Here is a 112,507-nt window from a genome sequence, read left to right on the forward strand (position 1 = left end):
TTACTGACACAAAAAGCTGCTGCCAGACTTGAACGAGAGGTGAACACATTCAAACAAACCAATACCCTTCACTAGTCATGTGCAAGGTTAAGAATTGATTTTAAGATTGGACTGCTAGTTTTTTAAAGTCGTGAATGTTCAGGCTCCCACTAAAAATGTGCTCCCCTCATCTGGGAGGCTTCTGGCTGTCCTATAGTTACATTTAAGGTACACATTATTTTAAAAAACCTCTGACACTTCCATTTAACTGAATGTAAAGTGGTTGATCTCTGTGTTTATCAAAAAGAAATGGCTGTATGACTCCAAAACTAAAGAAGGCAAATTATGTTTTAGTTCTTTCTGTGTTAACAAAAGCGAACTATAACACAGGAGGTTGTGCTTTAAATAATTCAACAATAGCATTTCTATTCTGTCCTACAGCCTGACCTCAAGTGTGATATTGCATTTATACAACAGTTCTACAGGCAGCATATAGCAGTACACAAGAAACATCACATAATACTCTTTCTACTTATAAAAAATAACATTGTGCTGCCCACAGAACTCAATAGATAGCCTTGAACTGGGCTGTTGCCTAGCAACACTAACATTTACCTGCACATTTGCAACTTTGTGTCTTCTCCGTGATTATCAGCAAATATTTCCTCTTTGACAAAATCACAAAATGGCGATTCAACTTATTTACATCCTTTTTTTGTACTTTTGTTTTAAACACAAAGCTATCGCTATTCTAATTATTATTGATATAGTTTTATCACTGATGTGATGTTGTAGAAATGAAGACAGGCAGACATGATCTGAGCCCTTTGAGTCCAGATTTATTGATACAGCTGTGCAGTCACAGAGCATGGTGGCACACGCGGCCGCCTGGCCGGCATGGTACAGTGACACACACAAGCATGCACAAACATGCATACCCACTCACACACACACCCACACACACACACTCTCTCCCAGTCATTCTGTCTTAAAGGATGTAGTGGAGGCTTGACCTGAGGCATGTAGCCAGTTTGATCATCATGCTTTCATGTTTTCAATGGTTTTAACTTCAGGACAAAATATCAATAACAATTTGAACTTTATATTTCCAATTCTGTTTTGTATATGTAAAGGTACTGTATGTTATCAGCCTGATAGCTTATATTTTACGCATGAGAAAGTGGGAAAAATGCTCATCTTAAAAGTGTTTATTGATTTTGTTTACAGGAGAGAGAATATATTCCCTTCCACTTCATCTTTTTGTTTATCAATCACACACACACACACACACACACACACACACACACATACCCACATCCACACAAACTCATGTCATCACTCTCATCAATATAGCAGATCACAGTGAGGAGATCAGAAATGCACGTTCAGTGTTTTTCGGCTGTTTCACCCACACAAGGCATACACACACCCACACACAAACACACAAACACACACACACACGCTCTTTACATCCATCAAACCTCAGCCACTAGAGGAGTTTGAGTTCAGTCATTACGGAGCTATTCAGACTAAACAAGGAAACAAAGCATTAAACAAACAACAGAGAATGTGTTCCATAGTAACCATTACAAAACACCGTGATTAGAAGTCTTTACATGTCATAAATACAGCTATGTTTTTGATTATGGTTGGTATAAATTCTTGTTAAATATTCATAGAGCAGCCTATCACAGCAGCAGGTGAAAGATAGAGCAAACTACAAGACTGTACATGTGTCGGCCTCTTGGTGCAGAACATCAACTTTGCTTTCAGTGTCAGGCAGCTTGTTTCAGGATGCAATGAGTTCTTTTTTTTTTGTTGTATTTAAAAATCTAATTTGCTTTGACTGTTGCTAACTTTTTACAGATTTCATTTTTCTGACTTCAAAGCTGGTGGATAAAACAAACACACAAGGAAAAAGAAAACCAAAGCGGAGAGACAATAAGAAAAAAAAAAGTCATTACATGTTGAAGACGTGATTTGGACAAAATCATCCACGGAGTAAAAAAAAAGGAGCAGTTGGTACAAGAAAACAAACGAGAGAGCAGCTAGAACAGATTTTTCTAAATAAAAAGAAACATACCATTATAAATACTTCTTCAACACCAAACAGCTGACTTTGCCCACAGGTTTTCTAACAGAGACTAACATGAAACGAATCATACGAAGATATTAACTGGTTTCCAGTGAATCAGTACAGATTCAAATGACATCACAACTTTAGTTTTCTTACAGGTGAAAGGTGTAAAATGCATGGTACATATATAGGCACACATTCAGCCAGCCGGCTTTCTTACCACTGACTGTATTTTTTAGGTAGAAAGTAGCATTTTGTCATAAACTGCTTTATATCGAAGCATGATACCAAACGTCCTGTTGAGATATAAAAATGGGCAGAGTGTGTCGAAACTAAAAAGGTTAAAAAATAAACTCCGGCAGTTTAAAAAAAATAACCTTTTAGGTGATAAATTATAATCATTCAATATTAGAGAAATGTTACAGTGAACATATGAGCAGTACACTTTTAAATAAAATAAAATATGCCAAGTACTTGATCATGGCACAATATATTTTGGGATCTTTCCCCTAAAAAATGAAAACCTGATGAACAAAAAGTGCACAAATTTAGAGAAAATACTATGGAAATACTGCCAGATTCTCCTTCATCTAATTACACATAGTAAGTACATATTCAAAGCTGAACCAGCACTGCAGAGGTTCAATATGTTACATATGCTTATAAGCAGTATTTATATCTCCTATACACAACATTACAAGCCTTTAAAAACAGGCAAACAACCAAGAAGCAGATCGAGTTTGGACTCATAGACCAGATGCATCACAACAAAAGCATGATGGATTCAACAGGCTAACGTACGAGCATACTGTAAACACGTTGATTTAACATCACACCAGCGACCTCACAGGTGAAGCTGCTGTAACATAACCGTACTTCAAAATAAAAGAACGTACGTTTAGAAGACTTTTCTCTGACTCTCTGCTACAGCTTAAATGTATTTAAGAAGGCATCAAGAAGAAGTTTTTCTGACATTGAACGGACAAACAGCGTGTTGATATCAGACACATCTAGTGCAGGGTTCTTACAGGACAAGAATGTAACCAAAAAAAAAAAGTAAACAATAAGTTTTCGTATATATTACAAAAACTTGAATTCATCTATGTGTGTGATATGTTTGAAATGCAGAAGTTGCATTCTACGTTTTGGAAAGGTTTCCACTACATCTTACAGCATATCCATAAAAATATCCATTGGTGGACTGTGGAATCAGAGGACTTCTACTCCTCTGCTGATCCCTACGTATACAAACGTCCATTATATACATTTAGGAGGACAAAAACACACAACTAACAATATACATGTGGATGTGAGGAACACTAACATATTAGACTGCACGATATCTGAGGAAAGCGTTAAAAAAAGGAAACATTATGAGGTGAAAAAAAAACGAGCCACAAGTGGTTCTTAAGGGACAGGAGCTCCAAACAACCAAACAGAGACACTTGACTACATAGAGTGTATTTGTATAAGGAGTACTTGCAAGTTAAATGGTTGTGCTATAAACCTGTGAATTAACCCCAGTGCAGTGTGTATAGCTGTGTTGCTATATTCCGTATCTATGTAGTATTCAGTGGGGAGGAAAATGAGCTGCTGTGAATCGTAACCTCATAGTAAGCTTTGTACTATACTGTCCAAGTGAAATCTAAATCTGTTTGAAACGTGTTGACAGAGAGGCAAAGCAGCAGGAAAAGTGGGACTTGTACAATGGCTACATGTCTGTAGTGGCTGAGTTACACATACGACTTACATTAAAGAAAAGCTTGGCAAACTAATACAAAGAAAAGCAATGTTTTAGTGTCAGTCCTCCAAAAGGCTCCTCTTCTCCCCCACCACATTAAGGACGTTAAAACTTCCTGTGTATCATCTTCATCAGTGAGCAGGAGGGGGGCTAATGCACATGGGTAGAGCCACACACTCTGCATACAAGAGCATGGGAGTATAAACACGGTGAAAGACAAAACAGGTTAGGAATAGAAGACAAACAGCAAGTGTAGGTGTCACTTTCTCTGTGTCCTGTAGAGGGCGTCACAGTCCAACAAATGGCCCTCACTTGGTGAGACTCTATGTTCTCCTGCACAAATGCAGGTTCAGGTTGACAGCAGCGCTGCAGAGATGCAACAGTGTTGCTCTGATTCGAGCGAGCTTATTCCATGGCTACCTCTGCTTTGGAAAAATACAAAAAGAAATGTAATGTCATTTATTTCCGATTATAGAGCAAACAAACTGACCATCTCTGTTGATGGATTTTTAACATCTAGTTGGTATTCTGATCAAGTGATGAGCAACAAACTCACCATCATCTCCTTTGTTCTTATCTTCTTCACCCTCTGGAGATAGCGCTCCTTCAGACAGCTCTCCTGAAAAGAACGATTAGCCGGTTATTTATCATGCGGACTGAGGTACATACTTGGCTGCAAACATAAATTCTATCTGAACAAGGACATGAAAATCCCTCTCCCCTTTATGCAGTTTGTACAAACATCTTCAGCCTTGACTTGACAGTGTTTCAGCCTTACCTAACTCACTGAGGAAATATCTAAGAAAATGAAAACTGTTCTGAGATTTACTGTTGCGCTATCACTCACTTAGGTTTGCTGAGTGACTAAACTTGTCACTGCAAACATGTATCTCACATCATATTAAGATCTGTGGCTACCCCATTAAAAGGATGTACCATTCTGCAGTGGAGTGAACGTGGCGCTCCCTGACTGTACTCCCTGCTCTGTTTCCCCTGTGTTGCCATCTGGTGGTCTGCTGGCCTCTGCTGGATTGGGTTCCTCCCCTTCCAGTTTGTCCTCCTTTGGTTCAGGCTGTTCAGACTCTGTGTGGACTTCCTGGGGCTCCATAGCCTCTTCCTGCTGGGCTTGCTCCTCCGCTTCCTTTTTAGCTCTCTCCTCCGCTTCTGAGGTCAAATGGAGCATTGAGGCAGGTTAACATGTGAGATACTGTGTTTATAGCTGTTTTCAAAACTGGATAATAATATTGAACATAATTCATTTGGTTTTGCATCATTTTGAGATCAAGCAAAGATAAAGTGTGGTATCTTTGTGTGGTTTGGTCTGATTGTAATTGTTTCCCTTGTTATGATAGCCATTGCTGTCCATCATTTTTATCTCTGACCTGGCGCTTTGCATTGTGGGAAATAGTAAGTGAGAGAGACTGGTAACTTACTGGGAATTTTTTACTGAATCAGTTCACATCGAGGTATCTTTTGCATGCTGAAGATTTCGCAATTGTTCGCATACTGCATACTTCATTCTGCATTTTATCCAAGTCAGTACGCACTACTAGTATAGTAGGCAGTTTTGAAAACAGCCTGTGTGTCCATGTGTATGAAATAGTAATGTATGATGCAGATATCTAAAACTGTGTTTGTCAATTTGTGGAAAATAGTTTTCATATAAACTTTTATTTGGAAATAAAAATGCATCTTCATCTCTTATTTATCTTCAGGTCTGCAATGTCAATAAAATATCAGTAAATAATGTTAACCAATAAACTGCCTGTTTATAAATGAAAATAATCTGTTAATTAATTGATTCTTGAACAAAATAACTCAAAAGAAAGTTTGATGTGAAATGATAATAAATACCAAACACATTAATTTTCTACAAACTGCAAATTTGAACATATGCTTATCACTGTTATAACTTATAATCCTCTTAAACCTCCTGTTACAAAATGCCACTTAAAAAAATAAACATTACAATTAATATGGATGCTTAGACACACAAATACATGTGTATCCCACAAATTCCCAGTCTAATACAGGTCAGTCAGAATCCCACTCCGAGGGAGCTAAGAGCATTGCAGGCGTTAAGAGCATTGCAACTCTGTAAGCCAATTTTACACATTCTGGTGGATTTCAGGATCTGTTTGGACAGATCCCTTTTACCGAGACATTAGGCAAGGCAAGGCAAGGCCAGTTTATTTATATAGCACATTTCAACAACAAGGCATCAAGACATCAAAAAGCATCATGACAGAGGAAAGAAAAGAAATATTAAAATAGAAAATTTCAAAACCACTGAAATTATTAAATCTGAAAATATGTTTAAATAAAAATAGTTCAAATGAAATTAATTGAAGTAAAAATATAAAAACAGTTAAAAGTTACAGTGCAGAGTTAGAGTTTAAAATCGTATTAAAATTGTTTAATTAAAGGCAGCTGTAAACAGGTGTGTCTTCAACTTCGATTTAAAAGAGCTGAGAGTTTCAGCGGACCTGCAGTTTTTTGGGAGTTTGTTCCAAATATAAGAAGCATAGAACCTGAACGCTGCTTCTCCATGTTTGGTTCTGACTCTGGGGACAGAGAGCAGACCTGTCCCAGATGACCTGAGCGGTCTGGATGGTTCGTAATTAATCAGGAGGTCACTAATGTATTTTGGCCCTAAACCATTAAGCGTTGTTTTTTATAATCTGAGCTAGTGGGAGCATGTAGATGTTAAACAGAAGAGGCCCCAGGATGGAACCTTGGGTAACTCCATCAGTAATTTTTGTTTGCTCAGATTTGAAGTTACCTATAGACACGAAGAAGTCCCTGTCCTTTAAGTAGGATTCAAACCAGTTTAGTGCTGAGCCAGAAACTCCCACCAAGTTTTTCCAGTCGGTCGAGTAATATATTGTGGTCAACTGTGTCGAACGCAGCACTGAGATCAAGTAAAACTAAGACTGTGGTTCTGCCACTGTCTGTGTTTAAACGGATGTCATTAAACACTTTAACCAGAGCTGTCTCAGTGCTGTGGTTTTGTCTAAAACCTGACTGTAAGACATCGAAACAGTCGCTCAATGTCAAGAAGTTATTTAACTGTTGAAAAACAGCTTTTTAGATTACTTTGCTTAAAAAAGGAAGATTTGATATCGGCCTGTAATTGTTCATTATTGACTTGTCTTGATTGTTCTTTTTTAATAGTGGCTTGATGACTGCTGTTTTCAGGGACTGTGGGAAGACACCTGAGAGAAGAGACAGGTTTACAATTTGTAACAGATCTGGAGCCATGACTTGGGAAACTTTTTTGAAAAAACCTGTTTGCAGAATATCAAGACAGCAGGAGGAGGAATTTAATTGTTGTATAATGTCCTCCAGGATTTTAAGGTTGATTTTATTATAATTGTGTCATGGTGCTTAAATTGGTTTTAAATGGACACAGCACATATCCTGATCCTGATGTTGAGTTACTGACAGTTTGTCTAATTTCTGGATTTTTTCAGTAAAGAAGGTGGAAAATGTATTACAGGCCCTGGTAGAATGAAATTCAGATGCTACTGACACAGGAGGGTTTGTTAGCCTGTCGACAGTAGCCAACAGGGCACGAGCATTATTATTGTTTCTGGTGATGATGTCAGAGAAGAAAGATTGTATTCCTCAGTTGTGAATTATAAATGTGAAGTCTCTCTTTGTAGATGTCATAATGAATCTGGAGATTAGTTTTACGCCACCTGCGTTCAGCTTTTCCACAATCTCTTTTACGTTTCTTACCAGTGTCGAATTTCTCCATGGAGATTTTTTCTTACCAGAGACAACCTTCACCTTAGTGGGAGCAATGGAATCAATAACATTTGTGATTTTAGAATTGAAGTTATCTACCAACTCACTGACTGAGCCACAGGACAGGGCAGCTGTGGAAGAGAAAACCTGGTTAAAGATTTCACTGGTGTTTTCAGTGATGCACTGTTTTGTGATCACCTTTGATTGAATACTTTTGTACACTGACATAGTACTCTCAAATAAAACACAGGAGTGATCAGAGAGGGCAACATCTGAAACAACAACCTTGAAGAACATTAATGTTCACTGAGTCCCCAAATCATCATCATTTTACTCAATTGTAATGTTGTTTGTATGGCCGTACTGTACCTTTAGCAGCTTGTGATTTCCATCTCTCTCTGTTCTGATAAACCTCTTCGTTCCACAACGCCTTGAAGTTCTTCAGGTCAACTGTCAGCAGAGAGCCTTGTCCCGATGAGCTGCTGTCGGAGCCTATGCTCTTCACGCTGTGCCTCTTGGTCTCATCTGAGCTAATACTGTTTAGACTGAATGGGAAGATAAGATGGGTAAGAAATGTAGAAGTTAAACACGACTTAAAGAGTCTACAGCCATACTAGTAGCTCTGTGCAGCTGTACTGAAAAATCATCTTTTTGTACATGTATTCTGATGTTAGCATGCTAATATGTTCACAATAACATTGCAAATATGTTCATTTTTAGCAGCTATAATGTTAACTGTGTTCACTATTTAAGTTAGCATGCCTGCCTGCTTATTGCCATGAAATACAAAGACAAGCGGAGGATGATTGCAATCTGATCACTCTATGGCTATTTGTGGATAAACCAAATAAATGACTTTTTAAACTAATGATGGGGTTCGATGGAGAGTTAGGCATCCAGGTTAAACATACAAACTGTTTCTTTATCATAAAGAGAACAACTTCATGGACTTTGTTGTTCAGGAGCTTTACGAGTTTGCAAAATTATGACGAGGGGTATCTAAGCCAAATACTAAAACTAAGTAAATGCTAAATTCATGGAGGCAATAAATCCAATGACTGTCGATATATTTGCAGCTAACCCTCAAATATGGCACCATCTTCATTCACTCTAAACGTCTGCATCTGTCTGGGCAAAACTTCATCCATCTATTTACAGGTTGTATAGATATATTAGCCTGGACCAGAGTGATCCCACAAACCCACAGACTGACACTGCTATCTGTACATAATGCTGCTGCTCCACAAGAGTTCATATTCTTTCACACACTGAAGAAGAAAGAAAGAAAGAAATACAGAAGGGCTGTGAACCAGAGGCAGACACAGAGAGAGCAGATATAGTTACAGAAGATTGAAAGCGGTTATAAATGCTGTGAAAAAGCAGTCAAAGGAAACACAAAAGCACCCAGGTGTGTGTGAAGACAAGGAGGCTGCATGAGTAGCAACACTATCTGAGATTTCCACTTGGTTAGCTTCGACTGGAGGCCCACTGAGTGATGCTAATGACTGTCGCCGCAGAGGGCGGAGAGGGTGTTATTGATGTGCAGGTGCAGAGCCAGACTCCCAAAGTACAGCTTTCTTTTGGTATAAGCTCAGGTGAAGAAAAAAGAGCAACTCAAAGTTTTTAAATCATTTTCCTCTGGGAAGTTTAATTATTAGTTACACAAGAGCAAGTGGAATGTACTTTCTTATTTGTTTGGTTTCAAAGCCTTGCACATATCTGATTCAGTAAGTGGCTGGAGGAAAAGTACTAAACCAATTAATTAAGCCGGTGGAGACAAAATCATTTCATTTTATGTCTCCAGAGGCTAATGTGTATGCCGATCCCGCACTGAGGCTCATTCTGAATCAGGGACGCCAGGGTTAGCATCTCTAAAATATCAATTTCAAGGTGTGTGGCTCTGCCTGATGAAAGGTGGAGACATTTCCACGCACAGAAATGGATTACCCATGGAGGACTCATCTGCTGTTTTCAATACTTGCATTAGATATGCTGCTATTGCGCAAGAGCTGTTGGGTTTAATCACGTCATTGAGCGAGCAGTTACTCAGAAACAGTGAATTTTCCATTCTTGATTTACCAGGCTGGTTGATTAAAATCCACTCAGATTTACATCCAGTCACCCACTTCCATCTGCTCAGTCCTACTACTGAGCAGAATCAAACTTTCATTTACAAATAAGGTCAAATAAGGAGTAAGTGCCACAACTCACCTTGAGCGTCTGAAGCCGGCGAGGCCCGCATGGGAGGCCTCTTCGATGAGCGGCGTGACAATACGTTCCATCATGTCCGACAGCACAGTGAAGGTGGGCACCACAATGAAGTCTATGAAGCCTGGTGACGAAGATTTCAGAAAGTTCAGAACACAACGTCAGTGAATACATATTTACATCTTTTAAGAATGCATATTTGTACAAAATAGTCGCCAAAAACAATCAATGTAAAGATGTGATTTATAGAGGAAAGAAAATTAGGCCAAATATATTTCTACAATTTTACATTTAAATCATTTCTGCTACACACATGGCCCACAGATGTGAGCAATGTCAAACAAGGTTACCGTTTTATTTTACTGTTGATCTCAGAGGTGTAACTTTTCAAAATCCTATTTCCTGTGTGTAACATTTCTTTTAACAGATTCATTAGAGGTGCAGCTGCTAAAGTACAGATGGAACAATCTCTAAGCGGATAAAAACCCTGATGTGCACTGAGCAGGGTAAGAACATTCATGTTTTTATCATCACGGAGCTTTTCCTGAGCGGATAAAAACACAGTTATATGCTTAATACTCGTTGCTTTGAATTAGCAGTGTGCATTGACAGCTATTTAAAGTAACTTCCCCATTTTTTGATCTTTCGTAAAACAACATTCACAACCAAACAGCGGCTGGCTGTTCTCATCATCCTGTCATTTCTGACCATGATTTAAACGGTTCAACTGTTACTTGGTACATAGCGTTCCTTATTTTCTCTGGAATACACCATTATCATTGGAAGAACAATAAGATGACACAAATGTATATAAATAGCATTTTTATTTTTTTATGCCTTTATTGGAGAGACAGGACAGTGAGTCAGAAATAAGGGAGAGAGAGAGAGAGAGAGAGAGAGAGAGAGAGAGGAGAATGACATGCAGCAAAGGATCAACAGGCCGGTTTCAAACTCTTGGCCGCCGTTTCGAGAACTACAGCCTCTGTACATTGGAAACAAACTAATCACTAAGCTACCAGCGTCCCAAAAATAGAACACTCTTAAGTGCTCTATCTAAAAATGTTATAGAAGCAATTATCAAATAAACTCATGCCGGAGCTTAACTTGATTCGTATATCCAGCCAGGAATGCAGCACTTTGCAGGGGGTGTGTATAAAGGATGAAGTAGGCACTCACCGATCTGGGACTGTGCAACCATTGTGGACTTTCTGTCGCAGAGTGGGGAGAACGGCAGGCCGAGCTCAGATTCTTTGTCCCCCTGAGAATACAGCAGTGACCTCAGTCAGAACCATTTTCAGATTTTGGATACTAGCCCCCCCCCCTCTCTGGGCAAACACTCATAAACACAACTGACAGAATCTCATAAACACACCCACAGTACCCGCTTGCACACCAACAACCAACTTCTATCAGCGGGCTTTGGATTTGTCTGCCCTCTTCGCCCCGAGTGCTTTTGGGCCAGAAATGTGTTTCATTTTCTCCTTTGATTTGTCACAAACAGATGAGATGTGGAGTCGGGAGGCAATGTTCTCTGGAGAAGCTATTTATCGGCAATTCATATGCTGAGAGACAAAGGCCTGGTGAAAGCAGCAACAATAACAATAGCACCCATAATGAGAACAATGTGGATTAATAATGGAAGAGATGAAAGCAATGCGGCACCAGTTAAACGTCTGTCTTTCATGTTGTCATTTACAAATACACAAATTATTATCTTTAACAAATGCATTGTTTCATCAAAGACATAATTTTCTACATTTTAATCTGCAATTATGCTTTGTCATGTCATCATTTTTAAACTTGACAGAGAGCACAGTGCCTGCAATTAAACTTATGATTAGGACTGCATATCTCATTGTGTAAAGTGCTTTCAGGGGTAGAGTTGTGGCTAAGCACCATCTTTAAACAATCATTCACTGATGATCATGAGCTTATTCTTGGTCTTACATGGAACTGTGTGAAAGAAACCTAAAATATGGGAGTTCAATCCAAAAACATCCGCACCAAAGGGTCGGATAAGAGCAATGTAAGTGTTCTTTTTTTGAAAAAAAAGATGAATCAACTCTACTTCACATCAAGTGTTTCATCTTTTGGCAATCCCAAGAAAGCCGAGGAAATCAATTCCTCCAAGACTTCACAGCTGGTCCAACAGAGCGTATTATTTTCACATAGCAGGGAAGGCACAGTTGTAATTCAAAGGTCAGGAATGAACTTTGGATCATAACTTTTGAGCCAACTTATTCAAAAGGTGAACAAAAAAGATCCCCAAAAAATGAGAAAACTGGATCTACAGAAAGGGGGATAGGGTATAAAGCTGAAGAACAGCTCCTAAACAGCTTCCCTGCATTTCTTCTGGTTTTCCAGTTCGAGCCCCCTCACACTCAGCATGTATGATTAAAAGCATCGTTTGCTGGGACGCTCAAAATAAGTGGGGCCATCTTCATTTCATCTTTATTCTTCATTGCTTTCTCATGTGTTGCTGCAAATACTGTTAATGTTGAATTTCATTGCTTCAATAATAAAGAGTCAACTAATATGTTGCTGGTGTATTTGACAACATCGGCATAATGTAGCTCTTTTTATAAGACTAGATCAAACGCATGCCATGTCCTCTCCCTGTGCCTCTGAACCTCACATATTCCTTGAAGTAGCCTCTCATGTTTTATTCCAACACCTGTCAGGTACACCCACTCACCTGCCTGAAGAACTCCTCCAGTAGGGAGGTGGTCCAGCGATGGTGCAGGTCCCAACTCTTGGCCGGGTGGCTGATGTCTGCCGTGTGCAGCAGCAGGGACAGAGCTTTGGGCTTGTCGATGCTGCAAAAGAGAGAAAATAAGAAATGAATAAGTATATGTATGAAAGGAGCATCCTTTATCAGTCATTCACACAAGCCTTTTCAGTTTTGAGTGTTACTTGTAAAAAGTCTCAACAGACCTCTAAATAAGATTCAAATGACTAAATGTTTTAGGTTTGACCACTTTGGGTTAAAACAACCTGTAAACATTAGGACCACATCCTGCTTATTCAGTTCCTGGCATGGACTACACGGTGAGCCAAACAGACATTTCAGACATATCAGCAAAAAGGACATTGGAAAATACCATTTGTAAAAGCTGCTCAGCTGCAGATTTGTCCTGAGCAATCTGTCCATAAGAAATTGGCTTTCTGTTCAAGAACATGAAAAAAAAAATCAAAGCCAAAAAAAACCTACCATCACTTTTATAAAAATGTCCTGTATATGCTCTGTATAGTACTAGTACTGCCCGTCCTGGGTTTTTGTCCTGGCTTTACTTAGTTTTTGGGACTTCTATGAGCATGGCTATTGCTTTAAGATAGAAAAACCCTTTCAGTGCAAAGTATGTAATCATTGGAACCAGATCAAGATATCAAAGAGGAGAGGAGGGGCATGAGATCACAAATAAGATGCTCAGTGGTGCAAAACAGCGGGCTGATTACACTATCACCACTGCTGCAGACTGCCTAATTGCAAAAATGCTTGGAAGTTAGATCTGTATTGCAATGTCTGAATGCACAACAAAGTGTCTGCAGGTCTGCATCATTTATGCCTAAAGGAAAAGGCTGAACAACAAACACCATAACAAGATTGAAACCAACTATTTGTTAGTTTTCTGACTTCCTAAACCTCAGCCCTCAAACCATCTAGTTTCAACTGTTCACTAAAATTAATTACTTTTTTTTTGTACTTTATTTAGGCCTTAATCTCTCTTAATGGAAAGTCAAAGTCTAGCATCACATATGGTCACATAGGAAGTAAAGTAGAGCGGCACAAATGCCATGGTTAGGATACCCGTAATACATTTCATTTTTATGTCAATGATTATATTAAGCAGTAACATGCTCTCTTCAAAAGCTTGGTAGAATTCCTTAACTAAGACTTAAACAGTGATATAGTCCATTTGTCAGGGTCTATTTTAAATGTTGTATTATCACACTTTTGGTCCAGAGTATTTCCGACACCAAGAAACCACAGAATTTGTGTTTATTGTGATAAGGAAACACGTCATCCTGTGCTACAGTGTGGTACCTTAATGTGCATTGGGTCAATATGAAGCTCTATATCACAGAGGAAAATACTTAATATTGTATTATTGTGAGCATTTGTTTTCTTTGTCTACAATAATACATCTTTGATGTGCTATGATCGCACTAATCCAACAGCAGCACCCTCCATTTGTCAAACTGGTGAATTAAAATACAAAAAAACCCTCCTCAAATGCTCATTAAACAGATGTTGAAATATACCAAGACAATTATTAGCGAGTGCATAAAAACACAAAATTCTGAGCTGTAAAAGACGAAGAAGATAAACAGGTCCGTTCAAAAAGAGCGAAAAATAAAATCTCTTCCATCAAAATGCCTCCATTACACTAATCGGTTTTCTCTACTGGAGCTCAGTGTGAAGACGCTACATTTCACCTCATCAGACATCGCCGGTGTCTGAGATATCACCTGATAACCGTATCAAAATATCCTCTTTAATGGACCGAAGCATGAATTGTCAGGCACAGAGTGATATGATAAAATGGGTATACAAAAAGACAGCACACAAAAGCACATTGTCACACAGAGCTACACACACACTGCACAAGGTTAAACAGAGGTCAGAACCACTGGCTCAAATTTCCCCTCATCCATTTGTGGCAGATTGGGTCTTAAAGTGCGCTCTAAGCAGGCCCCGGGCACACTGGTTTGAATTACTGCACATTAGAGTCTATTCAGCATTACAGCTTCCTGCAGACCGCTCGTTCGTGTGCCTGTGTTTACACGTCGCTGTATCGTATCTTGATGATTACCTTCTAGTCAGCACTCTTTGAGGTGTATTTACATGTATATAGCATACCATTGTTGATTCATATATCTATTACCAGGATGTAACTTATCACTGTATCAATGCCTTTCCAGCATTTCTCTGGTAGTGAAGTTCACTGTGCATTATCACAGTGAAAGGAATAAGCTGAAGGTCAAAGACGTTTCAGTATTGTCAGCCACATGAACTGTGGTGACTCATCCCTTAATATGATAGTTTGCTTTTGCTTCTGTTAGCGAGCTGCAGCTCTGTCTCTGCACGTAGAGCCTACCCAGTTACTCAGCACGACCAAAAGATAGTAGATATCACTTTTTTATTGGAGTCCAGGTGTTCCAGCCACACGCGTTACTATCAGATGCAAATCTGGCACTTAAAATAAAATAAAAATGAATAAAACTTTTCACGTAGTTGTTGTGAGGTCAGTGACTTTAGTTGGGCACTGTTGACTAGATCGGCCTTGTGTAAAATTTGTGCTAAGGTTTGTTCAGTGGGACCAAAGCTCAGCTACAGAGTGCCCAAAGCGACGAATAAACAAGTGCTGAAGCTATTTATCATAGGGGGTCACATGATGCCATCCAAAAAAAAAAACGAATAAAAAAGTAAATTCATTTAAAATTGTATATTTTACCCATTATTGAACAAATTGATAAAAAAAAAAAAAAGTAATTCAAATTCAAATAATATAAAGTGAAATGAAAATTAAATGAATGTGTAAAAATGTGTAAAAAAGGTTGTGGATATTACTGCTTCTAGCCTTTTATTTTTAAATATATGAATAGGTATGAATAATAATAATAGTCTGGGTATGTTTATCAGGGTTCGGCAATGCAAGGTAGTCAGTGACCTGTCTTCTAATTTCTACAGGCTACAGTGGCATTTAAGCAAATTTGGCACTTTCAATTTTGTGTTTTTGGAAAGTCATTTAGAGGTATATTTGCTGCAATAGAAGAAGAGGGCTGATTAAAATAATTAACAGTTTTTGAGGGCTAATATTTCCTTGCTGAAGCAGCCTACAACGTTCCAAAAAATCTGCCAACAACATTTCTACCACAGGCTCTTTTTCACTGCGGTGTCTGCGGCTAAATCTGGCGTGACTGCCCCATAACTCTGCTGCAGAACAGAAACACAAAGTATCCTGTTTGTGCCTCAGAGGGCCTTCAGTACTACATTACTGTATACCTGTGCTGTATCATTCATGACCTATGTTATAAATTTGCAACAAAATACTGTATTTTGTATACAGGGAGTTTTCAACACCAGAGCAACAGATATCATCCTTTGTTTGTTTGGAAAAGTCTGTTTGATATAAACATGAATGTTGCATTCAACTTTGGATGCACCCTTCAGGGCAGGGTTAATTGAGTTGTAAACAGCGGGTGTTGAGTAAACGATGACATGACGGCAGGGTTAATGAGGATGTAAATTGCTGGAGTAAAGACAAGAGGGTGAACAGCAGTTAAGGAGAAAGGTGACTTACCCCTCTGGTTGTTGTAGGAAGTTTTTCATGGCTTTCACCTGCTGGAAGTGACACGACATATCTGTGGCCAGCACCATCTCCACCACCAGAGCCCGCAGCTCTCTGGATGAAGACAAAAAAGAGGAAAACATGTGCCATGTGATGCATGATGAACTGTTAAAGCCAACAGTAATAAAATCTACTTATTTTGAAAGTCATATAAAGTAAAAGAAAGCAGCCAACACATTTTAGGGGCCTCATTTTGAATTTAGGAAAATAATAGAAAAGGCAACTTTAGGCTTAGAAATTTGATTTGTAAACTGTGGAACTGCTTGACCTGCTTGGTTTCTACTTGTCTTGTCTGTCTCCCTATTTGTCTCTATCAGTTCTCCACTTCATCTCTGTGTTTTATTTCCCTTTGCTGTCACACAGCTCTTTCATTGTCTGCCTCAGTTCCTGTCTCTCTGACCTCCAGTCATCCTTGGAGAGGTTGTACAGGATGTTCATCTCATCGTCATCCTGCAGAAGGCGGTACGCCGCGCTGACATGGTGACTCTCCAGCACGGAGCGGTCATTGTATAGGATGGCTGTGTCTGACCTGTCGAAGAGAGAAGCAAAGTCGTCATCTCTAATTGGTCTATTATGGAAAGACAAGCAAACAAAGAATTAATTGAAGATGAGAGATGTTGCTGCATCTTCATTGAATAAATCAAATGTGTCATGATGTAATTAACTTGAAGAGGAGTCCAGACCAGGAGCTCCTTCCTTTATTTCAGCTCTCTGCCTGCGCTATCTCTACTGTAAAGGCTTTTATGCTAAAATATCTATATAGAGAGTTCTAGTCGGAGTCCAGTAACTACCATGGCAACCAAACATCATTCAGTTAATGTAGCTTATACACTGGTTCTTAGCCTGCTTGCAAAGACTTCAATCATGCCGAGTTCTGACCAGCTAAAAATGTGGGAAAAATGTATGTTATTAAATTTTAAGTAGGAGCTCTGTCAAAGGGAAGACTGACTCTAAGGTAACAAAAACTAACAAAAATAAAAGCCCAAAAGGGATTCGGCGCTACAGCAGCTCAGTCTGTAGGGACTTGGGTTGGGAACCAGACGGTCACTGGTTCGAACCATAATATGGAAGTTGGTCTGGTAGCTGGAGAGGTGCCAGGGCACTTCCTGAGTACTGCCGGGGTGCCCTTGAGAAAGGCACCGGACCCCCAATAGCTCTGGTGCGCTCACTGCGTAGCAGGGTGTAGAAGCCCCACTCTGACATCTCTCCACTAATGCATGTCCACAGGCTCTATTTGTGCATGTGTGTATTTTGGTCCTATGTGTGTGAGAAGCATGTCTCTCAATAACTGAGTGTAAACTAGAATTTCCCTCAGGGATTACTAAAGTATGGAAAACAAAAAAGTACAACCTCAACTGTACTTACAGATTAATGGAACAATATACACATTCAAAGATATACAGGACTTAGAGATAACTACAATACACTTTTTTTTTTAAATGTATCTTAAAGGGGCAGGAAATAATTTGAAAACAATATTTATTCAGTGTTTTAAAAGTTCAACTTTCTGAATCAAAGGGAATTGGTTCTATTTCTATAAAGCTATGACAAATATACAAAGCCCTAATGGTAAAAAGGAGGATACATTTAAAGATAATTAAGTACACAAAGACAGTATTTGTCCTTAAAATGTTACTGTTTGAGTTATACTTTCAGTAAAAGGTGTTGTAACAGTATTTCTCTTCAACTTAAGGTTTCAAGAGAATGCCGTTTTATTGAAGTTCTGGGTGTTATTACTGCACTGCAGCCAATCTCAGTGTCAATGTAAAGGCCCCATACAGCAAATGAAAGCATTGATCCGGTGAGATTTTGATTTTATCATCCATTACCTTGTCTGGATGTGGAAGTTGTTTGTGGTCCCTGTGTGCTCATAGTCGTGCACCGCTGCCGCAAAGATCATGGCAAAGATCTCAAGCTCGGTCAGCCAGTGCTGTAGCAAAAAGGGGAGAAAAAGAAAGGAGAGGTTAGATGTGAGGAACAAAGGAAGGATAGAGGATATTAAGAGGGTTAGGGTTAAGGTAAGTATATAGAGGATGGGATGGTGTTGAGGAGGGAATGCAAGAAGACGGAAAAAAGGACCGGAGAATGTAGTTAACTCAATAAAAGAGGAGGGAATAGACATAAATGAGAGAGAAGAAAAATTAGAGACCAGAGAGCAGAAAAAAGGGAGGAAAGCAGCAAATGGTTTGTCACATCAAAAAGATGTAGAGAGGAAAAGTGAAACCAAGAGAAGTATTTCGCATGAGGAGAGATTATAGTCAGGGATGAAAGAGCACAAATTGAGAGGGGAAGATAGAGAAAAGGTCAGCATATCAAAACGGAAACTTCAGATAAGACAAGCTCTACTGGGATTCATATTTTAAACTGTCAGTTTGAAACTCCTCCATTACTCGTTCCCTCCCAGGCAGCCTCAGAGTCTGGTTAGTCACTGTGTAAAAATGAAAATAGTAATAGCTCTCTGTAAATGTATTGAAGGTACTGCTGTCGCAAGGTGAGAATGCACATCACGCTTTCAAATTTAAGTTCTTCAAATCAAGTTTAAACCTTTTCCAGGCACGACTCCTGACTACAGCAATAAAGAGAATAAATTAGAAGAAGCAGCAGCAGCAGCAGCATCTCTTAAAGATTAGCCTGTAAGTTTGGAAAAACTACGTTTCACTTTCTGCTGAAAGTTAAATGAGAAGACGTACTATTATTGTCCAGTAATTATTAAAGCTATAGATGGCAGAAAAAGTAAAGTTAGCTTGGCACAAAGACTGAAAACATGGAGAGACAGCTAGCCTGGCTTGCTGCATGCCCATACAAGTGTTTGTAAAATCACAATATATATTTTTTACACGTAGATTTGCACAGATTAAACTTATGATCCTATGTGTAAAATGTGAGTTAAAAAAAATCACATGCAGCAAATATTTTACCTTCAGACAGACCTAGACAAGCTTTTACCCCCTTGTTCCAAATAATTATGCTAAGCTGAGCTAACTGGCAGCTGGTTGAAATTTACAATTCAGACTTGTATTAATTTACCACTAAAGTGATTAACCACTAAGACCACTACCATTGTTACATTGTGATTTAGAGCCATCTAGATCAGAGATAGTTTTGCTAATTTCACTGAGAGTCATCACCAGGGCAGAGTGTGAAGGAGTAGCCCATGGGCTCTTTGATGTGGCTCTGCAAAGTTTGCAGCCTGTTGTGCTGTTAATCCTGCGTTTGTCTGTGTACGGCTTAATAACAGTAATTAACAGTAATATCATCACCTTTTGCAATGTTTTAAACCTGGACACCCCTATATGCTAATGTTGCCAGTACGAGATGGGTATCAACCTTAATATCGAACTATCTGCATGAAAGTGAATACGCTTATTTTCTGAAATGTCAAACTATTATTTTGTCTGCCGAAAAAAAATAAAACGTATTGTGAAACTTGTATTTCATCATATTAGCTGCCACATAGCCACATGAATCTAAAGATACAGTTGTCAGTAAATCTGAAAAATTTAAATAAGATGGACTGAATGTCTATGTGTGTGTATTTGCTTCTATTTGATGTAAGATCTGTGAGTGTATGCAGCATCCACACACCTGTGAGTGGGCACTTCCTCTGAGATGTGCATGCATCTCAGTGCACTCACGTACATAGAGTGGGGATTTAGCCCAGGAAGCCAAGTCGATATTGGTGACTAATCAACAGTGGGGGATGGGGGAGTCATTAAGAATGGGTGGGTGGAGGGGGCAGGATGGCTGATCCATCCTTCAGTATTTTTGCCTCATGGGGCTGGCTTTATGAATGACCTGATGATTGTTGATTTAATGGAGTCTGGAGGGCCTGTGAAATGATAGATGCTGTTCTCCTGCTCTCCCAGGAGCCCGAGGTTCTAGCAGTAATGTGGTTTACTCCGCAAGGCACTGCCCACAGAAACGCACCATGTCGACAGCTGTCGCAGCCACCTTATTAAGGTGATTAAATAAAAACACTGGAAGCGGAGGCAGCTGGCTGGTAAGGGACTTTGAACTCGGCTATAGCAAAACTACAGTTTTTCCTTGTTTTGTGAAATGGATTTAGCAACAGAAATGCCCTAAAGTCACTACAGTGGGAAGTAGAGAAATACAGGTCACCAATATGGAAGAAGAACAAAAGCAGCACGAAGTAAATTAAGTTACGTTATGGCAACAAGGCAAAAAACATTTGATTTGAAAATCTGAAACCATTAACAGGTATCACATTTTGACATGTATATATAAATATATATACTGTATATTCTCTGAAATGTTTGTTTATTTTCTCAAAAATGCCTTGAGAAAGACTATAAATGATGTTCTTCTGGTCTGTGTTTTGTAAGGGGAAAAATGGCTTGCGGATTCTCCATGAAAAAAAGCTAAATTTAGAAGCTGCATGTCAGTCAAATCTGCAATTAGGTGGGTTGTTTTGAATACAATGTGGACAAACGTGGCTGGATTTGAGAGATGTATAAGTTTCAGATGGAACCAAACCAACATTTCTCTGTTTAACTGGTCGTTGCATGTTTTTGTAAGGACACCATACAATAGATCCTACTCACCACCATGCCAGTCTTGAGTAGCAGGTAGTGTACAGTCTGTGTGACATCAGCCGCGTGCATCAGGTTGTGGTATGGGTTTTTATGTTTGCTGTATCCCACTTCTAGGGCCTCCACGAATGACACCACCGCAGAGATTGGGATCTGATGGCAAGAAAAACAACAGTACATGACTGTAAGCCAAAAAAACACCCCAAACAGTAAGAAACTTCTTAAAGCTATCAGGTCTCATTTCAGTGGTGGGGGGGCACATCATTTCAATCCATGCACATTCCCTTTTGAAATTGATGTAATAAAATCATGGATTGTGAACACTCCCCTGCAGACTTAGATTACATATTCATGCCGGCTTCATTGCCCATGTCATTTACTCTTAGATGCCGTCACATCAAGTGGAGTGTCCTCAGCTGTAAGACGTTGTGGAAAATGACCGCCACAAGCATCAGATGAGTTGTCCAACCTCCCTCATAATTCATCCATAGAGGAAATCCAACAACACTATGTCACTCTTAAGAGGCAGAGAAGTGCTTACTTCCATGCAAACAAGGGGGCATTGTGAAGGTCATGAAGGTACTGAATATATTTAGTTTCTCCTTGTGTGAATGACACAAACAAAAGGCAAAGCAGTGACCAGCAGCATGATATATTCTTGTGGCTTTACCTTGAAGCGGCTAATGAGGTCATATCTTGTAAGCAACTCGTAGAATATGAATTTAAGTGCGTGATCCCCGCTGGCTTCATTTAAAGCGAAGACATCAAAGGACCACCTGTCCACATTCTGTGTGAGGAAGAAAAAATATCAAATAAATCAATGTTCTCCCAAACAATCCCCTCATCTTCTGCAATAAAAGCAACACATCTAAAAAGGTCGGTGGTGCTGCAGGTCAGTTCCTGTACAATAGTGTGTGCATATGTGTACAAAGTTGTTATTTCATATCTGTGCAAGTTTGTGGACATGTGCACGTTAATACCTTAAGCACAGATATGACAGTGGGGGGGTAGCTGAGTCCCACCATATTGGAGGTGCGTCGGTACATCCTGTTTGGAAGAGATAAAAACATCAAATGCAGAACACCGCTGAGTGCAAACACCAGAGGTTCCTATACTGGCCCCAAACCACAGCCTGGAAGATCTCCCACCAAGAATCTTTTTAAACCTTCAAAACAACACTCTCAGTATGAAATTGTGTGGAAAAGGTTAAGTTGAGGCAAGACTAGCTCCTTCAGGTTTGTTTTTTTTCACATGTTAATTGGTTTAAGGCTTTCCTGAATATGAGGAAGAGCATTAAGAGTAATTTAGCACCAAAATGCAAAACCAGCTGTATAATTCTCCATGTCATAAGTGTCAGCTGAAAGGTAGTGAAGTCACATTTTCATTTTCATCCTCCCCTTCCCAATTTTCCGTCATTGTGAACATCTGAAAAACAGACTACCCTCTGCAACAGCAGATTAAGAGAGATTACAGCTCACATGATGGAGGCATATTGGTTTGAACAAATGCATGTTGCATGTTGGTGTGTGATAAAGCACAGCCTTGGAGAGGGAGCTGTTTTCAACTCCCTGAATGAATGTGCTTAGTTAGGCTTGCCAAGGCTGTAGAGACGAGACGAATGATCAACTCAGGTGAGTGAGTCAGAAAGGACGAATACATATTTCCTACAGATTGAACGTTTAAAAAAAGGACCCAGCAGTGGTGCTTCAGTGTTTTAAAACATCTTCTCACCTCACTTTAGTTCACTTTGTAAACAGCCCGGTTCAGACAGATTTGAGAGCTATGCAATGAATTATTAATTAACAATATTCAACTTACCTAGTCTTAAAATGAAAGCACATTTGCAGTATCCCAAATCAATTTACATGTCCAATGTATAAAGCTTTATTGGCATGAATGTTAAATGAAAAATATTGCCAAAGCATCAACACAATACAAAACAACATCAACTCACTCCGACATTTGTTTATTCACTACTATCACTCTGTATTTGATCATCATTGACTGTGTTTTTGTACTACTGTAGTTTCCACTTCTATAAAATGATTAACATTTATTCTACTTTACTTGTTCCATCATGATCATTATAAAGAGCAAACATGTCCACACTTTATGAAATGATGCTGATTAAATAATATTATTTTACATCAGTGCTGCAACTAACAACTGCTCTCATAATCAATTCGTCTGCCAGTTGTTTTATTTGTAGATTTGTTTTGTTTTACTCAGAAAATAGAGATGTCCTTCACAATACAACCAGGTAATGTCATTTAACATCTTTTTTTCAATAAAGAGTCTAAAATGTAGGAATAAGTTATTGGCAAAACCTTTCATTTAATTACCTCAAATCATAACAGATGAGTTATTTAAGTCTTAAGATGTGTTGACTGTGCTGGATTACCAAAATGTCTTAATTTATTCATTTTCATATTTAATTAAATGAACACAATTTTATGCTTCAAGGCTAAGCATCAATTTCCAAAATCTTTATGAAGCTTGTATTTTGCTAAATGTCCATTCTGTAAAGTCTGTAAGTATGTGTAGAAACTGCATTGAAACATGCTGGAATAATTTGGCTTTCCTTTTTGGAATGGGAGGCTAAACTTTAGACGTTGAAAGCATTGCCTTAAATTGCTCCAGGCTACACTTGTTTTGGTTGACCAATGAAAGATAGTACCTTAGTGGAGGAAAGATAAAGGTGACAGTCCCTCTGAATTATTTAACATCATTGGCAGGTTGCCTGGATGTGGCTGTGGTTGTGTGCTTGTGCATCACAGACAGAAGTTTACCTCTCAACAAATATGCCAGCCTGGACGGCGTGGACGATGCTGCGGAAGCGAGGTTTCTCCTCATTGCGTCGCAGCATCAGGCCCATCTGGCGCGTGAAGGTGGAGGCCAGCCAGTCCCGCACTTCTGAGGGCACCGACTCTGACTGGATGTCACTGAGCTCATCTTCTGTGTCCACCAAACGCCTGAAAGAAAGAAGACATGAAAAGTTCAAAGACAGACAGGTAGAAAAGAAACAAATGAAGGGAACACAGAGTGATGAAGACTAGTTATCCAAGCTCTACTTTTACAAGGGACCAAACCCAGATCCCGGCACTGCACATCAAATAATATCACCTCTTATGTAAGATAAAAACATCCCGGCCTCTTGGAACACCATGACGGGAGTGTTTTGAATCCAATTGTGTGATATAATTCTCTGCAGCTACCCTGCTGTGTTGACATGTTCAGGGGATCAAGAGCAAAGCTTGTTGGTCTCCACCCTCTGAACTGAAAACAAGCTCTTATGGCAGAGAGAAAGCATTCACATCCCACTGATAATCTTGCTGCTACGTGGATTCTGCACTGGATAGTTCATCATCCTCCATCCACGAGTGGTCATGCCATCGCCGGGCCTAATCTGCTTGGATCTAGATGACGAGAGGTTTATATAATTCCATAAGCCTGCTCATATCTCAGATTCTGGACCTGTATTCCACCGTTAACATGCATTGACCTAGTATGTTCCCTGACCTTAACCAAACCTTTGCAATGTTTGCAAATACATCAATCTATCTGTGATCTTAGCCAAGAAGTGATCATTGTATGAATGTAACAGTAAGAGCAGCAGATCAAAGAAAACTACCCACAATTCCCACTGGTGTAAGAAGCACTTAGATTTTTTTTTTTTTTTTTAAAGCTACTGTCAGGAACCCTCACTTTGTCTAGATTTTTGCTGCCCCTGTGGGCAATGTGATACATCCCACCCCTTTACTAATCCTGTTCTCAAAGAACCTTATCCTATGTCCATTAAAGCTGCGGACCTACCAATCACTGTCAAACCTTGCAGTGGAAAAATGTAAACAAAGGCTGTTTCTGCAGCGTGCTGCAAAGTGCTTTATCAAACACTGAACCTCTTGCAGCAGAAAGAGGCATTAAAAATAGCTGCCTATAAACCAAAGTGGAATATATTGTATGGAAATGTTAACATCTCAATCTTTCACCCTTTTTTTATTTTCAGTTGTGACCATATTCATTTTCAATTCACCGTCCAAAAGTTAGTTGTCGAGATGGTTCCCCAAATGCTACACCCCCAGGGGTTTTTGCCCTGTGTAGAACCAATAGCCTGAACTTTTATTTTAGCCCAAACAAGGTTCTTTTCCTAAAATCAGTACATCTAGTGCCGAAACTTAGCAAACTGTGGAAAGCATTTGCGACAAGTTGGTAATGTTGTACAGCAGTTTGAAAGAGTTGGTTTGAAAAGGAAATTAAAATGATGAAATTATCAACCTTATACATGTTGTTTTCAAATGATTGTGTAGGCCATATAGAGGCAATTGCACACATTTTAGTCTGTTATATAACCAACTAAAAAGTCCTCATTGAGTGTTTCAATAAAAGTAGCTGTAGTACACTGTAAAAAACACTCTGTTATATTTAGAAGTCCTCAAATCCCATTTTCCTTTGGTTAAAAATCAGTCATAACATCATAATTGTTATTTATCATTTATCACGCTTGAGGAGTACCTCAATTTTGTAGTTTGTCAAGGTGGAGTAAAATGTAACTGCCTATATACTTTTGGTTCCCTTTATAAAATTACGGTGCATTTATATTTATCCATTGAGTTGTTAGTGGAATATGAATCTGACGTAACAAATAAATGAAGCCATAAACAAATGTTATAAAGGAAAATAACAATATTTGGGTTTTAAATGTAGATGTACGTATGTTGCTGAACAACTTCAGTAGCTGTATTAAGAGTATTAAGTGTTAAGAGTTAGGGGAGTGGTAGCTCTGTTAAATTAGTTATACATGTAGTACATCATCCATCATAATGTTGTGAGACTAACAGAGCACTAAATGGTTCACTTGAAACTAAGAGCACGAGCACAGGTCAACTGCTATACTAATGACTGTCATCCATTTTCCAAAGTCTAGTCTGGTGTCCGTGCTGCTCTGTTGTTCACAACAAATGAAGCGTGTCAGTACCTGGTTCCACTGCATGAAGCTTCTGTTTTCTTACCTCGTCTCCTCGATGTAAACCGATTCCAGCACCGATGCTGCATACTCCAGGTTTTTCTTGAGGTCAGTGAGCGAAGCCTCTCCTCTCTCCAGTTGTTTCACCAGACATCTTAATCTAAAACAGAGAATCGACAGTCATTTAACAAATGGGATTACTCCCCTGCTACGTCCACATGATAAATTAATTGCGACTGGTATTGGATTACCAAGGTCTGGGTTTCCTGCTGCACTAGGCAACTTTATTATTTTTTTCCTGTAAAAAACAAACCTGTGTGCTTGGTCTTAGTCGGAGAGTGGGACAGCAGCAAACAAATACAACCTGACCAATAAATATAATTGAATAAAGGTTTCAATAGGAGCCAACAGAAAACCAGATAAAACTGTCCTTTCACTTCAATATGAAATAAGGATTGATGAATTAACAATGTATTTTCATACTCCTTATTGTCTGTGCTCTGATGTGAGTCTGATTTAGATTTAACTGTCCCTTTTCAAATAACTTCGTTGGAATCGGCACTATCCCGTCTGCCCTTTCCACAGCAGACGTTCTGACTGTTAAAACAAAGGTGTAATAACAATAAAGAAGCCATCATTGACGCCATTCGCTCCACCTTTGCTTTCCCTGCTTTGACAGGTCAAAATGTCTCCGATTTCAAAGGTCTTTTCATTCAACATCCTGCAGACCCTTGATGTGTGGAGGCAGTGCTCATTCTCTCTCCGCTCTTTCTTTTAAAAAGAAAAACACTTTAATATAGCAGCTTTATTTGCTCCTCTGGTGACTTTTACCCTTGACTGGTTCAAAACTCCAGTAAAAATTCATTAAGATAAATTTATCTAAAAAAGTAATATACATTTCTTGGAGGCAGAATTTGTTTGCCAGTGTTGCTTTGTGCGCCACAATTTAAACATTTGCTGAAAGAAGTCTATTCTATAATGGGTTTAATAATGTAAGTACACGTTTTGAAGCATGTTACGTCTAACATGTAACTTAACCACGTAGCCTAAGTTCAACTATACACAAGATTATCTATCCTTTTCAGTGTTGTTGTTGTTGCTCTGTTTGTCTCTATTCATATCTTTCTTCTTGCATCTCCCTCTATTCCACTTTCCAAGCCCAACACAGTTTCAGCAGATGGCTGTTCAACAGGAGACTGGTTCTGTTCCAGGTTTCCACCTGTTAAAAGGTTGTTTTTTCTTGCAACTGTATTTTGCTAAATGATGCTTCGTACTGTGCTCATGATGGATTAATGTTGGTTCTTTGTAAATAATATTTGTTGTGCATAGAGATCAATGTGTGCAACGTCATTTGAAGTATCCTCAACCTGTGGCACATGCCCACTAAAAATAGCATTAAAGGGAAGAGCACCTTAATTTCTGCACAGTGCAACCTCTTGCAGAATACCACCTGCTGCTGTGCTGGAGGTCACACGCTCCCATCCACAGTGAATGCCCACAGAGGCTACGCTTGTTGTTGAATTATTAAGTAGAGAGGTGGGAGACTGAGGGTTTCAGATGCTCTCATTGATTACAGTCACTGAAAGTGGTAGCATTACTAAACAAAGTAAAGCCTTCAAAAACATTTCTGTGAATTAAGGAGGGCTTAGGAAAGATATTGCAATTTAATATTCATGAATGTATTTTGGACCCCTTTGTTCTTTTGAATGGCCAAAGTTGGAGTTGGGCCTGTATGTGTACAGAATTTAAACTACATCTTTGAGTATGCTAGCAAATCATATTATTTTAGAGTCTTACAAATGTAAATTTGAATGTTTGAAGAAGGTTTCAATGCAAACTACTTCTACAATTACCGCAATAATATCTGGTTGAAAAAATGACATCTTTCAAAACAGCCACACAGTCATGACTTCCATATTCATGCCAAAAATGTTTGGAAGGATGCTAAAAATAGCCAAAGCAGAAAAAAAAAATATTGGACCATTCCATATAAGGAGGATAATATACATTACAAAATCAACAAAATGGATTCTGTTTTCATTCTTCCACAGATAATTGGAAAAGAAAGCAACAACAATCACTGTGTAATACTGTACACAGTCCAACAATGATATTTTCTAAGAAAATCTCAAAATGTGAGAACCCCAGTTGGGATCAAAGTGGTGGAACAACGTCAAACCCTGATGGATAGGCACCCTAGAGCCAGTGCATTTGATATTCTTCCTTGTACAGGATAAACCTGTTCTTTAGCTTCCCTGTGTTGTTCTTTTGACAAACACAAATCAAGATTACCATCAGTATTTCTTTCAGAAATTATGTGTCTACCTTTAGATAAAAAAGCAGCACGGATACCTTTTTTTTTTTAATCATAGAAGGATGACTTTTGTAAAAAAAAAAATTTAGATCAATTTTTACTACCTTGCAGAGCCTTTGCTGGTTGTTGCAGGAATATCGTGTAATGTGACCTCATGGCCACCTTTAATCACTGGAACCCTGTGACATCATTGTTAGAACTGTATATTGCATAAAAAATCCAGCTCTTAAACTCCACAATTACCCTTTAACCACGACCACACCTTTTTCATGTACTTATACTTCTGTATTTAGCTAGTGAGGGCTATTTTAAGAACCATAGGGACGTGAATGGGTGAAGGGTGAGCTGCAACTCTAGAATCACTGCACATGTGATTTGGTTTGCACTAATGATGGTTATTAAGAACAGCTGTGTGCCAGTGAGCTTCCCTGCTAATACACAGGAATAGAAAAATACTGAACCTCCTTTTTACAGAGCTGTATATCAGACTGAAATTACATCTGCAATGTTGGAATATGTTCTTTTGGGCATTTCCTTGGATTGCACATCTTGAATGTATGAGCTCATAGTGGCTTGATGTGCTAATTTGGAAAGTGAGTTTTGACTGACATTATCACATGTACTAAATGTGCGTGAATGTCTATAGCTTCGACAAAGGCTTATTTATTTTATTTGTATGTCAATAGACTAAAAAGATGCTCAATTTTAGTAGTTTAGTAAAAAGATAATGTACCAGATTGTGGAGCATCAGGAGGCCTTTATAGTGGAAATAAATGCTTTTCAAAGTGTTGTGCTTAAAGAAGAAACAATAAAAAGGAAATTGTTTTTTCCCTTTCATGCCTTTTTGTATTTTATGTTGCAGGACCAAAGTGAACATCAACCATTGTAAAAAACAACTTAAAGAGAAGGACTTTGTGATGTTGAGCCAAGTGCCAGGATGCGCTTAACATCAACGTCTCTGCCAACCAAAACAGAATCGACTACTTTCACCTGCTGTCGCTACCAACCGAGACGACATGCTGGGGTAATGGCACGCGTCAGGACCCAAGTAACTCCTGGGCACACAGCCAAGGGAAAAATTAGTTTAAGCCAGAGAAAAGCTGTTAGAGTTGAGGAGCAGCAGCAATGAAATGTGCAATGTCTGCAGAGGTAGTGGTGAGGCCGTGAAATGATTTCCTCAACTTCTTTCATTATCAACTTCTCACACTCGATTCAGGGTGAAACAGCTTCATCTTAATGAAATTGCTAAATAGTGGCCCTAAAGGAAGTCTACTGTCTATCAGTTAAGAGTTCCATAAGACAAAGAAATTCAATCACACAAATCAAAATAGTTCATGTCAATGAAAAAAAAAAAGAAGAGTGCTAAAAAAAGACACCGATGGGATAAGGGGAATCGGAAATGAAAAGGTTAAGGGCTGCCTATGATATTGATGTTTGTTCGTGATTAATCCGTTGATTATTTAAACAGTTGATAATTTGGCCAATGAAAAATCCTTTATAGTGAAAATGTTCATCACAAATGTCTTGCTCTGTCTAACAAGAGATAAATGTATCTAGATGCTGTAACTCTTAAGAATCCATTAGGTGATGTACTAATAAAGCAGAAAACATGCTGTAGCAGTGGTACTGTTGAGCTGCAAGGTATAGGTAGGAAATAAATGTTAAAACCAACACTAGGACTGCTGAGGTAACATTAACAGCAAAAGAAAGATCATCCAGCCAAAAACAGGGGAGGATAGACTTCAATAAATCATAACCAAAACATTTAAAAGCGCACTGTTTTTTTTTAATTGAAAAGCCTTTAATATATGAGCTAGACGACTGCAAGTTTTGTCTCCAATTCTTCATCAGGGCATGATAAAATCAAGTGCCAGCTCCCACATAAGCAGATCAGCACTGGGTAATTGTCACAGGTCTTTGGAACCTCATTTAGTGAAGCAGCAATTCTATTGGCATTTTGTCTTCATTAAAAGCAAAAGATAGTCATACAGTCTAAATACGCTTAGCTACAAACCCTGAGCATAATGCTAACAGATAAACATGATATACAGATGGCAACAGTGAGAGCTACAGTGTGGTGAAGGCACTGGGTTAAATTTCTGCTGTATGTAATTTTCAACATAGAGCAAAGATATAAAGAACCAGGCTTAACATATAAATGTTTAATATTCACCTGCACATTCTTTACAACAAAATTGGTCAATGTTTAAAACAATTCAACGAACACAAACTCAAGCAGATCACAGATTCTGTTGTTTTGAGAAAGATTAAGCAGCAGTTTTCTGCGAAAGATTAAAATAGATATTTTTTTGCTGATTGAAGATTCAGGGTGGAGCATAATCAAAAGGTTAAGCAGGGAGCTGGTGGGGACTTCTACTGATGTAATCAGATAGTACATCATATGTTGTATCCAGATTAGAAAGCCCCCTAAGACAAATATAAATAAGTTGTGACTGAACCAGAGAACAGGCAGCAACCTGTTTTGTTTTAATTGTGAACATCAGTGTGTCATCTGCAAATTGATGTAACGTGACAAAGAGCTTATTGCAGAGGAGACAGCTCACAGCCGGGTTCAGGGTCTTTGCGCCGAGCTTTTCAGACTTTAGATGTTCCCTTTTTGACAGTTTAATATTTTACCAACAGCTGCAGCCAGCTGCAGGGTCAGCTGCTGAAGCTTGACCTGTTGGAGCTCACATATCATGATGTTGAATTATGTGTGCACTGACATGTGACCTTGAGCTGTCATGATGTGAGGACTTGGATATCTCATCATTGACCTTTTGGCAAACTGTAAGCTCGTCTGTGCTGTCTAGGGATTGGATTGGGTGGATGTCTTAAAGGTGTTTTAACTCCAGAAGTGAAACTAGCGGGGCTTTTCCAGTCGGAAAGATGTTTTTACAAGAGCAAGAAAACAAAATAATTACATTTAGAAAACGATTGGTAGTCATCAGAGTTCAAGATGATTTTAATTCTTTACTTTTACACAGTATTGCTGGTGAGTTTTAAATTAATTTTGGAATAGGATAGGGAATAGTAATAATAGTAATAGTAATAATAATAAACAGCTCCATTAGTGTATCCCCTTCCATTAAAGAACATTAATTAACTCATATGATCCCTATTATTCTGTCTGAGAAATGTCTTTCCTTCCACTAAATTGACAACTTCCAGTAGCCTTCAGGTTAAAGAGGCCAGGAGCCTCCAGCTGCCTGCTGGAGATGAGAGGTTTATCTGCTTTCCCTCAAAAGGTTGAATGGAGAGCATAGAGATTAGAGTTGGAATTCGCTATGAGAACATTTTCCTGCAATATTCTTTCTGCCAACAGCTCTTTGACCTCCACTGACCTGCTCAAAGAGAAGAACGGAGGGAAAGAAATTAAAGGGCTTGAGGGATATGGTGTCAAACTAGAGCCGCCCTGTCGAGTACAGCCAGGCTCTGTGATGCTCAACCTCTCGACAGCTGTTGTGACAGCCATAAAATAACATAAAATGAGGGAAATTATCAGCACAGTAATGCAGCAAAAAAAAAGATCTGTTCCTGAAGAATTGCTTTGTCACTCAAGCAAAAAAAGAATGCAGGAAAAAGGAAAACTGGCCCTCCCTCCCCACATTCACACTGTGAGAAAATTTAAAAACTGGATTTGGACCTAACATGAAATAAAAACATGTCCAGCTCTGCTTTGAGAAGCTGAAGAAACAGTCAGAGCCTATTATCTGCTCAGCAGAATGCAGGGAAGGGGATAAATTGAGCTATTTGAGCAGAGGGGAATGAGAGCATTGCCAGGATGCAAAATTTGGTCTACGCCTCTGTTCCATTGACATTCTAGCCTACATGGTGTGTAATCAATGGCCTGGGTCAATGTAATCACTCGAGGAGATTAGCGGGCTTTCAGGAACGAACACAGGTTTTTGGGCTGATAAGCGGTACAAGGCCTGCAAAAACGTGATGACTCAGTAAAGCTGTGGTAGAACGATTTCAGTGATTTGTGACTGAAGATTTGTGGGAAAAGCCTGGTCATTAAAGAGCTAGAGTCCAGGGACGTCTACATTTAGACAAGACAGATAGGAGAAGCTGGATTCTGAGGCAAAGTTTAATCTGGTATTGACCTGTGATCAACACAAAACAGCTCAATGTTGAACCTGTTTTTATTTGTTGTTGTGAACTTTCAATAGTACCCTTTTTAACTCATTGGTTTTCCTTAAGAAATGTTTGATTTAAGTTCTATAATGTATTTAAATGTTTCAAAGTGATTTTTTTTGTAGCACTGTAGAAAATTTGAATAATTCTGGTGACGTACATGTCTTAAAAATAACACCAAATAAGGAATTTATAATCTGACATACTGTCATTTTAATTCATTTTCACATCAAGTCTGCAGCACTAGTTCAACCTTCTGTTCAACAGTTAATATGTTTATCCTAAATGTAAAGCCCTTTGTTTTCATTGTAACATATCATGTTAGTATTTTGATATTGGAATACAAAAGTATACAAATGTTCAGCTGCAATATGGCAGATAAATTATTTTTGTGGGTTAAAAACTGAAAGCATGTGTCTATTTCAATATATAACCAAGCCACATAGGCTCTAAAAAATGTGTTCTTTTGATGACAAATTACTCAGGAAAATATTGCATGGTAAATGTTGTTTTTGATTCAGAAACCTCTCTGCTATACAAGCCACTTTGTCCTGTTTAAAATGCCTCCTCCTCTCATTCTGTGTTGCTGTGGAACGTGAGCAAAATGCTCAAATTATATGTAAATACAAATGTTAATGTGACACCCACTCTTGAGCATTAGTGGCCATTCAGCAGAATTCGGTTCAAGCTGAATGTTAAAATTACAAAATGCTGTTGCAAGGCCAGAAAATAGCTCTCTATGAAGAATATTAGTAGCTCCTTCAAAATGTTCCAATAGCTCTTCAAAACAAAGCGTTTTCTGTGGGAGTCTGCGAATGACAGATGTGATGGCATCTGGGAAGAATGGCTGGGGATAGAAGAAACCTTAAAAAAGATCAGTGTTTTGCTGAATGCAGCCCACTCATGTCAAAATATGACAATCCAACCCATGAGAAGAAGTAAAAAAATGAAACAAATAAATATTTCTATGAGAACCAAATAAAACAGAGGGTCAATCCTATGGTAAAAAAATAATCAATTTAGTGTTTTTATGAAAGACAAAAAAGAAAAAATTGTGGGTGCAAAAATGGATTACAGTCATTCCAACATGGACCCTATAAAATATAAACTGCACATTTATTAAGTTAGGTAGAAACTATTTTTCTTCTTTTATCACTGAATATGAACACAACTATGGAAGCTGTATTGCTTAAATTATGAAATATGCAAATAAAGGTTAAAATGTAAATAAAATGTTCAAACTTTCAAGAAGTTTGAGTCATCTCAAAAAATGCAAAACTTAAAACTGGGTCAACTTAAATGTATAATATGTAGAAATGTGTTAGAATGTTTCATTAAAATATCTAAATTGATTAAATATTGACTAAACCTAATAGAGCCGCCATGACAGACACAAAATGTATTTCGTTGCCAAGGAAACACCGGTTGTTACGTCAAAGTCGCTGCATCAGGAAGCAGGAATTGCTACTGAAAGCTGCCGTTCTGTTGCTGTAGGTGCTGCTTTGATTAAAAACGTCATGTAAATTAAACTTAGATACATCGTAACATATTATCTTCCTCAGATCTGTTTCACCTGTTAGTCTTGACTACGTTTACATCGGGCCCAGAGAGAACTTTCATGATTCCCCGCCAGACAGATTATTTACCCATCATTAAATATGTTTATTTTGAGACAGCTTTTTTTAACAAGATCAAGTTTTCCCTTTACATAGTCACAAGCATTTCACTATTTTTTAAAAACACAGGATTTGACATTGAAAAGCACAATGGATAAAGATACTGACAATACTCTAAATCATACTTCAAGCAGTGATGTGTATGTTTTAAAACAATCAACTGTGGTTAAAAACAACCATTTGTCTTCTCTAATTTAGTACTGTTAGGTAGTGCATCGAGTTCATTCAGAACTACATTGGTTCCATGTCGACCCATAGTCTTAAAAGTGAAAATCAATGTACAATGTGTTATATTGTTTAGAGAGTATTTCAGTATTTCACCAGTTACCCCTCAACATCAGTCAGTCATTCTGCCTTCTTCAGTATTTAGCTCCATGTAAGGCCATAAAGGATTTTGTCAGGTTTTAATGCAGCATTTGAGCTTTGGCTCAGAGCTGCCTCAGGCAGGACTTTTGTGTAAGAAATGTATCGGTCTAATCTAAAGTGGATTGTGAAGGGCAAAGAAGGTCGTCTCAACCACGTCACTTCAGATGGTTTGGATTCTACCTCTTGGCCAAATGAAACTCAAGTGTTTGGTTTGGCCAGTGGATAGAAGTCTTCTGACTTTGACAGACAGGTTAGTAAATAGACTGTGTGGAGGTTACAATATAAATATACTGTATGTGGTTCTGGAGTTCAAATGCATTCAAACATTTGAGTGGATAATGTGAAAAATAGCTTTGGGCAATTTAATGAGCTTTCGTTTTTCTGAGAAGGGAGCTTATGAAAAGGAGCTGCGCACTTATACATAATGTATGGTGCAGCTTTTGGTGTATAAAGTGAGCATTTTGTTTGTCAGTTTCAGTATTTTCCATCAGCAGTATGAGACTTTTTGATCAAATATAAGGGATAACATCAATGAAAAGCATTGGAAACAGAGTAGAGGCACACATTCTCATCTTCTCTATGTGCCTGTGGTCACACCAATGTGGACATAATGATATAAAGCCTGAAGAAAACCATATTCAGCAAATTCCAGCCTGCACACAATGACTCAATGAGAGGCGATGGACCATTTGGCAGCAGTTGATGGTGGGTGTTTGATTTACCAGCAGCCAAGTCATCATTTTAAAAGGGTGGCATTCATCCGCCGTATGGGCTTTATTGTCCCCCTTAATGCTGTATGAAAATCAAAGCTCCACGTGACATAAAGCACCACAAATTCATACTGCGATCAGAGAACAATCTCTGACATCTTGATATGCTTTACTTCACAGGAGATGGGAAAATTAAGACTGTCCTTCCTTGAAAAATTAAACACTGCAAGAGAAAAATCTGTTCCTTGTTTTGGGTCTTATCATTGTAGTAGCAGCAGTTACTATGACAATGTTTTCTCAGCGCAATTGTGAAGATCTGGGAACACAGAAAGGTTGCATTTCATGGAGCACAAACCGTAAGCAGACGGATCAATTCATCTTATATGGAAGTAAAACAAGAAGTACAGCACATCCAAACCAGTGGGGTATCCTGCGGCTGATGTAAAGAAGAACTCTGAGGGATCGATAGTTAGTCCATGTTGACCAGGAAGTCTGTGAGCTATGATAGGGGTTTATAATGAAAAAGCCATTGGTTTGACAGTTGCCTTTCTTTGCCTTCAACACGGTTATCTTTCAGATATTTTTTGCAAACTGACTAATTTCCCCAACCCTCATGTTTACTAACCTCGTTCTGTATTTATTAGGCCAGTATTACCAGACATCAGATATTCTGAGTTGTTCTACTATCGTAAGTGTGTTAATGAGCAAGTGTGTTTGTATTTGTTTTGTGTCATCGTGAATCAAAAGCCTCTCTAAATCCAAACTATATTTCCTTTAATCCCTGTAAGCAATTTGTGAGTTCTAGGAAGTAATTTGTCCTACAGGGAAATAAAACAAAGCCAACAGCGTAAGAGAGCACAGTCGCTCTGCACACAAGCAGCACTACAGCTTGACAACAGTCTGAAATACATCACAAAAACAAACTTCATGTGAATACTTGGACTGAGTACTGTATGTGTGTTATATTTGTGTGGGTGTTTTGGTCTGTATTTTGACATCATGGTTTTGGCTCATGGAACAGAGTTAAGAAGCTGGAGAAGGAAACAGCCAGTGGTACAGATAAGAGCATGGCCAGAGAAACCCAGCTGACTAAGCATAAAGTAACACACTTACAGCATCACTGAAGGAAAACAAGACTTTTACAAAAGTAACCTGATTTCTAAGAAATGCATTTGAAATTGGGCCCCGAGTGAACTAGGGGGAGGATGTGAACTTGGGGATCATAGGGGGATAAAAATGTTAACGATTTTAACGGGCTTCTTGTGCCTTTAATGGAGAGATAGGACAGTGGATAGAGCTGGAAATCAGGGAGAGAGAGTAGGGAATGACATGCGGGAAAAGAGCCACAGGCTGGATTTGAACCTGGGCCGCCTGCCTTTGAGGACTATGGCCTCCATCCATGGGGCGCGCGCACTAACCACTGCACCACCAGCCAGCGCCCCCCGGTAGAGTAAGTTAAAGAGAAAATCTCAATTTCCATTTTTGAAAATCCTGATTTTCCCCACATTTTCTATTTATCGTCCAGCACTAGTGGCAGGTTATGATCTTGGTTAAACGGCTATTAGTTCAATGTGTGTGTTCTTATAATTCAAGTCTCTCTGGACTTTTCCTTCACCAGGTTTTTCTGAGTTTCAAAACACAAGTATGAAAAGCAATAGTTAGGCATTTGCGGAGGTATTTTTGCAAGAGCAGATTTTTTATGAAAACACTTTTGCTGACATAAAGTTTCTCAAAACTTAGTTTGGCATGAGATCACGTTGTAAATAGCCTTTACATAACCAAGCATTAACCTCCTCTTTTTTCCAAAGCTATCCGCTAAGTGCACAATAATAATCACTGAAAATTATACAACTTACCAAATGCATGACACCCGAAAAAGCAGACATGGCCAATTAATAATTCCTAACAGCGACTCACTACATTAATTAGCAGAAAAAAGGAAACTGGAAAGTGAGGGAGAGGAGGTCAAAAACAAGCAAATGAATGTGAGGTAAGAACGCGAGCTGTCTGGAATGTACACCTCGTGAAGAAACGCATAATTAAGGGTTTAATGGACTTACTAATGACTGTACATTTGTCCGCCTTTCGCTTTAGGACTCAATTGACAGTGAGGACACGAGTGGAGGAACACATTACGGAAAAGGGAAAGCATTCTTGAAATCTTTATTCCCATCACAGGAGTCAGTCCCAAAGAGCCTGTGAGACCTTAGTGTTTGACATGATTTCTAAAACAGTGAATTGTTTTTAAAAATTATTTTCACAAGGATAAGGATTACTCAAATTTTTATTAAGCTTACTGACCTTTTAACAGCAATAAATCATACCCTTTAGAAACTTTAACTAATGATTTTACATTTCAAAATACTTTTAGGGAATTTTAATGTTTAATTTAAAAAAGAAAAACGTTTTTGTGCATAATGCATAAGGAGCCCCTTCTAGGCTTTCAATAATGTGGCACAACAAACGATTACGGCTCTCATGATAGCATTCTTTAGCCCACAAGCTACACATCACTTCAAGCCAAGTTTGAGAACCCCACGCTTCTTTTTATTATAAAACTGAACAACGTTTCCATTTTGAGCGAAGCTTGGATATCTGGAATTTTTTTTAAAATACCCGCAGTGTCTGAGAAAAAAATCTCTGGATTTAGCATAGCGCTTTTCTAGACCCCTCAGAGCACTTTACACTACGTGTCAAATTTTGCCCTTTCACACACACTCACACACATTGATGGCAGAGGCTACTAAGCAGAGTGCCAATCTGTCCATCAGGATCTAACTTAACACATTCACACACTGAGGGCTATGCCTTCAGGGGCAATCTGCGGGTCAGTGTGTTGCTCAAGGACACTTGAGCTGGAGACTGAACCGCCAACCTTCTGATTAGAGAATGACCCCTCCCACTTCTGATCCACAGCTGCCCAAACAAATACCAAAGTGTGATGAGAATACAGTGAATAAGGTCCTTATATTCACATTTTTTTCAGGTCAGTAGCCCGCATTCAAGTAAACACAGTTGTTAAAACAACCCTAGACTGCAAGTGCCCTAAAAATAGATACATTTATACATGATTACATTAGGAATTCTTCAGACCTCTTCAGAGAAGTGTGGAGTCTCCACCAGTAAAAGCTACTGCTGAAAGTTTGTTAATCACCTAAAAACTGTTGAAGGCTTCAAAACTAATGTGAAATACAAAACTTGCAAAATCATTGTGTGAAATTCTTTTAAATCCCATTTTCAACAAATCTTGAAACTTTAGTTTGCAGGCAGAGCAGGAAGAAAATCATCTGAAATCACCACAGAGAAGCAACATGTAGCTCCTATTTGCATAAACAGCTGGGATAATGTGCCCGTGTTTCTCTCAAACATTCTTGATTAGCAAAGCCAGCAGAGTGAAGTATCTATCAAATATTCAACACGCTATCGCACAGCAACTCTGGTGTGTTAATAAAATGCAACAGACAGCTAGATATTTGAAATTACAGAAACCTTGGTGCGTAATCAGAGTTCAGTGGTCTGACACTGAACAACCCAAGTGCACTAATTGACCTCACCAAGCTGCGGCTCCTGGCACTCCAACAATCCACTCAGGGAAATGATAAACACACACACTTATGGATATCTCTCTATATCTTCTACTATAGCAGTACACTTCGTCCTTGTGCCATATGTCAGTACAGTATGCACTTAAGCAATGCACAATATGTCACTCCATTAAAAAAAAAAACAACAACAACAACAAATTCCTGCAACGTGAGTGTACAGTGTGATTCTGAGAGCTTTGAAATCCAAGAAACAAAACCAAACACAATGAAACAAAATAAACACCAGCACAGCACTAATCTCACATACAAATCCTCTCCTTGATTTCTCTCCAGTGAGCGTAGCGACAGCGTAAGCGGCCCAGTCAAACATGCCTCGCTCATGACATGTGTCAGTACTGGATTATAATCTCTAGCCCACAGTGGTGCACAGGTTACGTAATCAGAGAGATTAAATGATGCAAGCCATGGCCAGAGAAGGTCAATATAACTGAAAGAGGTCAAGAGAAGTATAGTACGTGGACATGATTTAGGTGAAGAAGAACTTGCTGCCTTGAATTGACCCATGGTAATGTATTTGACTCCAAGAATTATCTCTTTTTGACAAATGGCGCTCCACTTTATAGGCTAAAAGTGGTGTGATGTATTTTTAGGTCACCTAATAAATATGAGTTTAGTATAATTGACCCTTCTTTAGCTATCAAATATTAATTAATATACTGATACATGGTGGATTTGTCATTCATATAGAAGGCAATTAATGACAATTGGCCTCAGAAGTAATACAGTAGTGGACTGTAGTGGTTTAATAAAAAAGGTAAAAGTAAGCCATGAATGCTAGAGCTAATGTTACATTACATGTTATATTAGAGCAGGAAGACTCCATTTATTGTTCTTTTTATACCTCCTAATGAATCTGATAAAAAATGTTCAAAGAGCTAGGCTTATGGGCCGTTACTCCTTTGAGTAGTTCACTATTGTGGAGGTTTTTACAGCATGCACAACTAGTTGGAGAAATCAGGATAAACCCAGACCACACTGAAGGGATTCAATATCTCACCTGGCCTAGGAACACCTATAGGGATTGTCCAGTAACCTGCTTTGCCTGCTAAAAGAGCAACCTAGTCTTGGATAAGCAAAAATAATAAAATGCACAGATGATTGGAAAGCTGACAAAGCTAGGCTGGGAAATAGACAAATAAGCACATGGTTTGTTTTCTCTAGACATTTTCTTCAGCCACTCTTGTTCAGACAGATTGAAATCCCACCTGGTTCATGCTCCCTCACAACAATTATCAAATATGGTGTCGATATCTGAGGTGCGCTGATGAGGCATTTATTAAAACAACCAAGATGGCTACTGCTGATGTTAAACATCCTGAATCCTCCACTGCATCAGTATTAGACAAAGTGGACTAGAGTTTACATTACATACATGTTAAATGTTATAAAATAAATAAGTGTACTGTGTTGAACTAGGTATCTGTAGACTGTCAACTTATCATAAGCTGCATGTTTTGACAGCTGTACCATCCAGATGCATTTTGGTCTGTGTCCATTGAAATGCCTCTTTATAACTGAGAGGTTTCCAGACAATTTTGCTGTAATCAAATGTTCAATCAAACCCGACTGGTGTGGAGAGGGAAGTATTTAAGGCTTTTGAATCACAAACAGTAGTAATCTCTTTAAGGTTAGCAAGGTTATTGGCAATAACTTTCATCCACATACAACTCTGAATCCTAAAATCACACTATGCGACAGCCAACTGCATTGAGTGCAGTTATTATAGAAGACATTCTTGACTGCATTAAGAGGGTAAAATGAGCTCATACACAACAACATGTAGGCAGGATTTAGTAACAACATTTTCAGATTAAAAACAAATAAAAAAAACCTTGACACATATTTTACAACCGCCCAAAATACAATATACCGCAGGAATCAAAGATTTGAGGGTACACACAGATAAATAACACTCCAACAAGTACCTTTAATTATTGAAAGTAAAGCTTCTTAATATTATCTGTTTAAAATTGGTTTCCTATGCTCTTTTTGTCAATTGTATTTTGTCCGTTCAATCAGTGTTGTCCACTATGTGTCAGTTCATAACAAGGTCATTAAATGCCAGTAATTCACTTACAACAATCTAATACAGTGAAACAAGATTTTCAAAGGTCACTCAATTCCCATGTCAGATGAGTCATACAGTCAATAGATTAAAGAAGGCTTTCTGTTTCTGTCAGCCACAGAGACACACAAACAGACAGCAGTAACCAGACACTCACATAGAGTCATGAAGATGCAGGCAGTGATAGAGTTAAGTAAAGGTTTAAACTGCTTTAAATTCCAAAATCGGGCTTTACAAAACCCGGCACCTCCCCTCAAAACAACCAGCAGCATGGCCCTAAGAAAATCAATCAACCCCTAATTCATCATTGGCCAAAATTGAAACAAAACTGCTGAGCTATCATTGAAGCTAAATGTGAGTAACGAAATGAATGTTGAGTAAAAGTAGAATATTTACGATAAACCTCTAAACGAATGGAATCAAAAGCTGCTCCACAGTCACAAATACAACATACTCACGTTCTACAATTAGATCTCATTAGTGAGCACCACACAACTTCTTAACGGTTTAAGAACAGCGATTAACACAGGAACACTGTGGTTTCACACTCGGATGTTATTTTAAGTAATCTACCTAGCACTGACAAGCTGGCGCCACTCTCGACGCCAGCACCAAAGGTTCACAGTGCCAAATGCAAATTCTACGCTCATAATTTTACCATGGATTTTCTCCAGCCCAGACAGGACGATGTGGGCACAGCGAACTCAAAACTCTGAGCAATAACAACCAATCGATGACTATTAAGATGTGTGAGAAAACTGTTCTTGCCTTGGAAAGTGAAACAGCTTGCAGAGCAATTTAAAAACACAATTACAGCCTCTGACTTGGGAGTGAATGTGATGTATAAACACAGAGAACAATATGGACAAATCCCACAGGCAGATGGAAGAAGGTAGGTCACAGTGATAAGAGAGATTCATTGATTAGTAATTGTGCTGTTTTGGTCAGATATGAAGCCATTTCCTCAGTTGATCATAGATTAGATTAAACTGATCAGACAGGACATTTCCAAAGGGCTGTTTCTGAAGCACGCAAGTGGATAAATCATAAATGAAGGGTTACAAATTGGTATTGGAGTATGTAATGATACATTTAATCTAAACTACATAATTCTTAGATTAATGAAGATTTTGTCGTACTACATGTATGCTGGTCTCTATAAACATCATAATTATTGTGGTTGGAAATGCTCTCCATAGGCTAGTTTGATGAAACTGAAATCAATCATTTGTAGACCTATTGGCAATGGGGGGAAAAAATCCAACAGAACATAGACTGTATATAACATCTGGATATAGTCTCAGGGATGTCACTCACAAAGCTCTTAATGGTCAAACACAATCTTATCTTAAAGAGCTAAAAGACCTTAACGCTCCCAGAATGCAGGCTTGTTTGTGGTACCTTCAGTCTCTAAATGTGCTATGGGAGGTAGAGCCTTCAGTTATCAGGCCCCTCTTCTTTGGAGGTATCTACCAGTCAGGTTCAGGTAGGCAGACACCCTCTGTACTTTTAAGAGCAGGCTTAAAACGTTCCTTTTTGATAAAGCTCATAGTTAGGGCTGGCTCTGTTTTGCTGCTGAACTTTGAGGTCTTTGACTTCCGCACCGAGGACATTCATTTATTCATCCTGTTTTGTGATGAAACCTCCTTACTCATCTCTTCCTGGAGCGGATAATCACAGCCTTTGATCATATTGACAGCGTTGTCCCAGAGACATTTACAAGAACTCCACATTCTCCTTCAAGAATTCCTTTGAGCTGAACGTCCAGTTGAACCTCTGTCATTAGCTTTCACATAACCTTCTGATCTTCTTCATTCACTTTTTTTTGGTTGCTACATTGTTGTTTCTACCTCTCTTTCACCCTCGGTCAAATCACTGCATCTTCCAGGTATTCAGGTTGTCTTTGTGCTTGTTAAACTGTATTTTCTTCTCTTTCATAAGGAGCTGAAATGTGATTTCATTGTTCTGTCTTTGTCTTGTTTTTCTCAGCATGGGGTTTCACAGGGTGCTCTGAAAGGGAAAAAATCATGTTGGTGGTCACAGTTCTTTTTTTGAGTTTTTCTTGTCTATAATAATTCTCCTCCAGGACCCAAGTGTTGAAAAAGGGTCACTTTTTATCGCTGTGGGTCTCATTGTCTTGATATTATTTCATAGTTTACTACAGAGGTCTTGGAGGGGTGAAATGTTTGCTCTCTCTCAGTGACTCATCATTCCCTGCCAGAAAACCCATTGTCTCTTCTTCTGTTGAAAAAAAAGACCCTACTGTTACTTGTTAAGTTTTGTCTCTTTCTTTAATGGCATCCACACACATGAAGGATATCTGTACTTTAGGAGAGCTGAAAAACATCAGAAAAAGAAGTGGAGTTAATCTTCTTCATCAACATATCCTTTTCTCTCTCTCCTCTCCTCATCCTTCTCACCACCTTGATAGCAGCCTCATTTACGGGTTCTACTCTATCATCATCACATCTTACTTCTCCAACTACAGAGCAGGGCAGACACACCAACGAACATGAAGAATATAGGATACTAATTTGTCTTTTAATATTTGCACAATCATCTTCCCTGGCTTGATCAAAATATTCGTGTCATACTTTTAGTCACAGCAATGATGTGGGAGGAGTAAAGCTTGTGTATGCTTCTCACAGAGACAGACCCACGCACACCCTCGAAACATCTGGCTGGAATGATTCTTTCAACCCATCTTTTAATCCATCTTGAATACTTATTGGTGCATTTAGTCTAACTCCAGAAACACCAGTGACTGAGAAAAACACAGTCATACATACTGCTGCCTCTAACTGAATCAAAAAAGTAATAGAATATACCTGGAAAGGTGATAAATAACTTATCACATATCACATTTTAATTGAGTTTTTGGATTGCTCAGAGTATAATGTTTGAGTGAGGATAGTTTAAAATCTAAGCTGCAGCCTCAGACACTTTATCACAGCAGAATGAAACTCTTGTTTGTTATGTCTGAATGTGAACAGATTTAGAGGCTGCAGCCTGAAAAATAACTGTGGGTAAATTTGTCCTTTTAACTTGTGTTTTCATTGAAAGCCACACTCTAATTACAGTGAGTCATTTCGCCAATCTGCGAGTCTTTCAAAGAGCACAGTGGAGAAAAGCATCTAAGAAATGAAGTGAATCCAAGGGGTCTGAATACAGGGGTGGTGACCCTTTTTTCTAAAGCCTGGCTCAGACGACAAAATTGTTAAGGGTTTACCTCGGTTCATCTCGTCTATAACAATCAGAAGGAAAATCTGGTCTGAGACTTTTGTCTGTACAAACGTTTGGCTTAGATTATCTGGAAAGGTGAGGGAACCAGTCTTGATCCTCTCAAACTCAGACTTTCAATTAGTTTGCTTTCATATTTCTCTCGCTGCAAAGCGTCCCCTCCATAAGATCATCCCTTTCAGACACATGATAATTTTCATATCCTAAGGAGTGAAGTGCAGCATTACTTTCATGTTTAGGAAGTAAATCTGCAAACTTCTCCTCATGTGCTTGTTGAAACCCAATTAATAAAGACGTTGTGGTTATAGACTGTATTAAAAGATGGACAGCAAAGCCACCGTTAGCTGTGAGTTGGTCGCAATGCCGGCCTGACATGTTTCAGGGTATGAAGAGCAACTGATAGGTGAAGAGCTAGTTTTCAGATAGGGGGGGTTCCTCTACTTTGTGCTATGCTTCCTTCGAAACAGTCTGCCAACCAGCAGGCAGCTTCAGTTTCTCAGGCTGTTCTGTGCCGGCTAATGGGCACCAGCAACGGCAGCTTATCCTTTAGTTTCTATTGTGTGGATATATATTTTCATATCACTAAGCCTCATGTTTACAAATGTCACTGAGGGAGGTAGAGGAGTAGCTAAACACCTGACACACCAAACAGGAGACAAAAGTAAAGACAGAGGCTGTCTCTGAGCGGTCTGCAGAATGGTCACTAGCGGAGCTGAGTTGTAAATGTCTGTCACATCCTCTGAGTGAAGGATCGTAAAGTTTAATTTAGTAGCAGATAAATGAACCAATCAAAAGTTCATTTTATTATTGTATCAGTCTTTACTTATTAGTGATCTTGATTATTCTGCAGTGTATTATTTGATCGCTGTTTCTTGTATTTTTTTCATAAGGCAGCCATAAATCACACATTCAATATTCTAAATATTGTCCATTTGGATTTTATACATTAGAAATGTTATGACATTAATTAATGCATAATAATCATGATAATTGTGAAACTGTGATTATTTCTCAGACAATAATCATGCCCTCAAAATCACTAATGTTGCATCCATAGTCACATTTGACTTTGACTGTCCTTTCATGGGTGACTTAAGTGTTAGTGTTATCTCATGAAGGGGACTTAGAAGCTCTGAGAAGTGCAAATGTGAAGGTTATTCTTAGATTAAGAGTGAATTTATTGTAAAGGTAGACACATCCCTGAAGCGAAATATGGGCACACACACACACGCGCGCACACACACGTGAACACACACATACACAGAGCTAACTCAATGAATAGAGGGGGTAGAGAAAATAGCGCTTTCAACTAGATTATCTGTTTGACTCTAAGCCAGAGAAGCCATGTAATAACAGATAGTGCATAATGCTCTGAGTCTATCAAAGATTATTACATTAGTAATCCCGACATAGTGATAGCCAATTATTGCTGCCTCAGTGTTACTTTGTCAATTGGAGCAGATGTAGCGACACAGCAACAAAAGGCTGAATTCCAAATACTGTGATGCAATCTAAGCTGAAGTTCATTGTTGTTGTTTTTTTAGAGGAACAGATATGTTTACTGAAGCCACATGTAGAGATAATCCTAATTAATTCATAAACACAAAGCGGAAGAGACCATGGGGCATGAACAGAAAGGGAGTGCATGATAACAAAGCTGTCTCTGTCCTTGTCCTTGTCACACACACACACACACACACACACACACACACACACACACACACACACACACACACACACACACACACACACGGACACAAACGGACACACAATCACACTACTGGATCAATACAAGCTGAAAAGTGTTGCACTGTGGTGAGTGAGGTCATCACTTGTCTGTCCTTCAACCCCTGGACAAACAAGGACACAAGAGCACACTTTATACGGCACTGGGCAGCACAACACTACGGACTCAGTGAAAAGCACTTTTTTCTCAATGAACTATTGAGCTATTATTAAGAGGGCCTCACATAGGGACAATTCCTCATTTCAACAACCATATTTGTCCCTAGAACAATATGAATTAAACCAAAACACAACCAAGCTTTCCACCAGCATTCACTTGAAAAAAAAAGATGCCTCTTGGGTAAAGAATTTGTTATCAGTATGTCCTTGAGTATTATTGTTGAAAAAAAACATCCACCATTTCTGAGCGCACAGATCCATAGAGCAGGATATGGATGTGATGTAGATAGCTTGAATCTTGTCTTTTCAAGCTCTTAAACTAGAAGGGGAGTACAATTTGATTTAAAAAATGAGTTTAAACATTTAATTTGTTTGCACAAGGCATTCATTTATTTTCCTATACCATTAATCATTTCAATGCTTTTCCTTTTCTCTTTGTCACAACTCAAATTTAATCATTCATTGATTTCCCATTTTCCCTCAAACAACATATTTCTCTTCACTTAATGAGACCGTTACATCTGAAAACACCCCAGAAGAAATGATTTAGTTCTCACTCACTTATTTAAATGAGTCAGATCAGTGTTTCCTACAGAAAGTCAGAAGAAATTATCCACTAGTTTTTCAATCTTATTCAGAAAAAAAAGAAGCAAATCAGTGGCTGTTAATTAACCTAGGCAGGCCGGACAGGTATAGACTATGTGTGGGAATCACTGCAGGCGTAGCAAAAAGAATGTAGTTGAGGGTGTAAATACACTCAACTAAAAAATGTCCTTTACCATTTACCGCTGAAATACTTTGAACTGGCCACAAGACTTCAATACTGGGTCAATAAAAAAAAGACATTTATGTGTTTATCAGCATCATGCAAGTGGCGGGTTTTGTTTTTACCCTTTATTTGTATATAAAGCAGCAAAGTATGACTTTTTTTAAATAAAGCAACATTTTTGGGCAGTAAGTTCAAGATTACTTCATTCTCTTACACACAGCTGTCAGTCAGGTGTGCATCAGAGTATACACTGTGTACTCTTAAGATTTACTGTCATTCAGTAATCACACAGGGAGATATACATCACTCTATTTTCCCCAAGAAAACTCTCACTTCAGGTAAAGGACTTTTTCTACAAAAGTTTTCCTCTACACAGCTGTAAGTTATAAATGTGAGGGTAAACAGCACTATAATTTCAGGACCATTCACTAGGGGTGTACAAAGTCATTCTGGGTGATGTAGGGAACAACAAACTGAGGTAAATACACATCGATAAAAGTGGCAGCAGGTAAATGAAGTCAGAGGACCACACAAAGTAATTTCTGACGTTTACTTTAGGTCACAAAATACTTCAAGTGCAGTGACATGCTGCTTTTTGAAGACTGTTAAAACACTGGAACAAATGTATCATCAAATGTATTAAAAACTCACAATGACAAGTTGAGCTATGGACTCATTGATGATTGGGTATGATTTGACAAAAAAGTATTTGCTAATACGCCAGAGTTTACACGACCTCATAAAATCATTAAGCATTTATTTGCAAATGACAGACTCTCCATGAAAATCCAAACTATAGGGAGTTGTGGTTGTGCTCCCTTCTTTTTCTGCTCACTCCAGAATCAGTCTCCTCTGGGTTAGGGTTACAAAAAATCAATCCATTTTGCACCACACATCTTAAAGATTAGCTAACCAGATGTTTCCACTTATGTTGTTTTGGTTTATTTTTTTCACATGGCCATCAAGTTAATTTTCAGAATAAACATGTAATTAAATTGGATTGTTTTAGTTATGTTAAAATATATAGGTGTGGTCCTCTATCAGAGACTACTGAGCAGCTGAATCATTTTAAGAGGCATTCTGTGACACTGCATTGGTTCACATTGAATCAATAACGCTAGACATTGACATTAAGTTGGACACAGCTGACTGGGAAAAGACAAACTGCAAAATAAAAGCTGAGAACATTTCTTATTTACCTGTATCCTTTTACCTAGAAAAATATTTTAACATTTGATACTTAATGTCATTTTTCTGATGTGGTGCTATACAAAACAGCCTACTGGACATATACGATGGTACAGTAGGCTATATGATTTTAATGCAAGATCTGTCATTATACTATTGTGTTTACATGCCAGAAAAAAATAGAAAAAGGAAAAAAAGGTTCCACTACAGCCCTTAAACTATCCCTTAAATCCATCTTGAAAACCCAAATGCCTTCAGCAAACACTCAAACTTTTAAATGTAGCAATCTTTCTTTGACTCAGATGTGGTTACATTTTCAGGGGACGAAAAACAGACATCACAGTACATTATACTGTACATTGGTCCCATGGTGAGTGGGCCTCTTCACTACAGGAGATAATGGAGAAAATACATAATGAGTCATTCTGCACCAAAGTTGTATTTTGTCACAGAACATTGCTTTTTCCTGGCCCAGAATGAGTGCCCAAACCCCCCGTGGAACCAGTATCATCCAGCTACTGATAGAGATAATGCATTTTAACTACTACCATTAAGAGTGTGTGCTTCACATAAACCCTATATAATCAAGAGAAATCTCACTATTACACAGTTTAATAAATAAGTTACTAAGCTTATTGAATATATGAATGTAACAATTCTAGGACAGAAATGCGTCACTCTGTCAGTGATCGTTTAGAAATCAGCATCACCACTACATAATTTGTATTTTAAAGAGTCCTGCCACGTTTGTACCCCCAAGCATAATGTGCTTTTGTCACGGTCCTGATTTTCTTTTAAAAGAAAACTGTCAGAAGATATTATATTATTGGAGTTTAATATTCCAAAAATATTTCTGATGGTTCTGTCTACAAACCCTTTATAAGAGCTTATTTACAAATTCTTTGGTTTTAAAAGGTACAAGATGAGGCGACCAATTCACAGACTAGTCACTAAGTCAACATATAAAGTAAATACTTTATTGTTAAATCAACTCGATCATCATTGAGCCCACAAGCTTAAGTTGTCATCCTGAGTTTTTAAACCATTAAAGATTGATCTTAAAACAGCAGAAATACTAGTTTTTTAAATTACATCGTGTTAAAACCAGAAGAGGTCACATCGTTAAATTGAACCAATTACAAGGTATCATTGCTAATCAAAAACTCTCTATGCATTAATATGATTCATGCTGTTCCTGTTTCCTTACGGGAAACTGAGCTTTATAATACTTCATATCTTACTCTCTGGGCATGGTAGGTCATAATTTAAGATATTCAGCTTTTTTTTGAGAAGCAAAAAGAGCCAAAACTTGGAAAGCAATTATTTTGTTTGTTAAAATCATGCATCATTTATATATATTGGGTTTCATTACTTTCCTTCATAAAATAGCCTCCAGCATGGCCTGATCAAATCATCTCAATATCACGCTGTGATGAAGCACATTAAAATTCTCCGGCTTTATTTTCATTATTCAAGAGAAGAATTAAAAACTTGTAAACTTTTCAGCAGGGTTGAAACTGACGGTTTACATGCATGTCCATCATCTCTTATGTGTCAGGTCTTGAATGTGATCAAGGAGGTGAACAATGTGTGTGACACACAGTATTTGTCACCATGAATCAGACTGTATAACAAGGAGCAGCTGAGTGCACTGACTGTTTATTTTCTGGAAAGGATGTTTAGTGCAGCGTGTCAGGAGTGTGTTAGACAAACTGTGAAGGAAAGCAGAGACCTGAGTGCGTCACTGCTTTGATTCTCAGTGTGTCTTTTTACACTGAACAACACACTTTACTGCAAACATATAAAAGAAGATATGATGAACATTTCCAAACATGCCACAGTCTCCGTGCCTCCCTCTCCCTCACTCTTACACACAAACTCACACATATACACACACACATACGCACAAACAGGCGCAAACATCTTAAGTGTTTATTCATCTTTCCATATTTGATAAGGTCTTTCTCCCAAGTGACAATCAACAACATGTTTCACTTCACAATGCCAAATCCTTCACTGTCCACTGTTTACATAACAGCTAAGCAGCAACAAGCTGATTAGCACCACATCACCAATCAAGCCATTTTCTACTTGGCTTCCATCCAACAGTGGCTGAATGCTTGTGAAAGTTCACTGTCTGCTTTCACATGGACAAGGAGTCTGGCCGAGGTCTGTTTTAAACAAGTTAATTGCAAGTGGCAACCTCCATCCAGCCTTGAAAAAAAAATGCAGTTCCTTAAGCATCCACTTGAGGCTGAATCTAAATCTAAATGGCCATTTAAGGAGTCAGGGCTCAAATGTTTAGATGACTGAAATCCTAGTCATATTGAATTGATATCATTTTGGTGAAAAAAAGAGTGCATGTAGCAGGTATACTACGCTAACCATACCTGCTCTGTCTGCTTGCTCAGTATTTATTTGACCTTTTCTTTATCTCTAGACCAGTGCAGGGTTTGCAAATATTTGCCACCATCTAGGGGATAAGGTAAACAGGAAGGAATTTTGGATGAGATTTACTATTCTTCATTGGGAGGAGAGAGAGCAAGGGAATCAACATTGCAGATACCAATAACAAAAAAAATCTTTGCATTTTAACTATCTAAATTGATAGAGAGGTTTATGAGGATGCACTCATCAAAAAACTAAATACTGCAATAATAAAATGAATCAAACGTTTTCTAACACCACTCCTATGCACCTGGATCGCATCCAACAATGCCTAAACACATCAAGATGAATGCATAACTTCAACACTGTCTCCAAGAAATTACATTTATATTTAACTAATTTAAACAGCAAATACATTTTGAGGAAAGCTTAATGCCCCCCCACCTCCCCCTGATTGCACTCACCATTAACATAATGAGGAAATGTTACTAATTTACATATCTGGCAAGTTGCAAGAAAGTTGATGCTGAAACTGTATATTACAAAATATCCAATCATGCAGTACAATTCCTGCTTGTAGTGATCCCAGCATTATTAAAATGTATCCAATTCATTTTATATTCTCGTCAAGCCTGATCCCTCAGAGCTATTTCCCGGTGTATGTTTAGCACTTGAAGGTCAGTATACAAAAACATTGCCTATACCTATCTCATGCTTTTTTTCCTTTCCGTATCAAGACATTGATACAGGATAGAGAGGAAGAGTCTATTTTGCCGACCTGGTCTTTCACATTGGATATGACAGAGGCTGTGGGCCACAGAGGGTATCTGAATACACTTAAGTGAGATCTGCGACTCCCGCTAGGACTCAAATGACCGGGTTAGCTGAAAATGAATGAGCTGAGGTGATAGATAGCTGAATGGAAAGAAAAACAACACACACACCCACACCAACAGACACACTCTGGTGGCTGCTGGGTATCACACGAGTACACACATCAGCATATAGAAGACCTTAGAATGCCTCACTCTCACAAAGTGTGACCAAATATTTTCTCCTATATGTTTTTGGAACACACACACACAAACACTGAAATGTTGAAACATATCCCTGTACTGGCTACCCATCCACCTGCCAGAAGGGACCAAGGTAAAAGTGGAATAGATGGCAAGAAGGTTTTAGGAGGAAGGGTAGATATAACCAACCATATTACACAATCTGCTCCATAAATCTGCAATATTATCATTAGCAAATGGTAGGATGGGGACAGCTTGTGAGATGGTTGTCTGAATTTCATGCTCTCATTTTAGCCTTTACTTAGGGTAAAAGCCTATCATTTAGGCTTCGTAATCAATCTTCAGAATAGTAATACACTTAACTCAATAATGTCCTCTTGAGGTAGGCAAACCAGGGAGGAAATAATCAGTGATGAAACCCTTTGCTGCAGAACAAAAATCCAGCACTTGTGCATACACTTGGCCTCTTACCATGTCACTTTAAGATAAGCGAGGAGAAAAATCAATTTGAAAGCCTCTTTGTGTGACGCTATTGAGAGATATTGTGTCTTCTAAAAGGGAAATCCATCACATTTAAGAGTAAATACAGGCAGCTGTCTATCCACGTGAGTGCATGTTGCATATGTGTGTGAAATAGCTGCATGTATTACAGAATGTGTACTTCTAGGTTTTTGTTTTCTTCAGCTTGTCTTCTCATGCACACACAGGAAGGTGCGGCTCAGCACCTGGGATTTTGAAAAAGTCATGTTAACTGAGGCGGTTGCTTCCAATAAGAAAGGAGCACCTGATGTGGCGCAGTTGGGAGAGAAATGAGAAAAAGGAGAATAAAGATTGGTTGAGAAGAATGTAATTAGCTCAAGCTTTTAAGATTCGTTTGAGCTGGGCAATTACCCCTCTAATTATCAAGGTAGAAGGAGAGAGAAGGAGATGGGGTGAAGGAAGGGAGGGAGGAAGAAAGAAGGAGAAGGAAAAACAGCAAGAGAGGCGTAATCAAGCTTGTGTTTTTGCTTGAAGAAACACGAAGAAATTTAATCCAAAAACACATTTTCCCTCTGAGTTAGCCGTGGGCAAAATGATGGAGTTACATCTGCATTTGGCTATATAACACAAAAGATTTGAAAGAATGCTAACTTCAATGTAAGTAACACAATGCCTGGGATATTAGAAAAAATATATTTATGTGGATTAAATTAAGGCTTAGTTTTCTTTTTTTCTTTTACATTTAGTGAACTTGTCTTGAGTTTTGCACAAAGAAATATCTAATTTGAAAATAACTGAAAAAGAAGAGACAAAATTTAAAGAGGGACTAAAAACTATATCAACCGATCAAAGGAAGGCCACAAAAGGAAGAAGTATCTTAATAGTTTTGTCCTTTTCTGAGTACATTGTTATTATTAACACAATAAGTTAAATCAATTACATATGATAGTTATTTTTTTTCTACAATCGGTCTTGTTTTTTATAGATAAATAATGATTTAAAATGAGTACTGAGTGAACATGAAGTGATATGTGCATCAAATTATCGTTTTTATTTGGTAACTGGTGTGTGCATCTTCTTTATTCTCATTATCTGAGCACATCATCATCTTTATTGCCTCTGTCATTTCTGACCTCATTGCTCAAGAGACACTTATTTGTTTGGCCAGCTAATCCAAAACCAATAAGGACATGCATTGTTGCCCCGAATGAATCATCTCCAATAAATAGCCCTTAAGTTGTGATGACTGAAAAATGGTCCCAAACCACGGAAAAGAGAGACAGAGAGGCTTTAGTAATGGCATCTAATGAGCTGTTCTTGAAAAGCAGCCAATGCCTGGAAGATTTGCTCCTTGATTACTGACATTAACCAAAGAGTTCCATTTCCCCTTCAGGCGCTCATCCTGATGATATCTGTCCGCCTCCCTGCTGCTCTTTCTCTTTTTTTTTCTCTGAGTAAATATGTAGATTTTTTTTCCAATGATCCCTCTCATGGTATTTTATGCAGGCGTCATTTTCTAAAATGAAATCGGTGTCATAAACTAGAAGCTATAAACTGTTTACAGTATTTATATACAAACAGGAACACAGCCACTGCACGTAAATCTTAAATGTTCTGTCTTGTACAAGCACATATTTACAAACGCAGATCGAGTGTGTAAAGGTTGGAGCAAAGTAGAGAAGACGTAGGCAGTAGATGCCTGAGCAGTCTGAGTCATTATTTTTGCTGAAACATGTACTGAAGCCCTGCAGAGCATCCAAGGCTACAATCTGAACCAACACAGCAGTCCTGGGGGAGAGACAGGAGACAGAGATGACAACGTGGCAGACTGCATGAGGCCATTTAAGGCTTGAGGCCAGCTTGGATTGGAAGGAAGAACACTTAAAGCCGCTTTCAAGTAGTGATCACTGTGGCCACTGTGTCAGTGCAGTATTCAGACGGCTGTCAAAGAGATGCACTAACCATCTACTTGTTGCTTTGTTGGTGAACAATCACTGTGAGTGGTGCTGCTTAGGTGATCAATGTCTTGGCTGATTAAGTAGAGATCAGTCAGACACATTTTAAAACGACCATTTGCTAAACCTTTCCCCTGATCAGAGATCATCCTATCACAGCCTAGCAACCGTAACTAGGCATGGCAGCAGGTTTGTTCCTCCACGTGCCAAAATGGTGTAGGAAGATGGTTCCTTATTTTAAGTTTAAGAAGTAGATTCATAAATATGTTAATTTGCTACATATACATCAAGCTTAACAATGCATGACTTCAGACAGACATTCAGAAATGTTTTTGTGTTGAAGTTTTTAAATATGAGACGGTAAATTCTACCCAGGTTGCTACAATTCCCCCCAAAAAAGGCACAGGATCAGGGGCGGATGTAGAAGGGCGGCACAGGGTGGCAAATGCCACCCCTGAAAAAAGGCCTTGCCACCCTAGCAGCCACATCAAAATTTGTTTCTGGTCGAAAAATTTTAAAACAAAACCCTGATTACGAGCGCATGGGAAGTAAGCCCATCCCTTTCCCTCTGCTCAGTTCAATGTCACTGAGGGCTCTCTCTCTCTCTCTCTCTCTCTCTCTCTCTTGTTTAACCACTCTCCAGTAGCCCCGACAGAAGTAAACAGCAGCAGGAGAGGAGGAAGTCCCAGCATTCATGTCCTTGTGGAAAAATCGCCTCAGTCTCTTGCGATTTTTCCAGAACTGGAGATAAGACTTGGATCAAGACCCGACTTTTTAATATTTATCTCAATACTTTGGAAGCAAACCATATGTATTTCAAGTAAGAAACTTAGTCCCCGTTTAGTCAAACCAAAAATCAAACACTATATAATAACATACTACTTTTATTGGTCTTTGCATTAAGGACTCAAGACTTGGTTTGCCTCCAACTAATCCTAACTAAATAAAGACTTAAACCTGCCCCAAAAAGACTCGAAAACAGCTTTTCAACAAAGTGCAGAAAGAACATAGAGAGAAACAGACATGGGAAAAATGTAATGGGGACTTGTCCACAAACAAAGATACAAAGAACATATTAACAAACACACATTGAGCAAAGACATGGAGCAAAGTGGAGAAGACGTAGGCAGTAGATGCCTGAGCAGCCTGAGTCATTACTTTCCCTGAAACAAGTCCTGTAGCGAGTCCAATGCTGCAATCTGAACGAACACAGCAGTCCTGAGAGGGAGACAGGACACACTAAACTCTCACATAAACACACAGGCACTGTGGACGGAGTTGGCAAATTGAGCAGGCTGCATGAGGACATTTAAAGCTGGAGGCATGACAGGATCAGATGGCAACACACTTAAAACTTTTAAAAGCTAGAAAAACAAGAAGTGACCACTGTAGAATATTTACTGGCCAAAGTAAAAGCCTCTTTCATTCAGTGCAGTATTCAGACTCCTGTCAGAGAGATGCACCAACGATTTTCTTGTTGCTTTGTTGGTGAATAATCACTGTGAATGGTGGTGCTTTGGTGATCAATGCCTTGTTGAGGGAAAAGTGCTTTTTACCTTCTCGACAAATGGATAGAATCAAATTGCTCTCTTTCACATTCAGAGGCACAAGATTACACAGAGCATTGTCAAAGGCACATTTTGAAATTGAATGGTTGGTAAACTCATCCCCTTTTCAACAAGTGACCAATCAGAGCTTAGCAAATGCTATTAGGCATTGTTGGGCTGTCAAAATATCTATTTCTCTGCCAGCAGAAGCATTGTGCAGTTTAAGTCATACTTGCACATTGAAGCAACTTTTTTTCTGCCTATCCAAACCAAAAATTGAAAGCAAAAATGTGAGCAATGGATTAAACTGCTTTAACATTGGTTGCAAACAGTAAGCGTTTCTGGCTAACTAGCTTTCTATCTACTTAAGTTACCTTGCCCCCCCTAGCATTACCTCCAAGTGTTAGCATATCATTAGCTCTGACTGTGTGTTTTGTGACTTTGTAAAAAATAAAGGTCTGATTCTAAAATATTTTCACTCAAAGATAGTAAATCTGAATTATGAGCATGGACGTCAAATTTGTACAGAACTGAATTTGAGGACTTGTACTTTTAGTGTGGAAAAAATACAGTTACAAGAAAGTGTATTCAGTTTCAGCATGCTAAATACAGTTTCAAGTGTTTTCAAAATTCAGTTTCAAACTAGTAAAAATGAATTTCAAATTATGCTATTTTAGATTCAGTTTAGCAATACACATTCAAATTGTGTGATTTAAACTGGAATATGTAATTAAATTATTCAAGTTGAGCAATTCAAATACAAATATACCAAATTTCAGTTCAGCTTCTGCTGAGATATTTCTGCCCATATTCTACAAGAGTATACTGTAGATAACATAAGTAGAATTTTCTTCCATTTTTTCATGTGCCTTTACCATAAGATGTTTATTTAGACTTTTTGCAAAGTTTTCATTCTCAAAGAAGTTACACAGCCAATGACAGTGTTTTTAAACAATTCATTGAGCTAGCATAACATTTAGCTAGCTAATACTAACAAAGATCTGCAAGCAAAAGTGGTCACTTCAGCAAGCAAAATCAATAGTAGGATTAATCAATAAGTAGAATCAATAAGTATGCTTCTGTCAACATCTGTAACCCATTGGCTATCTTCTGATAATGATATAGATTTTTGGAGCGACCGGCAACTTTTAGAGCTTCCGGTGTAACCAGGTATTAGAGATAAAGGACTTCCAGGAATTACCTTTCTCCCCTCTTTTCGATGTGTTGCCATTGTTTACCGTCCAACGAGCAACTTGAGTAGCGATACCTCTTAGAGCTGGACTGGCTGATAGCTGCAGTTGCAAGCACATGTCTTTTAGCAGACATAAATTGAAGTTAAACGACCGCTGATGGGTTCCACAATTGCATTGAGATGTGTTGTACCTCCTTCGCTCTTCACATGGCAAGGGCGTTGGCTGAATGTTCCTACACATTCAGCCAATGCCTGCTAAAACACCAGTGGAGAATACTCCTCTTACTACAAACAGAAACCAGAAAGGTACTGGAAAAGGGTTCTGCGCCAAGAGATTGCAGATCCGTCTTAAAGTAGGCCTACCCATGTTTGCAAAGAATGGTAAGGAATTCATGTGGTACATCTTCCACCAGTGTCACTGTATGCAGATGTGCTGTGCAAGAATAGAATGCTTGACAGGCATAGAAACGGTAACTAAGGGGGGGCGGGGCTTGGAAAAATGTCAATTGATATTAAAAAAAAAAAAAAAGATCACAATAGTGACCATGTGATCAAAGACCAACACAGTAACGTGGAAACAGTTTCCCTGCCTGTCATCACCAAACCCACATAATTCACACAAAGGCTTACACAGACTATGGTTATATAGGCTTTTACTCTTTAACTCCTTACATGCATCCCAAACAAGCAAACACACACACACACACACACACTCCTAACTCCCTCCCTCTGTGAAGGGGGCTATCTTTCCCTCCATCTGCGTGTGTGAGGGGTTGTACTCGTGTGTCAGTAATGACAATGTCCCAGTGTTCCTCGCTGCCAATTAGCCTGACTGTAATTACACAGACACATATGGAGCTGTCAATCACCCAGCTCCTCCACACAGCAACTCACCCACCCAGCAGCAAGAGAGAGAGAGAGAGAGAGAGAGAGAGAGAGAGAGACAGGAGCGGAGAGAGGGTGAGACTCTCCAACAGCTAGTTCTATACCGTTCCAAACGACCACATGCTGGGCCAATAAGTTGGATGACGCGAGTTTTGTTTAATTACTCTAACTGTGCAGCAGTCCCAGAGTCCGCAGGTAAACACCATGAAGCCGCATTAGAGTGGAGCCAAGGCAAACTATTTTTTCTATTCTCAGAGCTTGGACAACTAGTGCCAATGCTTTCTCCAAATTGTTGACTTTACTTTAGCATGAGAGAAAACATTCCAGGTTTCTGTGACATAAAAATTAGAAAGAAAAATGGAGGAAGAGTCATAAGGGAAAGAAAAATACAGAACACAGGGTTTTGTTAGCCATATTACATCCATGCCCAAACTAAAAAATATATTTTTGAAAACAATGTGTTTATACTGCTAACAAGTATTAACCGTTTGGCAAAAAATAGGTAATGATCATATATCTGTGCCTTACAGCTCAATTGTTGACCAAAAAACAGCCATGAGGCACACTGCTGTGACATGTCCCTTCATTATGATGAACATCCACAGTGTAGTTTTTTTTAGTCAGTCCTGCTTAAAACATCCTGCTCCATGAAATACTCCCTAGAGCCCCAAATGTTTTTTTTCAAATGCAAATCCTTAACTATCACCCACAAATGCAATATTTACTCTTATTTGCTAAAAAAATGGTACAAAAATAAATTATAGACACATTTATGACTTCTATTAAATGTTAATGTTTAACAGGACACATAGGCTTGATCCTGGTTGTAACATAGAGGATGAAAGTCAGAAAGTGTTCTTGGAAGAAAGGGAACTATAGTAAAACAAAATATCAATTTCTTAAAGACTTCAACTTGAGTGAGGAGGTGTGTAGAAAATAAATAAAAAGTGACGTTTTGGGCAGTGACTTGAACATCCAGGAGTTATGACTATTGTGATGACTTCTGCCCCTTTCTGACAAACTCTCTTTGGTTTACCTGTTCTGAGAAACGGTGGGTGGGGCAGGTAATTATCAGTGCCAACAGATGAAAACATCCTTTGTTTTTGCATGCAGACTCGCTCTCATCTCCCCTGAAGCTACCCACTTTGTTATGCTGCATTTCTAGAGCCTCTTCAGGTCTTTACTTAGTTTACTCACACACTCTCTCCACTCTCATGTGCCCCAAACACTACTGATTCAAATGACATCTGTTCTCCATGTTATGTTGTTCTTTTGCTGCATACTGAATTCATTTCCGTCTGTATAGGTCACAGTAATAACAATTAGTCTCCCACCTTGTTGTGGCCTTACGAGCCAGTGATGATACTATCTTTGATCTGCAAGATTGACACCTCAGCATAAAAACACTTACACACATAGTTCAACTGTTAAATTAGACACAATATTGGTATTCAGATGTTTTCCCTATCATTTTCAGAGATGGAGTTTGAACATTTTAGAGTTATTTAAAGACTCCTGGACTCCGTGCATTATGTTCTCTGCATTAAAAAAACAAATTAACTTTCACAGAGAAAGATTAAATAAAAAATTAGGGACAATGATTTGAAGTTTTTTCAGATCAGTACAGAAACACTGTAAACAAATAATACTTAAATCAACATTACCCACTCATCCAGTGGCATTAATTAATCCCTGTTTTCATGCTTGTATTAAAATGCATTTATGTCCCGGTGAACAGAGGGCCTGATTTCCCCTGAGCATCTTTGACTGAACTAAACAAATAAAAGTTGTATTATAAGGAGGATAGCAAGCATGCAGCAGTTAAACTATTTGTCAAGATTTAAAGGTTGATGAGTTGTCTTAATTTCTCGAACACCTTAGTCATATAACTTCAACAATGATGGGTTGACACTTGAAAGAAATCATGAGCAAGAGGTAAAAATATGTGAATGCATACAAGTGAGACCGTTTAATTCAAACTGCATGAAAAAGATACAAAGTGCTTCAATGAAAAGTAACACTGAACATGAGAACAGAAAAACAGGTAGGTGCAGGTCCAGCAACAATTTCTGGAGGTGAAGGGGAGAGGCAGAGGGAGGAAATCCAAGAATAAAAGATGAGGAGGAGGTGGAGGAGGAGGAGGAGGAGAAGGGAAGGACAGGAGGGAGGGATGAGGAGGTATAAAGGTCCAAAGTCCCAGCAGCAGCTCTTACCTCTGGGATGTCTTCTTGTACTTGCGCCTGACAAGAAAAACAAAAGTGAGGACATTGGGGGATCAATTGTTAAAATGACTCTTGTAAAAACTTACTTGACTACAAAAGACATAAAAGACATTGTATCTCATACAAAACCCACACACACACATCCATAGTGATTTCCATGTAGCACGTGCAAGAGATTTTTTGCATCCTTTATATTTTATTGTAAGTATGAATAAAATTCCCTTTTCATTCTAGACCTTTGGAGTCATATACATGAAGTGTATCCCCATCTAATAGGGGGAAAGTGTTTACATTATGAATTATTAACCCTCATTCTGGAAGAATTTCAAGTTTTAATGTGATGCTGTAATAATTTCAAATAAAAAATATATTTATAACAGTTTACTTTAAAATGTACATACTTTTCCATATGAAATCCACATCATCAAAAGCATATAAAGTTAAAGTTTATCAAGGTTAAAAAAAAAAAGATTGGAAAAAAAAAAAAAAAAGCTTCCTCTTTATGCAGGTACAGATTCTTGCTCAGTTGAACCCGACAATGTAGCATCACCTGCAGCATAATACATAGTGTACTTCATGTGTCCATCTCTGACCTGTCACTTTAACTGTTTTAATTACAAACTGTTTAACCTTTTATAGACAGTTTAAGAATGGAACTTCAAGTAAATCAGAGTTTCCTTTCTGTCAAAATACATCCCTGTATAAGATGCCACACTGTTGGCATTCTATAATTATTTTGGGTCCTCTAATATTACCTTTGAGTTTGTATTATTATTTTTAGTTATGTTTGTTTTTTTCGCAATAAGCCTTGAAACTTGGTGATTTTAAGTTCTTCTTTTATTATTTGGTAACAATTCTCCAAGTAGAACCTGCCAACAAACGGAGTGGAACTGGTAGTGCGATTTGGAACTTATTAGACATTAGTTATGGAAATGAGTAGATCTGATCAACGCACACCAACAGATGTATTGGTGGCCTTTATCGATTACCCAGAATAAGTTTGGTGAATATGCTGTAACAACTAACCTTACAGAAGAGAGTTAAAGATGTTCAAGTTGAGAAAGCAAAAGTCTTGTGGCATCAAGGCCAATGTCCCTCACCCAATATACAAATCCACAAAAACTAAACTGAATTTTTATTTAACTGCAGAGGTTGTTGTTTTTCCTTTTCTTGTAATAAAGTCAGAGTTGTCATCATTCATATGGTACACTTACAAAAAAGCTAATGCTTGGAATTACTTATGCAGAGTTATAATGACAAGATTCATCGTGGCATGCAAACACAAACACACACACCACTCTATCTCATTACATCCAACCTACAACCACACATCAGGAATCTACCCAGTTACATTAGAGTAAAACACACCTACTATCACTTACCCTAACATTTGGCCTACACCCACCCACAGCTCCATGAAGAGATAGCAGCATGACTCTAAAAGCTCAGTTCATGCTCACAGTCACTTGAGGGACTCATAATAGAAAAGTGGAGGGAGGGATGGACCCACTGCTGCTCGACAACAGACGTTGATTAAAATTCCAGTCAGGCAGAATTCACAGCACTTAGCTTGATTTGTTTCTCAATCGTTTTCTGTACCAATCTTTCTTGGAGCTCAGCGTAAAACTGCAAGCTAAGGAAGTGAGTCTCTGTGAAGAAATGTTAAAAGCTCCTTCATGATAAATGGGAAAAAATAAAAGGAGTAAACGACTTGAAAAAAGAGAGGAGATTTAGTAGAAGAATATGGATAAGCAGATACGCAATAACAAAGGGTAAATAAAATGTGAATTAGAGGGTCTTTCCTCACCTCCTCTCCTGTCCCTCATATCCCCCCTGTTCCCTTCTCCTCTTAATAAGCTTGCTTTACATCGAGATGTGTGTCAACATCACAAATCTTCTTCTAATTAGAAGGCTTTAATGCAATGTCCTCGGTATAATGAGGATGTGGGTTAAAAGAGGTCATGGAAATTCCAGGAGGTATTCTAATTATAAAGGTCACAGAGAGCTTATTAAGCTAAAGGGGAGTTGTATTTCTAATTCATATATTGGGCTGTTTTTTGTTTTGTTTTGTTTTATCTAAGTTAGGGTCTTAGAAGTCTGGATGTGTCATAATGCCATCATCCTGCCATCTTGATCCTCTTTGGGCCATGTTTAAGCTGCCCGACGTTATGAACTGTTGATCAAGTGATTAAATAATTCATTGATTTCCATTAATCAATGGATGACGGAGAGGTCGGGTGTGTCGCAGTGATCTAATTCATCAATGGAAATCTATCGGAGTTCATTCACCGATGCAAAGGCAGAAAATGGGCCATTTGTCAGTGTGAAGAAATAAAAAGACAACCCACTGTTCATACCTTCATCAGTGGATGTCAGCTGGCTTCAGACTGCGTCACCAAAGGTGGAGCAGTCCAAAGCAAATGTGCTCTCTCTGCCTATCCATGGATGGTCGGTGCACTCTGTGGACCACGCAGTGCCACAAAGAGCCATTCAGCGCACACACAAACACACAAATCATACAGCTGCCAAACAAATCTCCTAGGATAAGCTGCCAGCACATACAGTAAATGTCACCAATCTGCCATGTACCCTCTTAAACGCACATCCAATCTATATCATTCGCACCAGCACATGCACAGTTAACCTTTCCCAATAGTACACACACACACACACACACACACACACACACACACACACACACACACACACACACACACACACACACACACACACACACACACACACACATATGCTGCTTACTATATAACATAAAACATAAACTGTGTGCAGCATCAACATCTGTAGGGGCTGCCCGTCAGTCTGAGCTCCCTCTCTCTTCAGACGGAGGCTTTCTGTGAGATTAAAGGCTAATGTGATCTCTGACACGCAACAGGAGCCCTCAGAGCACCCAGCAGACCGCAGCCCTGCCATGATGAAAAAAAAAACAAACAGCCCCCCCCCCCCCCCCCCCACCCCCCAATCCCCACCCCCCTAACCGTCGAAATTCTTTTGACTCACTATCCATCAAATATCCAAACAGACACTTGGTTATGATGGGGAATTTTTGATGATGGCCAAATGGGAGAGACAATGAAGCCATCCGAGGAAACTAAATGTGGCAGAGGATGACGATGGCAGGGGGAGATCAGCATATTGGGCTACTGACAGAGCATAGAGAGAAGCAATGACTAATCATGGACAAAAATATAACCATGATGTGAAAATAACTTAAATATAATGGGATTGATTGTTGAGGAGAGGCTGATAGAAGAAGAACAGCTCCCTCTTGCATGATTCATTCACCAAGTTGAAGTCTGTGGCGCAGGAGGCAACTGCATTTCATTCAGACTTGCAGCAGTAACATTAGAGTATTTTTTCTGCTTAACACACCCCTCCAAGCAACACCTCTGTGTGCCTCCACCCCCACTCCCCAAATCATAATTGGAAAAAATGGACAAAAGATCATACACAGTATGGGGGCCTCTCTCATCAGGGCGAAAGGTCACAGAGGTGTTGATTGGTTGAAGGATGAGAAAATGTAATTTTATAGTACTCTGGTATTTAAAAAAAAGGCTCTACCTTAAGGAAGTGGGAGAAGTCAGAAGGGGGAAGCTCAAGAAGGCTTTTGTATTATTTGAAGAGAGATTATGGGTGTACAAGAGGCAAAGGCCAAATATGTGAGGGGAATACCTCTATCTTTGTCTGTAAAACTTTGAAATAGTGGAAAATAAGACAGTATAGGCACTGGACTATGATATTTCTTTGCGATTTTTCAATTTGTATTGTAAGAACCTGATGAAATGTGCACATTAATTTGCCCCTGTTGAGTCTTTATTCTGCATGCAACAGGTGCTGATTGAATGTCAGTGCACACATTGCAATAAAATCGTCGGAATGCTCTTGTCTCTTTAATAGATCTGGTACACAGGAGTGAAAACAAGGTAACTTAAACTGACTCTTAAAAAAAAAACATGCCATAAGACTGAAAATGTTAGAAACCCTCCCTGCATGAACACCTCATCTATTTTGTTCTTTCCTTTTCTTCCTCTTTTATAAACCATTCAAAGAGTTCAAAGTTGCTAAGGAGTTGTTGTGTTTCAGCCATCTCGATATTTGTGTTTGTCTATGTTTTTTCTTCTACTTTAAATTTTCAGTCAGGATTCAGTCTATCTTAGTTTTTTCTTTCTCTTACAATTTGTAACACACACATGCACACACACACACACACACACACGCACACACACACACACACACACACACACACACAACCACAAAATGTAGCCTGCACATGCTGTAAACAGAATGAGTGTGAGCTGGACCATGCCAGTCTTTCCTGAGTCCTGCTGTTATGTCTTTTTTTTAATTAGAATTAATCATTCAGTTAGATGATATTTCAAAATCTTAAAGCTTCATTTGAACAGAGTTCTAGCTCACACAGAGGCAAACACACACACACACACACACACACACACACACACACACACACAGAGTATTACTTGACACACTTGTTGAAAACAGTAAAAGTGGATATATACTCACAGTCCACGGAGCCTGAGCCAGATCTTTTCTATCTGTTCTGGCTGAAGGTACTTGAGGGACGTGCTTTCAAACTCCTCGATCTCTTTGGTGGGAGACTCCATGTCAACAGTTCCAAATGTGCCAACCAGAGATCAAAGAGAAAAGTTTAATCCTTCTTAAGTAAGAGGAGTGAGGAAGACACAACACCGCGCAGATGGATGTCGCGATGTGGTGGATCCCAGGACGTGACCGAGGTTTCCTCTTTCCTCATTCACTTTTGCACCCACAGCTCGACGCACCAGCCGTCCGTTATGCTTCCCTTCATTTCCTCTCTTTTCTGCCTTGTTTATATGAGAGAGAGTGTGTGTGAATGAAACTCAATAACACTTAGTGCAGTGCAGCGCTCAAGCAGCTGTGGCAGTCGTGAAACATCCCAACTGTACCCCTTCCCTGTTCACCCTCTCTTGTCTCTCTCTCTCCTTTCTCTCGCTCTCGCTCTCCCTCTCCCTCTCTCTCATGCGCTCAGTTCTCTCCTGTGTGAGCACAGGGGTCCTGGAGCCGTGCCATGCTCTCCCAGCAACAACGGGATGCAGACAGCAGGGCAGCCCAATCCGGGATTAACGCTTACTGCCGAGCTCTTCAACACAAGAGGGAGGGAGGAGAAACACCACCAGTCAAAGAGAGGGAGGAGTCTGGCTGATAATGAGAAACCATGTTCTGTTCGTCCAGTGGGAATCCAGAGGAGGTGAACAAGAAGAATTCGAGAGGAGCAGGTGGGAGAGACCTTTAGTAGAAGAGATGACGAAGGTGTGAATTCCCTGAAGTACTTAAAGAAAATATCTTAATAAAAACAGATTTTAAAAAGGACCTTTTCCTGTGACACGCTGCAAAAATGATAACTTTTGCTTTTAATTTGTGCCTTGTAATTTACAGGCATGCATGTGCCTATTTCATCATGGATATAAAGGTAAATGTCATCAAGCAAATACAGACTTAGACTTAGTCTTAGTGTAGCATATTCATCAGAAAATGTAGATCCTATTTTTGTTGTGCAACATATTAAATGTCATGACAGAGAGGATTAAAGAGAGCGCAGACAGCGCATTGACACTGATTTGACCAAGATTACTCTGATCCATTGAGCACACTCTGGACCGTCCCACATTCAACCCCCTTTAATACAAGATGTGAAACATTCATCTCTCTTGTTCCTTCTTACATTCACACAACACCGTCAACATCCAAAAAACAACGATGTTCTCTTTGAAATGTCCTCTCTCTGATGTTTGGTCCCGATGTTACCAGGCCAGTTTCTAATTTAAGATGGTTTTATCATACCCACAGCTATATAAGCCATCATGACGCACGGGCCCCTGCATATATTACATGTCACATTCCATCCATTATGAAGCCTGCATCAGTTATTGCGTACTGAAAACAAGAGGTGCTGAGCTCTTTGGTTTCTGCTTTTCTATTTAGGCTGGACCTTTGCATCATTATTATTTTTTTTGTGATCAATTTTTTATTTAGAAATGTACAAAGAAATTATATCAATTACAACTGTTTTTCCCCTTTACCTCCCCCCACCCCTCTAGAGCACATACATGGATAAAAGTGCATATGTGCAAACATCAGGATCAATCAAACTTCCAAACCTTCCCACCACCCCCATCCACCCCGTGGCGACCCCATCCCTATCCTGGATCTCTCAAGGAAAACATAGAAAATAAAAACACATTTTAGGTCAAGCATGCCGCACACTGTCCTTAACTATATTGTAGGCTGCATCCCATGCTTTAAGGGTCTTAAGGCTGGCTCCATGCATTTGGGCCACAGACCATTCTATCTGAACAAGTTCAAGAAGAGAGTTGGCCCAATGTCGCCAGGCCAAGGAATGTGGCGGTTGCAATCTCATTGCCAACATTTTCTTTGCTGCACTGAGGCCAGCCCATAAAATGCGCCTCTGCTGCAAGGACAAGTTTAAATCGACCTTTGCATTATTATTGTTTATTTATTTATTTTGTTTTGGTGTTGTCTTATCATGAGGAATAAATATTGCAAATAGTGTCATACAGAAATAATTTGATTGACTTATTAACTTAAGGAACCATTTCATATTCCAACATTTTTGCAGACCTGACAGATGATAGTGATTATACAATTTTCAATTCCCTGGCACTTTTCTCTTTCCTCTTATTTCTGCAAGTCCAACAGAAAGGATGTTCGGATGACTCAGCCTATACCCCCTTATTCGAGCCCCCTACCACACTCTTAGGTCTTTCAATTACTTGATGCAGGATGCAGGGATAATGCTAGGGCGCCACCTCAAAGAAGCTCCTGCTTTCATCTGTGGAGATGGGTCCTCCGCACGGAGAGAGGAGAGGGGGTCTGCTTAAGTGCCATGACGCCTGCCGATGTTCTCTTCAAAGGCGCATGTTTTCTCCCTCTGTCCCTTTGGCTTTCAGTTTCTTTCACTTTCTGACTGCCATCCTAAATCCACTCTTCATAGCAGTGTTTTTTCTGCCTCTTTGTGGAGGTATGCCAGGCCCCAGGAGACCTCATGCCATGGGCAGAGTTGACAGGTCAAGTTGAGGGGAAACCACAACAGTAACTTCACATTGCACTGCTTGCTGTTCGCAGGTTTACACCCCGGGGACACGATGTACCAGGTCATTTGTGTGTGTGAGTGTGACACTGAACAAGGTTGAGGCTGGTGAGAAAGGTTCTGTCAAAAACTGCAAGGACTAGGAAGGTCAACTCAGGATGCATTGCACTAAGGATTGAGTGTTTATGCAGAAGAAAAAAAGCACATGTTGAATGAAGAAGTACTTAGAAGTTAACAGATGACATTTGACTGAATTAGAGCGTACAATGTGTACAATGCTGCTCATGACACATTTTTGGAAACTTTGCAAAATCATCAGCCAACTTTTCTAACTTCCTTTTTTTTTCTGACACCCCAAGTCCAAACAATTCTCGCAAATCTCCTAATTATGATGAGCGGCTTTTATTCCTACATGTATGCAGCTGCTTTATGCAGCTTTACAGACATTTGCTTTCTAGGCTAGTCGCACTTTGTACAACTTAGGATAGCAATTTCCAATAATAAGCCATCTTTAGGGTTAGGTATATAAAACACTCACAAAAAAGTGAGATATGCATCTGTAATGATTTGAATCACTCAGAGACTTTTCATTACCTAACACCTCTTAACATGTTTTTTTATTTTTCATAGAACAAAATATACTTTATACTAACTAAAGGGTTGAACAAATGACTATACTGCTTTTTGACTCAAAATCTATTTTCTGATGCATGAAATAGCAGGGTAAGAGGAAGAGGCCTTGAGAGAGATGTGGAACCGGAGCATTTGCACCCAAGAAAACCTGCATTACATTGCCGGCTGATGAATGAAACGCCTTGAGGAAGAAAAGCCCAACTGTGATATTCTGGCCTATTTGAACCACCGATTTGTGAGAGGGAAACAAACAAGAATGTTGAGCATGTGGTGAAGTGTTAGATACACTGAAGTCTTTTGCTTTTTCTTAATTACATGTTGCCGTAAAAGACTCTGACTGCAAAATAAGGAGTAATTATCAGTCTGAAATTACACATTTTGAGTCATAAACATCCTCAAAAAGAGTGCAAAATGTATCATTTGATGAAGCTAGGTTAAAAGGGAAGAGAGGAAAATATAGCAGAATGTCAATAAAAGCTATACAAGCCTAGCTTTTGGGGTGGGGGGGGGGGGGGGTACAATGATGTAAGTCTGAGTGAGTGATTAAGGAACAGAAAGGAGTTAACACATGAAGCCAACATTTAATCCTATTTCAAGACAGATGCACCAACACAAGAGGCAAAATAATTTAGAATATGTCCCTGATTAATTATTTTTTCAACAACTGCTTACAAAAAGGATCTAATGAATCAATTCTTCAGGGAATTAATAATTTGTATGAGTATGACGGAGGGACTTGCTGGAAATTACGCCCTGCTAAGGTATTCTTGTCACTGTGCGCAGGCTCCCTTAAAGCGCACACATCCAAATCAAGACATTAACAGCCCCGGCCATTTGGAGGTACATGAAAAATTCAAATCTCATTTAAATTTTTCCAGGCAAGTCGATAAGGATATCTATGCATCAAAATAGCAGTCGCCTGAGCGGTAATGACCACATTTTGAGTAAGATCATCCATCACAAAATATGATTTCCCACCTATACATCAGTTCTCTTTTTGTAACAGATTGGGTCGAGATGGAATGATGGGTGGGAGAAATTGAGGGCACTCGGCTATATAGCTTTGTTTATTTTCACAGTGATGGAGGTGGAAAAACACACCAGAGAAGAAACGTCCTATTACTTCATCCCCAAGAGAACGTCCTGTAGGTCAAAGATGGTGCATACCAAAGCCGAAGTGACGATCATGTGAGGAGGGAAGCAATCAGGCACCATTATTCAAACAGCCTGGCAGCAGTCGTCCTGAGAAAAGGCCTTCTACAATCCTAAATTCTACAATTCAGTTTCACCTGTGTCTTGTTTCTCACACCTGCTGATTTTCCCCCAGTGTACTCTCTGGCTGTGTCCCAAATCACTCACTATTCACTTAACAGTATAGTGAGCCTAAGCACAGTGACTATATAGTGAACTATATAATGAATATGCCATTTTGTAGTGATAACCAAGTTCTGAGTGACCTATAAAGTCCACTTATTGTATCCCACAATGCATTACGAAAAGTAGTGTACAACAGAGGGTCACTAGCCGAGCAATATATACCATCATGCATTGCGGTTCAAGGATTTTTGCTAGCAGAAAGTGGCACTTATACTCGACTGCTCTCAGACAGACGAGAGGAGTAACCAGCACGAACACAGAAACTCAAACATTTCATATTTGGGGGGCGTTTTTACTGAAACAAAGAAGCTGTTTTAGGATTAAAGGATTTACAACAGAACAGAGTACAGTAAGTTTGTCCTAATGATGATGACAGACACAAGACTATCGTCTTTAAGCACAGACAAAGGGGTTTGGGTGCAAGATATGGTACATCATTCATTATGAAATTAATATTTTATATTTATTTATTATTTTCAAATGTTTTGTGACGTTATTACTGAAATTCATGCCGTTATTTACTGTTATTTCTGATCCTCGGCCTGCGTTAAGCTTAGTTCTGTGACAGAAAAGACGTCACTGTTGGCAGCCGGTGAGTGAGCAAAGTAGGGCCCGAAATGTTTTTTTTTACTGAGTCAAATGAGTGCACTATATAGTCCACTACATATTACTACATAATAGTACAGGCACAAAGCAATATACTGAACAATCTCATTTGAGTTGTGTTTCTTGCCACCAGATTACTGAACTGCAATTTGTACTCTACTTTAAGCACTGGTTTAATTCACAAACTCTGTCACTTTGGCTAACCGCTAACTGTCGTCAGAATAGCATTGTTAGCTTTGACCATCCACCAATCTACAAGGGTAGATTTTAGTAGGTGATCTGAGCCATATGGAGGCAGCCGTGTAGTCTAAATGCAGACAGGATAAACAGAACAAAGAGCTAAAAGCCGCTTAAAGGTGTAAATAGCTCTGGATTTGGGTGTTGCATCTTTATTGCACAAGATCCCTTTTAGGAAAAATCGTTATTTTAGTCATTGTCTATCTTTTGAGATATTTATCAATGGATTTATAGTTACCATAAAACCTCTTTAATTTTTAGGGTTGTTAATAACAGTATGTTTCTTTCTCCTCTTCTGTTGTGTTGGTCGTATGTGCTAACTGCTGCATATTATAAACCTTACCTCGCTAAAAACAAAGTTTATTGAATTGAAAATGAAAAAATGTAACTCAAATAAATGTGTCTTTACTCGTTAAGTATTTTTCATATATCTCCCAATGTGGTCAAACATTTTAAATCTAGATTTGAATTTGTACGTTTTTTCATCAAAACAAATAAAAAAAAGCCAGTGTTTGTGGGAACATGTTTCAATGTCATTGTAACTTATGTCTCTGTCACCAGCGAGTTATGGCCACCATAAAATATTCCACTATAGATGGTTGATTTTCTGTGAGAGAGTTCACTTCGGGGTCAAGGCTCTGAACTCACCACACTCACACATCCTGTAACTCACACTCTTACTCTGCTGCCTCCAGCTGGTAAATGCTCCGATACTATAACAACATTTACATTATCTGACAATAAGATGTGTGCAAGGCCCTCAATAAGGGGAATGTTTACATCATGGGTGGCTGGTTACCAATTCACAGGGTAAAGTGAATACACTGTCACAAGCGAGGTTAGAGGTTACGAGGTAAGGATGCGGTCAGATTCAAAGATGTACCCTTTATGTATTTCCAGCCTTTTTGTGAATGAGATCAAAGAAAAGGGAGTGATCTTATTACAGAGGCTGTCGAGTGACAAAGCATTTAAAAAATAATAATAAAAAATAACCCAATTAAACTGATTTCTTTCTTTTAAATAATAACCAAAAATCGTATTCTTTTATGTGAAAAATTGTAAGATGCATGTAGACAATTTAATCGTATTGATCATAGCGAAGGGTTCCATCTTCTGTTTCATGTAAATGGTTAATAGGGTGTACTTATATAGTGTTTTTAGTCTTCTTACCACTCAATAGCGCTCCATTGGTGGCAGAGGATGCTATGTAAAGTGCCCATCAGTTTTAACTAATACCCATTCATGCAAATACATTTAAATGCCACTGGCTATGCCACTCTGGAGCAGTTCGGGGTTCAGTTTCTTGCTCAAGGACACTTTGACGACAGGAGCTGGAATCAAACCGCAGTCCTTCCGGTTGACAGACGACCCGACTCTGCCACTGTACAACAGCTGCCCTGTTAGTTCTTGTACAGTAAATTGTAAAGACTATTTCAGAAATATGTGGCGCCATGTGACAGCAGTTATACAGCTCTTTAACATTACAACTGTGAGGTTTCGCCTCACTCACTTTGATGAATAGCTTTCCCTTTGCCCATGTGCTTGCAGTCACTCAGGCCAGCAGAGGCTCATTAACCGGCTGGTGAGCCTGGTGATGGAGCTCATTGCTGCACAGAGGATGTCGATGGGGGTCTGTCAACCTGCTGCTCCAGCCAAAGGAGGGGTCAGCCGCTAAAACTGTGGGCTACCACGGAGGAGACAGTCGCCTTAATCAGCTGCAAAGTTCACAGCAGCACACAGCTTCCAATTAAGAGGCAGATAAATCACAGAGCTGACCATAGAAGAGTGTCTATGTTTCAGCTGTATGTGTGCAAACCTGTTCGATGTGACTGTGATGATTTTTGGTTTGCTACACAGATTTTTGGTTTGCTTCTATTCTATTTCATAGTACATGTACATCTCTGAAATTGCAAAAAAAAAATGGATGAGAAAAGCATTGCTACTAGTTTACATTGTGGCAAACCAGGGGAAACAGCCCAATCCAGAACAGGGGGCAAATCCCCAAGCTCAGGCTGGGGGGAGGTGATAGAGGGAGTGTTCTTCCCAGTTCAAGGGACTCATGTATTGTATAAACAGTCCATTCACACTAAAATAAAAACAGCGTGGAGTGAGAATGTCCGGACCCTGATGCAAACTCTAGATCAGCCGTGAAGATGTCCTGAAAACTCTGTCATTTCACAGTGCCAAACTACATCAGTTAAATGTGTTCATGAAGTGGGATAAATAAAAACATATGTCTTCATAGTTTGAGCTTCAACCTAGATAATGTTTGACTTCAGAAGGGGGAAAACAAAAACACATGTAAACTAACAGATGACATAAATTAACCTCTGTGCCAAAACAAAAATCGCAAGTAAACTGGAAAGTATTATCTATTTATGTGACATGGAGATGTTAACGCGCATCTGCAACTATACAGTTGAAAAGGTGCACAAATATTCATGACGCGAAGGAAATGAGGCGCACTACCACCTTTTGTGCAAGCATGTAGCGTGTGGCAAACAAACCCGGTGTGCCTGTGCCTCAGGAGCTACGGATGGCAAACCTGACCCTGGCCCAGCAGCTAACACTGAGCCAAACGCAGCAGCCAACAGTATGCCATCTTCCAGTATGGTGCTGTAGCCCCTGGGCACTGGGGCTCACCTGCAGCCCATCAGGTAATCATAGCAGATTTACTTAAACACCAAGCAGCAAGGTGAGGGTAAGAGAGGCTCATTGAGCAGGAGAAGAAGTGTCATGCTGATAACCACCTTCTGAACAAACAGACTAAACAAAGGCTCACAGCTCTCTGTTTGGCTCTGTTTGGCTCAGTACCATCATGTAAAAATCCTCATTGTTTTTTGTGCTTCATCCTTTTAAAAGTTTAGCTTTCTCTGCAGTTTTGCATTTGAGATGGAAAAAAGAAAATCAATCAATCAATAAAATTAGTGGAATCAGAGAAGCTGCGCTTATTACGCTGGTACTACTAAAGCTACTGAATAATAAAGGATGATGCTGGTAACTGTTAGTAATCCTAAGAAATACAGTTTGCAATGTGTGGATTGGTGTTATGGGGAGATAAATGATGAGATATGAAATAAAAGTCACAATTTGTTTGTGCAACAAAGTAAATGGTAAATTTACGATAGCACATGTCACAACCAACTGGAAATGGCACACTGCAAAAAAACAAAAAAAGGGAAATTACAGAAGCAAAAAGTATCAAGTAGAATGTGTACCTTCAGACAAATCAAGATAAAAGACTCTGCCATACATATCCCATTCAAGAAAAAATAGCCAGTTTGACCTTTGTTTGAAAACCCCATACAGTCCATTCAATAGCCAGCAAGTGCTTTAAAATGCAGAAGGCACCTCTAATGAGCAGAAATACCAGCATGACACCAGCCTCACAGATGAGTCAGCGTGTGTTGATACACTAATGGCCGCATATTGTTTTCTATCCCTCTGAGTATGCACATGATTGTGTTCTAGCTCAAGCTGTTTTTCAGCATCTGCTCTGTATCTCAAGTGTTGAGCAGCTATTGAGTTTATCTGTAAATAAATAAAATATATACAAATAGCTACAAAGATAATAAAGGAGCATTGTAATTTTATCTGTTAGGGTACTTGAAGTGAAAAGGAGTGTGGGGTTTAAACAAAACCTTTGAAATTTCACTATGTTCAGCAGACTTTTACCTTCATTCAACCCCACTTTATGACAGCCAATAGCTGCAGTCCTTTAACTCACTCACTCCGATCCTGCCTGCAACAGATCACATGACCCCTCTCCATTCTCCAATAAAATCTAATTATCATTGCCCGGAGAATAACAGCCAGCTCTGGCCTCGGAGGTGACACATTGGTTACATCATTTTATGGATTACTGCTAGTTCTGCAGCCGTTTAATCACCTTGTACCATAATCTAACCATTTGTCATTCAGCCATAGATCCCCACAACTCCCTGTGGATTTGCCCTCTATTAAACACAGTTGCAGGGGCCGAAGACTTCCCCTGACCTTGGTGGGACTTCCCAGACAACGACAACCAAAAAAAAGAATATAGACGTCAACTGAAAAATGTGACTCATGGAATGGATGCAACAAAGCAAGAAAGATGTACTCAGCTGTTTTCTAAAGGCTACGTTGGTTGTGAAATCGCCTTCTTCAAAAAAACAAATTCAACAGTCAAATAACTTAAACAAACCAGAAATTTGCATGGAGGTTGTTCTTTTAAAAATACTTTGCTTTAATGTTATGATACGCAGCTTTCCGGGTGACTGATGTCCATTCAGATATGCAGTCCACAGTTGACTCGGTTCTAAGTATTTTAGACCAAACAAATTCTTCTCTTTGGTTCCCCAAAACCAGTGGTTCTCATTTAATTGTACTCTTGACACAAGCTTCCTTGAGTTGGTGGGAGGGGCGAGTATGTCTTGCCCCACGTTGTGGCAATAAGGCAGGGATAACAGTTAGAGGGGGAGGGGTTCACGTGAATAAACATGGATGAAACATGTTTGAGTCTCAGAATAACACAGAGCTCTCTGTGAGAGCTAAAAACAAAAAGCCCAGAGGGAGTTTGACATCACTCGCTTTTAGTATTTAATTACTCAACAATATATTTAGTTGGGATATACTGTATTTGAAATGTGCTATATTAAAGTTTAAAATGTTGCATATTATACCTTTAGTGTAAACTGTAAGTGCCTTTTGCTGGCCAGTACACAGTTATGCAAATGATTCTGCCTCAGCCAAAGATTTAGCAGCATCTGGCTTTTTCTTGGCATTTGTCCACCAACCTGATTAAAGCTAAAGTTATGTCCTGATATATGACGCTGAAATAAGTCACTGTCACCACAGACAAACAGACTCTTTCCTTTATGGAAGATATGAGTGCTCAAAGCTCTCCCGCACGGACTATGTTTTTTCTTTCAAATCTAGACTGTGGCTGTTAAATGAAGGAGCAGGTTATGTCCAGTCAAGCGGAAAATCGCTTTCTCCCTGTCACCACCCATACTCTGGAAAAAATTACCTGTGTTCTAGGGGGGAGCCATAGCCAAGAAACAGCAGCACAGTAATCTGACATAGCATGGAGAAGCACCAGAGAAAAAGAATGTATTGTCAGAGGGACTTTTGGAAAGTGGAGAAAGAAGAAAAATGGGGTTTCAAGCAAATGCCAGATAAATGTGGATATGTGTTGGTGCTTACTTCACATGTAGCTCCCTGGCTATTCTGCATACAATTAAAACCTTGTTATCGTGTACTAGGTGCATTTGAAGTATCCTGTGACGAACGCTCACTCATCACCACCTGCGGCATTTGAACCGGTCTCCAGAGCCACCAAGGTTAATTGGAATCAGGCGTTAAAAGACGTTCAATATTCTAAAAGTGACAACAAATTATGTTAATGGTGGATTGAAGTCCTTGTTATCAAGGTGGAATCAATCATGCCTCTGTCCCTTGAGGTCAGCAGCCATACATAGCAATTAGCAGTGTGTGTGTGTGTGTGTGTGTGCGTGTGTGTGTGTGTGTGTGTGCGTGGGTGTGTGTGTGTGTGTGAGTGTGTGTGTGTGTTTGTGTGCGTGTGTGTGTGTGTGTGTGAGTGTGCGTGTGTCGAGCTTGTGTTACAAGAATGTTAAATGTCACACTGTAAATTATCCTTTCCATAGAGGAGGGTGTACTTTAAGTATTTCTAACTTAATCATCATTTAACATTTATCCCAGTCCAAAATAGAAAATGAACACACAAACAGAAGGATGCCTGATTGTATGTGTCGACTTGTTTCCTTGCTTTAAGGTGTATCGATGGTATGCAAATTAGTCCTGTGCAACAATAATTAGCTGGACACGGCTATCAATGTCCAGCTGCAGCGCACATACACCTCACTTCACTATAATTAGCTTATAAGAAACTGAAACGGTAAGCAGCAAACCTGATGGCTGTTTTCTCTGTGGCATCTGGTTCGTCTGCTGCAGGAAGGTCATCGGCTAGAATCTCTTCAGGACTTCGCGGGTCATTCAGGGGGGCCTTCTGCTCTTTACCTTTGATCCCCATCCCCGCCGTGATGGCGTTCCACAAAGCACTCTGGGACTTTGAGCCTACAGAAAGAAAACAACAAACACGAGAATCATTTTTGGATCATTTTGTGTAACACAATTAACCAAGCTTTTTTTGTGTACCTGGTGTTAGACTGTAAACATTATCCAATCAAAAAAAAAAAGCTGTAAATCTCCACAAGAAGTACACGGTGAGAAGAATGAGTGCCTGTACAATGCCGCCACCATGTGGCTATATTTTGTCAATGCCTGCATAACCCTTAAAAGAAGTAAACTTAACACAAGTAAGCAAGAATAAGTTGTTTACTGAATGTAGATAAAACCCTAATCAACCATTTCTAGATCCTCACATTTTTATAAACTCAATGTTTTTTTGGTTTTTTTTAAGTAAATGTGTGTTTAAGGTCATAGAGAGAGCAGCACTTAATATTGAAAAAAACTCATTGAAATTACTCATGGATCATTTAGCAATACTTTCCTTCACGTTCTCCCTCTTGGTGTTCAGAGAGAAGTTGTACTGAAATCTTTGTCAGTAAGTTTTATAGGTTTATGCATAGTATATCAAACATTTCTAGAAACTGCATTCCTCTCGATCTGACTGAAGTGATCATTAGTCTCAGCAGCTGATATCTCATTAACTCAGGGTAAAATGACCCCTTAATAGGGTCCTCTGAAAGGTGAAATGGTTTGAAATGGATGAATTGATGAATAATGAAGCATGACTGATAACGAATGAACGTTAAGACTCACGTGCAAAACTGGCTTGTGGTCTGTTGGAGCTCTCCGCATCTTCATTCGCCACTGGACAAAGGAAATAGAAATGGCGGAGATTAAAGTGTTGCCGGAAAGTTTGGTTTAAAAACATGCTCGTGTTCAGACTGATACAAGGAAAACACACAAACATATATCCTGTTTTAGAGAAAAAGTCTTCATCCTGCCTCTGGCTGTTGTTTATTTCTTCACATGCTGTGCCTATACTCTATCAGAAAGGTCATTAACCATTCCGTTAAACTCAAGATTTGCCGGGGGGCGCTGGTGACACAGTGGTTAGTGTGCGCGCTCCATGTATGGAAGCTGTAGTCTTCCTAGTGGGCGGCCCAGGTTCAAATCCAACCTGTGGCTCCTTTCCTGCATGTCATTCCCCACTCTCTCTCCCTGATTTCCGACTCTAACCACTGTCCTATCTCTCAAATAAAGGCACAAAAAAGCCTAAAAATAAATCTAAAAAAAAAATAAAAAAACTCAAGATTTGCCTTAATGTGTGATTTAAGTGATTGCAAAAGTACTATAATCGTAGCTGTCACTTTAGAGACTGATACCCTGCTGAAATCCCAGCCCACGAAACACTTGACACCATGTGTACATTTCATAAAGGAAGTTGAAGAAAAAACTTTGTTCTAACTGACATGACTATATGTTTTCCTTCAAACAGTCCTCCAAATTTGAAGATTAATTTAAGTGCGTTTCATGATGGGGATTTATCAAGAAAAATATAGTTTCATTACGAGGATAAATCTGAAAGGGACATTTAGTTGAGGCTTATTTATGAGTCTGCACATTCAGTCCTTCAGCACATGAACCAGAATTTCAAAACTAAATCTTTTTAGGAATCATGTCATCTTTGGGTAGCAATTTTCGACTTTAAACACTCTACCTACAACGTTGACTCTAGGCAGTCGGTAACAACTGACATGATTGTGACTGGACTGTACTGCGCCTCTCCGCATCTGAATGGATGATTGTTAAAGACCATTTTTCATACATGACACCTGTGAATTGAAACTTTTTGTGAACTCTTATTACAATCTGGTGAGACACCTGCTGTAAAAGCAGTGAAGTCATGTGCTCTGAATGGGCCTAATACCTACATGGATAATCTGGGTGCTTAACTGGAAGATAAGAGCAGGACTGTACTACCACTCAGGGCTAAATAAACGGATTCACCTCAACCAACTTTGGCCCAGGACATCTGGCAAACAGCCAAAGGAAGACATAAACACGGACTATGATCAACCCCAACATTAAAACTGGAAAACATGTCCAAACATAAGTGGTAAGACAGTAGAAACATTGAAAGTAGAAAAATGATTAGCATAATTCTACAAGTGTATTATGTTTGCAGAGCGGCTTAAACAGGATTTCCCTGAAGTGTCTCATTGTTTTTCGATTAACTGGAAGCCAAGTCTTTTTTTTGGTGGAGCACAGCCAACAGACAGCGGAGGGTTCACCAGGTCATCACTCTTAGGACACAACACATGGCGCAGAAACAGGGATCAACTTTATTTATAGTTTCAATCTTTCAAGGAATGGAAACATCTTATCCAGGCAGAGGGTGTCCACAAAAGCAGATCCAAACTTAAAATACTGATGGGATTTTGGTTCAGTCTGCAACCGCCATTGGCTCAGCTGTTGCAGACGGAAGATGTTGCACCCTGAAATAGAGCAGCCAAAACAATACAGTCTCAGAATCAGCATGTTTAAAACCTGCAGGCCCCAACTAACCACAATAAGGTTTAGGTTAAACTTAGTGCTTTTATTTATATGGTGCATTGCACTGTCCCTGCTTTGTAATTCAATTCTACTGTTTCATTTCTTTTGTACTCTACATAGTAAATCCTTGTAATTTGCCTTTTTTTATATCCACATTTTTCTTTAATTAGCAGTTAGTAGGATTTAGTGGCAGCTAGCAGTGAAGTTGCAGATAGCAACATGGCAGTCTCTATATAAGAGGAAGGGCTTCATAATAAAAAAATAGAACAATTTTCACAAGCAGATGGTTACACACCAATGAAACATACTTATGAGTGTTATTTGCCAGTTTGGAGCAATTCTGGAGATGCCTGATAAAAAAAGAAGTGCAACAAATATACAAATACTAAAACCGTACAAAGGCTATAGCCAGACAGATAGCATCAGAAAACAGCGTAATATTGGTGTCCAGGTTTGTGAATTCACATTGCATTACGGCCTTGCAGCAGCGTGAGAGGCAATGGCGTGTGAGCACACAGTGGGAACTTCACATTCACACACTCAGGGATGCTCACATCCAACCATTACGCCTGTTAGCTCTGTTACTACCTCCCATGGCAGATCAGGGATGTAAATAATTTGGCCCACCATTCCACAGCCGTGCACTGCGCTGCACAGAGGCGAAACGGGTGTCCCACCCTCAACAGGCAGTCAGACCCCATTTGAAAGATGCTCAACTTGCTGTGGCACCTGTCAGTCACAGATTCACTGTCAGTCTCCAATGAGCAATAGATATACAGGATAGGGCTTTTTTCAAGAGAGCATCATTTACAACAAATTTAGTAATTGTAGACCTAATATTATCAAAGGAGTTTTGATGTTTTCATAAATGGTGACGTCAAGAACCCTTGCAAACCTGGCAGAGGCTCTGACCCTCGGCATCATACAGATGGACTAAATCCATTGAAAAGATGAACATCTGCATACTTAAAGCTTAGTTCCACAATCTGTTGATGTTTAGGCTTATCCCCAATGGGTCATGTGACCTTTTTAAGGCAACCCAAAGGGTGATGCAAAATCTGAGCATCATCAAAAGCCCGTTCTGCAGATCTCTGACAAGAAAGAGCTGTTGAATACTATCTCCAAAAGAATGTTTTCTTTCTGGCACATTCAGCTGTCTACAAATAAAGACGAATTTGTTTAATTTCATTAAACTTGCGAATGCTTTATCCATATAAGTTCAGTGACAAAATACTTCAATATTTATTTTACTGTTTTCACAATCAGCCTCACTCTTTTGCCAACCTTTAACTCATGCTCCTGTAACTGCATTAAGTCTTGTCATGTAATCTGGAGCCTGTGTTCCTTCAGGGATTACATTTTGCCATTTGTGTCAGTGAATAAACCTTTACAGATAGGAAAGAAGCAGACACCATGACCTTCAGTTCAGCATGTGTTTTTTTTTTCTTCTATTTTTTTTATACCATTTCTGTCTAGAAATGAATCTGTCATTGTGCTAAATGGTGCATTGGAGATTGGTTGACACTCTTCAAGATAACAGACAGCCATGCTGTCAAGAGGACACGGGCAAGTTTAAACGTTGGCTATGCAAGATGTTTGTTAGTATATCTCAATAAAAGACTCCCACTGGCAGAGCATACAGCCTATTCATCATCCTCTTGTGATAAATACAAGCAATAGTGTCTGATTTAGGGCAATACGAATAATCCGATTACATAGAGATCTTGGGTGTACAGCAATTAAAACATTGAGTAACTATTAAAAGAGAATGTATTTGACCGATTTGAATTGATTGAGTCTAAGCCTTATTTTATTTTGACTTTATCTTTACATATCCTAATTAAAATACTTGCATTTCTGTGTAACAACAGAAAGCTCTGTGTTATGAAGAACTACATATACATTGAAAAATTAACTGACAAACCAAAACATTTTTTTCCAGAGTCTCGGTTGCTTGCCCTTTTGCACTTAAGCGTCCACAACTGTATCCGATTAGAACACTGATGTGTAAAATCGCTCCAATTCAAACTAGAATCTAATTAACCTTTCGGCCTTGCGAAGCACAAGTTTATGTTAAACCTGTCATGCACCAGTTAAATGTATGCAGCATTCAAGTCAAGACAGTGCCAACAGTGATGCCTTTAAACTGTTTTGACTGGGATGTATTCTATCTTCTGTATGAGAGGACAACAATGAGCACCCACCTGCTTTCTAGGCATACACTTTTTAACTAAACCGGAGTGGAGTGTTTTCCTTTTGTATTTAGGCAAGAGTGATTCAAGACTATCAGAAAACAGATTATCATCTACTTATATCCGGAGAAGAATCGTGACACAATTGGTGCTGCCATCCTTGATTATGCTGATGTTATCTATGGGAACACCTCAGAGACAAATCTTCGACCTCTCACTATCTTATACAACAGTCTCTGTAGATTTGTTCTGAGGTGTCCATATAGGACCCATCACTGCCTAATGTATGAGTCCTTGAATTGGCTGGCTCCCAAGTCCAGAAGGACATTTCATTAGTCGCTATTTACTTTTAAATGTATCTATTTTAATTTTCCTCCGTACTTGAAACAATTTCTAATCCCTTTCAGTTCACAGTATAGCCTAAGGCATACTGATCATCTATTTTTCCTCACACCAAGAATCAGGAAAGAAATTGGTCGCCGTGCATTTAAATTTAAAGCTCCATCAGACTGGAATAACCTACCTCGCTCACTTAAACCTATCACCTCTTTTCATATCTTTAAATCATCTCTACTTACTCATTGTCAAACATCCTGCTCTTGCTTTTGATTTTCTTTGTCTGTTGGACTTAGTTTGTCTGGACCTGCTCTCCTCTTGCTTGCGCTCGTGTACCTCATATCTACATGTATGTACTGTTCTGTACCTTGTGCCTTAATGTTGCGTACATTATGTGTGTAAGTACTGTATAGTGTGTATGCATATATATATGCAGAGGTTTTCCTTTATTTTTTTATTTTTTATTATTATTATTATTATTATTATATATATTTTTTTTTTTTTCTCTTCAGATTTTTTCTGATTGTGTAATACTGGCTGGTTGGTGGGTGGCTAGGCTTGGGGGAGCATTAAGTGTGAGTGAATGTGAGTGTGTGTGTGTTTGTGGTGTGGGTGTCTCTGTGTTTAAATGTTTGGTATTATGTTTTGGATTTACCTTTTATTTTGATTTTGTATTATGATGATTAATTTATGTTTTGTAAGGACCCCCTTGAAAATGAGATGATGCATCTCAAGGGGCTATCCTTGAAATAAATTACAAATTACAAAATATGCACCACGGAATCCCATCCAACCAATCAACTACAACCATGTCCAGGGAACTGTTGTTAAGTGAATGTTGACAGAGTGGTTTCAGAAATTTAAGAAATGGAATTTTTCCAAACAAACTCTCCAAATCCATCTATGGTTGTACATACTTGTTGCTCCACTAGAGTAAATAGTAGGGTCTACTTTTCTTTTCACGTGGCAAATTGTCAAGCAGTCATAGTGTTTAAAATGGGTACTGCAGTCCAAATTCAAAACACTGGAGAGAGCTGTATCGCCCTGCCCCCTCCTCTCTAGAGTCGATGCACACACAGGTGAAGCTTCAGTGTTTAGCCAGCTCTGCATTGGTCTTGAAACCTTTTTGTGTTCTTAACGCTTTTCATTTCTCAATAACAGCTCCGATATTTATCCTACTTTTACCACGTCTCTGCTCATGGAGCTTTATAGAAAAATGAAGAGGCGTTTTAGGTCAGGTAGAGTTATAGACAGTTAATATTAATGGACAATCACCCATATGTGAGGCAAAGAGCTGGAGCTCAGGCGGGTTTTAAGCCTCTTGACAAACATTATGGATTATCTATCAAAAAAATCATTGGGGAAAAAAAGTATTTTTAGTATAAATACTTGTTTAAGTGCCCAAAACAACTGTTTTGCCAATACAAATATTTGAATGCCACGGTTTCTTTATTTCTTTCAGGTTTTATTTAACAGTATTTTGTGTCACTGTCCTGACTCCATCCTCTATCCTCCCTTGTCTTCTCTATCTCTGCCTCTAATTTGTTCATGCCACCCCAACAACTCCCCATCATCGCCCAGTCTTTGCAGCTTTATCATTTGATCAGTCTCAGCTGAAGTCATCTGCCACAAAAATCACCAGTCTGGACTGCATGTGAAGATTCATCTAGCTGCTGCTCAGGGCACACCCCTCAATTAAAATGTCTTTCTCAAGAGTTTTGGTGCCAAAAACTTCTTGACAAGACTAATTATCGCATCATCTGTTATAATAAATAATTATCTATACTTCATTTACTTGTCTCTCTTGACTGAAGTATTAATTAATTCAACAAATTCAGTCCTTTGGCAAAGAGCAGGGAGAGAAAAAACAATACTGTCACAATTTAATAATAATTATTCAACAATGTAATATATGATAATAAAAGTTCACTCTGATTCTATCGTATAATATTTCATAATTAACCTTTATTTGATACATTTTACTTCCATTATGCTGGACTGAAGATGGATGTTGTTTTTAAATTGTGTCCGATTACACTTGATAAACATATTGTTAAAACTGCGTTGTACAGTATAGTTTTTAATTAATCTAATGTTTAAAAGTTAATTTAATTCAGTTAAAATAGTACTTTAGGTTTTTTTATGATATGCATTCATGACAGCCAAAACAGCAGTATTGACAGTGACTACATTATTGTGATGAGGATGAATAAGTTGTATTGAGTCGATTGTACTAAATTTGTAGTTTATAAAAAAAAACACCCTTGCATAATGCTGCCTTTTGGGAGACAAGCAAAAAAAACGAAATTACAAGTTGAGAATGTATCGACTCTTATGTGTCGAAAGCATAAGATTCAATCATGTTTAGGGATTTTCGATTATCTTAGTTGTCTGAGATGTGATGCTTAAAAGGTACCAAGTTAGTTAACACCCGATCCATTACATAACGTTAAAGTGATGTCTTATTAAATGTAAATGCATCACTGTTATGTAGAGCACTGGGTCCAAACCTGGGGTGTGGGCCCCCTCTACGAGCTGCTCCAAACATCTCAAGGGGGGCATGAGGCTATGTCTGCTCTGAGGTTGTCAAACTTACATTTGCACATATCAACTAAAACAATGATAACACACGTAGATAAATGGAGCACAATTTACATTTCTCCTCACTCAGACACATCAGGTTTCTTATTCGGCCACATCTGGATTTCAGGTTCTAATAAAAACATTCAAAATATATATACATTTGTGACAGTAGAGTGTCACTTTTCTCTCCTCTCCAAGGAAAAATGGTTTGGAACCACTGATTCAGAGAGATATGTTGGGCAAACTGTTATCCCATGAGGGCTGTAATTGCACATTAAACAGGGATATTCTTTACTACATTGTCAAAACACAAAAGACAAAAAGAGACTTAGTGGTGCATTAGTTTCCAATAAGATTAGCTGCCCCAAACAAACTACATTTGAGTGTAGTTATAACTTATTCATTGCTCTGTTTGTCTCTATCCTTATCTTTCTTCCTGCATCTCCCGCTTTTCTACTTTCCAAGCCCAACACAGTTTTAGCAGATGGCTGTTCAACATGCGTCTGGTTCTGTTTGAGGGTTAGGCTGTGCTAATGGTGGATTAATGTTAGAGCTTTGTAAAAGATATGACAAAGAGTAAGGTCCTTTATCTGCTGTTTTGTAAATTATCTTGAGATAACATTTGTTATGAATTGGTGCTGCTCAAATAAAGACTGATTGATTGATAAACGTAATAGTAGACACAGCCCTTAGTACTTGTCTTTGAAATACAAAATAACGGCGAAAGACGCAATTAAGAGCACACAAATAGATCCACAAATAAAAAAGAAGTGTGCCATGTCCTTGAGAGTGGGCTGATTAGTTAATATCCGTTTTTTTCCAGGTGAGCTTTTGCAACATCATCAGAAACATAACTGAGCTAACAAGCCTAACCCATGACTAAGCAGCACAGCTCGATTCGAGGCAGAGGCTGCCAGCTACAGTTGGGGCTCCGGGTTTAATAGAAGTGAACACGAGGTGTCCAGCCAGGCAATGAGGTACCGGCGCTAAGGAGTCACGCTTCAGAGGAGATGATTGGCAAAACGCAGTGCGGACAGAAACCTGGTCTCAGTGGACCATTGATTGTGACACTTGTAGGTTACCATGACAACTGCCATGCTTGTGGATAGTATGGCTGTGGTGTATGCCTCATGTGAATGAGGCAGGTTTTTAGAGGTAGCACAACGTGTCCAGTCAAGGTGAAGCTTTGCAGATGAATGTATATGGGATGATGAAATCTTGAAGGGCTGCTTTTAACATTTTACAAAAAGATGCAAACTACTTGAACACACATCTCTTTCTGTTTTTGAGTCTAAGCAATCCTCACTATAAAGATGTAAAGTAAGAGCACTTGTAGCTGGGCCACAGTTCAACCTAAACATTACACTCTGATGAAACTTTAGGACATTCAGTGATAAGTAAGAGAATATGGAGAGGTCTATTTTTGCTATTTTAAAGGACAAGATTCTAATATTTAGCGGATCTATTCGGAAACGGAAGATTATCTCCCGGCTGTGAATAACTTACATTTTGTGTAAATTATGGTGGCCTATGTAAACAAAAGTGGTACGTCTGGTGTTGAAAAGCTGTAACTTGTGCATTTGATTTGTAAGTGAATGAAAGATAGATGCATCTTTTTTGTAATACTTTTTTTAAAATAGCTGTTTGCAGGATCCACAGCATATCTTTTTGTGGCTGCATAAGATAACTATAAAATGACAAAGAAACATATATGCCGTTTTCATATATGCACTCCAGAAAATATCTAGATAATTTCGGGAGGACCGCTCCGGAGATTCTCCCAACCTGGCCGTTCACACATGCTCCTCACAGCAGGAGACTATCCCTGTCAGACGGGAGGTGGGGCGGGGGTCTCCTGAGGTAAAATGTGACGTAAAAAAACAACGCTGAAGTAGCAGACGAAGCAACAGAGTCCGCTACTTCCACATTGTTTATATCAATGCTACGTGTAATCCAACGGAATGACAATATCAACAAATGAGCGGAGAATAACATACTGAGGAACAGAAAACGTAATGCAGCCGTTTAATTACGTGCAGTATCAGTATATAAACGTCACCCCCCCCCCCCCCCCTCCCATTGGCTCGAGGTGAATTCTCCAGAGAATATTCTGCGGCGTTCTCACATCAGCCCACTTGGGTTTGCTGCGGAAAAAATACTAGGGGTCTGGCAGGAGAAACTCAGAGTGAAGTCCGAGCAAAAAATTCAGCTGTTTACGTTCACATATACAGCTCCTCCGGGAAATATCCTAAGTTTTTCAGGAGATTTCTGAAAGTTTGAAAGCCCCATAAGTAAACTTTGTTCAAGAAACTTCAATGTTCAAAATACCAATGTTAGGGCCGCAGATTTAGCCTGGCGTTGGCCTAGCTGCTGTCCAATGTGCAGAGGATAAAGTCCTCGTGGCTGTCCCAGGTTCGGGTTCGAGGCCTACCATCAACATTTGCCTCACGTCACCCCCCAATCACTCCTCCCAACATTTCCTGTCTCTCTTCACTGTCCTATCCAAATGACAGCAAAAACGGCCCAAAAATATCTCTGGGAAAGAAAAAAAAACAGTTAAGTGTACAGTCAACAGATTTGGTTACTTTCATATAGCATTTGAAGCTACAGATTATTAATTTAAGTTATTTAGGGGCTTCAGTATTAAATTAAGACTGATTCATAAGTTTATATTTATATGTTGATATCTTAAAGAGTTCCTGACTTAACACAAATTGTCAGAAGCATATGTTTAACCGTAGATGGTGTATCTAAAGGTCTTTATATTCATCTGATGTGTTGTGCATCACATAACACATTCAATGAATGAACTTACCACCAGCAAATGTTAGTGTAGAAAAAGAACAAGCTTAATTTTTGACTAACTCCTGAGGGAAATAAATGGCTCAATTCTCCTCCTCTCCATGTTCAACATTTCATCATGTTATGCTCACTTCTGTTTGTGGCTGGGCTGGCTGCGTGGGTTTATCACGACCTTGTTAGCTGCCTGCTACATCTGAAAACAAGGTTTATAAGAGCAGAGAGTGAACCAAAACAGTAAAGCTGCGGGCTGTGAAACCCAAACGTAGAGCTTAAAGCTACTAAAATGCTCTGTAAAGCTGAGGAAAGGCGGTTGATCATTGTCACTATGAAGGACAGCCACACTACAAATCTTTTCACACTGTAAACATTCATCTATTGAAAGGTGCAGCATCAGCAAATTCACCATCATGATTTTAAAAAGATAAATAGTTCCTAAAATGGCCCTTCTGCATCCTGACTGTATCATAATTAAAAAGTTATTTCATATAGAAAATGTACAATTTTTTGTGTGAAAGTGTGTTTGTGTGTATGTGTGTAATTTTAAAAGCTTGTTGGCTGTTTAGCCTGTGACCAGTTTTGTCTCAGCAGGTGGTTAACTGTCAGCCGTGGCAGACACCCCTGCTGTGACAACACAGTAACACAGGGTGCGGCAAAAAAAAAGCAGTTCTTGTGCCTTATATTAGTTATTGTTGATTTACACATGAATGTAATGTGTAGTGTATTGTTTTGTCAACAAAGAAACCTTTTTGTTCGAACTTTTGAGAGATAACTTATTCTACTTTGTTTGGTAAAAAGACTGAGTGTGACAGCAGCACATGTTGTTTGTATCGAAGTTGTGACAGCAACAGAGATGTAACAAGACTGTCACTTAACCTATCATTAACTGTCATATGTAAGGGCAGAGTAACTGTACAGACCCAAGCACAGCACCGCTCTGTTTTTAACACTCAATCCTGAGAGTTTTCACGAGCGCTACAAAAATAACCAAAAAAAAAAACAAAGCAAGTGGCACATAAGTTCATCAACACTCCGGTTGTCAAGACAATAGGATGAATTCCTGGTGACGTCAGCAGCACACGGCGTTACTCTGAAAGCCCTTGTTTCCATGGTGTAGTTGCATTACAGAGGTGAGCATCAACTTCAGTAGAATGGACTAATGTGGCGAGTTTGAGCAGAGAGGCTGAAATGTGATGTGTTTAACGATGCCGCCGCTGTGTGCAAAACGCCTCATTGCTCTGCCTCACACTCTCTCGCACACATGTATTCTTCTCCTGTCACACACACACAGACTTTCATGCATGTAGCTCGCATGCAAACACACTTCACCCTACTCTGCTTACCCTGACAAATTCTTACCTATGGTGATGTTGAAGCCGTCAATGCTGAAGGTGGCACTCCGACCCTTCCTAAATCGATGTTTCTTGGAGTTAGCTTCCATCACTTTGGCAACCAGTGGCCAGTCTTGCGTCTTTCAATCTGTTTCAAAGCCTCTTGTCAGTTGTTTAAGTTTTTGTTTGTTTAACTCTCCGATTAGACAGAAAGAAAAGGCAGTCCACGGACTCCGGTTGGTGCTGAGCGCTGGAGGAGAACTGTTATAGACTCACCACTTCACAGTCACAGAGCTGGAGAATTTAACTCAAGTACTTCTCCGCCCTCTTGTCTTTGTTGTACATATCTTTTATCCCCCTCTCTTCGCTTCTCACACCTCAACAAGCTCATTTCCAGAAGCTTACGGCTCTTGATTTGTTTTTCTTCTCTCTTCTCTCTCTCTCTCTCTCTCTCTCTCTCTCTCTCTCTCTCTCTCTTACTCCACCCCTCCCTCCACGCTTTCTCTCTTCGTCTCTCTTCCCCAAGAGGTACAGTAGGTGTGTGGTGGTTGGCGGTGGTGGAGGTGGAGGTGGTGTTGGTGGATAGGAGGAGAGGACATCTCTAGCTGTCTTTAAATGAACATGACTCCTCCTACTGTCAAGGATTTATAGCAAAAGCTCAAAAAGCCCAGAGTTGGTATAACACTTGGCCTTTCAGAGTCTATTCTAGTTTGCTCACACAAACCAACAAACATTGGCTCTAACAGCATGTTGTGCCATACATGCATTGATGCTTGAGAGAAAATGTGAACAGGGATAGCGAGAGTGATAATGTGTATTGAGTAAAACTGGTTCATTAAATCAATGCCACTGCTTTCATTTTGCAGGAGTTATTTACTGAGGTACAAAAAGATGAGGCCCATTAACAGCACACACACACTGTTCTTTAAAGGGGTCATATTATGCTTTTTCTGGTTTTATTTGCTCTTTAGTGTATTTTCCAAGTGTCCTGTGCATGTTTAGGCACATCTATGTGCAAAAATTCAAAGTCCACTCCTCCTGTTAGCTGCAGAGCAGACAGGCCGACCAATCAGATCAGACTTGGCACATGTGGGGACTCTGAACATGGGCACTTCAGAGCCTTACAGAGAGAGTCAGAAGCGAGCCGGTGCATGGAGCGGCAGTACATGAAAACAGACACTTTTTTCGAACTTTAGCTATTGTGAACATACTTTAGTAGGTACATAAATATTAAATATTAAATAAGATTAAATATACGAACCCCAAAAAGGGCATAATATGACCTCTTTAAAAGAAAACATTGAGCTCTGCTTTACTCGGTTGAATGGTTTTATTTGAAAGAACGCAAAAGTGCCTGTTATTCATTAATTTTTTCCTTTTAAATGCTCGCTCATTAATGTAGGAACAAGGATGTTGCAGTCTTTATTTCAAGAATGTCATCAGAAATCATCCTGTTGTGCTTATTCAAACTGCCTTCCCCCCCCCCCCCCCCCTCCCTCAACTGCACACACAAGATCAACAAAGGATAAAGAGCTCCCCTTATTAGCACCATTTGACATTTAGCTATGGAATTTATCGTGTTTCCTTTTCCCCCCCTGATTAGTCTCTCAGAGTGCTCTTCATGAAGGCTTCTGGCTTGTTCTCACACCCTCTCTTAAATCCAATCGATGTGCCTAACAGCACACACACATCAGAAGACATGCTGTCTTTAATTCTCAATTTATTTAGTTTATAAAGCAATAAAAGCAATAACTAGTACGTACCAATCTATGCTAGTTCTCTGTCTACAGCACAATTTACTACAACAAATCAGAAAACCAAACCTTTTCCCTTTTTACACTTTGCAAATTATTTAAACCTCAATTGATCGTAAATGTGCTTCCCTCTGTTTTTTGCTCTATTTGTCTTATATTTGGAATACCTTTTTTTGTTAGATTTACCGATGAACACCTACCTATTTAACTGTTTAATTTTACATTTTTGATTGATAAAATGTATCAAGGAGGAATACTTAGTAACTTTTTCTGATTGTTAGATTAGCGCTTCTAAAAAAAACAACACATTACTTACTTTAGAAACACGTCATAAAAACTTAGCATTGTGACAACAAAGTGAAGATAAACATGAATGTTCCCTTTTTTAATAACAAGTTAATAAATGTTATATGACGTCTATGTGGCTACAAGTCTCAGAAACAACACCCACTTCAATCATGTAAATGGCTATTACCCACTGGTGAGTGATTAAACACGGTAACACTCGCGCTCTGAGATTACAGACTCATTTCAGTTCATATTTAGCCTTATTCTGCTAACATCAAACTAGGACATGCGTTATCATTCTATAGACACTGATTAGTGCTTTCTGTATAGCAAAACAGTATCGATGACAATCAGGATTTCTATCCAATTATGAAAGATCCCGTTGGAGTCACTCAGTGCAGTTCCAGCGAACACATTATGCACTTGTTGGATAATTACACTCCATCTCATTTTGTTGTGTGAGCTACAGTAAGGGCTCTTTATCCTCTCCTTCTCCTGACACCCTGCTCTCCCCAGCCTCCAATCCATGCTGTATGCAGCAATTTGTGAGGATCCTAATTTCGCCACCCTCTCACTGTGCAACATCAAGTGCCCACAGCCTAGCTTTTATGTTAATGAGTGCATTGTGGGAATATTACAAATGTATTATCCTTTCCCTTTGTCAGCAGACTGCCGGGTAACCATTGGTTTGAAGACCCAAACCAGTTACAAAGTGCTTTTTATTTCATTTAAATATGAATTCTCTGTTGAGGCCAGAGTTGTGTCTAGATTAGTTATTATCCCTCTACTTCTAGTCCTTGTGCTGTCACCGGTATTAAATCTATCATTGCATAATAAGTCTAAATGAATGTGTACCTGAAGCTAAGGTATCAATTAAAGAAGTAGAAAGGTGCAAAAGGGCAACATATTCTCTGAGAGTTCATTTCCAAAAGAGTAGGGTTCAGTTCAAGTGTCAATGTCATGATTGGTCAAGTTTGCCGCAGTATGTTCAAAGCTTTCTGTTAAATGCATTTGGGGCTATAGAAGTATGAGAGGAGATTACATAATACACTTACCTGAGGAAGTGTGCTTCTGCTTTTATTTTCATACTGCTTTGAAAGGCTACATGATGTTATGCAACTTTTTATTTTAACTTGTAAACCTTGACATTGTAGGCTTTTCACAGAACATCCTGTTGAAAAGCCTCCATAATGTAAGAACTGTGGAGGTGAAAGCACTTAACGAGTTTGTCATTCTGGTAAATATTTTAGTGAACATCAAAATAACACCAACATTGACCAGTTTAACAAGACATTTTAGTTACCTGTGGTTCCTAGAGGATCATTTCTTGTGGTTAATTAAAACACCTTTTGTCACATCAAGAAGGGTTTATATAGCCACAAAGGGCATGTTGCAAATGCATTGAGAACATGTGTTACCGTCCTTTTCTTGGTTAAGAGATGCTTTAACTGAGCAAAGTAAGGTGCAAAATAGTTGTGGTATTTCTCTTAGTCATAGGAGTGTTTTTAGTGTAACATGAATAAAAGAATCAGAGGGATCTCTCAAGCCACGTGATTCATATCACTTCAACTTTTACTATAATATGCACAGTGATGTGAGTTTTTCACGTCAGTAATAAAAAATGTATTCAACATCGCTGTGAAATTTATACAATACTTTTAAGGCTAATTACTTTTAAGAAGCTCAGTCAAAAAGCAGATGCATGGAGATGAAGATGTAGTTCGGTTTGTCCCCAAATTTAAACTGTAAGAGCTTTTGCAATATTGAGGAGGACACAATATTGAAACACCTTTGTTGTCTAATAATCTTTGAAAAATTGTGTAAGAATTGTAGTTTTTGTATTTGACACAAGCACACTGAGTGACACAAAGCCTATTCCTACAAACTGTTTTTAGGCCAGTCAGTTTCCTTTTTGGATGAGCTTGTTGACTGCAGTCACTTTCTTGAGATCTTTCTCTGAAACATTTACGATACCGAGACAAAGGCCTAGATATCTTAATTGAAACATCCGAGTGACTCATGCTGCTCTCATGCTGAAAGGAGCCACAGGTCGGATTCAAACCTGGGCCTCCCACCTGGAGGACTATGACTCCGTACATGGGGTGTGCACACTAATCGCCAGGCTACTGTTAACCAAATCCTTGAGAAGTTGACTGACTTGGGTGAAAGTCCCTGTTTTTCAAATATAGCGCCCCAAAATCCAGCAACACAGCCGATAGTATTTGTACCAAAAGTGAAGCGTTGGTTATACATAATGTAGAAAGCTAACTTGTTAGCAAGGTCAACCTGTAAAATGTCCAATAGTAATTAGCTGAAAGGGGGCATACTGCCACCTACATGTATCAAAGACAGACATACTTTGGATTTTAAATTGAGTCTAACCTGTGATTGGACTTCTATCATAGGGTTGGAGGGTTGGAATTAAATAGGTGTTAGGAACAAATTTCACTTTTTCAACATAGACAGTTTTATATTATTTCTCACAATTCTTTTTATTTGTTTATGATTTTGGTGTTTTTTCACAGTACATTTACTTATTAAGTTAAAAAGTATATTATAACATATTATAGAGACCCTATGTTAGAAGCATTTATGATTAGTAAAGACAGTAAAGGAAAATAAATGATGATCCTTTGTGTGTATGCACACAAATTTCATGCCAACCCTGCATATGACGGGGCCCGAGTTCTGCAGCCCAAGTCAAAAAAGTCTGGCTTCACCTCTGCTTGTCAAACTAACATGCTTGCAAGCACACCGTGTTACTTTGGCCAGCAGCAGACAGAGGGTTCTGTTGATGGGCAGAGTGAAAGACAGGAGATATTAATGAAAATATTAAAAATCAGCAGTATTACTTCTGAAGACAGTGCAGACTGATAGTGTACGTTTAATATTTTTAATTTTCATAAATTGTACATATTTTATGTACGGTAGGTGTATTTAATTTTCATGCAATTTATTTATTGTTTATTTTCAGTTGATTTTATATTAAAACTCTTAAGTACACTTATAAACCAATTGTATGAAGCCTATTTTAAAGGAAAGGTGTGACTCAAGACTGCTGATTCAGTATGACAACACAGATATCAAGTGTGTGCTAAGCATTTTGTGTTCACTCCTGTTGAGCATGATAAGTAATAAATATAGGCTATAATGTGATGTGTGTTGGTTTTAATGCTGGAGCACATTTCAAAAGGAGCGTGTAGTATGACAGCTGCTGTGATAGGTTGTCTCGTATATCAATACATCTGTTGGATCCTTGTCAAGTTCCATTTCCTTCAAGGGTCAATACCAAGGCAATGTCACTGTCACTAGGCAACAGGGAGACCTATCAGACTTACATTGCATACATTACACTGAGGACAACAAGGGGTTATAATGACAAATAGCACTCATTACATTAGTGTGGCTTCTATGGTAAGTTTACTGTGTTATTTTCAGTGTCATTTTGGATCAGCAACATCTGGTCAGAGACCACGTGTCAAATAATGACAACTCCACAGAATGCATTCAGTTTCTAGTTTGATATGCACAATTTACAACTTTTATGACAATTTCTTTTAGCATTTTTATATTGATTGATTCTGTATTTTTGTTTGAAAAATAAACTTTACTTGTGTATTTTTTTTTTAAACAATGCTTCAGTGGATTGTTGGTACAAAAACGCACCTGCTTGCTGTTGCTGTATGTCCATTTTAGTGTCGCCCAACCTTTGATCTGGCCATCAAACACCGGGACAGGCCATCATCAACAGACATTAATCAGTCGTGAGGATAAAGGGGAGGTGAGGACTAACTTGGGGGAAGAGAAAAAGCCTCTTGCACCAAATTAATTCCATTGCTTAAAAAGCCCCATTTTAATCCGTGTTAAGATAAATCCACATATTTGGACTAAATATTTTTGAAAATATCACCATCTTTGCAAATCTATAAATACATCATAGTCCTAGTTTCTATAGGCCTAAAACTCAAATTTAACCGTCATTTTATTGAGATTCATCGTAACATGAAGTGTTTGGGGGCCTTTTGATTTTGTAATCTGTCCCAGAAGCACAAAGTTATTCTAGACAACAACTACGCAATCCGAGAGAAAAACAAGCTCATTAGAGGTCTCCCCTGGACTGTGGATAGACACACACTCTGTCAGTCCCTATACTGCTGTCACCACAGTGACACAGTCTTGTAATTAAGACACACTGGGTTCTAGGGAGCTTGCCTTCTCCCCTGCTAAATACTCATTAGAGGCACCTTTAAGGGTAATGTTAAGTCCGTGTAGGGAACCTGAGGGAGATAAGCTGACAAAACAGAGAGCATGAACTGTCATTTGAGTCTTGATAACAGGGAGGAAAAGTCGTGAGCTCTATAGCACACAAGTTCAACTAATGACTTTTGCGCAAGCATGGTTCCACATGAAAGGAGCGAAACCAGTTTGGTTAGTGTAAGGTCAGTAGGCCAGACACATGTAGACCTCTTAAAACCAGGCATCTCATTCAAACTAACACGCACAGATCTCCCTCAAAATACACCAAAGCAACTAAACAGTGTTATTCAGACCAAGTAAGAAATAGACACATGTTCTGCATTTTTGATGACAATGTCACAAATGTCTTATTGGAGACAAAGCGGACTGTACAAATGGTTTAGGGAGCCAGACAATAATAAAACTGTTCACTCTGCAAAACGAAACACTTGCCAAGCGTGCTGATTTTAAAAAGTAGCATCATCTTATACATGAAAATATGTCTTTACAAAAAGCCACAAAACACATGCAACAAAACAAATGTTCCATTATATCTTGAACACATATTATGTAAATGCCGCTGCCAGGGGAATAACAAAAAGATGACGTTCAGGCTGGCGGGGAATCATGGGATTTCTCTCTGCTAGCCCCCACCCCAATTAAACTAACTCCGAGTTGAACATAGTCAAGGCGACCAGGCGAATCAGACCTGAGGAAGAGAGTATGTTTACCGACGATGTATCCAAGTTTAATTCACATTACGTTTTTTATTAAAGCAGCACATACAGCAAAAGAACGGCAGCTTTCAGTAGCAATTCGCGCTTCCTTATGCAGCGTCTTTTACGTAACAGTTTCCACGGCAACGATAAACATGTCGTGTCCGTCATGACGGCCGCCATGACAAGACATGTCCCGTTACAACTATTAAAATAAGGATTTGTCTGGCTTTGATAGCTGTTGGAAATATTTGAGGTAATGTTAATAATCAACAAAAGAATAAATAACATAAGTTTAGTTAATTTTTAATTAATTCAGATATTTGAATGTAAACATTGTAATACAATTTTACATATTGCACCTTTAAAGCTATACAATATGTTCACTGACAGCATATTAAACAGCACAGTCCCACATTTAGTTTCTCAAAGTATTTGGTCAATAGTGATTTTCAATTAGCTTTTCCTACAATATCTGCCTGTGTCAACTAAAATAAGAAAAACCCCGAGTAAAGACAGAAACCTGTCAGACAATAACAATCAAAGAGCATTCACTAAAAGTGCCTGGTGTTGCACTGTAAGGATCAGGATTTGTTTTTTGTCCGACAAGATTATGGAAAGTGTCCCTACAGAGACTTGTTGCAGAAAGAAGATGGCAGAAAAATAACTCAGAGAAATAAGACAGGGATTATTTTTGCATGATGTTATCAGATGCTAGGAATAATTATTATAAATAATGAGAAGGTAATTGCCAAAAACTGAGACTTGCAGCCATTGAAAACCACAAAACACATTGTGAATTTCTTTGACTTTTCACTGTGCTACATAAATATCACACAACTTACTGAACTGACACAAAAATGTTTAGCTTATATTTATATATTTAATATTTGGCTTACTTCCTTGTGCGCATTATGTTACATGGGTTATACACCAATTTCTATACTAATGAGAGTCAACATTTCTTTCTGACTTCTTGTTTATGCTTTCTCTTTTCCTTCACCTCCATCTTTTCCTTGCTCTATATATCATCCTCCTGCTGTGTGTCAGAGATGAAAGGATGAGAAGTGAAGATGAAGGAATAGATGGAACACATATTTGCCATACTTGCTGAATCCAGTGTCATTTTGAATTGGTTTAAATTACTTATGACATGGCTGACAGCTACATTGCATGTCACTGCTCTTTTGTATTCTGTTTTTGTGTGATGAAAAAAATACATTTTTAATCAATTTCTTAAATACAGAAAGAGATGTGAGAATAATTTTGGAAAAAGTAAGCATTATAAAATGCTTAATAACTACATTTACACACAAGATCTCAGCCAGTAATCAGTTTCCATAAGGCTTTACTTGACCAGATTAATCTTTAATTGGGTTATGTTTCCTCTATACTGTATTATCTTATCAATGTCCTATCATATAAGCTGCAGTATCCAATTACATAGACCAGCTGGCACCTGTTTAATTGTCACTGTATGAAAGAAGAAGCAACATCTTAATATCATTATAGTAAATACAGTAGCAGAAAATCAAAAACATGTATTGGGTTGCTTGCACATTGTTGCCTTCTTCGTTAATAAAAATGCAAATACATGATGGCGTCCTCGGTTCTGTGTGAAAATGGAGGGATTTTATGTGCTGGCAGCGCCCAAGACTTCAATTTCAGAGTGATTCTCAATGGAGCTTAATGTTTGTAGGTTACAAAGGTTGGCTTATGGCACTTCCCTCTGTGGTGAACGTGTCAACTTCACCATATGATTAAAGGGATACTTCAACCATCTGCATTAAGCTTTGTATCATTAGAAACCTGGTAGTATTTTTGAATGGTCGTGCATCCCGCCCTCATTTTCCTCATTTTGGCGTCACTGGAAGCTGCTGCGGTTAGCGGGGTGAAACAACAATGCTAGTTCCTCATATTTTCGACCACTGAAGCTACAGACCAATCACAGATCAGTGGGTGGGAACTAACTCCCAGAATCTAAACTTAACGTCCGCCATATTGTTTGGAAGTTATGCTCACAGGCTCTATGGAGAAAGTTGATAATGGCAAAAAATATAAATATAGCGGCGAGACGGCTGCTGCCGACACGACGCAAGACCGGCCTGTCGGCAGCAACTGTCTCACGGCTATATTGCCATATTGCTGGCCGCCGCCGGCCGCTGCCAGCTCAGCGGCCGAGACATAAGGCCTGCCTGTCTGCGGCCGTGAGGACGAGGAGCCCGAGCCGGCTCGAGCTGGGGCGGACTGGTAGTGTCGGTGCTCTCACTGTTTACCTATGGACACAGACATAGAGTCTGTTTTCTGCCAGGAATTTCCAACATCAATTCTGAAAGAAATCTTGGAATCAGTTGAGGAAATGGCCTCATGTGTTGAAGTAAATATGTCTGTAAATGTTTTTATTACTATATTTCTACTGCTATACTGTATATTTTGGAGAAACTGTAACGATCGAATTTCCCTCTGGGATTAATAAAGTATTTCTGATTCTGATTCTGAACTAGAGGACCTTAGTGGGAGTGGCCTGAGGTGCTGTGCATTCTGGGATTTGGTGTCTTTCATACACATGAGCCAAAAAGACACTTTCTGCCTTTTCTCGGCCAAGAAGGCACCAACTTCAAAATTTATTTCACATTTCTACTACATACATGACACAATATCAATACAGATTCATGTTTCAAGGGGTGAAGTATCCCTTTAATATTAGCTAATATAGAATTATCATATAGAAAACATATAAAAGCAATAGAAAGGAGCTGCAAAATCTTTAGACCGGGAAATTGTACCCTCAGAGAGACGAGTCAGATAAGCTTATCCGCCGTCATTGTTGTTGACAAACTAAATGTTGTAAGTCCTGCCCGCTTACCCAAAATGACCCAGGCCCAACCATCAAAGAAATCATCTGACTTGTCAAAAATGTAAAATAAATAAATTAACATTTTTCAGCAGCAACTCGACACGCTTACGCTCATCAATGTCCACATCTTGGCATAACGTTTTCTCTCTTTTATCTCTGGGACGGGAACTTGCAGACTCCCTGGACAGTGATGAAATAATAACATTATCAACTCCAAGCCCCGCCGTCGCCGACTCGTTCTGTAGCCAGGCCAACAGATTGCTATGTTAATGGTAGGCATACTATGGGTTTTGTTGTAATGCCCTTTCTTGGCATGTGTGTTTATGTGAATCTAAAGTAATAACTGTTTTCGCTGTTATGCCTGCCGTAGCATCTGCCTTCAAGTGAATACAGCCTAACGTAATTGTGCTTTATTCCATGTGCTGTTAACTTGAAAAACAACTCGCCTTTTATATCGATTTCCATTGAAAACTGTTGTGATCGCTGCTATCCGCTCAGTTTTCATGTTTGTCGGAGATGTTTATTTCAATACATTCATCATAGAACAAGAGAAGTGGTAGCTGGTGTGCTTTTGAAGCAGACACTTTATTCATTTTAATTAATCCCCATAAACACAGGTTTAAACTGTTTACTGTTGCTACTCATTATTGCCAGACATTGCTGTACGCTCCAAAATAGTGGTGAACTGATCGATTACGCCCTACAGATAATGGTGCTGTCCATGTTGCTGAACTCTTCAGTGAGGAAATATGTTAAATTCTAAATAGTCACGCAAATACTTTATTGCGTAGCTTTTAACTGTAAAGGAACGCAACGTTATCGGGTGCTGTTAGACCGCTTGTGAGTGCGCCTTTGAAAATTGTGCCTACCTATATTTTCTGGGGCCTATCCAGTTTCTGCCTACGAGTAAATACAACTTTACAAATAATCAATTTAAAAGGCTGAATATATTGCAAAATATTTTCGCTATAAATGGAAAATGGATTTGAGCTGGTACAGTGCTTTTCTAGTCTTCTCATTTATCAAAGCACTTTTAGACTGAAGGTTACCCATTCACACACTGATAGCAGAGGCTGCTATGTAAAGTGTCAGCATTAACTTATCCCATTCATACGCCGCAGAAGAAGCAGGGGGGAGCAACTTGGGGTTTAGTGTGTGGCTGCAGAAGGCTATGATCAAACCCCTGACATTCCAGTTGAGGGACAACCAACTCCACTGAGCCACAGCTGCCTACATAGTGAGATGTGTGACACGAGAGTCTCTAACACTTTAACTGACAGTTCATGCAATCTACTTTATTAACATTTTGTCTGAGTAATATGAGCAAAGGAGACAACTCCAGCTCCTTGTAAACCACAGGAAATCCTCTAAATATGACCTATTTCTTGTGCCAGTATTGCAATCAACAGTGAGGTAATTGGGGCTCTTCAACATCACTGATTGTATCACAGACTGTAAGACATTTCCCATAAAGCCCCTGCTAGGCTGGTTGTCTGGGAAGCTTAAACTGCCCTGACATTGATTCAATCGATCCATCCTTCAAAATTGATGGCGAGGGAGGTTTAAAGTAGTTAGAGCTGATTTCAAACTATTTTCTGCAATTTCCTCACAACAGTACTCAGAATTAGTTGAAATCTCCACAGCACTGGGACTGTATAGTACTGAAGGGATGCAAACAGATCAGCAGGTCTGTGTTTTGTTCCTCTGGAGGAAGTAGATGAGCGTACAGTCAGCTGAGAGTCAGGGAGGAGACTCCTCAACACATATCTACATCACTGGGGACCAGGGAGGAAACTCAACGGGAGTCTACACTGCCATACGGTCATGGAAACGCCACAGTACAGATGGTATTTTAGGAATCAGCAAGGGACAAGAACATTCCTCCGGGACGGACATGCAGCGAGTTAGGACTAGAGGTGGCAGTCGTGTTGAGGGTTGAAGATAAACAGGGTTAACTGAAGGAAACACTGACAAGGACAAAACTGAAAATGTGATGTTAAATATGTTAATTGAATGAAGATGCTGAAGACAGCTTTGTACCATGTATCTTCAATATACTACAATCACAAGTTTGTAACATTTCTGTTTTATAAGTTCACTGGCCTGAGAATCTAACTCAGACATTGGATCATTGAGGCTACGTGTGCAATCTATGCCTTTTTCATATATGCCATTACCAAAACTAGCAAAGATTTCTGTTGTATACTCTCATTATTACTCATACTGATTTAATAAAGTAATAAAACACGATAGATCCAGGTAATACTGCAGATTCACATCTGAATGTGTGAAAATTAATAGGGCTGTAATTTGTCTGGGTGACAACTCAAACATCAAAGAGATGCTTTGGGAGTGGAGATATGTTGCATTGAGGCTGGCCTTCAAAGAGCTCTGCATTCATTAGGTGAATACCTTTTTTTCCTGTGGTACATTCACAGTGATCCTCTGAAGTGACCATTTTCTCTCATCTACAGATACATCCAGGAACTGAACCAGAGAAGAGCAACAAGAGGTGCGGTCTAAAGTATCACACCATCTGTCTCTGAGGCCCAGATGCTCCCAAAAACACTAAAAAGTCTGTTTTATTCAAGCAAAGAAGAAATGTTTTGCTAAACTGACCTTTGTGGCCGTCTGTCATCAGGATGATCTCTTTCTGACAATAACACCTACATGTCAACGACTGTATGTCAAAAAGTGTGCATTACATCATTAAGCAAACACAACCAAGATACCCAGCAGATGAGCCATGTTAGTACACTGTTCATTTATTTATTTATTTTATTTACACTGATTTTATACTATACAACAGTGGTTGCATACTAGAACCATGAGGGGTTTACTAGAACCCTTAATGAAACTTATCCATCGTTATTGTTATTGGCTCCACCTGTCCCTTTTTACTGCCATTCAGATTATTAACATTAGGAAAGTAGCAATGTAGTCATATTAAAACACTTCATTACAGGATTTAAACACAAAATGAAAAAGAAGGCCTATTGGCAATAAAAGTACATTTACTTCTAAAGCAGCTTTTCTGTTTTGTGTTGTTGAATTTGCATAACTAATGTATTGATATGTAAGTGGCACTTTTTCTTCTTTGCACTACTCCTTTAAATCTCTTATATACACAGTTAAATATATATTTCACTTAAATATAATGCTCTGTTTTGTTGTTGTTATTTTTTTCTCTGTAAATTTGGAGCAATGAATGTCTACCAAGATTTTGAAAAGATGTATCTTATCGTGTACTCTTTTTTTTGTTTAACTTGAAGTTGTTGAGAAATATATTTTAACAAAGTCAATGACTGTAAGGTAGTTTACAGTAAATGCATCATCTTTTACAACCTGCTGATAAGCTATGTTGTATCTCTAAGCAACACAAAACTGAAAAAAAAATATATCCAAAGTAGGCTAGTTTAAAACGCTGTTATAGAATAGGCTTTAATTACTTTGTATGTTTGTTACTCTCCATTACTTTTTATCATTGTGAAGTAATGTAACAAATGCCCCTTACTCCAACAGGTGTGTAGCTTCCTCCACGTTTTATGCTCAGCAATAGTTTAACTCACCTGCCTGTAGACCTTCAGGTGTCTTTTTCTTCGAACTGTGTTTGGATCCGTCTGAGTCCTGCCTGCTCAGCACCTCGGACAGCGACTGACGGGAACTCTGCCGCCCGGTTAGGTTCGAGACGTTGAACCGAGCGTTCTTCTTCTTAGCCCGGTCCGACTCCGGGGCGGACTGGCTCCTCTCTGGGTCATTGTTCTCCGGCTCCGAACCCACTTTCACCAACGCATTTCTAGTCCTTGTCAGGGCAGAAGTAACCGAGCCCATCACCAAAAAAAAAATGTATACAAGCTTCAGTCATAAACAGTTGCTCTGAGTTTCATTTTTACTCAAACCCTGTAGAAACTTGACTCCATTTTTGTTCCACTCGTTAAATTAAAAACACCGGGAAAACCCTCTTAACTAAAACTAAGGTTTCAAAAATGTAAAATAACCGAAACCTGAGTTTAAACGGATCGTGTCGGCATCTCCCTCGACTTGTTTCCTGCGACTATCACGTCACATGGAGAAAGTTGCTCCGTCGACAAACAGGCTGATCTCTCGGGACAGCCCGGCGGAAACAAGCGACATTAATTAACCAACAAGTATCTTTGGGTTATTAAAATGAGCAGAAATCATAATACACGCAATTTAACAGGTCTAATACTGTTAATAATCATCATTATTTTAGTCAAAGTCAAAGATTCCCGCTGTTAAAATCGTGTTTTTAAGTTTCTACGATCATTTATCGCGAGATTTGACTAACGCCAAATAAACTGCTAAATTAAATGTGATTTATGGAGGTTCTGACGACTCCTTCCCAAACGCATCCTGTTGTGCTGCAGTGATAGACCGAATGACCTGCCACTGCTGATTGAGCAATTCACATTTCACACCGACAGATGGCAGTCGAGTACAGTCGAGTACAGAATCACCTTTGTAAGTGGCATTAAGATATAATCAAAGAACAACAAAAAGTACTCATATTGCAGGGTGGACAATTTCAGAACCATGGATAGGTTACTATAGACCACAATAATATTGGACTAAAATAACAGCCTACACTACATTATGCAGTAAAACATTTTTAAAAAAGTTTTATATTTGTCTATCACTCTCAATTGTGAATATGTAAGCAGCCCATTATTTATAAATCAGTCAAATGGCTTATATCTAAAATCTCAATCTAGCAGCTACTACAAACTTGAAGATAAGTGGAGTAGAAAGAAGATTATCTTGCTATGATCTTAAGTAAAATAGAAGTAGGCCTATAAAGTAAATAAACACCCAAAAGTCCCAAAACTGTGCCTTAGTTAAACATTTGACTAAATATAGTCATATATATTATTGACAAGCAATCTTTTAAGTCTTACCTTGAGACTTGCATTCTGGAGCTTTCATTCATGATCCTTTTTATTTGCACATTTGTTTGAATTTTTTATGTAGGCTATTTTTCGAAACATTTAAATCCTTGTTGGCTGCAAAGTTGATTTGGTTACATCAGTCAATCCAGCTAGTGAAGCTATAATATATGTTTGTTCTCAGTCCCCATGCTGCAAATGCCCAACTTTAACTTCTGTCTATAATTTATGAATGCAGTCAATAAGATGTTGACGAACCTGGGATGCAACCAATTCCAGCATATGATAATTCAACTATGATCACCAAGCGTGTGACACTGAATGCACACTTAGTTTACAGTATATAAGTGGACATCTTTATAACCTTTAGTAATACAATACAACAAAAATAAAGAGTTTAGTTTTGATTTAATGGCATTGGCTAAGAGATGTTGACCTGACTCTAGAAATGTAATGATTAGGGTTAAGTCATTATTGGTAAGTGTTTCTAATACATTGTCTTGCATGCGTGTAACACCTTAGAGTTAAGGGCAGCAGGGTGCAGTAAGCTGGGAGATAATCATACATCAAGCTGAGGTCTCTGCCAAGACAACTGAATCAGAAAGATCTGATTCTAGCACTGTCCCAAAGCCCTGGTTAAATAAGGTTAAAAAAAAAACAATAATAAAGTCCTCTTAAAACTTAAATTTGGAAATGTTAACAGTACAGTTGGTACTTAAAATGATAACCACACCCCCTTTTCTAAATTGAAGGATTTTGTTATCCAATGCTTCTTCAGTGCTGTAGTTTGAAAAGGAAGTATTACACTTTGCACACAGGTTTGATTTGCAGTCTTAATGGTTTATTGCTGTATACAGGCAATTGTGACATCTTTAGCATACGCATTTCCTGGAGTGTGCATGCTGTATTGATCAAAAAGACTACTTTGGTTACAAAGAAAGATATTTTTAAACCTTAATAAGGATTTCTATGTTGTGCTGATTTCATTATTGCGTCTAAACACAGGTGACAAAGAGAATACTTTCAGCAGAGTAGAGAAAGCGAAAAACAGTCTGTGTGTCAGCTAACAGGCTTATTGAATCACCACATACAAAGGCACTTTTAGAAGCAGTTTGTTTTTTTGTGTTGTTGGTTTGTTTGTTTGCTTGAAGCCCCAGTGAATTGTGTGTCATTTTATTGCTTTAGTTGGTTGTTTGGCAAAGACAGAGCCATTATTACTCCATGTCGTCGTGGTTCTGGGTTGACTCGTTGATCACCTGAACGAGGATGAAGAGGTCAGAGAAAAGTTGAAGAGCAGAGGAGGAATGACAGAAAATTACTTATTGTAACTGATTGGAAATCATTTGAAGTGAATCCTACCTGACCATCCCTGGTCTCGATGGTCTTGATGAGAACCTTCTTAGTTGTTGAGGTTTCAACATGAGGTTTGGAATCAATCATCGTTTCTAAGAAAGAAAAAAAAGTGTTTTGTATGATTCAGTTCAATCAAACAACCAATACTAAAGTACTTGCTGTGAAGTCAACATGCCGAATGTGACAGTACCTCTCAGGTTCAGGGATGAGAAGTTTGGCAGAGGAGTGGAGATTCTGAAAGGTACAGTCAACAAATGACAATGTGCATCTTAGTTGAATATACTCAATGCTCTGTTTTTTCTGAGGCATTCATTACCTGCTCTCCTCTCCTTCCAGCAGCTTCCTGTAGGTGGCAATCTCAATGTCCAGGGCCATCTTGACATTTAGGAGGTCTTGGTACTCTCGCAGGTGACGGGCCATCTCGTCCTTCATGTTGTGAATGTCTTCCTCCAGACGCCCGACGGTGTCCTGGTAACCGCCTGTTTCCAGGGAGAAGTTCTCCTCCATCTCTCTCATCTGGCGCTCCATAGACTCGTTCTGGGACAACAGCCAAGAGATGACAAAATGACACTTGGGCTTGTTACAATAAACTCTCCCGGATGTTAATCTATTTTTTGTGTTATTATTCAAACTTGCAGCCACTTTTGTTCAATTTGATTCCTGTATAGCTATTGAAAACATCCGCTTATTTTACATAGTGAACTTGTATACCACAGTAAGATCCTATAGCTGAATACTCACAGTTCCTTTAAGGGCATCCACCTCACAAGTGAGTGCCTGAACTTGGCGCCTATAGTCATTGGCCTCTTGCTTGGCAACTCTCAAGGCATCATTGTTCCTGGCTGCAGCATCAGTGAGGTCAGCAAACTGGCATCCAACCAGGGGCAAACATAGAGAGGGGAAGGAAGACGTTAGAAATCAACTTGTAAAAAAAAAATGACGAGTCAGAGGACGAGGGAGAGTAGATACAGCAGATAAGAGTGAATAATGAAAGATGTGGTAACAGAGGAGGCTTGCAGTTAGTTACACAGCAGTTTGGTGTTTGGAACAGTCTGAAGGGAACATTATTCACAACAAAATGAGGTTGTAATTAAGAGGTTATACAGAATGATGATTGATACAGCAAACTTGCAACAAACAGTTCCATATTCAAAAATGTAGTTACTTGGAGGCAACACTATTATTCCTTTAGAGTGTGTCTTTTCAGCTGCTATATGCTTCTCAGTGTTCAGGAGTTAGATGCTTACTTTTTTAGACATTTGGAGTTGCGTGGGTGTCATATAAATATATATCTGTATATGTTTTTTGTTTGTTTGGAAAAGCTGCTTACTGCAAGGAAAAACAACACTGAACCAAAACACAAGGCAGAACACCAAAAGAAACAGCTAAAAGACACTAAGATCCTAGAGAGAAGAAGTAGGGGAAGTTGAAGAGTCAATGACTATTTCCTGCAGGTTCATTACTGCAAGAAATTGTTTTTACATACAAGTAGTCATGTAATAATTGTTCAACATTAAAGTATTGATTGTAGCCGGTATGGATGTGAATGTGAAATTTGAAGTATTATATTAAAGTTGTAGTCACTGCATTGTGTTGCTTTTGAATTTCTTGAATGTTCTCCGACTTGAATTAAATAGTCTTTCAATGAAGATCTTTACCTTGGATTTGTACCAATCTTCAGACTCCTGGATGTTTTTGGAGGCCAGGTTCTCATACTGCAGACGGACGTCCCTCAGAGCAGCTGTCAGGTCAGGTTTGGCTACCTCCATGTCCACCTGCACATGCTGCTGCTGCATCTGCATCTGGTTCTGCAGTTCCAGCATTTCCTGCAATACAATCAATAGAACTGGCATGTACAAACACTCGCTCTTTGTCTACTCAAACAACCTACACTGACCACCAAATACGATACGTTTCAGTCAGTGTTTCTGTATTCTCTTGAAGACTTTCGGGGCATCATCATTATTTCTCTAATTCATATAACTCATTATGTACTGTGGGCCCATCAACAAATACCTGAAATGACTGGGTATTTAGCTCATGCTTAGTGTTTCCACAGTAGACTGGGTCAGCTTTAGCCACATGAGAAGGAAGCTTACCTCATCATGCAGTTTCTTGAGGAAGTTGATTTCATCCTGCAGTGACTCCACCTTCCGCTCCAGGTCCAGTCTGGCGAGAGCAGCATTGTCCACATCCTGTGTAGTGACACTGACTCTTAAAAGGGTGACGAGTGAAGGTGACATGAATAATGAATTATGTGTTTGCTGACATAGGAAGAAAAGGTCTTTCACATGCAGCACAGGCACAGCCACACAAGACTCACATATACAAAATGACCCATTGTGTAGCAAGGCAAGGTCACACATACAAAAGCATCCAATAAAAATCCACTGGAGCCACGAGATTAGTGTTGCTGCAGATGTAGATTTGTGTCACTGCGGCACATTTCAGACCACAATCCCACACTGCATCACTTGCATTGGCAGTGGTGGAATGCAGACATGTACAACAATTAAATTAGACTTAGTTAAGGGGATTTAAATTTATTAGTAACTTTAATTGTATAACTTGTAGCTCACACCATTAAAATGGCAATGTTGTGCTATTTTATCTGCTATATTTCAGTTATTTATGAAGATTTTAAAAGAAAAAAGTGGAAGCTCATAAGAAATCTACCCAGTAATGCATGACATGTCATGATTTAAAGCACTAAAAGTTTTTTTTTTAAAATACATAAAATACCCAATAATATAATTTATTAATTTTCAATAAGTGGATTATTGGTATTTGGTTCTCTGGAGTGCTGTAAGTACTTTGTTGATACTTTAAAGGACATTTTGCTGCAGGAGTTTGAATGCCGTACATTAACATGTAGTGTAGTGATTTTATGATTCACAAGGTGAAACTCCTTTTACTTAAGTATGGGATCTGAGTACTTTGACCACAGCTTGAGATGGCATGATCAGGTTTTTTCAAATGGACGTGAAGGCCTGTTATAATACAACACAACAGTAAACTAAATTATATTGTTGAATGTCTCCCCTGTCCTGACCTCTGGTAAGAAAATTCTACAAAATCCAGTCAGAATGTTGGCAACACCAAAAAAAGGAATGTTATTTAATAAAGGGAGGCTATGCCAGAACACCCAGAACCACAAAGCGTTATTCAGGAGGTCCTTAATCCCGTTTGTTATTTCTTAACTGCATGATTATCCTGAAAATCTCCACTGTTTCTTTTGGTTGAAACTTGGTCATTCCAATAGTAGCTCTGTTACTGAGTAATAATAAGAAATCAGACTAATATAGCGCTTTTCTAAATACTCAAAGACCAAGTAATCTCTCCAACCTCACCATTGTCTAACTTTACTAAATAATATAACGCCACAATTTCCCAGTTTGGGATCAATAAAATAATTCTATTCTATAAGTTTTTTGTTGTTGACAAAAGCGTATCATTTTGATACATTCTGCTGTTTCAAAACCAGTCTGTTTATCTCCATTCCATCACTTGAATGTGGTACCACACCACTGAGCTTTGTCTGGGGCGTTGGCAGGCTGTTTATTGAGGTATCAGCGAATGAAGCAGCTTTGCCCCTGCTCTAATGCCACAAACAAAGTGAGCTATTCAGCAGGGTTACTCAAACCGGCCCACGGCTGGAAGAGTTACTGTCTGCCTGACTGAGCGAGAGCTGGCTCTACACCCTGCATTGTTGTCTCAGTGCCACCATGGCATGCCACAGGGACTTCCTTCATGCCATTCGTACGTACGTACGGGGTCAAAATGTATTGATAACTTAGTGCATTCCCCAAAAAGCACACATTTCTGGAGAATGAATTGTACTAATTTTAGTTTTTATGTGCTTTTTGCTCTCGTGACACCCATCATCACTTCATTATTAAACAATAAAACCCAGTGATAGGGAAGGATCTCGTTAGTCCCTCTCTGAGAGTGCAATTTGCTGATGCCCTCCGGAACGAGACAGTTGGATCACATGGTGGCTTGTCTTCTCGCTCTGATAACCACATTGGGTCGGCACCGTTATTGTGTTTCTGTCCGTCTCATTCAGCGTGACTGGTCAGACTTAAAAAGATCTCCTCTCACTACAGGCCTCATTTAACTCAACAGCCACAACTTGGCCTTTTGTACCAGGCCGGGGTCAGTTCTGCTCTGCTCTGCAGCTATTCGGGCTCAAGTCTAGAAGCTGCTGTTGTGCCATCAGAAGAGAGCATTCCTGTCTCTGCAGAGTTCATGAGCGATAATTAGATTGAGATCAAGAAGAAGAAAAGGGACAGTCACACCACTAACCTGTGAAAAGTGAGACTCGTGAGATAAATGATCTAATCTTTTTGTAACCTGCTATTTAATTAAGGCGTTAAACCCATATAAATAGCAGCAGTAAAGGTGGGGCAGTTCAGGGACCTTCCTAAGGTCATTCCCTTTTTTACTGATCTCTTTGCAAAATCACCACCTTTTACACAAAAAAAACAAATTCAGAGATCTACGCTTTGCATAAACCAAGAAAAACCCCCTTGTTTTATTTCATCATTTGTCATACTGTACCTGTCTAAAGCTCTGCATGTTGTTCTCTGCATCTTCCCGCTGGGATATCTCATCCTGCAACCTGCAAGAACAAAGAAAGGGTAGGAAATCACTTTTCAAACCCTAATGGGAAAATTCCACCTTAAAAACAAACAAAATCCCCTTTCCTGCCTCCAATGCTTGTTCATGCATAAATACCTCTCATAAAAACTTCAGTCAGACATAAAAGCTGCAGCATCAAGTTTTACGTTCAGCTTTTGCGCAGTGCCTGGCAAACAACTGAATATGGTTTAGGGTCATTTGAAGTCATTTAGACACGTTAATAATGCGGTTAATGCGTTAATTATGTAGATCTTATTTAAGGCTTAAGGATTAAAAGACAATGTGCATGCGTTTATAAAGAGAACAGAGTGCCACGCCTCCTACTTCTCCCTCAGTCGGTCGATGTCGTCCGCCAGGTTATCCCGGTGAACTTCCACCCGGGCCCTCTCGTTAGTCAGCTGGTCCACCTGACGCCGCAGCTCCCGCATCTCGTCCTCGTACAGATCTCCGACCCGGGACGTGCCCTTGCCCCGCAGCTGCTCCAGCTCCGCCAGCAGGATCTTGTTCTGCTGCTCCAAGAAGCGGACCTTCTCGATGTAGCTGGCGAAGCGGTCGTTGAGCGACTGCATCTGCGCCTTCTCGTTGGTGCGGTTGGTCATGAACTCGCTGTTGATGGCGTCGGACAGGGAGAAGTCCAGGTTCTCGGAGGCGAGCCGGGGCATGGCCGCGCTGCTCCGGAGCCTCTGAGTCTTCGTTGCGTAGACGTTGGGAGCTGAGGAGAGACTGTAGGACAAGCGGGAGGAGCGCACCTGACTGGGGAACTGGCGGCTGGAGTAGGTGGTCCTGGAGGTGACTCTATCCCCTCCAAACATCTTCTTATAAGAAGAATGTGGAGCTGGTCTGTAAGACATCTTGCTTGTTGTTTTCAGTCAATGACAAAGTGTTGTCCCTGTCCCGACTGCATCAGCGGAGTGAGCCTGGATAGGCGTTCCCTGAACCATTACGTACTTATAGTCTCCTCCTCATGCAAATGAGCCTACTGTGACTTGAGTGACAGCATGACAAACCAATCACAGACCGGGACGCATAAAGCTTGGTTCATTTCGGATACTCGCAGGATAGGAATGTTTAACTCCTATGTAACTAGTTTAGCTTGCAAGTTTACATTTGCATTGGGTCTCAAGTAAATAAAGCAATTCTCCCTCCCCCACTAATTCTGTCAACTTCTAAAATATTAGATATAAAAAATACAGAATTTCTTGCTATAGCCTATTATCCTACTTAGCCTGCTGCTCTTCTACAGAATATGAAGTACTTTTTACCCAACCTGTAAAAGCATGTCAGACAACAAGCATCAATTGATTATTGCTTTTAGTTAACAAATATTTTGGGATGTTTCATTCAGAACTGTTTTAGTGACCAACACTTACTTGGTGCAATAGTACCCCTATCTGGACTCTAATTTTAGGCATCTGACTGACACTTTGGCTACTTTTTCTACGCAGCTTTCTTGAACAAAATCGATTTCTCTCAGTAAAACTTCTCATTTTAAGCGATCTTTCCCTTGCATGCCTCTGCTTTCAATGCAGCAGCAGGGAGTATATAGCTTCCCTCTGTGGATATTTGAGGTCTGTGTAGTTGCGACTGCCTTAAGGCTCACTGTGCCCAAGCTGACATCACATTTGTACAATCACAAGTATAACAGCATGTGAAGGTCAGGAGACACAGAGTGTGTTAATTTGTCCCACTAATAAAAACAAAACAATGAACAGCAAGGGTATACTTAAAGTTCAACTCAGGAGAGAGAAGATTACAATGCTAAGGTTTTGGAATGTGTGTCTAGGTTGAACTGCATATCAGTAAGGGAGAGAGGTTTTCCCATGACACCGTCAATGCCAGATAGATTTCATCCTCACTTTCTGTAATTGTCATGATGTAGTGCTAAAAAAATCCTCCATGATAATTGATTTATACATTTAATAAGTTATTTCCTCCTTTTATCTTGATTTTTTCTTAACAAATGTTGAAACTAATTTTATGTCGCATTGTGTCATAAGACTGACTTAATTGTGACACTCATACTGATACCCATCTTATCAGCTATAGTGCATGATGCTTGAGTTTGTAGCAGTGTGCCGTTTGTGCTTGGTTGGGAAAGAGGAGTACAGTTTGTGCAAAGTGAGCAGCTTCACGATCAGGTTTAGAGAACACTATGCAAACACTTCCAGGATGAACATTAATCTATTACACACACACACACAGGTTGGGGTGGAGAACAAATCAAAGTCCTTCAATACTGGCAGGTTTATGCAGCTTTGGATGCATGTTTTTAGGTTCTTCACACTCAGATTGACCTGCAGAAGATAATAACATATTAATTACATCAACGGAGCTCTGTCTGTCTGATTTCTTCTCTCTTTCTTCTGTCTCGTTGGTGCTGCAGTGCCGCTGAAAAGCACAGATTCAGTGTTTCTGAAGGGAGACGCACAGCAGCAGACCTGAGCCAGTGACACCTTACACCCTACACCTCTCAACCACACTGCACTGGTGCAACTGAGTACTCAGTGCCTTTTACAAAACATGAAAGAGGTTAACTAGGGGGATCTGATTTGGTTTAGTGACGTTTGTTGGCTTGATAACAGCTTTAAAGCACAAACACTTCTTTCACGGAGAGTTTCACATTTTTACCTCCTGGGTTTGGGCGGTTGCAGTGATTTGAAGTTGGCATGCTGCCCCTGAGTTGTGACTTTGCAGAGAGAAACCCAGCTACCAAGCATCATGCTGAAAAAAGAGCTTAGTCTGAGCTAGTGTAATTAACTGTTTTATTTGTATCCTTATGAGTTTGAGCTATTTAGTTTTTCTTGGAGTTTTATGCAAGATTAACAAACATTTTTTGTAACCTGACAACATACAAGTATATCATGTAAAATCTCACCATGCAGACTGGTTCCTATCAGATCATGATTCTTATTGATGTATGTGTTTTGTTTATAATAAATCTGAAATGAAACAAGTAACTCTAGCGAGTTAGCTCTATGTCACTAACTATTCAATTTAATACAATACAATTGAAATACCCCCTAAAAACAAGGATCTTAAATTGTACCTCAGCATTGTTCATGAGTTACAGTAAAATAGGCCTCAATGTATTTGGGAAAGTCTGATGTGAAAAACAACAAGTCTGATGTGAAAAGTCAGGTTTTTAGCAGAATAACAACAACCTAAGATGATCTAAGATGTTAATCATTTTTTGAACATGATGATTGTGTGTCTGCAAAGTACAGCTAACAAGCACTCGTCCTGCAGTACCTGAAAAGCACATGTTCATGTATGCTTGCAGTATTGGTCATTTATTTCTAAAACTTGATGAGGTGGAGCGACTTTTATTTTCATCATATTAAAAAAAACTTAAAAAATACAAGCTGAATTTTTTTTTTTTTAGAAATGTACCAATGCCAGTTATAGCCTACTACACGGTCCAGACAGGGGGCCAAAAAATGAGTAAACAGTGGATCCTGTTACTAAAACTGTCAAAGGAAATTCACATGATCCACCCTTGGGGGGGGGGCTGTAAAAATGCCTGCTCCCAGGCCCATTATGATGTGGCTCTGGCAGTATTGGCCACAGAGACAGACAGAGGAGGCCGGGATTGTCACAGACAGAGCAGGGATTGTGTATTGCTGATCTGTCACCTAACTGCAGCAGCAGAATGCAGACAGTAGGCCGTATAATTATTGTTTGTAGCCCGGTGTTTGCCAGTGCCAAAGTTTGGACCAAATACCTCCCATTCTTGGCAATGTTTAGAATTTATCATTCAGGTCCTTTCATTTTTGTTGCTGAGGTTCCTGTTTTTCTCTTAAGCAATGGCACTGCAGGGGAGCTAATTAGAAATACTGTACAAAAGGACAAGAAGAAGAATCAAATAAGACCAAACATTAGTCAGTCGGCCTCTAATGGGACAAGGCAGCAAATAATTTAAATCTTGTTTTCGGGTGTCATTGCTTCAAAACCGCAGGCGGGCAGCAAAAAGACACCCTTTGTTTCACCTCCCATGATAGTGAATCACCCACCCGCAAGCCCAGTAACCATAGCAAAGTCCAAAATGTTTTGCCAGAGTTGAAACACAAACAGAGACAAATTCAGGGTCTACCCAATTTATTGCAATTAAGTATTGGAGTTAAATTACTATTTTATTTGCAAAGTTGCAGAAATTAGTATTTGTAGGATGCAGATTGCTTACTGTGTCTCTATCTTATATTTAGTTTGTTTTTTCTCTATCTCCCTTTATAAAGTTCTTGGAGACATCTAATAAATTGGTTGGCTTCTTTGTTGGTCATTACTTGGCAGATTTAGGAGAGGGAGTGCAGCAGCACAATGCCTTTTTTTTTGCGCCTCATTGGGTGCATGGAGATCAGACTGAAGTAAGTCGAAATGTGAGAAAAAGAAAGGCTGTGAATCCATGCCAGGGGCCCCCAGTGAGCTTTTGTCAAATCTGTGTGTGATGGGCAGGTTATTAGCACTGCTGGAATGTTACAAGAACTGTACATAATAAAGGTTTGAGGAACTTGTACTACATTTGAGTATTTCCATTTTCAGCAGAATTATATATAAAATAAGATCAGAGAGAAAAATGCTTTTTTCTCCACTACTTTAATATGACAGCTGGAAATAAATACTGCACTTTTGGGGGTTAAAATACATTAAATAAAAAAGTACAGGGTTCTGAATGTTATCTGCGTCAAACCTTTTTGGGTAATAACAAACAACAGTTTTTAGTTGAGACCATAGACTATAAGA

At 39.1% G+C, this 112,507-nt stretch overlaps 2 protein-coding genes across 4 annotated transcripts; both read right to left on the reverse strand.

The window, feature by feature from the left end:
- Positions 1–798: 798 nt before the first annotated feature.
- On the reverse strand, positions 799–87,381 carry pde1cb (phosphodiesterase 1C, calmodulin-dependent b). Of its 3 annotated transcripts, none has more exons than XM_061045008.1 (18): positions 87,050–87,381; positions 76,041–76,091; positions 75,167–75,332; positions 25,668–25,781; positions 23,448–23,630; positions 21,639–21,705; positions 21,329–21,445; positions 20,671–20,811; positions 17,938–18,038; positions 16,509–16,637; positions 16,061–16,162; positions 12,451–12,571; positions 10,932–11,013; positions 9,759–9,879; positions 7,917–8,092; positions 4,734–4,961; positions 4,354–4,416; positions 799–4,219 (listed from the first exon to the last, which is right to left on the reverse strand). In XM_061045008.1, the coding sequence occupies exons 1-18, from the start codon at positions 87,129–87,131 to the stop codon at positions 4,203–4,205; spliced, it is 2,061 nt and encodes a 686-aa protein (XP_060900991.1). In that variant the 5' UTR covers positions 87,132–87,381; the 3' UTR covers positions 799–4,202. The 3 variants fall into 3 exon arrangements, with proteins under 3 accessions (XP_060900991.1, XP_060900990.1, XP_060900992.1); XM_061045007.1 differs by having other exon boundaries at positions 799–4,222; XM_061045009.1 differs by lacking the exons at positions 75,167–75,332; positions 76,041–76,091; positions 87,050–87,381 and adding exons at positions 59,273–59,299; positions 63,821–64,438 and having other exon boundaries at positions 799–4,222.
- A 15,214-nt stretch (positions 87,382–102,595) lies between these two features.
- Positions 102,596–108,702, reverse strand: LOC132979307 (vimentin A2-like). The gene is made up of 9 exons (XM_061045011.1): positions 108,095–108,702; positions 107,690–107,750; positions 105,229–105,324; positions 104,788–104,955; positions 103,871–103,996; positions 103,446–103,666; positions 103,320–103,363; positions 103,136–103,221; positions 102,596–103,032 (listed from the first exon to the last, which is right to left on the reverse strand). The coding sequence occupies exons 1-9, from the start codon at positions 108,619–108,621 to the stop codon at positions 102,991–102,993; spliced, it is 1,371 nt and encodes a 456-aa protein (XP_060900994.1). The 5' UTR covers positions 108,622–108,702; the 3' UTR covers positions 102,596–102,990.
- Positions 108,703–112,507: the final 3,805 nt, after the last annotated feature.

Source organism: Labrus mixtus, chromosome 8, assembly GCF_963584025.1.
Source record: "Labrus mixtus chromosome 8, fLabMix1.1, whole genome shotgun sequence".
NCBI classification, from domain to species: domain Eukaryota; kingdom Metazoa; phylum Chordata; class Actinopteri; order Labriformes; family Labridae; genus Labrus; species Labrus mixtus.

Excerpts from the sequence above, each read along its gene's own strand:
- pde1cb (XM_061045007.1), bottom strand. The coding sequence starts at position 87,131 with ATGGAAGCTAACTCCAAGAAACATCGATTTAGGAAGGGTCGGAGTGCC. Across the intron at positions 16,163-16,508 it reads CTCTCCAAGGATGACTGGAG|AGAGCTGCGGGCTCTGGTGG; the intron begins GTCAGAGAGACA and ends GTCTTCATCCAG. Across the intron at positions 4,417-4,733 it reads GTTCACTCCACTGCAGAATG|GAGAGCTGTCTGAAGGAGCG; the intron begins GTACATCCTTTT and ends CGTTCTTTTCAG.
- LOC132979307 (XM_061045011.1), bottom strand. The coding sequence starts at position 108,621 with ATGTCTTACAGACCAGCTCCACATTCTTCTTATAAGAAGATGTTTGGA. Across the intron at positions 103,667-103,870 it reads TGGATGCCCTTAAAGGAACT|AACGAGTCTATGGAGCGCCA; the intron begins GTGAGTATTCAG and ends CTGTTGTCCCAG. Across the intron at positions 103,033-103,135 it reads TCGAGACCAGGGATGGTCAG|GTGATCAACGAGTCAACCCA; the intron begins GTAGGATTCACT and ends ATCCTCGTTCAG.